This window comes from Pinus tabuliformis, chromosome 7, assembly GCF_031772625.1.
Source record: "Pinus tabuliformis cultivar Carrire ecotype Pingquan chromosome 7, CPIR1, whole genome shotgun sequence".
Classification (NCBI taxonomy): domain Eukaryota; kingdom Viridiplantae; phylum Streptophyta; class Pinopsida; order Pinales; family Pinaceae; genus Pinus; species Pinus tabuliformis.
The window spans coordinates 1,191,891,623-1,192,035,801 of NC_142293.1; the positions used below are offsets into that span (position 1 = coordinate 1,191,891,623).

The 144,179-nt window shown below is 38.5% G+C and overlaps 1 protein-coding gene across 1 annotated transcript; it reads left to right on the forward strand.

The window, feature by feature from the left end:
• Positions 1 to 3,028: 3,028 nt before the first annotated feature.
• Positions 3,029 to 119,560, forward strand: LOC149251706 (uncharacterized). Its single transcript, XM_089453969.1, has 2 exons — positions 3,029 to 3,157; positions 118,649 to 119,560. The coding sequence occupies exons 1-2, from the start codon at positions 3,029 to 3,031 to the stop codon at positions 119,558 to 119,560; spliced, it is 1,041 nt and encodes a 346-aa protein (XP_089310095.1).
• The last annotated feature ends 24,619 nt before the right edge of the window (positions 119,561 to 144,179 follow it).

Genomic DNA, 144,179 nt, shown 5'->3' on the forward strand with positions numbered 1-144,179 from the left:
AAATTTTCTTAAGACGGTTGGCTATTATTTTTGTAACTAGTTTATAGCTTGTATTACACAGAGAGATGGGCCGGTATCTACTGAAGTCAGTGGCGCCTTTATCTTTTAGAATCAAGGCAAGGAAAGCTGAATTGGTACTACCTCCAATCTTGGTACACGTCTGAGATTTCCGAACCATTCTCAGCAGATATTTTTTAATTGTTAGCTAACAAGTCAGGTAGAACCTTGCTGTGAACCCATCAGGGCCCGACGCTTTATCCGGTTCCATGCAATCCAGTGCTTTTTTAATCTCATCCATACTGATCGGTGTAGTCATCATAGTATTGTCAGAATCTTGAACACTATGAGGAATTATATCAATCGAATAGGCTTGAGAATCGATAGGTGGATCTTTCGGGGCTGAGTAAAGGTATTTGAAGAAGGAGTGGGCTACTCATTTTATGCCTTCAAAATATTTAACCACAGTGTTTTTATAATGGATTTCATTTACTGTTTTGAAGTGCTTCCATGCTTTAGCTTGGTTATGGAAGTAGCTTGTATTTTTGTCTCCGGCTTGTTACCAAAGATTTCTAGATTTCTGTCTCGAGAACTCTTCTTCATCCCTATTTTCTTTATGGAGATATTTTTTCATATCTACTTCCTTTTGAAGAAGGATTTGAGTTATGTCGGAGTTCTCCATAGCTAATTGATGACCTGCTAAACTGTCATGCATCTCCTTTCTTTTGGTGGTGGGCGTTTTCAGCCTTTTAGCCCACTCCTTGAGCTCTCTTTTCAGTCCCCTCAGTTTTTCTTCCCACACAAAGAACGAGGATCCTTGAACTTGCCGATTCCAGGCCTCGGATACCACCTCTTGGAAACCTTCTTGATGAATCCATAGAGAACTGAATCTAAAGGGAATGGGGCCCAGATTTCCATCCAATGAGAGCTCGAGCATAATGGGTTTATGGTCAGAGTGTAGTTCGACAGGATTTTAGAGGTGGACATTAGACCACAGGTCAAGAAGGAGGATTAGACAACAAATCTATCCAAGCGAGCAGCAATGTGACTGGGGCCTATCCTTTTGTTGGACTAGGTGAATTTCCCTAATGAGGGCTTGATATCCTCCAAATCCCAACCTAAAATGAGATCTTCAACCCATTCTCTAACTGGGTCCCTAACCAGCGAGCCCCCCTTTTTCTCTTCTACAGCTAGAGTAACATTCAAATCACCTACAATAATAATATTTTCTGGATTATGCAAGAGGAGATATGATTGGAGTGAGTCCCAACAACTTTTTTTCTCAAATAGTAAGATTGGAGCATATAGATTGAACATACTTACTTGATGGCCAGATTCTTTGTGGAGGAGCTCAGTGAAAAGCCAATGGGGGCAACATTCTTCGTAAATCAAATCATATTTGGAGCTATCCCAAAAGGAGGCAATCCCTCTAGAGGCACCTCTGGCGCTGACTGCCCTCCCTTGGCCTTTATGCCAGAACACTTTTCTTGCTTGAAGGAGTAGAAATTCCCCCAGCTTTGTCTCCTGGATGAGAAGGATTTCAGGCGAGTACATCCTCACAATGTCTTTTAGAGCTTCTTCTTTCAATCTACTACCTAACCCTCTGCAGTTCCAGGAGACGTATTTCATTATTTACTGGCTTGGGGGGTTGTGGCTCCTTTTGGAGCCTGACCAGACTTGCACCTGGATCTGGTATTCATCATTCCTTTGAGGGTTTTCTGAGAGCCTTGGAGTACATCTAGGTACGTTTTTTCCTCTCTTTGTTTCTTCTTGGACTTTCGACCCTTGGCCGATTTGATAGGAGTGACTTGCGAGCTATCTGATTCGGAGACTCCATCTTCTGAATCTCCCTCAGAATCGGTCCCCAGATTGATGTGCTCCTCATTTTCTTCTTTTCCCCCTTGCTCATCCTCTGATGGAGGAAGATATGACTTTGCCTCAGCTTCTTTCACTTTCTTCGATGGGTCTTCTGGTTTCTCTTAGGTCCCAATGGCATCCGTCTTTTCCCCTAAGGAAGTGCCTTCTTTTGGAGCTTCTGTGGTTTTTGGTTTAGGCTTGGGCTTCACCAATGGGCCTGAATTTTTCTTCACAGTTGGCTTTGGGATTTCCTTGCCCTTTTTGTTCTCTTTCCATCCTTCTTCATCCAGTTTTTCCCCGGTTGGAGCTTTTGGGCAATTTTGTTGGAAGTTTCCATTCTCGTGATAGGTTCTGCATTTGAAAGGCAATTGCTCGTAATCCAATTTTTGATAGTGTTTCCATTCTCTGACTGCAAGTTTTACCGCTTTGGGCAGTCTAGCTTCCAGGTCGACTTCTACATAGATTCTTGCACAGGTATATTGTTCCCTATTGTCTGCTTTGTCAATGAAACGACCAAGGCCATTTCCAATCTTCTGCAAGGTGTGATAGCTCCAGAAGTGGATCGGAAGATTGGGAAGCCGGACCCAGACTGGGACCTCCCAGGGGAATCGACTGAGGGATCGAAGTCGGGAGTCGACTTATTAAGATATAGACCCTGATTTCCCATAAAATACGAACCGTTTCTGAATACCAGATCTCGATCTTCTTTGGAGGTGAACTCGAAAATGAAATACCCTCTTCCGATAGCATAGTAGATCACATTGTTTTTCAGCTGAGGTCTCCAGTTGCATTGGATCCAGTCATCTGTTGTTTTTGTAGATGGCCAGCGTCCCATAAATTGTCCTACCAACCCTCTGTCAGCCAGGGCAAGGGCGATTTTTATCGGTTGATCTTCTGGCAGGGCGATCTCAGGGATTTCTTCCAGTTTTTTGATGAATTTTGGGACTTCTGGGATCAGATTTTTCCTCCCTTTCTGCGTTAACAGTCTACGGAAAGCTTCCTCTGATGATATTGGAGGGGTGGGAGAAGGCTCCCCACCCCCGAGCGCACTCATGGCGGCGGCTGGGCTCCTCTGCGGTCGCTAAACCTAGCAGACGCAGACGCTGATGCGCGGTGCCTATGTTAACATCGACTAGCACTGGCCGAAGGAGGAGGGCAGAGCCTGATTGTGGGGATGTCGGGGAGGAAGACTAGAAGCCCAGCAGTAGGGGCTGCCAGGCAGGAGGTCTGCGGATGGCCGCAGGAGACAGGGATGCAGGGATGCAGGGGCGCGAGAGTAGAAAAGCATCATGTTGGCTCTGAAGTATGAACTACAAATTAAAATTCTCCTCCCACAAGCTTGTATTTTTCTCTTCTATAGTGAGTTCAGATCTGATACCATGTAGAAATGTCTTGTAGATTCAAACTGCAGATTATAATATGCTAAAACAATTGACTTGAATCTACTCTACTCATCAATAGAAACAAAAATTGATCGATGAAAACACTAAGCAGAAAAGGAAGAATTCAATCAGACATAACACAATATTTTTCTGGGGAAAAAATAGCTAAAAATCCTTGGTATCTATATATTGCTTTAAATAGAAGATCTGAGAAGAAAATACAATTCTTGTTCAACCCAAACAATCTCTACACAAGTATAATCTATCTCACTTCTTCGCAAACCATCTCAAGCCAATACTTAGCCAAATATGTTGCTTTTCAAGCTCCTACTTCCTTGCGTTGTTCCCTTGGGAATTATCCCATATGTAGTTGGGAAATCTAGCACCACAAACTGCACAATCCATCCATAGGCCTTCTACTAATTTCATGCACCATCTGTACAACTCGAAAAATTATACAACTGATAGTGCATTGTCCCTGAACTCTAATCTCAACTGGTTCTTCCTCTGAACATATATGTGTGAGTTATTTATGAGTGAATTATCAGTTAACTGGTTGAGCACTGAAGTTGCTTGCCACTACTAGACCTCCTACTAGTTCCTCCATTAGTTGGAACTAGTTTAACTGACTTTAAATTAGTTAAACTGAATTAAATTAATTACCACTCTATATAACTCAACCTGGACCCTTAAAATTTAGAAATCACTCTACATGACTCTAGATAGACTCCCAACTCAAATTTACTAAGCCAACTCAAGTAGCTTAACTTAGTTAAGTGTTACAAGTTGCTATGAGAATAGAATTTTGATTTAATTCCCAATTTAATTCAAGGATAAATTAAATTAGGATTTGCTTGTTGCTATTTTTAACATTTGCAACCATTAGTCATTCCAAGTCAGCATTGGGAGGAGGTCTCAATGGATTTTATCACATGTCTACACAAGTCTGAAGGGAAGAGTGTCATCATGGTGGTAGTTGATAGACTTAGAAAGTATGCACACTTTTGTGCACTATCTCAATCTTTCAAATCTAGTACAATCACTACTACATTTATGAAAACAATTCAAAAGATATGTGGAAACCCAAAGATTACTGTAAATGACAGAGATCACATTTTCATTGCAAATTTTTGGAAAAAATTATTTTCTTGTCTCGGTACTCAATTAGTTGATAGTTCATCTCATCATCCATAATTTGATGGGAAAACTAATATAGTGAACAAATATTTGGAAGGATATTTTCATTGCTTTGTATCTGATAAGAAAACATAATGGGTTAAGTGGTTACCTTTGGCAAAATGGTGGTATAAAACATCTCTCCATACCACAAAAAAAGACCCTTTTTATGGCACTTTATGGATATAATCCACCACCCATCACATAATCTCTAAGAGAATTCTAAGACTCAAGCAGTGGAAAATCAAATCAAGCATCAAACAATTTCTCCAACTCTTAAAGGATAACTTGACTCTGGCACATAATCGAATGAAATAACAAGCATATCAACATCATAGTGAAAGGAGTTTTGAAATGGGCGATTGGGTATTTTTGTAGCTACAACCATACATCTAAATGTCCCTCAAGCAAGCTAATAAGGATAATAAATTATCACCCACGTATTATGGCCCTTACAAGGTGTTGCAAAATATTGGTAGTATGCATACAAATTGGAGTTGCCTACATCTTCGTGAGTACACCCAATTTTCCATGTTTCATGCTTAAATAAGGTTATAGGTAACAAGCTCCCATTTCAAACTATATTTCTAGAACTTCACAAGGAAAGATAAGTCATATTGGAGCCTGAAGAAATCATGAAAACAAGAATCTGAAAACTACAAAATCGATCAATGTCATAGTATCTCATTAAGTGGAAGAACTTACCCGCTGAATATTACACATGGGAGGATGAGTATTTTACATAAAAGCATCCATAACTACTCAAGCATTAAGGACACCGCTTTTTTGAAGAAGTGGGGCATGGTAGGTCCCTGTAATACTAGTGCATCCCCTATATTATTATTGTGTGCCCCATAGAAGCCTACAATTTTTATTTTTGTGCCATTACATTATTATTGTTATGAAGGCCCTAATTATATTTTGACCCTTTAGACTCCTATATATACCAAGGATTTCTTTTCATTTGAATCATCCAAGAATTGTTCATTTATGTGATGTAAAGGGAGGTTTCCCCCTTGAAGTGGCTTATTATCTAGTCGTTAATCTACATAACATTATTGGACCTCCAGTAAATATCCACATAACACATCATAAACCTAACATATCAGGTGTCTGACATCCCTCCCCTTAATCTGAATGGGTTTATATGAGTCCAAGAAGAGAACTAAAATGTAAAAATGCATCACATCCAATGGATGAATGAGCTCTCAGAAATGGTGGTTTTTAAGGAAGAACACAAACCAAAAGGTGGGAGAAATTGAGGTCTATATTAGTGGTGGTTTAAGGCTGACCACCAAAGTTGGAACTAAATCTCTAAGTATTTCTTGGAATAATTCCAAATCTAGTAGAAGTTGAAGTCTTCTGCTAGTGCAAGTGCTCCTTATTGATGGTTTGATTTGAATATTAAGGGGGATTATAACCTAAGTTCATATGTTTAAGTCATAAAGTAATATTTTTATGTAAAAGGGAACTTAATCGATATGTAACTGATGGGTTCAAACTTAACCAAAGTTGAATCCGTTAACAAGTCATATTATGATTGATCTAAAATTCAATCGTCCTCTAACACTTTGCAAGTTTTGAAAATTTGGGTTTTCAAAAGTTAAATTAGTTCATAACTTGTTCAACTGTGGTTAGTTAATTTTAAATGAACTTAAAGATGAAACAAAATCATATGAAATCCAACATGGTAAAAACAAAGAAGGGAACAACCAAGTGATAACGAAGTTCATCGCACAACGTGTTGGCTACATCTTCAAGCCCTGCTGCAATGACTAGGCCGCTTTATTGATATCATCAACAAAAATAGTATATTACAAATCTTTGACTCATAGAGTAAACCTCCTTCTGAAGTGGCATTTTTTCTCCTTCAATGAAACATTCTCCTTCAGATAACTCTCACTCACAATTTGACTCCCTTTAGCAAAGACATGATGGCACCAAAAGAAAAAGGACTCTCTCATTGAATGTGGCAACAGGTCCTCGTACTCATTTTGAGGTAAAGAAGAAAAAATTCAAGTGCCTCATAATGAAGTGTCAAAATGGTATTTCTCCACAATCATATTGAGAATAGATTGAAAAGTTGTCTACTCTAATGAAGAAACAGATGTTGTAGATGCATTTGGAATGATCCAAAACCTCTGTGTAGGCTCTTCTTGGGCTCTAAAAGGATAAAAATTGACCAAGTTAGGCATCTTTATCCATTTATCTATTATATGTCCTACAAAATTACGAAACTGGTTAACCAAGAAATGAAACTCACCTTTGGCGGAACTGGAAAGCGATAATTTGGCATAGGAGTGGCAAAAATTCCATCAAAAAAGGTTCATTTTGTCAAATATATAAATGAGGCAATAAGGTATGTGCATTGATTCTTTAACTCCTGATGTTAGTCATATGGCAGTCCATGTGGCAAAAGGCAAGGTACAGAGGCCACGTGCCCGTCGGCACTCTGCCCTTGGTCATTTTGATTGCCATGTGGTCATGGGGTAGGCCATGTACCAACCCCAGCCTCCGCAAGCCTCGCCCTCGGTTGCACTATGGTCATGTTAATTTGAATGTGGCATGGGGCTAGGGTTTCCCACCCACCCCTCTTGACTATACCTATGGGCATATGTAACTCCATGTAATTAGAGGTTGGGGCCACGTGCCCTACACCCTCCCCAACCATTGAACCATTAAAATTAAAATTAAAATTCTCCTACCCTATTTAATAAGTCAGACTCGTGGTCCAATGGTAGAGAAGAAAGATGTTAAATATGAGGTCACGGGTTGGAATTTGACAAAGGCTTGCTGGTTTACCCCTTCAAATTTTGGCACAAATCCTGAGGGCCATGTGGCACCTCTCGATTGGTCCACTTCAAAAACTCACCAACCAATGGAACTTTGCCATTTGTCCTCATACAATCATGCCATATGTTAGCACATGATTTGAACATATGTGTATCGTACATCCTAATCAGCTTGTTGACATCAACGACTTGTCACTTTACGGCTTGCCCAACCAGTAGCGCAGTCAACCTTGAAAGTTGACTTTTAATTGTTTGTCAAAAACTTCATAATGCAATAAATTTCTCATACAATGTCAGATTGAGGCAATTCAAGCATCGTTGGAACCAGAAAGATGATATTTACGATTTGACACTGGTTGTAAGTGATTTTGATCACTTTTATTTTTGAGTATATTTTTTTATCGTGTGGATAAATGATAAGGCAATAGGAAGAGGGTGAATGTCAAGAAGGAGAGGTCCCAAAACTGGCTTCATTGCATGTAGTGATTCTTCTCATTGGAATTCTTCTTCTTCTCTAATTCTCACTCTGTATCTTCATATTTTTGTGATATATTAAATTCTTGCATTTTTATCAATGTTCTTTTGATTGCTCTCATGGCATATCTATATGTTTTCTCTCCTCCTCTCTTGGCATTCATGGCTTCTGGATATTACCCCCCAAGGTATGGATCACTAGTATCGGAGAAGGTTATTACTGTTGGAAAATAAAAAAGGAAGTAAATATTTTCTTGATCTTGATAATTACTTGTGATGTTTCTTATTATGACAATTCTTTATTTCTTATTCCTTTAGTTCATCAAGCAATTACCAAAAGAAGCAACACATGAAACAATGGACACAAGATGTAGGCACATGCCAGGGAAAAAACCCCCTCGAGGGGAAAACCAGTCAAAGTAATTATTCCTTTAAATAGTATTATTTGAGACTCTTCACCCTAGACCAAGACCAGACCTTCCCTCCACATGAAGTCAGCCTCCAGAAGTTTGACCTCTTCCCAACAACTTCAACTATGTGGAAACTTGTAGCAACTAACAAATTTTGGCATTAGTCCAACTTGGAAGACTTCAATCTCCCAATACAGAGTGCGAAACAAAGAGAGACCACCACCAAAATTTCGATTTTCCGTGTCTCCTTATACTCGCTCAAACTCGCAATCACTTCGGTTCCTGGAAATATACTTTCCCAAAAACAAGAGAACTTCGCACTTCTGCCCAACAACAAGAGATTTTCGCACCTTTTCCTAGTAAAGAGAATTCAAACTTGATGAGAAGTGATGATCCAAATTAATTCGATGTCCTTCCTTTTATAGGCTTCTTCTGGGATCACAAATAGGGTCTTAGGTCGACTTGATCTTCCCTTATGCCGACATGGTGTGGAGGTTCCATAATTCGTATTTGAATTATACTAAACCTTTTTACATGATTAAAAAGCCCAAGAAGGGTCTCTTTAAATTTAAAATAATTCTATAGACTCAGAATAAATCCTACAAGTCCTCAATGGGGACTTTGACCTAAAACATGGTGACCTAAGCATGAAACCCATGCTTTAATAGTTCACAACAACAACAACAACAACAACAATAATAATAATAATAATTCTTTTCTTTATTCTTTTGACAAGTACATTACATAATGACTCAAGTACATTATTGAATATCAAACATAGTTACATTTTCCAACACTCGCTCTTAACTATCGAGGTATTCATAATGTACAATGGAAAATCTCAAACTATATGAACCATGAAGAAAGTTAGGCACCACAATGCCATGGACTAGATTCCTAACCAGGGCAGTCTATCCAAACAATCACTCAATAGTTTAGGCACCGCAATGCCAAGGACTAGATTCTTGACCAAGGCAATCTATTCAGGTGGGACTAAGATGGATTCAAGCTTTCAGCCCCTTTAGGTACCCTCAGGTTTAATCGCTAACCATCAACCCAAAAATCCAGGTGTGTATCCGAAATAGAGCTCAATAGTCAACACCACCTTTCCAACTGTGGGACCCAGACATCAACACTAAGTGCCAATTAGATATCTACCCAGGAAATGCTTCACTCACAAAGCCTAAACACCCCTTGATCCAACATATCAATAATAAAAAATCTATCCCAGTAAAACTTATTGATAACCAGCATGCTATCAAATCCTGCGAGAGATTCACCTGTAGAAACACAACCACAATCAATAATATTTTCACATGTAGATATTCAAATACAAACCTACGGGGTTTTCCAGACAACATATGTTGCTTCTCAACTTTCCATAGTAGGAATATGAACCAAATCTTTGACAAAATATTCCTTGATAATATTTTTTCCTTCCTACTTCTCATGCAACAACATATCCTCCAAAATTCATTCTTTAATTAATACCAAGCTATGCCCTCCCTCTCAACCAGGAAGCACCTCTTTATCCAGACTCCTTCTTAATCTTAGGGAGATCTCTTCTATTCATGCTTCCTCTAGGGGACCAGCTTCTTCTTTTCGAAATCAGAGAATCTTTTGTGGCTTCCAACCATTTCATCAGAGTTATCGTCATCCCCATCATTCTTATCACATTAATGCGCATCTTCACCAAGTTGAAGATTGTGTACCTGCACAACTTTAATAGAAAGTACAACCATATCTACAGAAACATGATGTTAGCCATATCAAAATCACGTAAGCATTTCAACTTTATTCATATTAGATACCCAGGCTCAATTACAGACAAGAGACATATACTCTTCAACATCTTTCTTGGGAATTTATACACCCTAGGCTACTTCATAACATCATTTATTTCATCTAGGGTTTCAATGTGTCTTCCAAAGGTATGACATACCTTACTACAACATATAGAAAACCATAGAAAAAATTCAAAATAAATATCTATCTACAAAGCATCTAACAACCTTTCAAAATACATATGTTAGAATTCTCACTAGGGATTCATACAAATCCTAGATTTCATATAGAAGAGTCAGTTAAAGTCAATCAAAACTTAGTCATTAACCTGACCAACTTTCACTAGGGTTAGTTCCAACCCCTAGTTTTTTAATCAACCATCAATCAGTCAATAACATGAACAACTACTACTAGGATGAGTTTTCAAACCCTAGATTTCGAGCAATCATCAAACTCAATCAAAAATTTAGATTTCAACAATCTCTTCACAAATCTCAAAATATCATGTAGTCAACACTCATAAGAGATTTTTATTTCTATTAAGGCTCAACTCCAAAACCCTAGAAAAAATTCAACAATCTTATACAAATCTCAAATCAACATATTCCAAAGATTTTACTTTGACTAAGATTTAACTCCAAGACCTTATAATTCCACAATCTCAACAATCATTAAACACATGGATCTTATATTGTTACATTTCACACTAGAGAAAGCCACTGCTAGGATTTAACTGCAAAACCCTAGATTTTGATTTCCAACAATCACTTAATAGATTTCAGATTGTTATGTCACACATATTAGATAATTTTACTTCATTAGGGTTAAGCTACATCACCCTATATTTCTAGGTATCATCCTCCTAGAATCTTAGATAAGGACTTCCAGTAAATACTAATACTTACACAAAACTAGGAATTCATAATCATTCATAATCATATCATATGTCCAACAAAATTAATACATCTTACCTAGACCAAGCTAGAGTATCAATCAAAAGCACATATATATACATGGTTAGATTTAATCATTACGCAATTACATTTCATATGACGTGTTAGTCAAACACAACTTCACAACAATATAAAACAGGAGTTAGACACACAATAATTTTGATTACACTAGGGTTTGATCAGACAAACACACACATACCAAAGAAAACGTTTTTAAGACAATGTAAGGGTATTTATCACACATTTCACCAAACGACAATGAGCTAGGGTTCCAATGTAGAATCACACATTCCACCAAACCCTAATCAGCTAGGGTTCCAATTTAGAAACATAGCAAACCCAACATTACCAAAACTTCAAAGGTTCAGGATTTTAGTCCTCATCCTTCAAACCTAATAAATTAGAATTTCCTGATCATACCAAAATCCCAAACATGACACCATAAATAAAAAATCAACTAGAATTTCACAATATCCCTAAGCAATTTAGGGTTTCAAACATTCACAATAGCATACCCTTCGGTTAGGGATTTCCAGAACCTATCTAGGGTTCTACATAGTATATCAAGTATATGAGTGGGGTAGGTAGATTTATCAATAGATGAATCATCTAAAAAAGAACCACTAAGATTCAATATAACTAGTCACAACAAAGTTAGTAATAGATCATCAAATGAATAATCCTTTCAATCAGTGTATTCAAAGCATACCTTTGTTTCTTGACTAACCTTGTCTTAAGATATCCTCCTTCTTATAAATGTTTTCCCTAACCAAGACAACAGAGGGAGAAATGTTATTAGTATTTAATATAATCAAAGCTGAATGAGTACATGAACCCAAAAACTAAAAAGACATGAGATACTTATCTTTTGGAGTTGTTGGGAGCTCCTCCAAAGCTTGAGGTAAACCTATAAACTTAAAACAATACAAAAATGTCTTTCCAGAATATGTTAAAAACATACAAATTATAAAAACATATAAAACAAGATAGGTAAAGCTACAAGAAAAGGACTCAATATTGTAAGTCCCTAATGGAATATTCTTCAAGCTTGACTTTCTTTGAGTCTCCTTCTTCAGCAAAGTTGGTTTGATCTCTTCCTCTCTTCTTATTCCTTGGATTCCTGGGACAGACACTCTTGTAGTGACATTTCTTATGAGATTGATAGCAATCCATATTAGACATGTCAACTTTCTTCCTTGGCCCCTTTGATATCTTTCCTTTATGATGAGAAACATAATAATTTTATACTCCTTCAAGATTGGCAACCATTGTGTAACAACCCTGGTGAAAATTTCATGTAATAAAAATTAATAAAGGCAAAATAAGACCATGGTTAAGGGAAACTTATTCCAAGTTGAATGTTGGGAAAAGATGTCCTAGTGGGCATCAGTGGATGTGTGTTTTGGCTAAGGAAAATTGGCAAAGACTAAGGAAAATGCATTAAAAGGAAAAAAGGCATTTTTGGCACATTTATTTATGAAAATCAAGGAAAATAAGAGAAAAGGAAGCTAAAGGGTCACAGGTTGCATGTGAGGAGGAGATTGAAGGAAAATAATTGAAAATGAAGAAATTAGGGGCCTCATTAATAAAAAGGCTTTTGAGGATTAGTTGGCAATCTCTTAGCTCAAGTTTCTTAGTTAGTGTTAACCTTTGGTCAGTTCAAGTTTGGAGCTCTCTTATTATTCTCTCTCTCTCTCTCACTCTTGGTCACATAGACTTTTCTTGGAGTACTCTAGCTTTAGATCAAGGAAGGAAAAGCAAGCAAAGGGAAAGGAAGGAAAGCAAGGGTCAAGGGAGAAGAGCAAGATCAAGTAGCTTCAACGGGAATACTTGTAGGTAACCTTTTGCATCTGTGATTTCCTAGCTAGTTTGGACATGCATGGCTTTTCATGTTGGTGTATAGTTCTCTTGTTGATAGTGACATGGTTATGCTAGGTTATGAAAGTGGCTTTTAGCCTAGCCTTGCCATTTTCTAGATGCCATGGTGTTGGGATGTTTATTTTCGGTTTTGAGCTTTGGTTTGCCAGATGGATTTCGAAATCCGGGGCAGAGGTGGTCTCAAGTTTCATTGCCAAAGGCCTAGGAATCCCTTGATCAGTTTTGGCGGGATACATAGTAAAGCATTAGGGAGAAGTCTCAGTTTAGGGCCTAGTGATCCAGGTTTGGATTGCGGTAAATCCTGAGAGACTGGTCTCAGTTTAGGGCCTATTGATCTGGGATTGGATTTCAGTAAAGCCTAAGAGAAAAGGAGATGGAAAATTCCTCAAGGATAATGATGGATTCCAGATGTCATTCCAAGTTCAATTCGGTTGTGATAGGAGCATCAGTTTTGGTGTGATCATAGTTTGGTGAGGGTGGAGGTGGTTTAACCTCTGGATTCCCCGTGTTGTTCTTGGATTGGTTGTTCTATGGGATCCCACATTCATGCTTGGAATATGGCACGGGGGTGACTAACTGAAAGAGAGATTTGGTTCAACCATGTCTATGGTTGGGTGGTATGTGGAAGTCCCAAACATGGTCAGATTTTCCTATGATTAATAAAAGCTAAGCTCTCTTGCTTTTGTACTTGTTTATATGTGGATTTAATGACTATAATTTCTTAGATATTTATATGGTTTAATATTGGTTATAAGCATGGTTATTTGATGGTTCATGTCATGGTTATTTCATGTATTTACTTGTAATTGTTAAATGGATGGATGCAAGACCTAATTGATGATATAATATTCCAATGGACAAGGATGTAATCCTTATTGTTATGTTTCATAAGTTCTTTCAATCATTTATGCTATGTCTTGAGTCCTAGACCTGTAGGTTGCATTGATGCCAAGTGTTTGACATAATATCAGTCTCGGTTGGGGATATTCAGGCCTAGTCCTGAGGTTGATTTTTTTATTTATTAGCATTGTTATCATGTCTTTGATGGATTCTAAAGGTTGTGACAGGTTATGGGCAAAGGCCAGGATTCTGGGCTAGAAAAGTGGCTCAAATCTCGGAGTCGCTGGCACAGGTCTGTTGACAAAAGTCCATAGTCGCCGGCATAAAGGCCTATGAGAGCGATTTTTAGTTTCTAGTCGTTGGCTTGCCTATAGCATGAGAGAGACCCTCGGTTAAAAGGATTAAATCATTAGTGGGACTCAGGGAAAGGATGTATGTGTTGAGAAATGGCAACAAGAAATTCCAGTTTAATTTGTGCTTGAATTAAATTGAGAATTAAAATCGAATTCTATTCTCATAGCAGCTTGTAAATAGTTAATTAAGTTTAATTAACTTAATTAGCTTAGGAATTTCAATTTGGAAGTATTTTGTAGTCATGTATATGTTCCCCCTAAGTTTTAGGGGTCCAGTATGAGTTTAAATTGAGTTGGAAAATAGATCACTTAGTTTACTGAGTTAGATTTAGTTAAATTAGTTCCAAACTGCTCGAGGAACTAATAGAGAGTTAACAGTCAGTTGTTGAACTAGTGCATCCACTAGTGCTACTCTAGTTAACTGAAGATTCCCTCATGAGAAACTCATGCATGTTGATTCTAAGAAAGACTCAGTTGAGACTAGAATGTAGGGATATTGTACTATCAGTGGTATTATTTACTGGAGTGTAAATATCATGCATGCATCAAAGATTGATCCTATGTTTGGATTGCACGATTTTGGAAGCATGAATTCCATTTAAATACGGGTTATTCATATTAGAAATTAGGAAAGGTATTAGGGGCTTGGAGAGCTGTAGAATTGGCTAAGCTTTGGCGAAGAGCTAGCTTGTGAGCTGAGAGAGTTGAGCATACTTGTGTGGAATTGTTCTAGTGAGAACAAGATGTATATCTTCACTCGTATTTCTGATATATGCAATACAGATATTGGGGTTTTGAGCAGTGGCTTTCCCCATATACATCTTGTGTTATGTGTCATTGATCTATCTTCTTCTTGCTCATATTGTTTTCATCGATCTATTGGCTTCCGCTGGTTGAAAGTAGAAGTAGATTATTTTCCTGTGATTTAGTACATTGCAAGAGCTTGTTAATATATAGGATTTTATACATGGTATTGGAGCTAAAGAAAGTATACTAGAGGATATTTCGAATTCTTGAGTTTTGTGTTATAAGTGAAATTCGAATTTGCAATACATACATCAGGATTGACAGATGGCATTCTACGGTTTGCAGCTTGAGTATGCCTTGGAAGGAAACTCAAATTTTGTAGCCTGGAGAGACATAATGGAGGTTGTTCTTGAGGATAATGGCTTGAAGGAATTCACTAATCAAGAAATTCCTAAGCCAGCAGCATCAGATGCACAAAATTTGGTCGAATGGAAGAAGTGTGTGGCAAAGGCGAGGCAGATAATCCTTAATGGAGTTCGATACCACATTGTCTCGAGCCTACATGGAAAGGAAAATCCATATGCTATGTGGAAAGCATTGACGAATTTGAATCATAACAAAAATGACCAAAGGAAATTGGCACTGAAGGACAAACTTCTAAAAATAAAAATGGAGAAAGGCAAGACGATTCCAAAATACTTGACCAAGTTCACTTAGTGTCATGATGAAGTTGGAAGTGTTGGAATCACTGTTGCCGAGGATGATATGGTGAATCTTGCTCTTCTAGGACTCACAAAGAGTTGGCATAGTTATCAAGACTCTTTCAATGGTAGGGAGAAGATGCCAGATTGGGAATGACTGTGGTCGGATTTGATGTAGGAGGAGATCAGGAAGAACACCAAGGATGGCTCTTCATCAAAGACTGATAATGAAGAGAATTGTACCTTAGTGATTAAGGCAAAGAAGGGGAAAGGGAAAGATTCCCATTCCCAATTTGATTCTTGTAATGGAGGTAAGAAAAAAGACATAACAAAATTTAAGTGCTTTCATTGTCATGAGCTGGGCCATTTTGCTACAAATTGTCCACTCAAGAAGTCCAAGAAGAAATCTTCAGGAGAAGCATTGGGTGAGGCTTTTGCCTCTCAATTTGAATTGGAATTTTCCCTCATTGCATGCATGGTGTCATCAATGATGGGAAGTGTATGGTACTTAGATAGTGGAGCTTCATTCCACATGACTGGTGATAAAGAGATTCAGTCACATGGTGGAGAAATATCTCCATATGCATATCGAGATGGGTGACGACGAGAAGTATAATGTTACTGGATTGGTCATGATTACTTTTCAGAGGGAGCATGGGGCTCCACTCACCTTGAATAATGTTATGTATGTGCCTGGGTTGAAGAAGAACTTGGTATCCATTGCCATTCTTGAGGATAGATGCTATGATGTGATCTTCTTGAAAGGAAAGGTGTTCCTTTGACACATAGTCACTGGTCAAGTAAAGAAGATAAGGATTTAGGTGAATAATATTTATAAGATGTAGGTAGAGGAGTGTGCTACCTTGAGAACAAAAGCAGAAAGGGTGCATATCCAAGACATTGGTGAGTTGTGGCACAAGCAATTGGGCCACTTGCATCAAGGGGCTTTGAAGATATTCTCTACCGGTCTTCCCAAAGGTACACTTGAGCAAGTTGATACATGCAAGGGGTGTACTTTAGGAAAATACACCAAGTCTTCCTTTCACGACAGAGATATTCGAGTAGAGGCTACTCTAGAGTGAGTCCATTCAGATGTGTGTGGACCATTCTCGAAAACATCCACAACTAAACCCAGGTATTATGTTATATTTGTTTATGACTATTCCCGTAAATTCTAGATATTTTTCATGTAGAAAAAGGATCAAACTTTCACAAATTTTTGTGATTTTAAAGCATTGGTGGAGAAAGAGCCGGGCAAGAAGGTTAAAGATCTATAGTGTGATAATGGTGGTGAGTACGTCTCAAACGAGTTTAAGAACGTTTGTGAGGCAGAGGGGGTTAAACGAGAGTTGATAGGACCCCATAACCCTCAATAGAATGGGATGGACAAGAGGAAGAACAGAAGCATAGTAGGGGCAGCAAGGGAGATGTTGCATGATCAGGGTATACCACTACACTTGTGGGCTGAGGCATGGAACACATCCGTTTATGTTCAGAACTGTAGCCCACGTCGGATACTTTATATGAAGACACTAGAGGAGGCTTATTCTGGTAAGAGGCCAGATGTTGGTCACTTCAGGATTTTTAGGTCATCAGTATATTTCCATGTGACCAAAGATGCACGAAAGAAGCTTGAGCCTACATAAGAGTTGGGGATATTTTTTGGGTACACTGATACACATCACAACTATCAAGTGTACTTGTCGACCACTAGGATGACAGTGGTTCACAGGGATGTTAGATTTGATGAGGAGAAGGCCATGTGAGTTTCCCTTAAGAGGGAGCTTGAGATACATGCGGATGAGGAGCTTTTATCTCCTAAGTTTGAGGAACCTCAGATTGATGTGGAGCAACGACATGCAGAAGATATGAGAGTGGAGACATCCACTTAGGTAGAGTCTTCTAGAGAGGGAAGAAAGTGCACCAGAGAGGCTTACAGATTGTTGGATGATGCATGGGAGAATGTAGGAGCACCCACTTCTCAGAACAAGAAGAGGAGGTCACCTGAGAGGTACACTGGATAAATCGATCTTATGGGCGAATTTTTTGTGATAGAGCATGTTCCTTTAGGGAAGAAGTGCAACAACTGGTTTGGGTTGATGCCATGGTGGAGAAGTATGACTCCATAGTTCGTAACATTGTTTGGGATGTGATCTTGAGACCAGAGGGCAAGTCAGTGGTGCGCTCCCGTTGGATTTACAATGTAAAAAAAGTTGTTGATGATAGTGTGGAGAAGCATAAGGCTAGATTTGTGGCTTGATGTTTTTCATAGGTAGAGGAGATTGACTATGATGAGACCTTTGCTCCTGTTGCAAGGTACTCGTCAATCAGATGTATATTGGCACTATCAACATAGATGGGTTGGAAGATACATCAGATGGATGTGAAGAAAAACTTCCTTAATGGCATGATTGAGGAAGAGGTGTACATAGAGCATCCTAAAAGTTTTGAGACCTTTGACCATGAGTCGCATGTGTGTTGGCTCAAGAGAACAGTGTATGGGTTGAATCAAGCATCCCATGCTTGGTACACCAGGATAGATAGCTACTTCATCGGGTTGGGCTTCACGAAGAGTGAAGCGGATGCGAACTTGTACCACATAGTGGTGGAAGGTAAACTGTTGATCATTGTACTTTATGTTGATGATCTCATACTGACAGGTGATGATCGATTGATCAAGTCTTGAAAGGAGGACCTTGCAAGAGAGTTTGAGATGAAGGACATGGGGCTCATGCATTACTTTCTTGGCATGGAGGTATGGCAAGGAGATGGGGAGTTGTTTGTGTCTTAAGGCAAGTATGCCAATGAGATACTTAGGATATTCCACATCGAGAGCATCAAACACATGGAGACTCCTCTAGCAAGTAACTGGAGGAACAAGGATGCTACTTCAGGGAAAGTATTGGAAGCTATTATTTACAGGTAGCTTGTGGGTTCACTCATGTACTTGGTGAACACTTGACCAGATATGTGATATGCTATTAACCAGCGTAGTCAAGCGATGGTTAGCCCTACCAAGTTGTATTGGAAGGCAGAAATTCATGTGTTGAGATACCTCAGGGGAACTTCTCAATATGGATTATGTTACAGACAGACAAAGGGAGTGAAGCTTCAATGCTTCGTCGATGCAGATTGGGCAGGGAGTCCATTTGAATGGAAAATCACATCAGGAGGGATCTTCAGTATTGGGTCAGTGATAGTTTCTTGGTACAACAGGAAACAGAGATTGGTTTCACTTAGTTCAGTAGAGGCAGAGTAAATGGATGCGAGTCAGGCAACATGTGAGGCCATCTGGATGAGGAAGATCCGGGCTAGGTTTTTTGGTCAGTAGATGGATCCAACTGTGATTTACTGCGATAATCAGAGTTGTATCAAACTCTCTAAAAATCCCTTTTTTCATGATCGGTCCATGCATATTTATATCTGATATCATCATCTCAGAGATTGTGTATTGAAGTAGATTATGTTGTTAGAGTACATTCCCATGGAGGAGCAAGATGCCGACATTTTGAAAAAGGCATCATCAAGATGTAAATTTGAGTTTCACAGAGACAGGATCGGGGTAGCTGATAATCCCTTTCTTGTTGAGAGGGAGTGTTGAGAAATGGTAACAAGAAATTCCAATTTAATTTGTCCTTGAATTAAACTGAGAATTAAAATGGAATTATATTCTCATAGCAACTTATAAATAGTTAATCAAGTTTAATTAACTTAATTAGCTTAGGAATTTCAAGTTGGAAGCCTTTCTTTAGTCATGTATATGTTCTCCCTAAATTTTAGGGGTCCAGTATGAATTTAAATTGAGTTGGAAATTAGATCACTCAGTTTACTGAGTTAAGTTCAATTAAATTAGTTCCGAACTATTTGAGGAACTAATAGAGAGTTAATAGTTAGTTGGTGCACTACTGCATCCACTAGTGCTACTCTAGTTAACTGAAGATTCCCTCATGAAAAAATCATGCATGTCGATACTGAGAAAGACCCAGGTGAAACTAGAGTGCAGGGACAATGTACTATCAGTGGTATTATTTAATGGAGTGTAAATATCATGCATGCATCAGAGATTGATCCTATGTTTGGATTGCAAATTTTTAGAAGCATGAATTCCCTTTAAATACAGGATATTCATCCTAGGAATTATGCAAGATATTAGGGGCTTGGAGAGCTATAGAATTGGCTAAGTGTTGGCCAAGAGCTAGCTTGTGAGCTGAGAGAGTTGAGCATACTTGTGCGAAATTTTTCTAGTGAGAACAAGCTTTGTATCTTCACTCATATTTCTGATTTATGCAATACAGATAGCGTGGTTTTGAGCAATGGATTTCCCTAGATACATCTTGTGTTATGTGCCATTGATTTATCCTCTTATTGTTCATATTGTTTTCATCGATCTATTGGCTTTCGCTGGTTGAAAGTAGAAGTAGATTCTTGTCCTTTGCTTTAGTACATCGCATAAGCTTGTGAATCTACATAATTTTCTATAGTTTGAGTGGCTAACATGTCTCGTGGGGGTGGAATTGCTGATGCAGATGGGTTTGTTGGATGAGTTCCATCGATTCCATTTCCTTAAGGTCACCAAGGAGATTGAATCCCTTATAGTAACCTCTTTGATCACATGCTTGCCCTAGCTAGTTGGATGGACCTAGGAGGAGGGGGTGTTACAGATTGGTATCAGAGCCAAGTTGCGCTCTCTTTGGGTCATATATGATACTATAGATTGGTATCAAAGCAGGTTGCGCTCTCTTTGGGTCATATCTGATACCACAGATTGGTATTAGAGCAGGTTGCACTCTCTTTGGGTCATATTTGATACCACCGAGTGGTATCAGAGTGTGGTTCAACTCTCCTTGTGTGAATGTCATGGTTATGCATGCATGTCAATTGCATGTGTGCCTCTTACACTTACATTCCATGTTTTTGTTGCATTTCATAATGATTGATCATGGTTGTAGTAAGGTTTTCATGAGGGACTTGAGGTTGATTATGTGGAATGCATCTTCATGAGTATGTGACTGGTTACATATTGTTGTAAGTCACTTACATGTTGATTATATGTCTCTTAGTCACATCCTTGTATGTTAGGTTGCATTCTTGTAGGTTTGATTACATGTATCAGTCTTGTAGGTTGATTACGATAATTGATCGCTTATGCTCGACTACATGCGCTTATGTGTATGTGTAGTTGATTAGGCATTGCTTATGCATGTTGATAGTTTCATGTGGCAATATGTGCAATGGAGTAATGGTTGTTTTCATGCATGAGGTCATGGTTTGTGTAGTTGATATGATCATGCATTGATTATTGGACACTAGCTAGAATGATGTGTATATGGTTTGGTGCTCATGGGTTATATGTCTATATGCAATTGTCATGCATGGATGCTCTTGCTTATGGTTATGCATGAAAAGTAGGTCAAACATGCCTTGTGAAGTCATGGTATGCAATTTAGGTCATTAGGGTGATATTGGTTGTTATAATGTGTTGGCTAAGATAGAACAGGAGATGCAAATCATCATAATGAGGTTGCAACATTATACTTTGGGGTAAGAGAAGATCATCATACAGGTATTGTTTGTTGGCATGTAGGTATGTAAGTTAAGGATTATTATATGAATTAGGTTTATATAAATTAGGTTTATGTACATATATTTTGATGTTAGGGTTACATTCATGATAGATGTTAGTAGATTAGTGTAGTTATATGCACATGTGTCAGATAGTCAAGAATGATAGTAACTTGTAGTTGTATGTATTGCTATCGTTGTTTTACATTAGATAACCAGATGATTAGGTTATATGTTGTTGATGATCATGATATATAGATTATTGTTGTTATATGCTATTAACTTGATGATTAAGGTTATCTCATTGAGATCTTGCTGTTGTAATTTGGATTGGCCATATGTGTGATGGTTTTGTCCATTGCATTGAAGATCTTGATGTTATATGTATTGTATTAACCTAGCTTGACCTATGCAGATGGTTATGATTGCGATATTCAGGTATGAGTTGACATATTTGTTATTTGGTGTCGTACTAATCCAGACCGATCGTACATATGCGATTGCTATGCATAAATGATAATTGTTTATGAGTTAGGATGTGAACATGTTAGTTAGTGATTTTTATGGATATCACTTATTTATGTTTAAGCTAATGTGTTGAGAAGTTATATCATGTTAACTAGCTTGATTGCACAGAAAAGATAGCCTTCCCTAAGATATAATAAGGTACGAGTTACTTATGTCATATATTTGGTGCTTGATTGTTTGATTATGTCGTCTAGTTAATTTATTTAACATGTTATGTTTGCAAGTTGGTTGAATGTTTGATGGATTTCATAATATGAGTATGTGTTCAAATGATTTTGTTTTAAGGTGATTGTACTAACACACATGTGTCGAGACAGTTGATATGTACTTGAATGTAGTTGATAGTTGTAGCATTATGTCTAATAACTATGAGTTGACCAAGGATTATGACATGATCATTAGTCTTGGTAAAGGTTGATTTGAAATTGATAGATATGATTGTCTTGATATTTTGAACACGTGGTGGTTAAGATGTGTGAGAAGTTGCAAGAAGCAATCTTGGTATTAGCATGACAAGATAATAGTTGATGTGTTTATATAACTAACAGTTGGGTGTTGTGATAGTACATAGTAAGCCTCGATTGCAACAAGGTAAAATGGTAAAGGAAAGGAATTGAGAAAGAATTCCTTTGGCTATGTTTGGAAACCCTAATTCCAAATGAATGAGTACTTTGAACACAAGAAATATTCTTAGCCTTAATATTGTCTGAAATTATGTGGATATGTGCTATATTCATGGACCTGTAATTGACAAGTATATTAGCTATTCTCTAGTTATAGGTGGATCTGTCAAGGGAATTGGAGTCCCTTGATAGATGGCATGAACGTGTTCATCTACAAGGCAACGTGCTTTGTACAACAAGATCACGTATCTAGTGTATTGTTATATTTATTTATGCATTGACGGTTATGTGTTTATGGAAGTATGATGCAGGAGATTGCTTGGGGATTGGGTCATGGTGCTTGTTGTTAGTCTTGTGCTTTTGGTCTTTTGCAATTGTTGTGCTTGATTTGTTATTTTTATTGTGTTTGGTGCATAACTATGCCACTTTATTTCGTTTTCATGTTGTTATTGGTTTTCATGGTTTTCTTCTTGATTGTTTCTTGGTATTTCCTTTTATGTTTTGAGTCTTGGAATTTTTTTGGGAAAAAGGAAAGTTAATGGAGCTCCAAGAGAGTTGTGTGGTACCCAATAGGTAATGTAAGACTCAGATGAAGCTTTGTGCATGAGTAAAGCACAATAGAAGGTAAGACTATGATAGTTGATTGGACTGGTTAGGTCCATGGTGGTAAAAGAACGATGACAGGACAAACATGAGAAAGGTAACAAGAAACGATAAAGTAAATGGACTTGAGGTGTCAGATGGTTTGACTAAGTTGAGAATGGTGGTTCTCAATGTTGTGCATTCTGTGAACAAATAATGAAGTTCTCTTAACCTAGACCTTATGTTATCTGGTAATTATGTTATGATCGTGATTATGCTAATGTTTATATATGAATACATGTATGTGTGTATGTCGTTATCTGACAGAATGTTCATTGTTTTATGCTAATGATTATATATATGCATGTATGTATGTATGTATGTATGTATCTGTGTCATTGTTTGACAAGGTCGCCAGGGATCATTCTTGTGGAGGAATGATTACTTATATAGGTGGATAGAATGATGAGGTTCCTGGTCTTATGGGAATCAAGTGGGAAGAGTAGCCCTGAAAAATATACGAGGTTATTATCATGTGGTTATGAATTGATATTATATGCTTGTACTATGCATATGTTATGTTATGACAGGTAATGTTGAGAGATACATCAACAAAATTAAAGCAGTGTGGTTTGCGGCATGTTGGGACAAGCATGGATAAGACATTGTGAGAAAGGTTGCTTGGTAAAGACAGTGTGGTTTTGGATTGTTGGAAATAATACTGAGAGGGGGGGTGAATCAGTATTATCTAATTCTTTTAATAAATATTCCTTATTTGTTCTTTGAATTATTTTTGCATGTCAGTACCATAAAATAATGAGCATGAACAAAGAAAACAGATAGTCACACCAAAGAACACAAGATGTAAGGTGGAAACCCAATGTGGGTGAAAACCACCTGCTGCAATATGTCTCTATCTTCTTTCAAATTAGAAACTCCTTTTACAATGGTTTTGTACTGGTGCAGTCCTTTACCAGTACACAGGCTGCAACCTGCAGAGAGCTACAACTCTCTCTCGTTTTCCAGTCTCTCCTGGAAGGGAGCTACAACCCCCTACTTCTTTTCTTACAAGGACCACTTTTCATAAATTTTCAAACTGGATCCATAAGCATCAAATGATCATCAAGTATAAGAGAATCACCCAGTCAACTGTAGTAACTAGAACAACAATAATAGAACCAAACCCAGAACACAACAATGATAAACAGAGATTTCAAGAGAAGTAAGCAGCTTCACCCATGTACTGCCTGCTTACAGTAAGCACCCTGCTCAACTGCTCGCCTGCTTACGTACGCACTGTAGTCAACTACTCACCTGCTTACGTACGCACTATACTCAACTACTCACCTGCTTACCTACGCTCTGTGTCCATTGATCTGCCTGCGGATCTCCGCACCTGCAACCCTTCTGTTCCTGCGTACCGGCGCACCTGAAACTCTTCGTTCCAGCGTATATACGCACTTTTATTTCATTGTACCTGCGTACCTTCGGGCATAGATGTTTTCAAGACTTCAAGAATAACCCAGATAGTCAGATCTACAGATCTGATCATGCGCCGAAAAGATCTCAATCCATCAGTAGATTCGCCTTATTTAGATCTAGATATTACTCCCAAGAGATCATAATATTTCAGATCTAGCTCTCATAAGATGTTCAACCCAAGCACATACCCAAGCCAAACGATCTCCTTTGCTTTATATAGGAAAGCCCTTCCTCAAATCATGGATCAATACCACGGGCCGACACCATAATAACACAAATACCGTCGGCTAAATATCAAAGATTAAACATAAGAAACCCCACGTGTGCTTTTCTCTGCCTTGAAATGAGTGCACTGGGGGTACGCACCTCCTGGATGGCTTATCTGCGTATCAGGCCGCGGTCCCTTCACAGTGTACCTGCGGGTACGCACTTTTTGAACTGATCTCCTGTGTACTTCTTAATTTTCAATATATTGAGAGCCTTGCCATGGGGGTTGCCATCAAGTACAACATCTGTAACATATATATAGCCATACCAGAAACATAATGCCAACAATCTCCCCCTTTGGACTTGATGGCAACCTCACAAACTTCAGCTTCATTCTCCCCCTTTGACATCAAGGGCAAAGGGTTATGCTCCCCCTAAGAACATGCTCCCCCTGAATATGAACCAGATCTACAGCGAAGAACCATAAACCACCATGAAAGAGATAGAGACATATTGCAGCTACTTCCAAGATCTCCTTCTGCACATCCTCCATAATGCCAACAATGCATTATATGCTCCCCCTGAACCTGTACCATCAATCAGAAGAGGTTCAGCAATAAGATGATGCATCAACAACCCCCAGCTTTTGCCTGAGGTATTCAAAAGTGTCCCTGGGCAATGGTTTGGTGAGTATATCAGCAACTTGTTCCTTAGAAGGAACATACTCCAACTTGACCTTCTGTTCAAGCACTTGTTCCCGGAGAAAATGATACTTGATTGGTATGTGCTTGGTTTTTGAATGCATAACAGGATTCTTTGAGATGCTGATTGCACTTGTGTTATCACATAAGATGGGGATTGGTGGTGTACAAGTGATTTGAAAATCCTGCAAAGTCTGCATCATCCAAAGGAGTTGGGTGCAACAAGATGCAACAGCAACATATTCCGCTTTAGCTGTAGACAAGGCAATCGAACTCTGTTTCTTGCTGAACCAAGATACTAGTCTGGAACCCATAAAGAATGCACCACCACTTGTGCTTTTCCTGTCATCCACGCTTCCGGCCCAATCTGCATCTGTATAAGCATGAAGTGTAAGATCTGTATCTCTAGGATACCATAAGCCATAATTTTGAGTCCCTTGAAGATATTTGAAAATTCTCTTCACTGCCTGAAGATGAGTCTCCTTCGGATTTGCCTGAAATCTTCCAACTATTCCAACTGCATGCATGATGTCCGGTCGGGTACCTGTCAAATAAAGTAAACTTCCAATCATAGATCTGTAGGTTGGTTGATGTACTGCTGGAGATTCATCATTTTCACTGAGGCTACATCCTGTGACCATGGGTGTACATACTGGTTTTGCATCTTCCATACCATATTTCTTCAAAATCTGTTTGAGATACTTGGTTTGAGATAAAAAGATTCCTCCTTCTTTTTGTTGGATTTTCAAACCAAGGAAATATGTCAGTTCTCCTAGCAAGGACATTTAAAATTCTTTCTGCATGACCAAGGCAAAGCTTTGACTCATAGCTTCTTCATTGCTACCAAAAATAATGTCATCTACATACACAACAAGTATTAGCAATTTGTCATTTTCAACTTTTATATAAAGATTGCTATCTGCTGATCCTTTTGAAAAGCCTTGTTGATGAAGATATTTGTCCAAACGGTAGTACCAAGCCCTTGGAGCTTGTTTGAGACCATAGAGAGCCTTTTTCAATCTGCATACAAGATTTGGATCATTTCCAAGAATGAACCCATCTGGCTGTTCAATGTATACTTCTTCTTCCAAGTCTCCATTCAGAAAGGCTGATTTCACGTCCATTTGAAATACTTTGAAGTTTTGAAAACTTGAGAGAGCAAGGAACATTCGGATGGCCTCAAGTCTTGCAATAGGAGCAAAGCTTTCTTCAAAGTCTATTCCTTCTTGCTGCACATACCCTTTACAAACAAGTCTGGCTTTGTTTCTAATTACTTCCCCATTTTCATTCAATTTATTTTTGAAGACCCATTTTTTCCGATAACATTCTTATCCTTTGGTCTAGGAACCAGCTCCCAAGTGTTGTTCTTTTCGATCTGCTCAAGTTCTTCATCCATTGCCTTCACCCAACATTCATCTTTGCATGCCTCTTTCACATTTTGTGGTTCAGTAGAGGAGAGTAATGCCAAATAGCTTGAAGCTTCTGCAACTGTTCTTCTTGTTTGTACACCTGCTTCTTTCTGCCCCATAATCTGAGATTCTGGATGATTCTTCTGGACATATCTGGATGGAGTCTTTTCTTCTATTCTTGTTTGCTCCTCTGGTTCTTCTTGAGTTTCTTCTTGAGGTTCTTCTTCTTCATCATTCTGTCGTTGGGGGTAGCCTTCATCTTCTTCGATGTCTTCATGATGTACTTGCCTAGGAATGTATCCCTTCTCATCAACCACTACATCAATGCTGTCAACAATTTTGCCAAGTCTTTTATTGTAGCATTTGTATGCTTTGCTATGTGGAGAGTAACCAAGAAGAATGCCTTCATCTGCTCTAGGTTCAAGTTTGCCAAGCTGCTCATCAGTATTCTTGATATAGCATTTGCTCCCAAAGATTTTGAAGTGCTTTACCAAAGGAGTCGTACCACTCCAGAGCTCATGAGGAGTTTGAGTGCTGTTCACCCGGACATTTGTTTTGTTGAGAATAACAACTGCAGCATGTGCAGCTTCACCCCAGAAAGTTGCGGGAGTTCCTGACTCATCAAGCATAGCACGAGCCATTTGTTGGACTGTTCTGTTCATTCTTTCCACAACTCCATTTTGCTGAGGAGTTCTTGCTGTAGAGAATTCTCTTCTTATCCCATGTTCTTCACAGAAATCGAAAAATTCATTTGAAGTAAATTCCCCACCTCTGTCGGATCTGAGGCACTTAATTTTGTGACCTGATTTATTTTCAACCAAGGCTTTGAAGGATTTGAATTTTTCGAATGCTTCATATTTGTGCTTCATAAGTCCTAACCAAACAAACCTGGAGAAATCGTCAATGAATAATATCAAGTATTCTTCTCCTCGAGGTGTTCTTTTCCTGAAAGGACCGCATGTATCTGTATGTAATAGCTCAAGAGGCACGCTAGTTGATCCTTCTTTCTCTGGAAAGTTAGTTCTGGTTTGTTTTCCAAACTGACATGATTTGCATATGGTGTTGTCAGGAATTTTGATATCTGGAAGATCGCGAACTGCCTGATATTTGCATGCTTTCCTTATTTGTGAAAAGCTTAGATGTCCCAACCTCCGATGCCATAACCAGTGCTCATCATCCTTGCTCAGATAGCATTGTTGTTGTCCTTCTTCAAATATGTACAGATTATTTGGAGTTCTTTTGCCTTTGATCACTGTTTTACCTGTATCAAGATCACGAACAAGACATCCATTTGATCTGAATATAACCTCGGTTCTTTGATCACACATCTGGCTGACACTTAGAAGATTATGCTTCAATCCATCAACATACAAAACATTTCCAGCTTTGACCTTTTCTTTTAACTGAGCAATGCCTTTTCCTTTTATAGTTGCAGGAGTATCATTTCCAAAAGAGACTTTCTTTCCTTTTTCTAGAGTAGAATATGACTCAAGTTTTTCTTTATCACCTGTCATATGCTTTGAACATCCACTGTCAATGTACCATAGATTTTCCTGTCCCTCTGCATAAAATGCTATCCCACATCTTTCTGTTTGTGGTTCCTTTATTCTCCATGTTTTGGTGCTTGAGGCTTGTTCCTTTTTCTGCTGAAACCTGCTCTTGCATTCAGAGTCTTCATGACCAAAGTTATTGCAAATAGAACATTCAACTTCATTTTCAAGAACCGAAAAGTTGTTATAGGTCCTTTTTGTAATCCCGGTCATACTTCTTTGTTTTTGAGCTTCCCTAGTCATGATTGTTTTATATGCAACACATTGAGCTGCTTTGTGACCAAAGTTATGGCAAGAAAAGCATTGTCCATTGAAGAAACTTCTGCGGTTATCGAATCTACCAGCCAATTGATTGTAATTTCTATTGTCATCTATTCTTGAACCAAATTGAGAAGATTATACCTGTGTCTGGTTGTAGTTTTTGTTCACCCTTAAGATGGATTGCCCCTGATAGTTTCTGTTTGTAATTCGTCCCTGCTTTACCTGATGATCTTCATTGTGCTTTTGCTCATTTCTTCTTGCTGCATCAAGATAACTTTTTGAGGTGGACGCTTGAGAAGTTTCTCCATTATAACCCAGACCTGTCTTGTTTAGTGGAGACCACTGCACATTGATAATCTCATCCAAAGTTTCAGATCCTTTGACAAACTTGAGATTAATAGCTTTTGTTTTCTCAATCTCTTTTCTAAGACCAAAAATTTCACCTTCTAATTTTTCAAGATGTTTTTCCTTTTCATCAATTTGAAATTGTAGAGTATCAATGATCATGTTCTTTTCTTCTATACATCTCTTGAGTCTAGTAATTTCATCATAAAGGTTATCCACATCTATAGCATCCATATAATCATCATCTTAAAATGCCATTAACAACTTATATTCATTACCTTGTTCATCTTCATCACTGTTTGATAGACCATCACTATCTTCATGAGTGTAGTAGCTTTTCTTATTTGCGTTCTGTTTCTTGTTCCATCTAGCAGGTTCCTTTCCTTTATCCTTATAAGGACATTTTGTAGCATAATGACCTACTCTTCCACAAGCAAAGCATTTAAAAGGTAACTTACCTCTGAACCTTCCAGAACCCCTTTGAAGATTTCTGACAAAATTTGATTCTTCTTCCTCTTCTTTCGGGACGTGGCTTGCTTCATAATAATCTCCTTTTCCTAATGCCTTGAAAGCAGCTTCTCTTCTGTCTGATGGACCTCCCTTTCTCATTTCATAAGCAGTTAGAATTCCATGTAGTTGAGACATAGTAAGAATTCGTAGATTTTCCTTTTCTTCTATTGCAGATACTTTAGATTCAAACTTGGGGGACAATGATCTTAGAACCTTTTCAACCACAATAGCCTCTTTTATTTCTTCACCCAAATTTTTCATACAATTAACAACCTCATCTACCCGAAGAAAATAGTTAGCCACACTTTCATCATTATACATTTTGAGAGTCTCATACTGAATTCTGAGAGTTTGAAGTTTAGCACGCTTTACCTGTTCATCTCCTTCATAGCTCGTGACAATTTTGTCCCATATCTCTTTTGCGGATTTATAGTGCATTACCTTCATGAATTCTGATTGAGATATACATCCTAATAGAGTACTGACTGCTTTCGCATTTGTTTCATACTTCTTTTTCTCGGCTGCATCTCTAGGAGTAGCTGAAGGAAAAGCGTAGCCTGTCTCTACGATGTCCCAAACTTCTGTACCAAGAGATTGAAGATAGGCAGTAACTCTTACCTTCCAATAATTGAAGTTTGTCCCATCAAAAACCGGTGGCCTGATTGATGCTTCTCTCTCGTAGTTTCTCATGATGAACGATCTACCTTCAAGCGATCAAGCTTCTCTGAAGGACCTGCTCTGATACCAATTGTTGGAAATAATACTGAGAGGGGGGGTGAATCAGTATTATCTAATTCTTTTAATAAATCTTCCTTATTTGTTCTTTGAATTATTTTTGCATGTCAGTACCATAAAATAATGAGCATGAACAAAGAAAACAGATAGTCACACCAAAGAACACAAGATGTAAGGTGGAAACCCAATGTGGGTGAAAACCACCTGCTGCAATATGTCTCTATCTTCTTTCAAATTAGAAACTCCTTTTACAATGGTTTTGTACTGGTGCAGTCCTTTACCAGTACGCAGGCTGCAACCTGCAGAGAGCTACAACTCTCTCTCGTTTTCCAGTCTCTCCTGGAAGGGAGCTACAACCCCCTACTTCTTTTCTTACAAGGACCACTTTTCATAAATTTTCAAACTGGATCCATAAGCATCAAATGATCATCAAGTATAAGAGAATCACCCAGTCAACTGTAGTAACCAGATCAACAATAATAGAACCAAACCCAGAACACAACAATGATAAACAAAGATTTCAAGAGAAGTAAGCAGCTTCACCCATGTACTGCCTGCTTACAGTAAGCACCCTGCTCAACTACTCGCCTGCTTACGTACGCACTGTAGTCAATTGCTCACCTGCTTACGTACGCACTGTACTCAACTGCTCACCTGCTTACCTACGCTCTGTGTCCATTGATCTGCCTGCGGATCTCCGCACCTGCAACCCTTCTGTGCCTGCGTACCGGCGCACCTGAAACTCTTCGTTCCAGCGTATATACGCACTTTTCTTTCACTGTACCTGCGTACCTTCGGGCATAGATGATTTCAAGACTTCAAGAATAACCCAGACAGTCAGATCTACAGATCTGATCATGCGCCGAAAAGATCTCAATCCATCAGTAGATTCGCCTTATTTAGATCTAGATATTACTCCCAAGAGATCATAATATTTCAGATCTAGCTCTCATAAGATGTTCAACCCAAGCACATACCCAAGCCAAATGATCTCCTTTGCTTTATATAGGAAAGCTCTTCCTCAAATCATGGATCAATACCACGGGCCGACACCATAATAACACAAATACCGTCGGCTAAATATCAAAGATTAAACATAAGAAACCCCACGTGTGCTTTTCTCTGCCTTGAAATGAGTGCACTGGGGGTGCGCACCCCCTGGATGGCTTATCTGCGTATCAGGCCGCGGTCCCTTCACGGTGTACCTACGGGTACGCACTTTCTGAACTGATCTCCTGTGTACTTCTTAATTTTCAATATATTGAGAGCCTTGCCATGGGGGTTGCCATCAAGTACAACATCTGTAACATATATATAGCCATACCAGAAAGAAGGTAAGACTATGATAGTTGATTGGACTGGTTAGGTCCATGGTGGTAAAAGAACGATGACAGGACAAACATGAGAAAGGTAACAAGAAACGGTAAAGTAAATGGACTTGAGGTGTCAGATGGTTTGACTAAGTTGAGAATGGTGGTTCTCAATGTTGTGCATTCTGTGAACAAATAATGAAGTTCTCTTAACCTGGACCTTATGTTATCTGGTAATTATGTTATGATCGTGATTATGCTAATGTTTATATATGAATACATGTATGTGTGTATGTCGTTATCTGACAGAATGTTCATTGTTTTATGCTAATGATTATATATATGCATGTATGTATGTATGTATGTATGTATCTGTGTCATTGTTTGACAAGGTCGTCAGGGATCATTCTTGTGGAGGAATGATTACTTATATAGGTGGATAGAATGATGAGGTTCCTGGTCTTATGGGAATCAAGTGGGAAGAGTAGCCCTGAAAAATATACGAGGTTAGTATCATGTGGTTATGAATTGATATTATATGCTTGTACTATGCATATGTTATGTTATGACAGGTAATGCTGCAAGATACATCAACAAAATTAAAGCAGTGTGGTTTGCGGCATGCTGGGACAAGCATGGATAATACATTGTGAGAAAGGTTGCTTGGTAAAGACAGTGTGGTTTTGGATGTGTGGTACTACTATTGTGCATATGTTGTATATGTTGTACATGTTGAATTTACGATGTGTGCACATGCGGTGTTGTGTATATATAGTGTGTGTACATGTTATTTATGCAATGTTATGTACAGGATGGTACAAATAATGTTGTTTGAATATTGCATATACGATGTTGTATACATATCGTACTATGTGCATGATGTATATGTGGCATGTGTGCGTATGGTGCTCTGTGCATGTTGGATATAAAGTGATGTGTACAGATGATGCTATGTACATGTTTGATATGCAGTGCTATGTACATGTGGTGTTGTGTGCATGTTGTACATATGGTGTTGTGTGCGTGATTGTACAAGTGGTGTTGTGAGCATGTGGTTCCATGTATGTAGTACATAGGGTGCTATGAGCATGTAGTGTTGTGTACATGTCATGCATGTGATGTTATATACATATGGTGTCACGTACATGTTGTGTGTGTGGAACTGTGTACATGTGGTATTATGTACACAATGTATAGTGGTGCAATGTACACGTGGCATTGTGTACACATTTTACAATTGTACAATTGTGCAGTGTACACGTGTCATTGTGCACACATTTTGCAAGTGGTGCCTTGTACATGTGGTGCATATGGTACTGGTGTAGATGCATGTATTTCATGGTGTTGTATGATGTGTGTAGTTGTATGTGCGTGATGCACACTATGTGTATGTGCACATGGTTGAGGAGAAGGCACCGAGTGTTTGTCTAGTGTGACAAGCGATCCAGAGTGTGTACAGAATAAAGACAAAGGTAGAGGATAAGGATTGATGAAATGATAAGTATCAACATTTTATTTCAGTTTTATTATGCATGTGATTTATGACTATGGTATATGATGATTATATGTGATCTATGATTCTGGTTTATGATGGTTACATGTGATTTATGATGTTGATCTATGATGGTTGTGTTTTGAGCTAACCAGATGTGATATGTTTATACATGATGTTTTGATTAAACAATTAGTTGACTTGTTGTGACAGTAAATGGAAAGGATTGCAAGTGCACCTTATTGATGAACTATAAATGAGGTATGATTTGAGGTTATTTCGATTTATTTGAATCTAATGGAAATTATGTGCTCGGAACAGGAATGCATGAACATGCCCGATTGGGTGGTTGAAATCAACTACAAGAATTCGCAGGAACAACAAAATAAATCAAAACATGTAGCAGTATACTAGTGAAGCACTTCAAGAGTAGGGCCATTGTGGGACACTAGTACCCAATAATGTCCATTGATTTCCATGAGCATGTTATGACCGGTATGATGGTTTTGAGGCAGGTATATGCCTTGGTTTTTGTATCTTCTAATGTGAGGAAGCCTTGCCAAAGGATGGATCGCCTGGGATAGGGAATGTCAGGGAACTTGGAAGGTGAGTGACTGCACAGAAGGGGGTGACCGGATTTCTCGAGGGATTGTGTAGCAAAGAAGGGAAGGTCGCGGATATATTGGTTTTGGTCACTAGTATTGCCAGCTAAAATTAGATGCACATTGGGAGTGTGCCCGGGAATAATGAGTTGGTAATTATTCATTGAGAGGACAAGTTGCGTAGGATTGTAGCACTTTACATTAGATGTAGCCTTGACTGTGGCAGTAAATTTTGGACTTCTTATGAAGGAGGTGAATCTTGGTATTACTTTGAGGGTGGAGGTGTGATCCTCTGGACTCCCTTGTTGATTGATACGGGCATCATATCCTTTTATCTTCTAGTTTATAAAATGTGCATATGTGTATATGTGGTTATTGTAAATACCATAATGAGCTATGTTATAAATCTCCATTATGCGGTATGGTTGTTATTTGGTCATGTTGTCATGATCTTTTACTTTTGAGCAGGTCATTCATTGTAAATACTACAACGATCTAAGTTATAAAGCTCCATGGGTAGTGTTTGTTTTTCAACAGTTTTACTGAGGTCATGGTGTAGTTTAACACTGAGGACGATGTTCCCCAAGGGGGAGGGTTCTGTAACAACCCTGGTGAAAATTTCATGTAATAAAAGTTAATAAAGGAAAAAATAAGACCACAGTTAAGGGACATTTATTCCAAGCTGAATGTTGGGAAAACATATCCTAGTGGGCATCACTGGATGTGTGTTTTGGCCAAGGAAAATTAGCAAAGGCATTAAAAGGAAAAAATGAATTTTTGGCACATTTATTTATGAAAATAAAGGAAAGTAAGATAAAAGGAAGGTAAAGGGTCACATGTTGCAAGTGAGGAGGAAATTTGTTGGGTCCCTATAATACTAGTGATTACCCCATTACTATTGTATTTATACCCCCTATTTATGTTGTTGTGCCCCTATTACCCCCATATTGTTATTTCTGTGCCCCATAGAATCCCTCTATTGTTATTTTTGTGGCTTTATATTATTATTGTTAGGTCGGCTGGATTATATTGTGACTCCTTAGACTCCTATATATAGAAAGGAGGTTTTGTCATTTGTATCATCCAAGAATTGTTCATTTATGTAATGTAAAGGAGGTTGCCCCCTCGAAGAGGCTGAATTCTAAGGCGTTGATCTCTCTTTTCTATCTTTTCTTGAGCTGGTTTCATAACATTTGGTATCAGAGCTTTGGATTCTAGGGTTTCGCTGCTCCAAATAGGTCATCATGGAATTTTCTCTATAATTTTTTTTCTGTGACGTTTCAGAAGTCACAAAAAAAACCCATTTGAGAAGAATTGGCGCTGAACTTTGGGTCCTAATTTCAGAGCTTTTCGCGTGATATTTTCGGAGATATGATCTGAGGAATTTGGCCTTTTTGCAGACTCCTGAATTACATTCAAAACAGGTGACCTGGGGAAAATCGTCATAACTCTCTCTCTGAGGATCGGATTGAAATTTCGTAAAAAGGTACAGAAAGAGGACGGACTGTAGTTTCTTTTGGGTGAGTTTCAAATTCAAAGGTTGAAACAGTGACTCGTGGCACGTCGTACAAGTTCGATCTACTGAACCATTCTAAAAGCAAGTCACTGTGGGAGATTTCACATAACTCTTCCTTGGAGAATCCAATTTGGCTCAGACTTGTGGCATTGAAAAGAGGACGCAGAAGGCTACTACAGATAGCAATTTCAGAATTGGATGATCCAAAATTACAGAGATACATCAGATTCAATATCAGGCTTCTATAAAGTGAAAAAAGGTGTGTAGTTTTTTTTTAAATTTTTGTGTAAGCTTGGTTTAACGGAATTCAAAGGGCATAGTAAAGCATTATTATCGGTAACTGATGCCCCGAGGAAAGAAAATGCAAACACCTAGTAAGGAACCTGAAAGCTCTAGCATGACTCATGAAGAAGAGGAAGAAATGCTACATGATATATCAAAATTACAAGAACAAGTGCAACAAATGTCACGCTCACAAAAGCTAACAGAAGCTAAGATAAGTGGCGTGGAATCTAAGATAAATGGCGTGGAATCTAAGGTAAATGGCGTGGAATCTAAGATAAAGGGCATGGAAGCTAAGATGGATGGCATGGAAGCTAAGATGGAAGCTAAGATGGATGGCATGGACGCTAAAATTGATGGCATGGATGATAAGATGGATGAATTGAAAAAGTTGCTACAAGAAAGGGTCACTAATGGTGAAAAGGTAGTAAAGGAAACTCATGATGAGAACAAAAGAAATGTTAATCATGATTCCATAGACTCTAATGTTGGATCGAAGACTCACCATGTTCCAAAAATCGATATGAGGAAGTTTGATGGCAAGGATCCCGCCACATGGATATTACAGATGGAGCAATTCTTCGATCTCAATAATGTGCAAAACCCACAAAAGGTACGTATGGAAACTTTATATTTGGAACCAAATCAGTTTTTATGGTATCAATGGCTTTGTTCTCGTAAACAATTTATCACTTGGGCAATTTTTACAGAAGAATTGATAGCACATTATGAGGATACAAAAAGCAACACTTTTTTTAGCCAATTGATAAGTCTCAAACAAAAGGGTTCAATAATGGAGCACATTGAGGAGTTCCAAAAATTGAACATAAGGGTAAAAGATATTCCAGAGGAGCATAGGATTGATGTGTTCATAGGGTCTTTAAAGGATAATATCCAACATGATGTGCGCCTTTGGGAACCTGATTCATTAGAGAAGGCATTCAGATTAGCAAGAAAAATGGAAAGAAAAATTATGGCAACTAGGAAGCATACCGTTCACAACTATAAAGACGGAAGTGTTGTTGCCCATAGTCTTCCACAACCTACAAGGTTGACACCACAACAATTGGAAGAAAAAAGAGCAAAAGGGCTTTGTTACAATTGTGATAGAAAATACACAAAAGGTCATAAGTGTGCTGAGAAGAAATTATTCTACATAGATTGTGAAGAGGAAGAAGAAAAGGAGCAAGAAAGGTCAAAAGAAGAGGATATATTCCAGGAACAAAGCCTAGATGAAGAACAAATAAATCCGACCATATCTTGTAATGCATTGGCAAGAATTACCACTCCTCAAACCATCAAGATAGAAGGACAAATCAAGAAGAAAAAGGTAATAGTGTTGATTGATTCAGGAAGCACCCACAATTTTATTCATTGTAGGGTAGAAAAAGAATTGAATTGCTTCCTATATCCAGCACCAGAGTGTCAAGTGATGATTGCAAATGGAGGAACAATAAATTGTTCTGGAAAGTGCCATAATATCAAGCTATCCATGGGAGAATATGTATTGACTAGCCCAATGCTTTCCATTCCAATGGGAGGTGCTGATGTTGTACTAGGAGTCCAATGGCTACAATCCTTGGGTACAATAGCTTTTAATTTTCAAGAACTTTTCATGAAATTTTCTGTGGAAGGAAAGGAAGTTGAATTAAAGGGTATTGCAGGGAAACCAGGAAAGATAATCAGCTCTAATGGCATGACAAAGCTTCTAAAAAAGGAGCAAAGAGGTGTAATTGCACAATTATGTTCGCTAGATGTTTCCACATTGGAATCATCTATTTCTCCAGATCTCCAAAAAGTACTGGACAATCATTCCAAGGTATTTGAGACTCCCAAAGGTCTCCCACCTATGCGTGATCATGATCATGCTATTCATCTGATTCCAGGAAGTGTTCCTCCAAACATCAGGCCGTACAGATATCCATATGTCCAAAAAAGTGAAATTGAACGTATGGTTGCAGAAATGCTAGAGGCTGGTATAATTCAACCGAGTCAAAGTTCTTTCTCAGCTCCAGTAGTATTGGTGCACAAGAAGGATGGATCATGGCGCATGTGTCCAGATTATAGGGAGCTCAACAAGCTCACTATTAAAGATAAGTTCCCCATTCCTGTTATTGATGAATTACTGGATGAATTGCATGGATCAATTTACTTCACCAAGTTGGATCTTCGTTTAGGATATCATCAAATTAGAATGAAGATTGAAGACATTTCGAAAACAGCATTTAGAACTCATGAGGGTCATTATGAATTTTTGGTCATGCCTTTTGGCCTTACCAATGCACCTTCAACATTTCAAGGTTTGATGAATTCAATTTTCAAACCATTCCTTAGAAAATTTGTGTTAGTATTTTTTGATGATATACTAATCTACAGCAAGTCTTGGAAGGATCATGTTGAACATGTTGACAGGGTGTTACAACTATTGGAGGAGAAACAATTATATGCAAAAAGATCCAAATGTTTCTTTGGAGTCCAGGAGGTGGAATATTTGGGTCATATTGTATCTCATGAAGGAGTTAAGGTAGACCCTAGCAAAATTAAAGCCATTAAGGAATGGAAAATCCCCACATCCATAAAGCATCTGCGAGGATTTCTTGGGTTGACAGGGTATTATCGCAAGTTTGTTAAGAATTATGGGAGAATAGCAGCACCTCTAACAACATTATTGAAGAAAGATTCATTTTCATGGACTTCGGAAGCAACAAAGGCCTTTGAACATCTTAAAGAGGCAATGTGCCAAGCACCGGTCTTAGCTACGCCAGACTTCACAAAAACCTTTATTGTGGAATGTGATGCTTCAGGAAATGGAATTGGTGCTGTTCTAATGCAAGATGAAAGACCCATTGCTTTTGAAAGTCGTCCAATCAAGGGAAAGTTTTTAAACAAAGCTATTTATGAGAAGGAAATGTTGGCAATACTCCATGCACTTAAGAAATGGCGACCCTACCTAATGGGAAGACACTTCAAGGTAAAAACGGATCATGATAGCCTTAAATACTTTTTAGAACAAAGATTATCCTCTGAAGAGCAACAAAAGTGGGTCACAAAGATGTTGGGTTATGACTTTGAAATCATCTACAAAAAAGGGAAGCAAAATGTGGTGGCAGATGCACTCTCAAGAAAGGATGAGGATGTGGAAGCATTGTTGTGTGCCATTTCTATTATCCAACCAGATTGGATAAACGAAGCAAGGGAGGAATGGAAGAACGATGAAGAAGTGTGGGCACTTATTCAAAAGCTACAACAAGATTCCAGTACTTTTGATACATTTAGCTGGCAAAATGATTCGTTATGGTACAAAGATCGCTTATACCTCTGTAAGAATTCCCAGCTAAAACAAAAGATTCTTATGGAATTGCACACTTCTCCCTTAGGAGGGCACTCAGGATTTTTAAAAACTTACCACAGGGTTAAGAAGGAATTTTTTTGGGATGGCCTTAAATCAGATATTCAAAAGTTTGTGGCGGAATGTTTGGTTTGCCAGCAAAATAAAGTTGAAACAATTAAGACACCAGGTCTATTACAACCTTTATCCATTCCAAGCCAACGTTGGGAGGAGGTTTCAATGGATTTTATCACAGGCCCAAGTCTGAGGGAAAGAGTGTCATCATGGTGGTAGTTGACAGACTTACCAAGTATGCACACTTTTGTGCATTATCACATCCATTTAAAGCCAGTACAGTTTCTACTGCATTTATGGAAACAGTTCAAAAGCTACATGGAAACCCAAAGATTATTGTAAGTGACAGAGATCCCATTTTCACTGGAAATTTTTGGACAGAATTATTTTCTTGTCTTGGTACTCAGTTAGCTCATAGCTCATCTTATCATCCTCAATCTGATGGGCAAACTGAGATAGTAAACAAATGTTTGGAAGGATATCTTCGTTGCTTTGTATCTGATAAACAGACACAATGGGTCAAATGGTTGCCTCTAGCTGAATGGTGGTATAACACTTCCTTCCATACAACAACAAAAATGACCCCATTTATGGCACTTTATGGGTATCAACCACCATCCATCACATCATATTTAAGAGAAAATTCTAAGGTTCAGGCAGTGGAACATCACATCGAACATCAACAACAAGTCCTCCAACTCTTAAAGGATAACCTCGTGTTGGCACAAAATAGAATGAAACAACAGGCAGATCAACATCGCAGTGAAAGAAGTTTTGATGTAGGTGATTGGGTATTCCTACGACTACAACCATATAAGCAAATGTCCCTAAAGCAAGCTAAGAAGGATAATAAATTATCACCAAAGTATTATGGTCCGTACAAGGTGTTGGAAAATATTGGTACTATGGCATACAAATTGGAGCTTCCTGCAGCTTCTCGATTGCACCCAGTTTTCCATGTTTCATGTTTAAAGAAGGTTATAGGTGACAAGCTCCCAATTCAAACAATATTGCCAGAACTTGACGAGGAAGGAAAAATTATATTGGAACCGGAAGCAATCACAGAAACAAGAACTCGACAGCTACGAAATCGATCAATTTCAGAGTATCTTATCAAGTGGAAGAACTTATCCGCTGAAGATTCCACATGGGAGGATGAGAATTTTATGCAGAAGTATCCAGAACTGCTCAAGCGTTGAGGACAACACTTTTTTGAAGGAGAGGGGCATGTTGGGTCCCTATAATACTAGTGATTACCCCATTACTATTGTAGTTATACCCCTATTTATATTGTTGTGCCCCTATTACCCCCATATTGTTATTTCTGTGCCCCATAGAATCCCTCTATTGTTATTTTTGTGGCTTTATATTATTATTGTTAGGTCGGCTAGATTATATTGTGACTCCTTAGACTCCTATATATAGAAAGGAGGTTTTGTCATTTGTATCATCCAAGAATTGTTCATTTATGTAATGTAAAGGAGGTTCCCCCCTCGAAGAGGCTGAATTCTAAGGCGTTGATCTCTCTTTTCTATCTTTTCTTGAGTTGGTTCATAACAAAATTTAAGGAAAATAATGGAAAATGAAGAAATTAGAGGCCTCATTAATAAAAAGGCTTCTGAGGATCAGTTGGCATGATCTTGGCTCAAGTTTCTTAGTTAGTGTTAACCTTTGGTCAATTCAAGTTTGGAGCTCTCTCATTATTCTCCCTCTCTCACACTCTTGGTCACATAGAGTTTTCTTGGAGTACTCTAGCTTTGGATCAAGGAAGGAAAAGTAAGCAAAGGGAAAGGAAGGAAAGAAAGGATCAAGGGAGAAGAGAAGGATCAAGCATCTTCAATAAGAATACTTGCAAGTAAATTTTTTCATTTGTGATTTCCTAGATGGTTTGGACATGCATGGCTTTGCATGTTGTTGTATCGTTCTCTTACTATCAGTGGCATGGTTTTGCCAGGTTATGATAGTGGTTTTTAGCCTAGCCTTGCCTTTTTTCAGCTTCCATGGAGTTGGGATATTTATTTCGGTTTTGAGCTTTGGTTTACTAGATGGATTTTGGAATTCAGGGAGGAGGTGGTCTCAAGTTTCATTTCCAAAGGCCTAGAAATCCCTTTACTAGTTTGGCAGGATACATGGTAAAGCCTGAGGGAGAAGTCTCAGTTTAGGGCCTAGTGATCTGGGTTTAGATTGCGATAAATCCCAAGAAACTGGTCTTAGTTTAGTGCCTAGTGATCCATGATTGGATTGTGGTAAAGCGTAAGAGACAAGGAGATGAAAAATTACTTAAGCATAGTGATGGATTCTAGATGGCATTCCAAGTTCAGTTCAGTTGTGACCAGAGCACCGATTTCAATGTGATCACAGTTTGGTGAGGGTGGAGGTGGTTTAACCTCTGAATTCCCTTGGTTGTTATTGGATTAATTGTTCTATGAGATACCACATTCATGCTTGGAATATGGCACGGGGGTGACTAGATGAAAGAGAGATTTGGTTTAGCCATGTCTATGGTTGGGTGGTACATGGAAGTCCTGAACCTGGTTGGATTTTCTTATGATTAATAAAATCTAAGTTCTCTTGATTTTGTACTTGTTTATATATGGATTTAATGGTCGTCATATCTCTGATATTTATATGGTTTAATGTTGGTTATAAGAATGGTTATGTGTTTGGTTCATGTCATTGTTATTTCATGTATTTACTTGTAATTGTTAAATGGATGGATGCAAGACCTAATTGATAATATAATAGTCCAATAGAGAAGGAGGTGATCCTTCTAGTTATGTTTCATAAGTTCTTTTAGTCATTTATACTCTGTCTTGTATCCTAGACCTGTAGGTTGCATTGATGCCAAGTGTTTGACAGAATGTCAGTTCTGGTTGGGGATGCTCGGCCTAGTCATAAGGTTGATTTTTTATTTATTAGCATTGTTATAATGTATTTGATGGATTCTAAATGTTGTGACAAGTTTTTGGCAGAGGTCAGGATTCTTAGCTAAAAAAGTGGCTCAAATCTCGGAGTCACTGGCACAGGTCTGTTGAGAAAAGTCCACAATCACTGGCACAAAGGCATATGAGAGCGACTTTGAGTTGTTAGTTATTGTCTTGCCTATAGCATGTGAGGGACTCTAGGTTAAAAGGATTAAATCATCAGCAGGACTTAGGGACAGGATGTCTAAGTAACTTACATGTCTCATGGGGGTGTAATTGCTGATGTGGATGGGTTTTTGTGATGATTTTCGTCGATTCCATTTCCTTAAGGTCACCAAGGAGATTGAATCCCTTATATTAACCTCTCTCATAACATGTTTTCCTGGTTGGTTGGATGGACATGAGAGGAGGGGGTGTTACACATTGAGAACCTTAATTCTTCTTGACTACATGTGGTCCATAATTCTTCAAAGCTGGGAGCTAGCTTCCAACTATTGAGACTTGAAGAAAATTCACCCCAAGATGGTGGAAATCCTAATATAATAGTCATCACCACTTATTTATCCAGAAAAATTTCATTTATTACCAAAATTCATCCTTGAGTCTAGCTATCTTCACAAAGAAGGTTGCCACAGTATCTTCTTTAGTCATTTTCATATTCCTCAACTCATTCTTCAAACTTGCTACTTGACCAATGTTCTTAATAGTGAACAACTTTGACAAGGCTTCATACATCTCCTGAGCATGATTGATGTTAGCTATGAATGGGACAATATTGTCTTTTATCCCTTCTACCATTAGAGTCATAGCCACCAATTCTAAATCCCTGAATTTTGCTTTGTCGGCATCATTGGCATCTTTTGTAGGTTTCTTTACATTTCCTCTTACTAAATCCAATACCTTGTTCTTCTCGAGGATTAGGTCAATCCTCTTCTTCCAGGATATGAATTTGGATGCTCCTTCAAGTTTGTTCTCACCCTTGATTGAGTTAGACATCTTCCTTGAATATAATAGACTCTTTCTCTAAGATAGTGCCTATGAATGTATCCACCTTTTTCTTCTTTCTTCACCAAATGTCTGAAACCATATTAGAAAATAAAAAAGGAAGTAAATATTTTCTTTATCTTGGTAATTATGTGTGATGTTTCTTATTATTAGGATTATTTATATCTTCTTTCTTTAGTTTATCAAGAAATTACTAAAAGCAACAACACATAAAATAATGGACACAAGATGTAGGCACATGCCAGGGAAAATCTTCCTTGAAGGGGAAAACCCAGTCAAAGTAATTCTTCCTTTCATTAGTATTCTTTGAGACTCTTCACCCTAGACCAAGACCAGACCTTCCCTCCACACTAAGTCAACCTCCAGAAGTTTGAACTCTTCCCAGCAACTTTGATTATGCAGCAACTTGCAGCAACTAACAACTTCTGACAACAATCCAACTTGGAAGACAACGATCTCCCAATCCATAGCACGAAACAGAGAGAGACCACCACCAAAATTTCAATTGTCATCGTTTCCTTAGACTCACCCAAACTTGCAATCACTTTAGCTTCCTGGGAATAGACTTTCCTAGCAACAAGAGAACTTCACACTTCTGCCCAACAACAAGATATTTTCACACTTCTGCGTAGTAAAGAGAATTCAAACTGGAAGAGAAGTGATGCTCCAAATGAATTGGATGTCCTTCCTTTTATAGGATTCTTGTGGGGTCGAATAGGATCTTAGGCCGACTTGATCTTCCCTTAGGCTGACATGGTGTGGAGGTTCCATAATTCATATTTGACTCAATACTAAATCTTTTTACATGATTCAAAACCCCAAGAAGGGTCTCTTTAAATGTACAATAATTCTATAGACTCACAATAAATAATAGAAATCCTCAATGGGGACTTTGACCTAAAACATAGTGACCCAAGCATGAAACTCATGCTTTAATAAGTCATAATAATAATAATAATAATTTTCTTTATTCTTTTGACAAGTATATTTCATAATGACTCAAGTACATTATTGAAGACTGAATATAGTTACATTTTCCAACAATTACTCCATGGGAATGGGGGTTTGACGAATATTTCAACTCCAAATTTTTGCAACAATCTCTAACCTCCTTCTTTCACTTTTGGATTCCATTTTCTTAGCCATAGACTACAAACATCACAATTGGTCCATAAGAATTACAGGGTTTTCCACCCTCAAATATCCATTCACCATTGCAGGAGAATTTTTACATGGATTCACCACATCCATTGGTCTACAAACAAAGGTTCCATAACCTCTACAACAAACCATGTTTCTTTAAAAACTCTTGACATCCTTTGTGGCCCTCTGCACTTGGTATTCTCACATTCATTATTATTGTCGATTTATACAACTATGTAATAGCTTAAAAAAAATTGTATGCAATACATAGTAGCTTTGACAACCTCATTTCATCCATTTCTTATCTTGTCCATGGTGTTATGGCTACTTGTTGAAGCCTCAAAAATCGTTGCTTCAACATGGGGGAAAACCACCCAGTCTGGACCTTGGTTCGCAACTCCTTTTTCGTCTGGTGTAGTGGGCCCGACTGGGGATAATGGGACCAGTTTCCCAATCTAATTTAAGATAGTGCTGATTAGGTGATATGTGATATTTGAAATAATATTTAAGCTAAAAGTAATCTAATCTAAGCTAATAATCACATGTATATGTCCTTATCTAAATACTATCTAATTATGACTATACTCGGGAATAAATTTGAAGTATGTGATCTACAATAATGTCCAAAAGAAATTGGTAATAAAGATCATTCAATTGCAATAAGAAGTGAAATTGTTTAACAATAATCGTTTCATATAAAAAGTTAGCTGAAACGATTGTGAAAGATATATCACATAAGAAATTATTCATGTATTCAGCATAAAATATAGGCCATCATCATACAGAAGTGCAATAATGCTAACCAAGATTCAAACTTTCATACATAAACAACTTGAAGAGAAATTATTGCTTAATACATAAGTAAAAGAGAATTACAAGATAAAAGTACCATTTGTAATAAGTCCTACTCATGTGCTTCAGCAATATTGATCTACTTTCAATCCATCCAACACCATCTAAGAGTACAAAAGTGAAATTTCAGTAGAAGATGCCAGATAAGATAAAAATAAATCATGTTCCATTAATTTCACCAGAACTTCCTCAAAGGGACAGAAGTGCATGTTTTGAAGATTGTTTCTGATAAAAAATTTGGACCCCTCTCTAAATGCATGAGAGGGGTTTAAATACTAAACTATAAAACTAAAAATAGATTATTACAAAAATAGTTGAGGAGGTTTAAATGACCTTCCTCAAATTATGAAAAATAAAACAAAAATAAAAATGATCATGTTGACTAATTGTTCTGCATTTGATCTTTTAGATCGCAAATGCCCGTCATGGGCTTGAGCTGTGGCGGTTGGCAAATTTCAACTTTCAACTTCCCAGTGAACACGACGTTGGTTAGTGATGGCACCATTTTCTCTGTAGAAGTGGTTAGGCATCACAGGGTCATCCACTGGCTGTGAGGTTTCACTAAATGGTGCCAATATGCTTCCCAGTTTAACCTGGTCATTTGCCTAATTTCTTCTGCTTTTTCTTTTGTTTCCTGCCTCTACTGTAGTTCAATATTTTTTACATTAGGAAGAAAACCTGGAATGGAATCTGCTACCAGGTTGGCGCTATGTAAATTTTTGTTAATATTCTCGATAACGTTGTTTGTTGCTGCTACCGCGTCAGCTGTTGCCTTTTCTACCTCTCTAAGTCGAGAATCGCAGTTTGCAAATAAGATTTCTTTGTGTGATTCCTCCAGTATAGGCAAGTCGACTTTTCTCCCATATTCTGAATTCTTCCAGGTAATGAAGTCGGAAACTCTTTTGAATATTTCATCATATTCAAACCTCATTTCAATGACTTGACTCGTCAATTTGTCGCTTGTTTCACAATAACAATTCCATTGTGAAATCTTCTGGCATAATAGTTCCTTTTGTTGCATCAGCTGGGAGTTAAAGCTAAGTGCTTCAGTGATAAACTGATCAATTTTTGGATCATCCTTATGCAGATTAGTTATTTCTTGTAACTACGGTTCCTTATCTGCTAAGCTGGCTTGATGTCTTATTTGTATCTGCTCGAACTCTTGTTGGAGCTTAGCTAATTGTGTCTTTGCTTGCTGGTTAGATTTTGCTTCCTGTAATTGTTGTTCAAGCAACATAATTTTATCTTATTTTTCCTTAAGCAACATTTGCACCTTTGTTGCTTGTCGATGGTCGTTATATCATAGGCACCTGCAAACGGTGACAATCTAGTAAGGTTGGCAGATGGGTCGATGGGTGAGTCTTTCCAGACAACATCAATCGATTCATTATCAAGGGTAGTAACAGTTGTAGATTCCAATTTCCTTTTCTTCCTTTGTCTTTTAACAACTGCTTTGTGTTGTGGACTATAGAATACATCTAAAGGAGGAATATCCTCAATCCTCAAAACAATTTCAGAGGTAGGAATGACCAGAATGTGCTCTACCTCTTGAGTATTTACAGTCTCCTCTGTTGTAATTTCTCGAGTTGCTTTCTATTGTGGAGTTCGCAACTTTGGTGTTTGTTCCTCTGTATGGAGCTTTTTATTAAAGTTCTCCCATTCATCCTCTAAATTAATCACCAAGTGTTTTATTAGCTGGGAGGAGGTGGAATGGATTTCAACCTGTTTGCTATTTGAATTTTGCTGAGTTGTCTTTTCTATAGATTGGGCTGTATCTTTTTCCAACTCCTTGCTTCTACTTTTCCCATTTTGTGATTGTTGCTCTGACTGCTCTGACTCCCTGGTACACTTCTCTTGGGATTCTACTCCAGAATCATTTTTAGAATTTTCTTTGGAATCTCCTTCTAGACTTACACTGGGAGTAGGCTCCCTTATTGGTTCAATCAATAAATAGTCCAATGGGACCTTCGTTAGCCTCCTTTCTCTGTACTTGTAAAAGGCTTCAAGATCTTCACAGTAAAAAAGTAATTGTGCCATATGCTTCACCTCTGTGAAGGTCTTCTGTAAAGAGATGTCATCAAATGCATCTTCCTCATTACCAAATACCCTTTTTTTTTACCTTGGTGGTAAAGTATTTGACAGTGCCGAATGGGTCATATTTCGTTCTCAGGAATTTAGGTAATTGCAGAGATAACATAATCTCTGCTTCTTTGAATGCATGCCCTAGGTCGTGCAATGCAAATTCTCCACATTGTAAAGGGAATGTTGGCCAAATGAACTTCTTTGAATCCTTTAATTTTTTTCTCATACCACCCTCACTAGTTGTTTGATAGGCTACCTCTCTAGCCATCAATTTGTCCAGAACATAGTATGGGAGGACATGGGGGGAGACAATGCTGCCAAATACCCTGATATATGTGAATTTTTCCTCCCCAAACCATCTAGCCACTGGGAGGATATCTACCTCGACTTCCTTGGAAAACCTAGGGACATCTCAGTTGTAAAGCTATTTGTGGATAGGGACCATAACTCCATGACAAATTCTGTAAAAATGTGGTTGAAATTGAGCTTCCCACATGTCTTTATGGTATATGTGAATGGGAAGTGAATTTTGGAGAGTCCATTTCCATCCCATGATAGGAAATTTCAAACCAAAACAAATTGCATCCATTACAGAGGCACTCATAAAAAATGGAGGGTAAACCCTCGAAGCAACACTTCTTTTCCTTCTATACTCCATTATAGTTCTTGCTAAATTATTAGACAAAATTTTTGCCCAATTCATTATAGTTACATTTACGGCTGCATCTATCAATGACAACCATTCTAGGGAAAATTTAGTGCTATCGGGTTTTCCAAATAGTCTACATAGCATGGCTGCTGCAAAAATATGAGGGGGACAAATAGACGCAGTAGAGTACATACCATTCTTGTCTTTTTTGCTTTTGCCCTCATTATTTGACCAGGTTTGGGTGTAGTATGTTGGGTCCTCGTTCTCTTTGGAAAACTTCTCGATGAACTGCTTGTTGTAGATGACTTGTGGCTCTAGTAGGTGGTACATAAGCCACAGGTTGTCTGGCGTAAAAGATCCCATAACCTCTTGGCTTCTGGTCTTGAATTCTCTGCCTGAGATTTCAACTTCATCAATAAACCATTTAACCATGTCTATATAAGGGATTATCTTTGGATGCGCAGCTATGCGATGCAAAAATGAGCATGCTATCTCAAACATGGAGGCGTCTAAGGAATCAAGTCCGTCAACTGTGACCTTCGTTTCCAGAATCCTTGGTTGCTCTTCTTCTAGTATATTATACATGGCTTCCCACGTAGAGGTTCTTCCCTCTCTGCTTCATGTAGTATCTATAAATAGAGGAGTCATTTCTGATTTCTCAGAGACAATTTCCTTGCCTTTCTTCACCATTTCTCCCAACTATTTGCTCTGTGGATTTTTCCTGAAAGTGAAGAACAACAACTATCAGATACACAAAGATGAAAATGAATGTGAAATGGAATAATGTGTATATCTTTGAAAAGGTGACAAGAAAGGAGTTTTATTTGAACTCAAGTGAGAAGATATCATATCACGTTAAATGGCTCTTCATACATAAATGCAATTAACTCTTACTAAATGCCCACTAATGTTTCGTTATCTCTTAGCTTTAATGCTCATAAATGTCTGCATCGTAAGTCAGGAAGAAAGCTTCTAGGGTGGTGAGCCTTTAAATTGCGATAATGTTGATTTTGTGATTTGTGAAGCAATATCGTAGATCACAATATCACATTATGCCTTTTCGCTTTTCTTACCTTCCATTATGTTTCTACAAGATGCGAGATGTGAGATGCGAGTCGTTCGTTTAGGTTTTTCTATGTAAAGACCTTCTTAATAAGCGGTGTACCTAAACATTTGTTCATAATGTATCGAAGGAGTGGGTCCGGGTCTTGATCACATTTTGCAATATCAACTGATGGTAAGTTTGCGGTGATTTTTAAATGCCTCAAATGTGATGCAATAAAGGTTACGATGCCATCGCAGTTTCACATTTCGCTTGTTTTGAGATAACCTTTTAAGGCGGGCTCTTTATAAATAGCGATATGCGATGCAAGGCTTGGTTTTGATGAGAAAAGCTTTAGGACCTAGTTTATATCAAGAATATGATAGTTTTGAGGTATAAACCATGGAGTCCTCTTTTAATCATTTTTCACTAGATTTGGTGGGTTAGCAAAGTTTTTGATGATGCTTAATCATGTGATGTGTGGGAAGGAAAGCATTTAGTAGTTCTTTTTAAAAAAGGGGTTTTATTGATATCTTACTTTATTCCAAAATTAAATAAGAAAAATACCTAAATGCTAAGTTTATTTTTGGAATGATTTTTTTGAAGGGTCCCCATTTATTAGTGTAACATTAACTACTAATATTAATAAATGGGGGGTTGTTTAATAGCACGACAATTGGAGATTCACTTGGAAGAACCAGTTATCTTCGAGAGTTTTTTGAAATTTCTAAAAAATTCCAAAATAAAGATAGTTTTGAAAATAAAAATTACATGGAATATAAGGTAAGTAATACTGCTCATTAATAATAAAACAACATCTACTTAACTATCATTCTTTTGATTATCCTTTTCTCATAAGAAAGTCACTTTGTCTGCATCAGTCATTACTTGGTTTTAAGGATAAAAACAGGGAGGTACTTTTCAGATCAGTTTTGGTATACTCAGTTGTCATAGGTAGAGCCTCTGCTACCGGCAAGCGTTCATAGCCTCAATAGGGTTACCTTTTAACCAGCAATGGTTTAGTATCCCACCTAGGCCAGAATGTAATTTTAAATATAAGCACATTTGTATACTTATTGCCCTCTTTATTTTTTGAAGTAATTCTTTCTTCCTTCAAATTTTCATCTTTTATCTCTTAAAGGACAATATCTTGGTTTGGTGACCAAAATTGACAATGCCATTCACTTGATTTATAACTTAACTGAACAAGCTGGCTCTTGATGAGACCTCTTGTCTTTTGATTAACATAAACTCAAGCCATTACCCCGTTTTGATATGAAGTATTGGTAATGTTAGTCAATTATAATCTTATGATCATGGTAAGCCAGTTCTTGATGAGACCTCTTATCCTGTAAGTTTAAGTATATTTTAGAATTACACTCTAAAAATGAAAGCTGATTAGGTGGGGAGAATAACTGGCTCCTTAAGAGCTTCTGGATGACAACTGTAGAGTTTAAAGATGCTTTTCTGTAGAGAGACTTTGCTTTGTTATTGATACTTTTCTTGACTGATGTAAAGGAAAGATTTATTTCTAAAGCTAAGTTTCATGAAAGATAAGATAATTTTGGCAGAGAATAGGTAGTTTTGAAGCAATAGAACTTAACTATATATTTCATATGTGAATATTGCTTTCGTAGCAATATTTACTTATACAAGCAAAAAGTCAAAAATAAAAAGAGACTATCATTTTTAAAGCCAAAAGTAAATGTTTTTCAACTTGTATTATTCTTTCTCAAAAAAAAAAAAAAACAAAGGCAATAATAAATAGTGAATAGAAGATATCATCTTCTATGGAAAGTATTTATTTAAAACCTACCCATTAACAGGTAGAGATTCTCTCTTACCTGATAAATCTTGTAATAGAAAAGTTGATGGGCCTATTTGTTCCACAATCTGAATGGGCCAAGCCACATTTGTTGGAACTTGGTATGATTACCTTTCTCTTCATGGGCTTTATCCCATTTCAATACCAGGTCTCCGAGTTGAAAATATTTTGAATTTACAGAATTTGAATCAAAGGAAGCTTTGACTAACTGTTGATGATGTGCATGTGAGATTCTAGCCTTCTCTCTTTCCTCTTCAAGCTTAAGGATTTGTAACTGTCTAACTTGCATAGATGAGGAAGGAGTTTCTTCAATGAATTGAACTAAGGCTAAGAGGGAATAGCTACATTTGTAGGTAAGATGGCTTCTTTTCCATAGACCAAATTAAAAGGAGAAGTGCCAACGGAGGCTTTTTGAGTTATTTGATTTGCCCATAGAGCAAACAACAAAGACTTATGCCAGTTCTTCTGACTTTGGTCAACAGTTCGTTTAATAATCCTAATGAGATTCTTTTTTGTGGATTCAGCTAACCCATTTCCTTGCGGATAATAATTATCAGAGTGCTTAATCTTAAAACCTCTTTTAAGAGAAAATTTTGTCATAGCATTGCCTAAAAAATAAGATGCATTATCAAACATCAAGGCAGATGGCAGGCCAAATCTGGCAATGATAAATTGATCAATGAATTCAATGATGTTTTCGTAATTGGCTACCTTGAGTGGAATTGCTTCCACCCATTTGGTGAAATAATGAGTTGTTGTAAGGATATATCTATACTGCTTAGAAGAATGAGGAACGATGTCACCTATTATGTCCAATCCCCATTTATTGAATGGTTGGTCAATGTTGATTAGCTGTAATGGTAATGCAGGTTTCCTCTGTCTTCCAGCAGCTGTTTGACAAGTTTACATCTACTTACATAACTTTGTGCATCTTTGAGTAATGTTGGCTAGTAATATCCGGAATGTAGGATTTTATGTAAGTTCCTGTAACACCTTCTCTGCCTCAAATTTTTCAAGACATCTATGTAAAACAGAATCATAATTTATTCTAAACAGCACATCATTGACAATTTGATGTTGTCTAGCTTTTAATCTCAAGGTCCTTTTCTTTCTGTAATTTAATTGCGTTGGGGCATATCCATTTCTTAAGTAAAATATGATATCAACATATCTTGAATCAGTGTCGTTAAAGCTTACGTCATAGACTTGTACATCGTCACTTGAATGTTGTAATGCTGATAGATTAGATGCTCCTGCCAACATCCTGCAAAAACCTTGACCGTTTACAATTTTTGTTGGTCTGATTTTGATGTCATATTCTTGCAGAGCTATAACCAAATTTTCTCTTTTCTCACCTACATCCCTTTGCATTAATAGATTTCTCACTGCTGAGAATGGTACTATTACTTTGGTGTGGGTTTTGAGGAGAAAAGGTCTGAAGTGTTTTATCGATTTGAAAATAGAAAAAGCTTGTTTTTCAACATCTGAGTAATTCAATTCAGCTCCCTGCAAATTGGATCTAAATAAAGAGATTGGGGCTTCAACTTTTTGTTCATTTACTTGTGTCAATATGGCTGCATATGATTTCTCAGAAGCGAAAGTATATAAAATGAAATGATTTGAAAAATTCGGCATTGATAAAGATGGGGCGTTTATGATTGCTTGTTTGATCAAGTTAAAAGCTTCATGTTCTGAGTGTCCCCATTTAAACAAAGAATTTTTCTTTATCATGGATTGAAGAGGTAAAACAATTCTTGAGAAGTCAAGGACAAATCTTTTAACAAAATTTATCTGACCTAGGAAAGATTGCATTGATTTTTTGTTATGCAGTAAAGGTATTTCAGAGATTTCTCTAATTCTGTCAGGGTCAATATGAATCCCTGCTTTGGACACAATGAATCCAAGGAGCTTTCCTTCACTTAATGTGAAAAAAGACTTCTTGGGATTAAGAGAAATCCCATACCTTTGGCAACGTTCAAATATTTTCTTTAAATCCCTTAGATGATTACTGCACTTTCTGGAATATACAGTTATATCGTCTAAGTAGATTACTATTGATTTGTTTACTAAACCTTTGAAGGCTATGTCCATGGCTCTCTGGAAAGTGGCATCAACATTAATCAGTCCAAATGGCATCTTTTGATAAGCATAAGTGCCCCATTTTGTCCTGAATGTAGTTTTCAGCTAGTCATCTAGATGTACTAAGATCTGATTATAACCTGAGAATCCATCCAGGAAAGACATTAGTTATGAGCCTGCAACTGATTGTAATATCTGTTCCATAGGAGGAAATGGGAAGTTGTCCTTTTGGCAAGCTTTATTGAGGTTGCAGAAGTCTATACATAGCCGAATATCACCGTTCTTTTTTCTGACTGGAACAAAATTGGAGACCCACTGGGAATGTCTGGCAGGAAAAATAATCTTGGTTTTCAGCAGTTTATTCAATTCAAATTTAATATGACTTTCTAAATTAGGATGGATCTTCCTTAATTTATGTTGAATAGGTCTTTCATAAGATGTCATGGGAATAGTATGTTGAATAATAGGGGTGTCATATGTCTTAATATCTTCATAGTTCCATGCGAAGACATTCTTGTACCTCTTCAACAAACCTATAAAGGCTGATTTTTCATTTGACGTAAGTCTGAGACCTAGATTAATATTTTGAGGCTTTAGGTCAGTCCCAAGGTTAATCAATTCAAACCTCAGAGTTGAACTCTGAAGTTTTGAATTGGTGGGTCGTTTAAATATGTCTTTGAGGTCATATAAATCTTCCAACTTAACTAGAGATTTTGGTATAACATTATTGACTATTTCTTGTTTAAGTTGGTTATCATGTTGGTCTTCATCAACTATTTGGTCATCATAAGAGCCTTCTGAAGTCAAGAAGCTTATGATATCCGGATCATTATTAAAGACTCTCCAGTTGGTGATATTATCGGGAATAAAAGGGCTAAAAATCAATTCAATAGAAAATCGATCAGGGCTATAATCCTCTAGTGGAATAAGCTTGGAAGCGACATTAGCTAGAAGATGGACACTAGCATTTTCAAGTCTTGAAATAGGGGAAATATTAAACGTTGTAAGGTCTTGGACTAACGACTGATAATGTTTCAAATGTCCTGACAAACAATATATAGTATTTCTCATGTGCTTTATTATAATTTTTGAATCGCCAAATACTTGGAGGTGTTTGATATTAAGGCCAATTGTCGTATACAAACCTTGAACTAGTGCTTCATATTCAACAATGTTGTTTGTGCAATCAAATTCAAGTTTTCATGCTAACATAGTCTTTTCCCGCTCTCGGCTAACTAATATGCATCCTGCTCCTGCTCTATCATTGGATTTAGATCCATCAAAAATAATTTCCAAAATAAAGAGCTAACTACAGGTCTATCTACAAAATTTAGACATTTAGAAGTGTCTGTTTGGGAAAAATTTTCAACTTGAGATACAACAGAGTTTTCTAAGAAAGGTGAAGTGTAAGCATTGAAATTTTCTAGAAATGATTCTACTGAGTAATTTCCGATAATATTGTTACTATACGTAACTAGTTCATTTTCTCCTTCTAGTTCTGTGAATATGTACTTTTGATGTTTCTCGCAATCAACCCTTATTTGATTTGGCTTGCCATTATAGGGAAGCCACAAGTGAGACCAGTCAGTTGCAAAATAGCCATGAAGTTTTTTTAACCAATCTCTACTAAGGATTAAGCCATAGAACTCAGGAATATCAACTACAAGTATGTCAATGGCTTGAAAAAATTTAAGATTTAATGAAAGTCTGATGGTTACTTGATTTAGTTCCCCAACAACTTCGACTTGAGATCGATTTAACTGTACTATATGTACAAAATATTTTTGTGGCTGAACATTCAACTTTGCACAAACTGTTCTAGGTAAGATGTTAGATGAAGCTCCTGAATCAACTAAACAATTGTGTAAATTCTTATTAAAGACTTCAAAAGTAAGGAGGAATGGAGGGATATGAGATTTATATCTTCCTACAATTAGAGCGATGTCGGTTGGATCAATCTTGTTTAAAGAGGTGCTAGGGGGCCTTCCCATTTCTTGGGTGGCTTGTGAGAGCACGATAGTGGGAAGCAGTGCAGTAAGTACTACTTTGAGTTCCTTAAGGAGTAGATTCTGTCGATGCTTAAATTTGCTAAGCTCATGAAAGGTGATGTTTTCCCTAGTCTTCTTCATATCATCAACAATATTATATTCCATTTCATCAGAAACTATCAGAGTTTTAGGTGAAGGTGAAGAATACAATTGAGAAAGAGTAGATTGAGTGGATTTTGGTGAAGACTTCTTACCTATTGTTTTGTCCCTGGGAGATGGCATTGTAGCCTTCTGCTTTCAATTTGTTTGTGATAATTCAACAAGGTTTTTACTTCGGGTAGCGACAGGCAATGCTTCTTGAGTTTCCTCATTGGGAAGGATAAAATCCCACATTCCTTGTAACTTTGCCACTTCTTCATCGTCCATTTGTTCTTTGTTTATTGAAACTTCATCCTCCTCTCCATCTGATTCAACATTTGATATAGCATTTGGAGGTTTAGGATCATTAAGGTAATTTCTTTTAAATTGTCTACAAGATTTCTTATAGGAAGTCTCTACAACCTATTTTTTGATATCAAGCATTTCATTAGACATGGTCTTGAGGACTTTCTGTAACCCTTCAAGATCAAAAGGATCTTTAGGTAGTTTCTTCTTGGAGTCATCCCTAAAAGTCACTTTCTTAGATTTTCATTTTTCTAATGCGCGTTTATTTTCTATAGCTAGAATGCGTTTTTCTACAACGATTGCTTCTTTCATGTTTTCTGCCAAAGTCAGTTTGGTAGCTCTATCAACAAAAATAGTTGTGTTTTAAGGTAGAGAAGAAATATACCACTCATTTTGGACCTCATCACTGGGCTTAGACGCCGTTGGTATCTTATTCAATAATTTATTGAAGCAAGAGTTGAAGTCTTTAATGGGTTCTTTCAGTTCGACTTTCAAATTGGAGAGACCATTGATTAGGGTAGTTGTGGATCTATCGCCTCCAAATTTAGTTAAAAACTACTCTTGGAAAGCATCCCAACTATTACTAGAACTTGATGGTAATGAGAAGTACCATGATCCTGCTTCTCCCTGTAAAGTATAGGGAAATAATCTTACAACTGCGTCTTCTTCCACTACTTCATTCAAGTTAATGGACAACATGAAATTTTTTATATGTTCCTCAACAAGTAGGCCATTATCAGGATTGAATTTGGGTAACCATTTCTCTAGATGAGCTAGCAATTGATGTAAAGGCCCAGCCATCCTAACAGCTCCTGGGTTTGTCCATGGCCTCAGAGAATTCTGTGCCATTGCTAGTATGTGAGTAGGAGAAGGTGTAGCAGTGTAGAAATTTTGAATAATAAACACATATTCAATGGAGATTATCCTGATCATGTACTATTGCGGAATACATACACAATACATAAGCTCCTCTACGTTGATCATCAATTTAGCAGCATCAATAACAATGAAACATCAATAGCATGCACACATTAACACAGTATGTAACCCAGGGAAAGCTTACAGCTGAAAACCCCACACTATCTGTATATTAATGATTGAGAACATGTAACATTACATAGTACAATACTCCTCTCAAGTATCCAGCACTATCTCCACTTGTTACACACAAACCAGCTCAGACTCAAATAAGTCACAAGTTCAAATCTTCTCCACTGCTTTGCCTGCCTCTATTGCATAAACCTGCTGAGAATCACTCACACTGGAAATCACGTGAGCATAGACTATTCTATTGGGAAAATCAACGCAATACTCATTAGCATACTCAATACATTGCTTGTGAAAATCCTCATGCACAACTATAGTCACAACTGATAGCAATCTCATCCTCTAACACCTGTCCTTGTTGAACTGTACATGCACTGACATGCAACTGAGTTAACTGATGTATTCTTTAGTTGCTTTATGAGTTAATAATTAGTTTAACAACTCATGATTAGTCTATTTGTAGTTAGACTAATTACAACTAGTTTAACCAAGTCAAACTGAACACAACTCCATCAACTCCACAATCAACTCCACGAAACTCAACTGCTTGAGTTCTAACTGAAGTCATGCATGCAACAACTCAACTGACCCACAAAGAAAGCATATTTCCTTCTGACAGCTGCATGTGCCACATCTTTAGCTCAAACTGAAGTGCTCCAAGAGAATAAGATAAAGTTTATAGTCTAAATATTATTATGAGACAATAATATTTGACTTTTCTATTTTTGAATAGCAGTCTAAAAATAGACCCTGATCACTCCTGCTGTGATCACTCCTGCTGTGATCATTCCTGCTGTGATCACTCCTGCTGTGATCCAAAAATAGACTTTTCACCATAATTGGCTTGCAAGCCCACTTAGTGAAGGCGACTCCTTTCCACTAAGCTCCATCATCTTGTTGCATTCTCAACACTCCCTCTCAACAAGATATGGATTATTAGCAACCCCTATCACTGAAGTGCTCCAAGAGAATAAGATAAATTTTATAGTCTAAATATTATTATGAGACAATAATATTTGACTTTTCTATTTTTGACTAGCAGTCTAAAAATAGACTCTGATCACTCCTGCTGTGATCACTCTTGCTGTGATCATTCCTGCTGTGATCACTCCTGCTGTGATCCAAAAATAGACTTTTCGCCATAATTGGCCTGCAGGCCCACTTAGTGAAGGCGACTCCTTTCCACTAAGCTCCATCATCTTGTTGCATTCTCAACACTTCCTCTCAACAAGATATGGATTATCAGCAACCACTATCCTACCTCGGTGGTATTCGAATTTGCTCCTGGTGAGCGCCTTCGTCAAGATATCAGCATCCTGATCCTCTATTGGAATGTATGAAAGTAACATGATTCTCCGCTGCACACAATCTTTGATATGATGGTACCTGATGTCAATATGCTTAGATCTATCATGAAATACAGGATTAGCCGAGAGTTTAATGCAACTCTGGTTATCACAGTAAATCACAATAGGATCCAAGTGAGAACCGAACAAACCAACCAGAATCTTCCTCATCCATATAGCCTCGCATGTAGCCAAACTTGCTACCATATACTCGGCCTCTGTTGAACTGAGTGCCACGGATCTCTGCTTCCTGTTGTACCAAGAAACTGTTGTCGATCCGATACTGAAGACCCCTCCTGATGTGCTCTTTCTGTCCGTTGGGCTCCCTGCCCAATCTGCATCTGTGAAGCCACATAACTTCACCTCATCCTCCTGTCTGTACCACAATCCATATCCCGATGTGCCTCTCAAATAACGCAATACATGCTTGCCCGCCTTCCAGAAGAGCTTGGTAGGCTTAACCATAGCTTGTGAAAGCTGGTTAACTGCATAGCATATATTGGGTCGTGTATTGACCAGATACATAAGCAATGCCACCAACTGTCGATAAACAGTGGCATCCACTTCTTCTGCCGAAGTGGCATCCTCCTTCATCCAACCTCCAGGAAGAGGAGTATCAACAGGCTTGCAGCCATGCATGTTGAACTTCTCCAGTATCTCCTGAGCATACTTACCCTGAGAAACAAATAGTCCACCACTACGCTGCCAAATTTCCAATCCCAGGAAATAGTGAAGGAGGCCCAAGTCCTTCATCTCAAACTCCTTAGCAAGATCATCCTTGCATGAAAGTATCAACAACTCATCACCTGTTAGAATCAAATCATCTACATACAGTGCAATGATAAGCAACTTACCCTCCACCACAATCTGGTATAGGTTAGGATCCACCTCGCTCTTGGAGAATCCAAGTCCAGTGAAATAGTTGTCTATTCGTGTGTACCAAGCACGTGGTGCTTGCTTCAACCCATACAACGCTCTCTTGAGCCTGCACACATGCGACTCGCTGCTGAAGATCTCAAAACCTTCGGGTTGCTCAATGTACACCTCCTCCTCAATGACTCCATTGAGGAATGCAGTCTTCACATCCATCTGATGAATGTGCCACCCCATCTGCGTTGAGAGAGCAAGAATCATTCGTATGGAAGAATACCTTGCGACAGGTGCAAAGGTCTCCTCATAATCAATCCCCTCTATCTGTGAAAAGCCCCAGACAACAAATCTTGCCTTGTAATTCTCCACACTCCCATCAGTTGCCTGCTTAACTTTGTAGATCCATCTCGAACCCACCACTGATTTCCCTTCCGGTCTAGGAACAATCTCCCATGCACTGTTTCTGACAATAGAATCATACTCTTCCACCATAGCGTCTACCCATGCGGGATCCTCCATAGCTTCCTCGAAAGAGGATGGCTTAGTCACAACACACTTGCTCATAAGAGCCATGTATCCAGTGTACCGATCAGGTGACTGTCTCTGCCTGCGTTGGGCTATAGGCGGTCCTACAACTTTCTCTGCATCTTGAGCCAGTCGCTCAGCTTCTGTCAAGCGCTTTCGCCCTCTGATGTTTGGCGCTGCATGAGTGGTCTCTCCCACTCCATGAACCTCTTCATGTGGTTGATCCACATCCTGAATCTCATCCTTAGGAACTAATAGCTCCTCATCTGCATGCAAGTGTAGCTCCCTCTCAAGTGAACACTTCATGGCTTTCTCCTCCTGAAATTTTATATCTCGTCGCACAACAGTTTTACCACTGTCTGGAAAATACACACGATAGTTGTGGGGCGCATCAGTGTACCCCACAAATATCCCAACCTCTGCGGTTGGCTCCAACTTCTTCCTGGCATCCTTCGTCACATGCATGTAAACGTTAGCACCAAAAATCCTCAAATGAGAAAGATCAGGCTTCTTACCAGAATAAGCCTCCTCGGGTGTACTCATGCCAAGTATCCTATGAGGACAACGGTTCTACACATAAATTGTTGTATTGCATGCTTATGCCCACAAGTGAAGGGGTAGGCCCTGATCATGCAACATCGCCTGTGCAGCACCCATGATCGTTCTTTTCTTCCGCTCAGCAACCCCGTTCTGTTGTGGGTTATGGGGAGCTATGATCTCACTTCGAATCCCTTCTGCCTTGCAGAAATCCTTGAACTCGTCAGAGATGTATTCACCACCATTATCGCTCCTAAGAGCCTTCACCTTCTTCCCCGACTCCTTCTCGAATAGTGCTTTGAATTCACAAAACTTTGAATATGTCTCGCTCTTCTTCTGCATGAAGAAGATCCAGCACTTATGAGAGAAATCATCAACAAAAATCACATAATACCTGTGTTTTGTTGTCGAAGCAACTGAGAAAGGTCCACACACATCTGTGTGAATTCTCTCAAGGATTGTCATGGCGCGACTATCCTTCTCGTGAAAGGTGGTTTTCACAAACTTTCCCAAAGTACACCCCTTGCACTGATCTGACTGCGCAAGAGTGCCTTTAGGAAGCCCTGTAGTGATCTACTGCAATATCTTCAAGGCTACATGGTGAAGGTGACCCAATCTCCTGTGCCACAACTCGCCATCATCCCGGCTCACCAATCCTTCTACCTTGCATGCCATTTCTGCGCATCCATCTACATGCAACTGATAAAGGTTCCTCACTCAAACCCCTATCTTCCGGGTTTCACCAGTTGTCTTGATGTGTAGGAAAGCCTTTCCCTTGCTGAAAACAACATCATACCCCTTGTCTTCTAACATCGCCACAGAGATAAGATTCTTCTTCAATCCTGGAACATGCATGACTTCCTTCAGTACGAAGGGTTTACCATACTCCCTCTCAAAGGAAATGGTACCAATATTGGTCGCACTGTATCTACCATCATCACCCATCTCGATGTGCACTCCAAGATCTTTGTCCTCCAGATCAGAAAACAAATCTCGATCTCCCATCATGTGAAAAGACGCACCACTGTCCAAGAACCACACCGATCCCATCACACTTGAAACCAAGCATGTGATCAATGAAAAATCAAGCTCAAACTGCGAGGCTAGAGCCTCTCCCACTGCAGATCCAGCAGCTTGCTTGTTCTTCTTCTTCTGCGGACAATTAGTGGCATAGTGTCCATGCTAGTGACAGTAGAAACACTTCACCTTGGGCATGTCCTGCTTCTTGCCTTTCGCACCGGACTAAGAAGATTTCTTGCTCTTCCCCTTCTTTTCTTTGGCAACCAAAGCGCAATTTTCTTCATTAGCTCCTTTTGATGAAGATCCGTCCCTGGTACTCCGCCTGATCTCCTCCTGCACAAGATCTGACCATAGTCTTTCCCATCCTGGAAATTTCTCCCGACCATTGACAGAGTCCTGATAGGAATGCCAACTCTTCTGAAGACCAAGGAGAGCCAAGCTCACCAAGTCCTCATCATTGACAGTAACCCCCACACTTCCCAGCTCATCTCGACACTGAGTGAACTTCGTGAGATACTTGGGCATACTGTCACCCTTCTCGCATTTGATGTTTCTGAGTTTATCTTTGAGCGCCAACTTCCTCTGAACGCTCTTTCTTTGGAATAGATCTGTTAAAGCCTTCCACATCAAGTATGGAGAAGTCTTTCCATGTAGGCTGGACACAATGTGATCCTTCACGCCCTCCAACAGAATCCTTCGACACTTTACTGTCATCTTTTGCCAAGCATCAGCTTGAGTAGCATCAGTAGGCTTTGGGACATCCGTCTCTATGAACTCCTTCAGCCCGTTATCATCCAATACTGCCTCCATCCTGTCCTTCCATGCAATATAGTTTGAGCTGACCTCAAGAGCATAATCCAATCGCAATCCGTTGAAAGACATTGCTTCTTTGACACTAGGAAAACACTGCTTCAAATTCGAATTCCACCAACTCCAAACTCAACCGCTTCAGATCTAAGATTCGTGAGAACAAAATATTTCTCATACAGAGATTGACTGTATGGGCTTTTACCGGATATCTCACCTTCCCAAGAAAGGATGAATCCAGAGGCTACCTGGCCCGATTACAGACTCTGCCTGAAGAAATAGAATGTAAACACTTCCTGAATAGTAGATCTGATGATCAACAGCTCCGATACCATGTAGAAATTTTGAATAATAAACACATATTCAATGGAGATTATCCTGATCATGTACTATTGCGGAATACATACACAATACATAAGCTCCTCTACGTTGATCATCAATTTAGCAGCATCAATAACAATGAAACATCAATAGCATGCAAACATTAACACAGTATGTAACCTGGGGAAAGTTTACAGCTAAAAACCCCACACTATCTGTATATTAATGATTGAGAACATGTAACATTACATAGTAAAATACTCCTCTCAAGTATCCAGCACTATCTCCACCTATTACACACAAACCAGCTCAGACTCAAACAAGTCACAAGTTCAAATATTCTCCACTGCTTTGCCTGCCTCTATTGCATAAACTTGCTAAGAATCACTCACACTGGAAATCACGTGAGCACAGGCTATTCTACTGGGAAAATCAATGCAATACTCATTGGCATACTCAATACATTGCTTGTGCAAATCCTCATGCACAACTATAGTCACAACTGATAACAATCTCATTCTCTAACACCTGTCCCTGTTGAACTGTACATGCACTGACATGCAACTAAGTTAACTAATGTATTCTTTAGTTGCTTTATGAGTTAATAATTAGTTTAACAACTCATCATTAGTCTATTTTCAGTTAGACTAATTACAACTAGTTTAACCAAGTCAAACTGAACACAACTCCATCAACTCCACCAAACTCAACTGCTTGAGTTGTAACTGAAGTCATGTGTGCAACAACTCAACTGACCCACAAAGAAAGCGTATTTCCTTCTGACAGCTGCATGTGCCACATCTGTAGCTCAAACTGAAGTGCTCCAAGAGAATAAGATAAATTTTATAGTCTAAATATTATTATGAGACAATAATATTCTATTTTTGACTAGCAGTCTAAAAATAGACTGTGATCACTCCTGCTGTGATCCAAAAATAGACTTTGCATTCTCAACAAGTAGTGGTTGAAGGTGATTGGGTAGAGGAGGATGTAGTTCCTGTACCTGTGTGAATCACGATCTGGAGTGGCGAGGCGGATGACTGATATTGTGATGCTATAGATGGAATGAATGAAGATGAAAATTGAGCTGATGAAAGAACCTCTCTATGAGATTTGGGTGGTGTTTTCCTAGCTTTCTTATGGCTTGGTAGAGGGAATTTGAATAGGGGATTCCAAGTTTTTCACTTTGTGCTCTAGTTAACCGTTGAGATGGAGTAAACTGAGGGGTAACACTAACTTGGGATAACTCATATTCTTCTTGAGATAACAAAATCCCCTGTAATTTATGAATCAAAGATTAGATTTCAGGGGTTTTAGTAGAAGAAGAATGATCTGGCTTCTTTGGGATTTCAACAGTCAGTTCTGTAATTTTCTTTGTAACGTCTCGCTTAGGATTAGGGGATTTGGAATGCGATCGAGAATTTGGAGGTGATGGTGAGGGAATTTTACTCTTAGAATGGCCTAATGATTTGGATTTACTTGCCATTCATAGTCTGGCCCTCCTTCTAGAACCAAAATGTTGAAGCCTCGAAAATCATTGCTTCAACATGGGGGGAAACCACATGATCCAGACCTTGGTTGGCAGCTCCTTTTCCGTTTGGTGTAGTGGCTCCGACTGGGGATAATGGGACTAGTTTCCTAATCTAATTTAAGATAGTGCTAATGGGGTGAAATGTGATATTTGAAATAATATTTAAGCTAAAAGTAATCTAATCTAAGCTAATAAACACATGCATATATCCTAATCTAAGTACTATCTAATTACGACTATACCCGGGAATAAATTTGAAGTACGCAATATACAATAATGTCCAAAAGAAATTGGTAATAAATATCATTCAATTGCAATAAGAAGTGAAATCATTTAACAATAATAATTTCGTATAAAAAGTTAGCCGAAACGATTGTGAAAGATATATCGCATAATAAATTATTCATGTATTTAGCATAAAATATAGGCCATCATCATATAGAAGTGCAATAATGCTAACCAAGATTCAAACTTTCATACATAAATAACTTGAAGAGAAATTATTGCTTAATACATAAGTAAAAGAGAATTACGATATAAAATTACCATTTGTAATAAGTCCTACTCATGTGCTTCAACAATATTGATCTACTTTCAATCCATCCAACACCATATAAGAGTACAAAAGTGAAATTTCAGTAGAAGATGCCAGATAAGATAAAAATAAATCATGTTCCATTGATTTCACCAAAACTTCCTCAAAGGGATGGAAGTGAATGTTTTGAAGATTGTTTCTGATAAAATTTCTAGACCCCTCTCTAAATGCATGAGAGGGGTTTAAATACTAAACTATAAAACTAAAAATAGATTATTACAAAAATAGTTGAGGAGGTTTAAATGACCTTCCTCAAATTATGAAAAATAAAACAAAAATAGAAATGAGCATGGTGACTAACTGTTCTTCATTTGATATTTTAGATCGCAAATGTCCATCATGGGCTTGAGCTGTGTCGGTTGGCCGATTTCAGCTTTCAACTACCTAGTGAACATGACGTTGGTCAATGCTGGCACCATTTTCTCCGTAGAAGTGGTTAGGAATTGCAGAGTCATCCACTGGTTGTGAGGTTTCACTAAATGTCGCCAATATTATTCCTAGTTTAACCTGGTCATTTGCCTAATTGCTTCTGCTTCTTCTTCTATTGCCTGCCTCCAATATAGTTCAAGTTGTTTTACATTAGGAAGAAAACCTGGAATGGACTCTGCTATCAAGTTGGTGCTATGTAAATTTTCATTAATATTCTCGGTAACACTGTCTGGGGCTGCTGCCACATCTATTGTTGCCTTTTCTTCCTCTCTAATTCGAGAAACCCAATTTGAAAATAAGATTTCTTTGTGTGATTCCTCCGGTTTAGGCAAGTTATCTTTTCTCTTGTCTTCCGAATTTTGCCAGGTAATGAAGTCAAAAACTCTTTTGAAGATTTCATCATATTCAAGCCTCATTTCAATGACTTGACTCATCATCTTGTCACTTCTTTCGCAATAAGAATTCCGTTGCAAAATCTTCTAGCATAATAGTTCCTTTTGGTGCATCAACTGGTTGTTAAGGCCAAGCGCTTCAATAATAAACTGATCAATTTTTGGATCATCCTTATGCAGATCAGTTATTTCTTGTAACTGCGCTTCCTTATCTGCTAAGCTGGCTTGATGTCTTATTTGTATCTGCTCGATCTCTTATTGGAGCTTAGCTAATTGTGTCTCTGCTTGCTGGTCAGATTTTGCTTCCTGTAATTGTTGTTCAAGCGACATAATTTTATCTTCTTTTTCCTTAAGAAAAATTTGGACCTCTGTTGCTTTGTCAATGGTCACTGTAGCATAGGCACCTGCAAACTATGACAGTCTAGTAAGGTTGGTGGATGGGTCGATGGGTGAGTCTTTCTAGACAACATCCATCAGTTCATTATCAGGGGTAGTAACAGTTGTAGAATCAAATTTCCTTTTCTTCTTTTGTCTTTTAACAACTACTTTGTGTTGTGGACTATAGAATACATCTAAAGGATGAATCTCCTCAATCCTCAAAACAATTTCAGAGGTAGGAGTGACAGGAATGTGCTCTACCTCTTGAGTATTTACAGTCTCCTCTGTTGTAATTTCTCGAGTTGCTTTCCGTCGTGGACTTTTCAACTCTAGCGTTTGTTCCTCTATATGGAGCTTTTTATTAAATTTCTCCCATTCTTCCTCTAAATCAATCACCAAGGGTTTTATTGGCTGGGTGGAGGTGGAATGGATTTCAGCCTATTTGCTAGCTAAAGTTTGCTCAAATGTCTTTTCTATAGATTGGGCTGTATCTTTTTCCGACTCCTTGCTTCTACTTTTCCCATTTTGTGATTGTTTCTCTGACTGCTCTGACTCCCTGGTAGACTTCTCTTGGGATTCTGCTCCAGAATCAGTTTTAGAATTTTCTTTGGAATCTCCTTCTAGACTTACACTGGGAGTAGGCTCCCTTATTGGTTCAATCAATAATTGGTCCAATGGGACCTTCGTTAGCCTCCTTTCTCTGTACTCGTAAAAGGCTTCAAGATCTTCATGATCAAAAAGTAATTGTGCCATATGCTTCACCTCTGTGAAGGTGTTCTTCTGTAAAAATATGTCATCAAATGCATCTTCCTCATTACTGAATACTTTTATTTTTACCATGGTGGTAAATTCTTTGACAGTGCCGAATGGGTCATATTGCCTTCTTGGGAATTTGGGTAATTTTAGAGATAAGATAATATTTTCTTCTTTGGATGCATACCCCAGGTCATGCAATGCAAATTCTCCACACTATAAAGGGAATGTAGGCCAAATGGCCTTCTTTGAATCCTTTAATGTTTTGCTCATCCCACCCTCACTAGTTGTTTGATAGGCTATCTCTCTAGCCATCAATTTGTCCGGAACATAGTATGGGAGGACATGGGGGGAGGCAATGCTGCCAAATACCCTGATATACGTGAATGTTTCCTCCCCAAACCATTTGGCCACTGGGAGGATATCTACCTTGGCTTCTTTGGAAAACCTGGGGGCATCTCAGTTGTAAATCTGTTTGTGGATAGGGAGCATAACTCCATGACAAATTTTGTAAAAATGTGGTTGAAACTGAGATTCCCATATGTTTTTATGGTATATGTGAATGGGAAGCTGATTTTGGACAATCCACTTCCATCCCATGACAGGAAATTTCGAACCAAAACAAATTGCATCCATTACATAGACACTCATAAAAAATGGAGGGTAAACCCTCGAAGCAACACTACTTTTCCTTCTATACTCCATTATATTTCTTGCTAAATTATCAGACAAAATTCGTGCCCAATTCATTATAGTTGCGTTTATGGCTGCATCTATCAATGGCAACCATTCTGGGGAAAATTTAGTGCTATCGGGTTTGCCAAATAGTCTACATAGCATGGTCGCTGCAAAACTATGAGAGGGACAAATAGACGCAGTAGATTACATACCATTCTTGTCTTTTTTTATTTTTCCCTCATTATTTGACCAAGTCCGGGTGCAGTCTGCTCCGTTCTCGTTCTCTTTGGCAAACTTCTCGATGAATTTTTTGTTGTAGATGACTTGTGGCTCTAGTAGGTGGTACATAAGCCGCAGGTTGTCTGGCGTAAAAGATCCCATAACCTCTTGGCTTCTGGTCTTGAATTCTCTGTTTGAGATGTTGGCTTCATCTATAAACCATTTAACCATGTCTGTATAAGGGATTATCTTTGGACGTGCAGCTATGCGATGCAAAAATGAGCATGTTGTCTCAAACATGGAGGCGTATGAGGAATCACAATCGTCAATTGTGACCTTCGTTTCTAGAATCCTTGGTTGCTCTTCTTCTAGTATATTATACATGGCTTCCCACATAGAGGTTCCTCCCTCTCTGCTGCATGTAGTATTCATAAATAGAGGAGTGATTTCTAATTTATCAGAGACAACTGCCTTGCCTTTCTTCACCATTTCTCCCAACGATTTTCTCTGTGGATTTTTCCTAAAAGTGAAGAACAACAACTATCGAATACACAAAGATGACAATGAACATGAATTGGAATAATGCGGATAGCTTTGAAAAGGTGACAAGAAAGGAGTTTTATTTGAACGCAAGTGAGAAGATATCATATCACGTTAAATGGCTCTTCATACATAAATGCCGTTAACTCTTACTAAATGCCCACTAATGTTTCATTATCTCTTATCTTTAATGCTCATAAACTTCTGCATCGTAAGTCGGGAAGAAAGCTTCTAGGGTGGTGAGCCTTTAAATTGCGATAATGCTGATTTTGCGATTTGCGAAGTAATAACACAGATCGCAGTATCGCATTAATCCTTTTCGCTTTTCTTACCTTCCCTTATGTTTCTGCGAGATGCGAGATGCGAGTCGCTTGTTTATTGCCTCAAAACATAGCGATTTGTCAGGTTTTTCTATGTAAAGACCTTCTTAATAAGTGGCGGAGATAAACATTTGTTCGTAATGTATTGAAGGAGTAGGTCCGGGTCTTGATCGCATTTCGCAATATCAATTGATGGTAAGTTTGCAGTGCTTTTTTAAATGCTTGAAATGCGATGCGATAAAGGTTACGATTCCATCGTAGTTTCACATTTCACTTGTTTTGAGATAGCCTTTTAAGGCGGGCACTTTATAAATAGTGATATGCGATGCGAGACTTGGTTTTGACGAGAAAAGCTTTAGGACCTACTTTATATCAAAAATATGATAGTTTTGAGGTATAAAGCATGGAGTCCTCTTTTAATCATTTTTCACTAGATTTGGTGGGTTTGCAAAGTTTTTGATGATGCTTAATTATACGATGTGCGGGAAGCAAAGCATTTAGTAGTTCTTTTGAAAAAAGGGGTTTGATTGATATCTTACTTTATTCCAAAATTAAATAAGAAAAATACCTAAATGCTAAGTTTATTTTTAGAAATATTTTTTTAAAGGGTACCCATTTATTAATGTAACATTAACTACTACTATTAATAAATGGGGGGTTGAATAGCACAACACTACCATAGAAACACAATAATGGATGAAAAATAGAGCAACAATCTTCAAAAAACTTTATACAGGTGTTAGGACCTCCCCAAAGAATTTAAAAGGTGCACAATAGCTCATATGAAAGGATTTTCGGTTAGCTTAGATTAATTTTTACGGAATTTGATTTCATTTCTTGGCATGAGAGATATGAACAATTGAGGTTACACATGTCTATAAAGCTTCACGACTGCACATACCTTGAGTTTGAGCAATCATTTTCTCACTCCATAGATAATCAAAGTGAAAGTATCTTATCTCAATGGAAATATATATTCAATACCTCAAATGATTCTTTGATGAAATTTGATATCGTAAACCATAACAAAAGTTATAAACAAAGTTGCAAAAAAATATCTATTGCTAGAAAAGTTGAAAAAACACTACAGTTATGAGTAAACCATACAATACACTCTTCATTGGAACATGGCATATTTTAATTATGATGGTTATGCATCATCCTCAAACCCACGATTATGGGCTAACCACACAAAACCCTTCTCTTCATTGTCTCATGGCATATTGTAATCATGATGATACATTAAACATAATGGGGTCACTCTTTTTTTAGCATTTTCAATGATGGGGACCATCATTCTCTAAAGGCGGAGGATTGACCTAAATCTTAAGGGGTTTATAACCTAATTTTTAATTTATAAGTCATAAAGTCATATCTTTATGTAAAATGGAACTTAATCGATATGTAACGGATGAGTTCAAACCTAACCGAAGTTGAATCCATCAAAGAGACATTTTATAAGAAGGCAATAGGAAGAGAGTGAAGTTCAAGAATAAGAGGTCAAAAATTGGCCTCATTGCATGTAATGGTTCTTCTTAATGGAATTCTTCTTCTTCTCTAATTCTTTCTCTCCCTCTTCATATTTTTGTGACGTATTCAGTTCTTGTATTCTTATCAATGTTCTTGTGATTAGTTCATGGCATAGCTAAATTTTTTCTCTCCTCCTCTCTTGACATTCATGGATCTTGTATCTTAGACCCCAAGGTATGGATCATGGTTTGAGGATGATAAAAAATTGATGTCATTTTGAAGATGACAACAAACTGATGTAGCAAAAAATGCAGGTGGTGGTTTAGTGTGCTTATGGATAAAGACTCTATCTCTGGCCACAACTTTGAAACTAGCTATGGATGAATCTAGCTTTAAGCTTTAGCAGTTGCATCTAGTTTAGGTTGTGGCTTAGGCTCTCTTAATAAACCTTCGAAGCAAGTAGCGACCATCAATTCCTCCCCCTTTTAGATACAAGGTGAGAAGATGAAAAATATTCCCTGCAAGACTAGTTACTACTTGAGAACAAATTCTATGGTATGACCAATATATCTTCTTAGTTTTTGAAGTCCATTACCAAGAAGCGATCCATCCAAGGTGAATATTATTTCTTGTAGGAGCCTTGTTTCTGGAACATTTTTCTGAATGATGAGTGAGCTTACCATAATGCTCACAAGGATGAAGATCAAAACATTGATCTTTGACATGGCCAAATCGATCACAATGTTGGCATCTAACAATTTGTGGCTTTGGAGAAGGATCAAGTGAAGATAAATCATCTTGAAGAAACCCAACACTGTGAAACTAGAAAAGCTTGGCATATTCCAGATATGAAAGGACACATCCTTGTCATATTTAGGACCAGTTATGTACCTATTGTTAACAACTTCTTCCCAAGGTTTGATGATGAGCTTAGGAAGTGAAAAATGAACCTATGCATATTTATGCAAATATGCTCCTGGAATGGCCTCATTATTCTAATAAATTTATAATTGTTGATGGCATTCAAGCTCAAACAAGGATTTTTTATGAACAAGAACTAATTCAGAATCACAACTCTTAGGTTGTAGCTAATTTCTTTGTAGTTGTGGTTCAAGTTGGAGAAAATCAACTGTATTTTGTGCATGATGTAGATAGATGTTGATATCAGCAAGAGTGGCTTTGCTAATTTTCACTATGTCATCAACAGTGGATAGTATCAAAGTATCTAGTAACTCTAATAATCTTTCAAGTTTGGTCATTTTACAATTAGAAAATTAAGGGTGTTGGCTTCAACTGAAAATGCACCCATTTACAATGCAACTTCAACAAATAAAAGATGATAAATTGACAGTACAATATTCAAAATGCTCAAGGAGAATAAGAAGAGAAGAAGGGTAAGCCTTCAAGTTGAGAATAAACACCCCTTTTACAAAGTTAAAAAAATTGTGAATCTTTGTCAATGCTTTCAACACATATCAATTCCTTTGTGCCAAATCTATATCATTATTTAAATTTTTTTTAAATCACCTTACTTTAAAAAAAAAAAAATTAACCTCAATTCTCTATGATATTAAAAAATAAAACTTTTTCAAATCTAAATTAAAAGGACTTTTCCACTCATTCTCTATATATTCATCTCACCTGTGATTCTGCAACTACAGGTGTGTAACAAGATCATACGGACAATTATGGTTGTTGGAAGACTCTAAATTTTGTAGCACAAAATATGATTTGGGAATGAGAAGGTCTCATTCTCTTTTATAGTAAGCTCAAGTCCTAGCCCACACATAGTGACATTGCAATGCTTATTCCAACAAGTTTGGCTCGAAATGTAGAGACATGTCCATATTCTGATGGCCACTCAACCTGTGCTACCATTTTTTCCTTTCGAGGATAAACTCTCAGTTTGGTTAATAAATCTCTTGAGCCAATGATAGGTGATGAGACTCATCAATATGTATATCATAAGCATCATAATGCCATCCTCTAGCTTTAAAACTATCTATTTCTCACATTTATTTACAATTTTTGCTATTCTTAGTGAGAGGGGTGAAATATATTTTTCTACGTCATTTGGCCTAATACGATTTAAATTCAGGAAATGGAGAAATTTTGAGCTATTTTCAATGCATAATCTCATAGTAGACAACAAGGAGAGATTCTAGGAGTTTATCCACCTCCTTAACTACCTCAATCAACCAATATCACCATTCTATATCCCATCAACTTGGTGTCATTAGAAGCCAAGCAAGACAGGTCATTGGCAGCCAAGCAAAGTGCAGTTCAAGGAGATATAGATCCACCATTCTCGAGTTTTGGGAGAAAAACATCTCTATTTTCTAGGGAGATGTTGGTAGCTACCCTTTTGTATAAATAAACATTCCAAAGAGATCATTGGGATTCAAACTTTGTTTTCAGCTAAGAGGCTATTGAGCCCAAGCACTTTTTATTGCTATTTTTTACTTGTTATGTGATGTACTTGACATTTCTGCAATGATAATGATAAGTTTCGTATTGATCCACCACCAAGTTAGTTTAAGAGGGTTGAGGCACTTGGCTTTGGGCCCAACCCCAATAGCTTAGGTCCCTCTTGTGTATTGGTATTCCTTTGTTTTTATCTTAGAGTGTTTGTTAGTTTTCTGCATTATATTAGAAGATAATTCCACAAAAATCCTATGACTGCTACCTCTACCTCATCTCTCTCATGGGAGAATGGATAGAGGAACCTGCAATCACAGCCCAAAAATGCTTTGTTTATGATTTCTTTGAAAAGGATCTAGATTAGTCATCTTGTTTTGCATATGGTTGTTTTAGTCTAGAAGTTGATTCATTTCATACATTAGAGTTTTTGGCACAAGTTAGATGGTTCTTAAATTCATCTCATCTTTTCCACCATTGGTTATGATATTTTGTGAATGATAAGAGAGAAGATGCATGTGGTGATGTAGAACTGTTGGATCTACAGGCAATGGGCCTTTTCACCATCTCCATCTAGGACTTCTCCACCCTCTTTTGAAGAACCTCAAATGTTGTTCTTGAGCTATGTCTCTTAGGTCACCATGAGAAACCCTCTTAGTTTAAAACCAACCTTCCTGAAGTGTTGAGTTTGGATAGGGGTGTTGGCCAGCTTTCATCCATCTACCACAACCTCTAGCCAACTTTCCATCCATTGATCTCATCGTTCTGGCCTTCCAAACCCTCTCAACAACCTTCCTGTAGCACTACAGGCCTTCTTATAGCAATATAGGGATTCTGTAGCAGGTTCCTATAGCAATATAGGGATCCTATAGTAGCTTCCTATAGCATGCCTATAAGATCTTGTTTTTCCTTTGTTTTTACTTGTAATGCAAGTTTGACTTAGTTTATGAGTAGTATGACACCCCATATTAGAGTCCATGATCAAAGGCAGCTCTTACGCCATACCAACCATCCTTTTTCCTTCCCTGCAAGATAGAATAGCATTAACTTATTTATAACAGATTTATCACAAGTAGAAATTTACCTTATATGAAAATGTAAATTAGATAGATGATGCATGAGATCTTGAGTTATGATTTGGTAGGATAATTTTCTGTTTATAATTAAATTTCATAACTAGATGATTGATTGCAAATAGTGTAGTTTCCTTTATGTAGGTAGTATAACTCTTGCATTCTTTCATGAATTGATTCAGTAGCATTTACAAGTTGGTAGTAGCTACAAGTTAGGACTTGAAAAGAATTTACTTTTTCTATATTATATCTAGCTTTTGAATTGCACTTTCATTAGTTAGTTCCCCCCGATTCAGTAGAAGGATGGTCTTGGAGCCCTATTGACCAAATGACCTAATTGAGGGTGGCATGAGTATAATTCCATCTACTGTGTATGTAACACTGTCTCCTAGAAGTTTTTACAAACCCTAGGTTGATAAATAGAGTTGAGGAGCCCTTGGGAGTTGCAGCACTCTTGGTGCAATACCACGGTTCACCACTTTTTGGATTTGTTGCCGAGGAGGTGTCTAGGTAGATGTTATTTATGCGTAAATGTTGCTTTCTGTTTTGCATTCAAATTTAAAAAAATTACATAAAAGAAGAAAAAATTTCTTTAATGCCTCGTAGGAGCAAATATACCCAAGGAATTTTTTTCCAAACACCCCCACACCCTCAAACAGTCAACCTTCAGTCTTCTTCGGTGACTGTCAGCTTCCCTCTCTGACTAAAGGGGAGTTAGAAGACTCCTTAGGTGAGAAACCTAAGATTTTTGAAGAGCCTATTGGGGAAGAAGAAGGGCCCATTTCACCCACCCAAACCATGGCTAAAAATAGGAATGAGGAGGTTTTCCCTATCAGAGAGACTAATGGAGAGGCTAGAATGAATAATATAAGCCCTACTGCCCTTCCTCACTTCCATGGCTTAACCTATGGGGATCCTGATACCTTTATGTTTGATTAGTTGTTGTCTATAGGACCTATGACTACACATCTAATGACCAAAAACTAAATTTGTTCCCATCTATCCTTAAGGATGTAGCCTTTCGCTGGTTTATGGGTCTGCCTGGGGATAGCATCACTACCTGGGATGAAATGCAACAAGCATTTAACAAAAAATATAGGGACTACTGTAGGGCTAAGGAAACCAAAGAAGATATCTTTAGAATGACCCTTGGACGTAATGAATCCCTAGAGGAATATGAGGAGAGATTCCAGTTTAGTTATAAGATGGCCAAATGCACCCTTGATCCTGAACCAATCAAGTTAGTCCTTCTCTGAGGGATCAGGGAGGACATGCTGGAAACCCTCAACATGTTGTTTGGGGGAGACATCTACCAGTTTTCCTATGAGGACATCAAAACAGTGTTCGAGAACCACTCTAGGGATGTCAGGAAGAAGGGTAGGGCTACTCAAGCTTTGGTCAATTCCTCTCCCTCCATATCATCCATCAAGAAGGAAACTGGAAACATGTTGGAGGAATCTAAAAGTGAAATGTTGCATACCTTTGCTTTGCAAATTGATACCATGCATATTAAGAGAAGACAAGAGGAAGCATAGAGGGCCTTAGCTATTTTCTTCCCTAAATGCACTAGAAGGCACCCCAAAAATGAATGTCCATTAAATGTCATAGAGGTATGCTCAGTCTATGAGGAAAACCATGCCACAGATAAATGTCCTTATTTTCTTGGATTAAAATTTGTATACCAAGGGGTAGAAGACGGGGCTGAGCAACTTTGTTTTATAAATCAAAGGAGGCTTCAAGGACCTTAGCCATACCAGCAGGGCATGCAAGGTGCATCTTCATATGATTACCATCCCAACTAGAATGCACCCTTGCCACCCTGGTACCCTTCCACTCATCCATCATGGTCCACACCTCCTTCTTGGACTATTCTCCTCAATATCCTACCCAACCTGTCAATCAACCATTTCACCCATATGTTTCTCCACATCCTCAATGGAATAACCCATCACAAGGGTGGAGGTCTCAACTCAACCAACCTCTTGCTTTACTACCTCCACCTCCATCTCAAACACAACTCACTCATCCTGTTCTACCCAAGAAACCTCATATGCTTGCTCAACCCAATCCAAACCCGAATAACAAGAAAGCACGACAGGTCTACAATGGAGAGACATCTTACCCTGCCTATGATATGGAGATTCAAGAAATCAACCTCAGGTTTGGGAGAGTGCTTCTAGATAACCAACCTCCATCTCCACCTGAGGAGATAGAAGAGGAAAAGGAAGAGAGTAGCCCTCAAGTAAATCCACCTCGTTTTCCTGAGAGATTGATCCATCCTAACTAGCACACCCCAGAAGAGACTGAACTTCTGGGAGAACTGAAGAATCTATGTGTTAAAATACCCCTCCTCCAAGATATTAAGGATGTTCCCATATACAACAATCTTATTAAGGAGAAATGCTTCAAACACTCTGGGAGGAGAAAAAGAGACATCCCCACCATCATTGTTATTGGTCAATTATCTGATTTGATGTTGGGGAGAGTTATTTGTCCAAAATATCTAGACCTTGGAAGTCCAATATTAGATGTGCACATTGATGGCATCATTGTCCATCACACCCTGATTGATCTTGGGGCTACCACTAATTTGATGAATAAGGATACCATGTTCAAACTAAACCTCCAAGGATCATTAAGAAATACCACTACAGTGCTACAGCTTGCAGATAGATCCATAGTGGCTCCTGAGGGATTTTTTGAGGATGTAATGGTCTCTATTGACTCCTGGGAGTATCCTGCTAAATTCTTTGTTATCCAACCCAAAACCAAATTCAATGGTTATCCTCTCACCTTGGGAAGTCCATGGTTAGCCACTGCTCATGATTAAATTAGTTGTAGGGTCGGGACATGACCATTAAAAATTGGCATTTCTCCAAACAATTAGTATTGTACCCTCCTACTCAGCCATCCATTGAGAATGACTTACCCCTATCGTTAGAAGAGGAGGAGGAACATGAGGTGTATAATACAACACCCCATCTAATACATACCCTAAATGTTATTATAGGAAGGGGGTAACTAAATGAAGATGACCTCATTGACCAAATCCTCCAAAACCAACCCCTTAATACCATCCCTCTTGTTGAGCTTATCAAGGAATCTAAAGGTAATCCTTGGATTAAATTATTCTTAGTTGACCCAAGTCTTACCCATGTCAAAGTTTTAGAATTTTCTCCATCTAGAACCTTGAATATTAACCCCTCTCTTAGCCAACCAAGAAGAGAAGTTGTGCAAGATGTTGAGAGAGCACTTAGATGCTTTTTCTTGGAACTATAAAGAAATTAAGGGGGTGCATCCTTCGTTTTGTACTCATCACATATACATCAAGGAGGGATGAAAACTTGTGCACCAACCTCAAAGGATAATGGACCCATCCCTCAAGGACATAGTAAAGGAGGAGCTGTAAAAGTTGTGGGATGTAGGGTTCATATACCCCATCTCAAATAGGGAATGGGTGTCCCCTCTAGTTTTGGTCCTAAAGAAGAATGTGAAGTGGAGGTTCTGTGTGGATTATAGAGAACTGAACAAAGCCACCAAGAAAGACCATTTCCCTTTTTCTTTCATTGATCAAGTTTTATATGGTCTTGCAGGGAAGAAGTTCTTCTTTTTTCGAATGGATTCATTGCTTATAATCAGATCCAGATCAATCCCGAGGATCAAGACAAAACTACATTCACATGTCCTTGGGGTAGCTTTTCTTATAGGGTCCTTCCTTTTGGTTTGTGTAATTCCCATGCCACTTTTCAAAGGGAAGTTCTGAGCATCTTTGCTAAGATGGTCTATGACTCTGTAGAGATCTACATGGATTACTTCACTCCCTATGGGTGGGACTCCCTAGAGGCTCTCCCCAACCTTGGGAAAGTTCTGAAGAAAAGAATTGAAATGAACCTCTCACTTAATCCTGAGAAGTGTGAATTCTTAAGGAATGCAGGGACTATCCTTGGCCATTCAATATCTTGGGAGGGAATACAAGTGGACCCAAACAAAATTGGCATCATAAAAAGGGTCCCTACTCCTCAAAAGCAGAGGGATGTTAGGAGTTTCTTAGGCTTAGATGGATACTATAGGAGGTTTATCAAGGACTTTAGCAAAGTGGCCTCACCATTGTTTGGATTGCTGGCCAAGGACTCAGAATTCTATTGGAAAAATAACTACCAAGAGGCCTTTGAGATTTTGAAATAGAAATTAACCACTACACCCATACTTAGGGGCCCAAATTGGGCTCTTCCTTTCCATATCCATGCTGATGCATCTAACAAAGCTATGGGGGTAGCCTTGGGACAAATAGATGGTAAGTTACCGTATGTCATTTACTTAATTAGTAAAAATATGTCTAAGGTTGAATTGAACTACACTGTAATTGAGAAAGAACTCCTAGTTTTTGTACATTCCTTGAACAAATCCAGACACTACATCACCTGATACCAAACTATTGTGCATACTGACCATGCAACTATAAAATACTTGATGAATAATCTAATGTGAATGCTAGAATAATTAGATGGTTTCTATTGTTACAATAGTTTGATTTAACTATCATTCACAAACCAAGAAAAGAAAATGTAGTTGCAGATTTTCTGTCTAGACTTGCTTTGCCTGTAGATGATGAAGGGATGGTCGATCATCAGCTTCTATATGAGAACCTATTTTCTATCTTAGTGCTCTATCCATGGTTTTTGACACAACTAACTACCAAGTTCCTGCAACGTTTCCTCCAAATCTGTCATCTAGGAGAAGAGAAGAATTGTAAGGAAGAGCACCCCTTTCACTTGGATTGGGGGGAATCTATTCAAGATGGGACCATATCAAATATTAAGGAGATGTGTCAGGGAAGAGGAATTCTTTGACATCCTCTTAGCCTATCATGATGGGCCTTGTGGAGGTCATTTTGCTGCTAAGAGAACAACTTTCAAAGCTCTACAAGCTGGGTACTATTGGCCGACTCTCCATCAAGATGGAAGAAGGTATACCAGTAGATGTGTTCAGTGCTAGAGGATGGGGAAACCCACACCCAAGGATGAAATTCCCCTACAACCCCAGGTGGCCTTAGAGCCATTTGACAAGTGGGGAATGGATTTCATGGGGCCAATTGATCCACCATCAGAGCGGAAAAAGTACATCATTGTGTGCACTGATTACTTGAAACAATGGGCTGAGAAAAAGGTTGTCAAGGTAGAAACAAAGGAGAAAGTGGTTGTGTTCTTAAAGGAGAATGTCTTCTACAAATTTGGGTACCCGAGAGATATAGTCATCGATCAAGGAGCTCAATATGATCTGGCACTACAAGAAAAAAGGACATTGGTGAGGGTCGAAAAATGTCACCATAAGCTCATTGGTGACGGTCAAAAGAGCCTTCATCACCAAAAACTGAACGTCACCAACGGTGGTGTCACCAAAAGTATAGGTTTTGTAGTGACATTCAAAGTCCATCACCAATAATTATTTATAATAATGGATAGCGACCGTCACCATTTCATATGAGCAATGGTGATGGACCATAGCCTCTGTCACCAAAAACTGAACGTCACCAAAGGTGGCGTTGCCAAAAGTATAGGTGTTGTAGTGACATTCAAAGTCCGTCACCAATAATGATTTATAATGAAGGATAATGATCATCACCATTTCATATGAGCGATGGTGATGAACCATAATCTTCGTCACCAAAAACTGAACTTCACCAAAGGTGGCATCACCAAAAGTATAGGTGTTATGGTGACATTCAAGGTCTGTCATGAATATTGATTATAATGACGGATGGTGACCGTCACCATTTCATATGAAAAACAATGATTTATTGTGATGGATATTTCATGACCGTCATTATTGGTGCATATATATGGTGACGTTCCTTGACCTTCACCAAAAGTCACATTGCCAGAAGTATAGGTGTTGTGGTGACATTCAAGGTCCGTCGCAAATAATGACTATAATGATGGAAATCGACCATCACCATTTCATATCAACAACAACGATTTATGGTTACAGACCTTTGCGGGTCGTCACTATTGATGCGTATATATGTTTGCATTCGTTGACCGTCACCATTTCATATTTTGGTGAGGGTCAAAAAATGTCACCAAAACTCATTGGTGATGGTCAAAAGAGTCCATCACCAAAAATTGATCGTCTCCATTCCATATGGATGTTAGGGCATGATGGAATCGAACCACCAACCTCCTGCTTTTAAAGTAGGTGCTCTTCCATTGAGCTAGCACCCTTTAAAGAATTAGACTTTTAAAAATTAAACCTTGAAACTTCATAAATTGTAAATTCTACAAATTTCAATAAATTAAAGTCTCAGCAATATTTTACTAAACAAGCAAAGCAACATCGACGCTGCAGGTCCCTACCTAATGGTTATGGAAATTATGAAAAGTGGGTGGAGGGAAAAATAATTATGTATAAGAGAATCAATATGTTCAGTTGAATACCCAATTAGAAGTGAAACTTTGAAGACACTTATAACCTATAAATGACCTATAACTAGCAAATGCACCAAATATTGCAAAGTAAATGTCATAAGTGGATAGCATATGGAAGAAGAACATTGATGAAGATATATGCAATATGTTATAGGTTGAGTGAAAGAAAAATCTCAATGTTGTTGTTGTTTGGTGTTTAGATATTTGAATGATATCTAAACTCTTTTTCAAATGTAACACGGATCTCCGGAAACCATGAATGATATATATATATATATATATATATATATATATATATATATATATATATATATATATATATATATATATATATATATATATATATATATATATATATATATATATATATATATATATATATATATATATATATCCCTTTTCCATAAACCAACATGCAATTTAGAATTTCACAAGTCCGCACTCCAAACATGACAACAACCAACAAATAAAAGAAATTGACTTGGATAGAAAGCAATAGCTTCACCTTGATTCTTGAGTTGCTTCTGTTTATTTGAATTTGACTCGTGACATTCTTTATTTGACAAGGAATCAAAATCATCACTAGTATTAAATTCATCCAACACAAACTTTGGATATCCCACTGACATCTGCGTTTTTGTTGCCATGCTTGAAAACCATGGATTTTCCTGTCGATAGTAGAATAAGATGTGTGTCTACTCCTCAAGAACACATTCGTTATTAACCATTGTTACCTGAAAGAAACCAAAGAGACAACACAATATTAGCGTACACAAAATCCCCTACCGAAATATAATCATAACTTAGCAAAGAAGTCTAAAAGATGTTCTTAATTAATAAACTTTGTATTTGGAAATATTGTTTCTTTAGATTTAAAAAAGACTGTTGTACAAGGCTTCTGTCTATTTATCGAGGCAATTATATCATAGCATATGTCACAGAGTAGAAATCTACAGTACCTAAAGTAAAAAGACAAATTTTCTCAAGAAAATAGATTTAGAAAAGAGCTTTGAAAACTATAAGTTTGTCATCAAAGATTTAATTAATTTAACAACAAACTAGTTGGAGTTTGAAAATCAAAATCATTCATAGGAAATGAATAGGACAATGGCCAAAGTCGCTATTCATACAAATAAAGCTAGAGTCACTATTGCCATTGTAGATCACTGAAATTTGGGCAGTGGTCTAACAGTTAGAGCTTATTTGTTGGGAAGACTCATCAATACCATCATTTTTTTTCCATGGTCTGTTGTGTCTCTAGATCCAGATCAGATAGCTTGCCATTCTCAAGTTCTACCTTTCAAGTATTGATTTCTGGCTCACCCTTTAAAACACAATTCTACCACTCCATTTTATTTTGTTTTGTCAAGAGAATTGGAAAGACCTTCCCATCCTTTGTTTTACATCATCAATAACCTTCCATCAACGATATAAAGAATAATAGATACACAACAAAGGCCAAAGATGTGCTTGTTGTATACCTATGTTCTAGGACTCATCTGACATGCAAAGAACTCACCCTGAAAAAATAACATCCACGTGGAATTTACAAAACTTTTTTAAATCAAGCTCCAAGTAAAGAAATCAAAATATGAACATCCTTTTAATATATAAAATCTCTGACTTAAAATAAAAGTGGCATAGAATTGAATGTTATATCAACCATGTCAAGTAACTAACATCGGGTGAGAAATACAAGCCATGCATATTGGACTAGTGAAATAATTGATCTAGTGAAGCTCAAAAATATATGACTTACAACTAAGAAACACAAATAAATGACTTAGAACTAAGACATGAGGTTGCCATTTCAACCTTGTCGTTAAATAACTCTTTTGTATGTCACTTACCATTAAACTTTTTCTGATACCAGGTGGAAGTGGTATTGTAACATTAACCTCTAATAGTCTGTCTCCACTACTACTTCTCAAGATCTGCTCCATTACCAGTGTTTGGGGCTAGATAAGATACATGCAAAAACCATCAACATGAAAATGAAATCTAGATCCACAAATTGAAATAGACTATAGGATACCTCATTCCTACAACATGATTATCTTGTCATGAACAATAAAAAAAGAAATCAGGAGAGATGTCATTTTTGTCACATTTTGACAATGAAATTTTTTGCATATTCTATGAACAATTGATGAAAAAAGTCAGCTAAAGCTTGTTAGCATCAGGATTATAGTAAAACATAAAGGAACCATTCCAACACATATATAATCCTAAACATAAGTATCTATACATATAAGTATTTATTAAGGCCATTGTATTTTGTGAAAATATGGAAGTCAAATCTTTGAAATAACATAATTTATGGTACCACTGCCTTACGAAGTCCATTCACTTGAGTATTTATGAAGTCCATTCAGGAACTTCTTCAAAGTTCAAACAATTAACATTTAGCCTAAAAAATCTCAGATTTGAAAAAGGAGATAACCCAAAGATGTAGAGTATATATCTCACATTTATATATCCTAATTTCCAAACATTGAAATGACACTTTATAGCATACTATTGTGAATTCAACCCAAAATGTTAGAAAAAAACTATTGATGGTCATTTTGCTAATATAGAAGTTTTATGCATGCATTTATTTAAACAGTTAGCTTGCAATCTCAAACATATCTAAGGATGCACACAATACGTTTCATATTTGGTGATGGTGTGTGAACTTGAGACAACGAAGTCCAACATTTAACAATTTGCCTATAATATGCACTAGCCGAATAGGTGAACAATAGTATTGTAGGTATGTGTTATGAATATATGTATTGTAGGCCAATAAGAGTATGGGTGGAACAGTCATGTCCAACCCTTCCAAGCTTGCCTATAATTTGCATTGGTCTAATAGGTGAACAGTAGTACTGTAGGTGTGCATTCTGCATCACTTACCTAAATCCAACACCTTCAGCATAGAAATTTCAATTAATATGTCCAAAACTGGTAGGTAATTTGAAAAATGATAGAGTTGGCTTGATTGTTTTTGGAGAAGACTAGATTCTTAAATTGTTCAATGTAAATTCATGACACTTTGCCAAGCTTAGATGGAACAAAAAGGAACCAAGCTAGAAGGTTATTTAAAGAATCCTTACATAGCCAGGGTAAAATGTTAGCCCTTTTTTGTCAAAAAGCATAAATGTAAAAACGTGAAGAGATATGTTCTTATCAAACCACTAACGTAAACAGAGCTAAGAAATATTGCTTTGTAGAAGAGATATTCATGGTCAAATTAACAAGAAAGTGACATTTTAGCATAGTTAATGCACTAGTGTTGCTGTTACAATATTTGGCCCAAAAAAAAAAAAAAAAAAAACCATTTTCAATTTAGTAGGAGTATGCCAGGCAAATAATCTCACAATAATACCCATCATTGAACATTTTGACCCACTAAATAACTTTTACACCATTTTGAAGTCCTTCAACAAAGTACTTAAAAGTTGTGAACAATGTCATAACAATACTTCTAGCTATAGAACAAGAATTTCAAGCTTGCCTCTGTTTTATGATATGGATATTTGTCCTTCAAACAAAGTTATGTGGCACAGAACCACTCCTTAAGAAAAAATGTGGCCATAAATGCATGTTGAACTCTCTTAGCACAAATATGCTCTTAGTATGGTATAGGATTCTCATACTAGTGCCAGGTTTAAGGGTGCCAAAGACTTTAGATTTTAACTATGATATGGTGCATGCTTGGCTTCAAGACAACATATTCTTTCGAAAATTCATGTTGGGAAACCTCCAAATCTGTTTCCAGGAAAACTCAAGTTAAATGAAAATTTTGTTGTATAATAGTTGTGATTCATATGGATGCACATTAATATATTTGTTTTTTTCCTAAATTTGAATAATTTTTGTACTTTTTGGTGACCTTTTAGCGTAGTTAATGCACCAGTGCTGCTGCTACAATATTTGGACCAAACAATAAACAAAAAAAACCCATTTTCAATTTAGTGGGAGCATGTTGGGCAAATAATCTCACAATAATACCCATCATTGAACATTTTGACCCACTAAATCACTTTTACATCATTTTGAAGCCCTTCAACAAAGTACTTAAAAGTTGTGAACAATGTCATAACAATACTTCTAGCTATAGAACAAGCATTTCAAGCTTGCCTCTATCGATATTTGTCCTTCAAACAGAGTTATGTGGCACAGAACCACTTTCACCCTTACTAAAAAATGTGGTTGTAAATGCATGCTGAACTCTCTTAGCACAAACATTCTCTTAGTATGGTCTAGGATTCTCAGACTAGTGTTAGGTTTAAGGGTGCCAAAGACTTTAGATTTTAACTATGATATGGTGCACGCTTGGCTTCAAGACAACATATTCTTTAGGAATTTCATGTTGGGAAACCTCCAAATCTATTTCCAGGAAACCTCAAGTTAAATGGAAATTTTTTTGTGTAATGGTTGTGATTCATATGGATGCACATTAATGTATATGTTTTTTTCCTAAATTTGAATAATTTATGTATTTTTTGGTCAACCAGTTTTTTTATCCGGTTTTTATCTAGTTCCGATTTGATTTGACAACAAAAAGAACTTAGGAACTTGAGAGGATAAATTAATATTCTCCCCAACCAAGTTAAATTTCCGCTTGTGATGTGATTGTTTTTCACGAGACAATTGTTGATCCGTAGAACACATGTATATATTCTTGGAATATTATCTAACTATGAATATGGAAGTGTTCAACTATCTTTTTGAGGACATTATATTTATGAAAATATGGAAGTCAAATCTTTGAAATAACACAATTTATGGCAGTGGTAAGTTGGAAGTCAAATATGAAATTTCATAATTTTGGACAGTTGAAAACTCCATATGTGTGTAAGAACTAAAATCCATGAACACAGTCACAACTCATTATATAATGTTCTAAGTTCTCCAAAACCCTAGATAGAGAAAACCAATAGAAACTTTAGCTCCATCAAAGATATTTCAAAAATATTGATTGTTGGAGTATCTTTGGTGGAGCTAGGGTCTCTCTTGGTTTTCCCTATCTAGGCTTTTTGAAAGCGTGGAGAATTATATGATAGGTTGTGATTGTGTTCATGGGTTTCATTTCTTCTTTATATATATGAAGTTTTCGGGTGAATGCCCCAAGAAACACTAGCATCTTAAGACAAAAACAAAAAGTACAAAGAAGATTGAACGAGAGAGAGAGAGAGAGAGAGAGAGAGAGAGAGAGAGAGAAAGTAGCACTACTCTTACATCTATAACCCAAGTATGAAAAGGAATATGCACAAGTGCATGATCAACTATAATAACAACCCACTCCCTCTATTTATATGAGAGGTAAAGGGGCTTTGCAATAACAAGTGGACCTAGTCCACTACAAACAAACTTGCAAGACAAAAGTAGGTCCACCCATGTGAAGCACTCTACTCTAAGTGACATGTGTGAGGCTCAAAGGTGACAATGATTAACAAGCAAGGCCTCCATGGCATGAGCACTACTCCCCAAGGTAGAGCAATCCTCCAAAGGTCCAAAGCTCCAATGCATCTCCATGGTCATGTGTCTCCTTCAGGAAAATGCATATCCAAGGTCATGTGTCACCTTAAGGACTCCCACACCTACATATCCATTCCCTCAACCCAAGAATCCACATTTCAAGTGTAAACCTCCATGTAAGCAACCAAGAAACCCCATGCTATCTAGGGCTCAATAACCTCCTTTGAAATACCCAACTCTACTCCAAGCACATAAACTACCTTCATGCATGAACAACATGAAGTCACCAAGCTCCATACTTATCCAACACTTTGAGGAAGAATGTCTTTCAAACATCCAAACAAGGTCTAGCAACAAATAGTAAACCACCTCTAATGTCCAAGTCCATCATGGAAGAGCATGGTCCAACCATACACCATGCACCCCACATCTTTCATTTCTTCTTTATATATATGAAGTTTTTAGGTGAATGCTCCAAGAAACACTAGCACTTTAAGACAAAAACACATAAAGAACAAAGAAGATTGAAAAAGAGAGAGAGAGAGAGAGAGAGAGAGAGAGAGAGAGAGAGAGAGGAGAGAGAGAGAGAGAGAAAGTAGCACTACTCTTACATATCTAACCCAAGTATGAAAAGGAATATGCACAAGTGCATGATCGACTATAATAACAACTCACTCCTTCCTCTATTTATATGAGAGGTAAAGGGGCTTTACAATAACAAGTGGACCTAGTCTACTACAAGCAAACCAAGAAACCCCATGCTATCTAAGGCTCAATAACCTCTTATGAAATACCCAACTCTACTCCAAGCACATAAACTGCCTTCATGCATCAACGACATGAAGTCACCAAGCTCCATACTTATCCAACATTTTGAGGAAGAATGTCTTTCAAACATCCAAACAAGATCTAGTAGCAAATAGTAAACCACCTTTAATGTCCAAGTCCATCATGGAAGAGCATGGTCCAACCATACACCATGCACCCCACATCTCACGAAGCACCTCCAAGGCCCAAACATGGTGTAAACATTTTCAAAGTAACATGAAAAGCTAAAAATTATGTCCCTCTCATCATAAAATCGTTTGTAACTCCATGCGTATTCCGTTACAACTTTCACTCATAAGTGTCACTAATCAAAGTTTGCAGCTCCTCTTTTATACAAAAAGTGGGAAGACTAACTATAAAATTACCATTAGACCTTTGAGTAGAGGCTTTTTATGAAGGCCATCTGAAAGAGACCATTTGGGGCAAGGGCAGTATCCATACTGCCTTGGTCCTCAGTTGGCATCCATACCTTGACGAAGTTGTTTGTGATGTGTGCTATTGCATGGATTTTGGAAGAGACTATTTGGGGTATGCAGCATCCATACTATTGTTGATTTGACCTGAGTTGGCATCCATACCTTCTCAGAATATGATTCTCACAATTTGAAGTCCAAACACAAACATGCTAACACTACAGGTGGATTTTAGTTGATAGAAAACAAGGTTCTAACCCAAAGTGCTCCCTATCATGAGTTAAACAAGCCCTGAAAGACATCATGTGCTGCATTCATCTCCCAAAGGAGACTTAAAAGCCTCATGTGTACCTTAGTGATTATGGGCTTTGCTTGGCCCACGACCCCTTATTCACAATCTCCTAGTTTTTACAATGCCTCAAATCCACTATAAGGGACATATTTGAGAATAATTTATTGAATTTGACTATCAAATGGTAATTTACCTGTAATGGTTTAAATTTTTACTTACCAATGAATGAAGGGTGGCCTTTACTGAGTAACTTCAAGCTAAATTTATAAATGACATTTATTTGTATTCTTTTATGAGCAATGTTTCTTCTGTCTTTACCATAGTCAACTATTTTTCTGTAATCAAAGGGCCATTATATAATGCTACACAATTTACCTTTATACACAGTTGCACTGAGTTTGAAGTTACCTAAGTGGGTTTTGTCAATATGGTGGTATGCTAGATTAGTCTAAGTGGTGCACTGCATATGACCCCCACCATGATTCAAGTGTCAGCAATGGCACACACTTATGCTTGTGCTCATGCTTGTGGGTGTGCCACCACACATACCATGGTTCAAGTCTCAGCAATGGCACACACTTATGTTTGTGCTCATGCTTGTGGGTGTGCCACCACACATACCATGGTTCAAGTCTCAGCAATGGCACACACTTATGTTTGTGCTCATGCTTGTGGGTGTGCCACCACACATATTAGTAGTTAGGGCAAAGTTCATGTACTAGGTGTCTTTTGTGGAAAAGATACCCTCCACACACAGCCTACTAGCCAAACAAATCCAACATGAATGTCATTGGTTGTAGTCTCTCCCAAGTAGGGCAAGGTGCAGTCGACATATCATGATAACAGGAAGCCAATAAACAAAAAAATATGGGCTCACTAAAATAAGTGTAAGTTTTATCTAATTATTCAACATATTTCCTTAATAGAGTGGAAAGTTAGAATGCTTGCAATGATTATGAACATGGAACAAATTCTAGGCTATGTCACAAGGTTCACTGAACTTCAACCATAAAGTTTAAAATTTAGTGAATTCAACCAAATTCAAAGGGCCAAGTGCATGTACCAGGTGTCTTTTGCGGAAAAGATACCCTCCACACATAGCCTACTAGCCAAACAAATCCAACTTGAATGTCATTGGTTGTAGTCTCTCCCAAGTAGGGCAAGGTGCAGTGGAAATATCATGATAATAGGAAGCCAATCAACAAAAAATGTGGGTTCACTAAAATAAGTGTAAGTTCTATGTAATTATTCAACAGATTTTCCTAACAGGGTGGTAAGTTAGAATGCTTGCAATGATTATGAACATGGCACAAAGTCTAGGCTACGTCACAAGGTTCACTGAACTTCAACCATAAAGTTTAAAATTCAGTGAATTCAACCAGATTCAAAGGGCCAAGTGCATGTACCAGGTGTATTTTGCGGAAAAGATACCCTCCACACATAGCCTACTAGCCAAACAAATCCAACTTGAATGTCATTGGTTGTAGTCTCTCCCAAGTAGGGCAAGGTGAAATGGACATATCATGATAACAGGAAGCCAATCAAAAAAATTTGTGGGTTCAGTGAAATAAGTGTAAGTTTTATCTAATTATTCAACATATTTTCCTAACAGGGTGGCAAGTTATAATGATTGCAATGATTATGAACATGGCACAAAGTCTAGGCTATGTCACAAGGTTCACTGAACTTCAACCATAAAGTTTAAAATTCAGTGAATTCAACCAAATTCAAAGGGCCAAGTGCATGTACTTGGTGTCTTTTGTGGAAAAGATACCCTCCACACACAGCCTACTAGACAAACAAATCCAACTTGAATGTCATTGGTTGTAGTCTCTCCCAAGTAGGGCAAGGTGCAGCCAACATACCATGATAAAAGGAATCCAGTCAACAAAAAATGTGGGTTCACTAAAATAAGTGTAATTTTTATCTAATTATTCTTTAGATTTTCCTAACAGAGTGGCAAGTTAGAATTCTTGCAACGATTATGAACATGGAAAAAATTATAGGCTATGTCACAAGGTTCATTGAACTTCAACCAAGAAGTTTAAAATTCAGTGAATTCAACCAAATTCAAAGGTTTGTCTCGTATTCATAGAGATTCATCCCTATATTTGTGCATAGTTTTAAAAACCAGAACCAGGTTTTGAACCAGCCTAGCTATCTAATCGAGTTTTGAACCAAAATTGGGTCTAATCATATTCAATGAACCAGATTTGAAAAAAAAAATAGACACTATATTATATTTAAAAAATTGGGAATTATATACTTAATAATTATGAACTGAATAATTAAAAATTTGACACATATATATTTAAATTTAATGACGAATTTTGTTGGATATTTTTAATATGACATATTTATATTGAATTTTGTTATTGCTAAATTTAAACATAAAGACAAAGCAGGTAACTTGGATTGTGCCACAACTTGCTAATACATTGATATTCACCCTTATCTAGAGAGAAAATTTTGCTGATACGCTGATATTCACCCTTATCTAGAGAGAAAAGTTTTACAGACGATAATTTCATCTGTTTTGTGTTGATGGAGTAGATTTTTGGATTTGTAATAGCATGACCTTTTTCTCTTTCCAATGGCATGGGTCTCACTTCAATTAAACCTTGCACCATTTTCTTTTTTCATTGCTTCATTTGCAAAACTGTGAGGGGTTGAGAGCGCTAACAACAACCATTGAAAAAAACACAAACACTAAAATCTCCAATGCAAACCACATGGCACAATCTTCTTTTTTCATTGATTCATTTGCAAAACTGTGAGGGGTTGAGAGTGCTAACAACAACAGGCATTAAAATCTCCAATGCAAACCACATGACACCATTTTCTTTTTTCATTGATTCTTTTCGCTAATTGTGAGGGGTCAAGAGCACTAACAACAATAGGCATTTGAAGAGTAGTATCACATTGACATTAGCTTTTCAAGAGTAGTGGAATAGTTACAACGAAACAATGAGCATCTGAACAATGGATTCGACATAGAAGCACTCCCATTTGTTAGTATATATTTAATAAAAACTAGATTCCTCTTATGAAAATGAGGCTAACACACTTGGATTTAACTCAACAACATTTATTTCTGTGGAGGGTATCTGTTCTGACAAAGTCACCTAGGGCTTGCACCTACCTTGACCATTGTTGCATGCATTGGCACCTATCTACAAATGTGAGCACAAGCATGAGCACATCACTTGGTAGGACTTGAACCTGATAGGGGCCATGTTAACTTACCCACTTTCATCACTACCATGTTAACTTACCTAATTTCATCAACCAGGAAAGCTACTGTTGACAAGTTTGGTGGTTTTTGTGTGCAAACTTTATTAAAATCTTCCATTTTAGGCCGAAAACATTCCTTTTCCCTTTATTCTATTACCTATTATTTTTGTTTTTCTTCCACATTTTTGCAATGGCCTCATGTTTTTCAACTGGTGCTTGTATTCATTGTGCGAGAAATGGTGGAGGGAGAAGGGATGGTGATGAGAATCAACAGAAATGCCCTGTTGATTCCCCTGTATGGAAGAATGTGACAAAGATAGGGAAGGGAAAAATTCTGGTGAAAATTGCATGTGGAATTGTAGCAAATGCAAGATGAATCGTACTAGGTTGTACATGGTTGTTAAGCCATAGTGATAAACAGGGAAAGTAGGAAACAATGAAAAGGCAGTCCAGATTAGTGCTACCATTGTTATGGGGTTTGCTAGGGAAAATTTGGGTTTATTCTTTCCATAATGGAGCCACTGATTGATTTGCTAGATCTTGCGATATTGATCTTCCTATGTTGGGAAACATTTATGAGAGCACCATTATGTTGGAAAGAATTCATTGAGTTCTTGAAGAGCATGACCCTCTTTTGAATGGGACTAAAGGGACATAATCATCAATAGATTGAACAAATGCAACAACTGTCAACATTCTATATCCTACACTTTGAACCAAAGTACAATGATGAAGCATCTTTGGCTAAATTTCAGGGTAAGAGGAGGACCCCACAGGAAGAGAGCGAGGTGGCTGATTATTTTAGAATAGAATTTTCTAAGGTATGTCCTCATTTGATGGTGTTGTTAGAGAAAAAGAACTTGTTTACTTCATAACAGGTGGTGGTCAATTTGGTAATGGAAATTCGCTCATTGATAGGAGCACTATGAAGTATTAAGCCTCTTTGCATGGTGGTCATGTTATGGTGCCCATACCCTCTATTTGCAAACCCTTGCATATAGGGTTCTTTCACAAGTTTTCAGCTTTCAGCAGCAGAGAGAAATTGGAGCACTTATGGGTTTGTCACTTTATCCATTCAGTCTAGAGAAATAGACTTCATCAACGAAGGCAGAAGATCTTGTGTATATTCACTTCTTGGCCTCATCTCTTGATTGAAGGGAGATTGTAATTGAGGTCCTTCAAAGTTGTAGGATGTGAATCCGGAAGATGCAGACTTGGAGTCGCTTGAATGCTTGATGGCTAACCTCTCCTTGGTTTGTTCTTCCAGTGACCCCTTTCATGTTTGGAATGAAACATCCATGCCTAGGACTAGGTTGGTTTTAGAAGGTTCTTCATCTTCTCTTGGCCATAGTGCTTGTGCTTCTTATCATTAGTTGGGGAAATTAGCATCTATCCTATTATAGGATGTGGATGTTGAAGACTATTGGTTTGGTTATTCTTGATTCTCCAGATTTTTGTGCTTCCAGTCTTTCATTTTGGACTTTTGGAACTTTCCAAATAATAAGCTCAGTTTTGTAATTTTTCCATTTATAATTTGACATTGGAATTTTCATCTATTAGTGAATTAATTAGCTACTTGAATCATGATGTACCTGGAATTCCTAGTTTTGATTTGAAATATCTGATATGTGAAATTAGAACTGAGAACTTAGGGTTCTCTTGTGATACATAGCAATATTATGAGCTTTTCAATTCTGATTCCACTGTTCAGATTTCACATTCATGATTCACATGGACATCGATACAATTATACAAAATTCTTTTTCAGGTTCAGATTTGGATTGGGATTCATCATTCAGTGTTCATATATCCATACTGATGTAAACAAATTTTTGAACGGCTCATAGTCATGCCTTTTGATGTGCTCAAAATTTTCAGTAAATATACTTAGGAGATTGAATTATCTGTTTTGAAAATTCTGTTATGTACATACTGATTTAAGGAGCCAAAGTTGTTTCTGTACTATCATGCAAAAGAAACCTGTTGGATGTAGTTCTTATATTGGGCACAGAGTGTCTACTATCCGTCAATCTTTAGAATTTTGTTCTCCTGCAAAATGTAATTCTTTTATTGGGTTATTGGTAGTTCTTAGTTTCAAATACATTACATAAGCATTTCCAACATTCTAAGTTCTATCAGCTTACTTTCATACAACAAGGCTTGCTCTCTCTTCAGGGCACATAGAGGTGATTCTGGGATTTTACCATTTGCCTGCTTCTAGAGGTGATCTGGAGCATGCCCTGGGTTCCCAGAATAGTGCCATGTTACAATCATGGATGGTGCAGGTCTTTTAAGCCAAGGAAAATATGGCACTATTAAAGTGTGAATTCATGGCTGATATTTGAATTTCATTGAATCAAATTAAATGAAGAAAAGAAAATTCTTCATTATTGCAATTCTATAATTAATCTATAATCAGATATCCTATGACAATTAATGGTACTATTAAAAAATTCAGTAAAAATACTTTAAGAATTTAACATTACCATTGATTGCTAGAATTGCTAGGGTTGAGTTAGGTTTTTTGTTTAGATTTAAGGTTTGGGGGGGGGGGGGGGGGGTTGGTTTTATAGCCATGGGGGGTATCTTGGGAGGGAAACAACTTCTGGTTCAATCCATAACAAACTAAAAAACCTCTAGAGCGGATCCCAAACTCCCCCCACACATGTGATATATAACTTAGTCGCCTAAAAAAGGTCTAGCCAACCATGGTATAGCAGCAAATTTGAACACTAGCTACAATGATGGCCTATGTTACAAAACTAGTAGAAAATCACGCTAGGTTCAAGACTTTGATTACTTTAACACAGTGGATACTCCTCTATGGTAGAATTTAGTCAAACGTAACATGTTTGTAGTGTGGATCTTCTTGGAAGTTGTGTACCCTAAAAAGGCAAAGTATTCCTTGTCTGTTTCATGGATTGGGCTAATTAAAATAGATAAAATAGTTCTTTTAGTTATTTAAAAGAATTAGCTATCAAAGTACCACCCAACTATTGTCTGGTCGCAAATTAGGACACAAGCAACAATAATAACTAGGGTTCAAAAGCTGGAAGAAGATAAGGCCAGTTTCAAAACATGGTTTCCTGTGATAGAATAGATACTCCTAAATGGAACTTACTCAGGTAGGGGTAACGTATTTTGTTAGTATGGATCATATATGAAGTTTTAAATCATAGACAAATGTTTGGACGTCCTTTATTCTATACATTAGGCTATATAAATGGATAAAACAATTATTTCCCTTTTAAAGATAATTCCATAACAAAAGTCCATCCAAGCATGTTCTAGTGGCAAGGGTGAACATGGCAACAATGATGAACAGGTTCAAAAAATGGTGGACTCAATGCATGTGCTAGTGTAGTCTTCTATTCAGATTATGTTAAAATTAGCAACTAGGGCCAAACTCCATGGGAGGGAAACAACTTCTGGTTCAATCCATAACCACCTAAAAAACCACCAGAGTGGATCCCAAACTCCCCCCACACATGTGAGATATAACTTAGTCACCTAAAAAAGGTCCAGCCAACCATGGTATAGCAGCAAATTTGAACACTAGCTACAATGATGGCCTAGGTTCAAATACTAGTAGAAAATCAAGCTAGGTTCAAGACCTGGGTTACTTTAACACAGTGGATACTCCTCTATGGCAGAATTTAGTCAAACGTAACATGTTTGTAGTGTGGATCTTCTTGGAAGTTGTGTGCCCTAAAAAGGCAAAGTATGCCTTGTCTATTTCATGGATTGGGCTAATTAAAATAGATTAAATAGTTCTTTTAGTTATTTAAAAGAATTAGCTATCAAAGAACTAGCCAATTGTTGTTAGGTTGCAAATTAGGACACAAGCAACAATAATAACTAGGGTTCAAAAACTGGCAGAAGATAAGGCCAGTTTCAAAACATGGTGACCAAATGTAACCTGTTTGTAGTGTGGATCTTCTTGGAAGTTGTGTGCCCTAAAAAGGCAAAATATGCCTTGTCTATTTCATGGATTGGGCTAATTAAAATAGATTAAATAGGTCTTTTAGTGATTTAAAAGAATTATTTATCAAAGAACCAGCCAACTGTTGTCTAGTCGCAAATTAGGACACAAGCAACAATAATAACTAGGGTTCAAAAGCTGGCAGAAGATAAGGCCGGTTTCAAAACATGTTTTCTTGTGACAGAATAGATACTCCTAAATGGCACTTACTCAAGTAGGGGTAATGTATTTTGTAAGTATGGATCATATATGAAGTTTTAAATCATAGACAGATGTTTGGGCCTCCTCTATTCTATAGACTGGGTGATATAAAAAGGATAAAACAATTATTTTCATTTTAAAGAGAATTCCATAACAAAAGTCCATCCAAGCATGTTCTAGTGGCAAGTGTGAAAATGGAAACAATGATGAATAGGTTCAAACACTGGTGGACTCCGTGCATGTGCTAGTGCAGTCTTCTATTCAGATTATGTTAAAATTGGCAACTAGGTCCAAACTCCATGGGAGGGAAACAACTTCTGGTTCAATCCATAACCACCTCAAAAACCGCCAGACCGGATCCCAAACTCCCACCACACATGTGAGATATAACTTAGTTGCCTAAAAAAGGTCCAACCAACCATGGTATAGCAGAAAATTTGAACACTAGCTACAATGATGGCCTAGCTTCAAATACTAGTAGAAAATCAAGCTAGGTTCAAGACCTGGGTTACTTTAACACAGTGGATACTCCTTTATGGCAAAATTTAGTCAAATGTAACATGTTTGTAGTGCGGATCTTCTTGGAAGTTGTGTGCCCTAAAAAGGCAAAGTATGCCTTGTTTGCTTCATGGATTGGGTTAATTAAAATAGATAAAATAGTTCTTTTACTTATTTAAAAGAATTAGCTATCAAAGTAAGACACAACTGTTGTCTGGTCAAAAATTAGGACACGAGCAACAGTAATAACTAGGGTTCAAAACCTGGCAGAAGATAAAGCTAGTTTCAAAATGAGGTTTCCTGTGATAGAATAGATACTCCTAAATGGCACTTACTCAGGCAGGGGTAACATATTTTGTTAGTATGGATCATATATGAAGTTTTAAATCATAGACAGATGTTTGGGCCTCCTCTATTCTATAGATTGGGCTATATAAAATGGATAAAACAATTATTTTCATTTTAAAGAGAATTCCATAACAAAAGTCCATCCAAGCATGTTCTAGTGGCAAGTGTGAACATGGCAACAATGATGAACAGGTTCAAAAACTGGTGGACTCAGTGCATGTGCTAGTGCAGTCTTCTATTCAGATTATGTTAAAATTGGCAACTAGGGCCAAACTCCATGGGAGGGAAACAGGTTTGGTTCAATCCATAACCACCTAAAAAACTGCCAGAGCGGATACCAAAACCCCCCACACATGTGAGATATAACTTAGTCGCCTAAAAAAGGTCCAGCCAACCATGGTATAGCAGAAAATTTGAACACTAGCTACAATGATGGCCTAGGTTCAAATATTAGTAGAAAATCAAGCCAAGTTCAAGACCTGTGTTACTTTAACACAGTGGATACTCCTCTATGGCAGAATTTAGTCAAACGTAACCTGTTTGTAGTGTGGATCTACTTGGAAGTTGTGTGCCCTAAAAAGGAAATGTATTCCTTGTCTATTTCATGGATTGGGCTAATTAAAATAGATAAAATAGTTCTTTTAGTTATTTAAAAGAATTAGCTATCAAAGTACCACACAATTGTTGTCTAGTCGCAAATTAGGACACAAGAAACAATAATGACTAGGGTTCGAAAGCTGGCAGAGGACAAGGCCAGTTTCAAAACATGGTTTCTTGTGACAGAATAGATGCTCCTAAATGGTACTTACTCAAGCAAGGGTAACGTATTTTGTTAGTATGGATCATATATGAAGTTTTAAATCATAGATAGATGTTTGGGCCTCCTCTATTCTATACATTAGGTTATATAAATGGATAAAACAATTATTTCCATTTTAAAGATAATTCCATAACAAAAGTCCATCCAAGCATGTTCTGTAGGAATTTACAGGGTAAGTTCCTCAGAAAGAATACCAAAAGGACACCGCTCACAACCAGATCTCAAATCAATACACCAGTATTTTTGACGTGGTTAAAACCCTCAAAGTGCAAGGAGGGAAACAGTCCACGGCCTGTCCCAACGTGGGTACAGACAATTTATTAATCAAAGAATGAAAATTTACATAAGCTTCTCTCATGCACGGATTACACGAACAATGACCCTCCATGCGCTTTAAATAGAACTCATGGACCAATCGGGTGTCAAGCCACGGATCAAGTGTCGGTAATACCGAGGTGAGAGTGAACCGTCGGATCACTACATATCGTGACCGTCGGATTGTAAGTTACAAAATGTACAACGGTAAAGAAACACACTTTACCTAACTCTAACCTAACTCTATACTAGACCAAGTTGAACTTAACTATATCCTATGTGTCGGAATATCCTAACATCCCCCCTTAAGAACAACTTGGGATAGGATTGAAGGATTTACAAATATGACACAATAGGAGAAGGAAGGAGGCACTAGAGCCTATCCCCCCTTAGTGACAACTTCCTGAACTCCAAGCATATATCGAAGTTTAGTGAACTTCGCCTCTGTGAGAGCCTTTGTGAAGATGTCTGCAACCTGATCATCTGTTGGACAATATTGCACTTCAAGAACATGGTCATGAATGAGCTTTCTGATGAAGTGCATGTGTAGTTCAATGTGTTTGCTGCGCTGATGCTGGACTGGATCTTTGCATAGCTGAATGGCACTTTGATTATCACACCAAAGTGTGGTTGGATGCTGCTGCTCAAAGCCAAACTCTGATAGGATCTGACGAAGCCACAAGGCTTCCTTACTAGCTTCCACGGCACCACGATACTCTGCTTCTGCTGACGAAAGAGAAATGGCAGCCTGTTTCTTACAAGCCCATGTAATAGGTCCTGAACCAAGAGTGAAGACATAACCGGCAGTAGACTTCCGATCATCAAGGTCACCAGCCCAATCAGAATCAGTGAAACCAACTAACAGAGGAGCTGCTTTGGCACTGTAATGAATCCCAAACTGTACTGTACCTCGAACATAACGAAGTATTCTTTTAGCTGCTTTCCAATGACTTTCACGGGGGTTTTGCATAAAACGAGCAACAAGGCCAACAGCAAAGGAAAGATCAGGACGAGTATGGGTTAAATACAAGAGTTTTCCGACAAGTTGACGGTATAAGGTAGCATCAACTTCAGGAGAAGTACAAGAGACTGAAAGTTTGACTCCAGACTGAAAGGGAGAAGGGGCTGGCTTACAGTCTTCCATGTGAAAATGACGAAGAATATCACAAGCATACTTGGACTGGGAAAGGAAAATACCCTCTTGGGATTGCAAGACTTGAAGACCGAGAAAATAGTGTAAGTGTCCTAAGTCTGTCATTTCAAATTTCTTTTTAAGGCTGGACTTCACATGGTTTATAAGGTTGGGATCACTACCAGTAAGAATAAGATCATCAACATAAAGAACAAGGATGATGAGAGAGTTGCCCACTTTCTTGGTGTAGACAGTATTGTCAGAATGACACCTAGAAAAGCCAGATTCTAAAAGAAAGCTATCCATTTTGGCATACCAAGCTCGAGGAGCTTGCTTGAGGCCATAAAGGGATTTCTTAAGTCGACAAACGAGGCTGGAGTCTGTTTGTATGAAGCCAATGGGTTGTTCCATATAGATTTCTTCCTGCAAGTCCCCATGCAAGAAGGCAGATTTAACATCCATTTGATGGACTTCCCATTTTAAAGAGGCAGCAAGGGAAAGAACAAGGCGGATAGAGTTCATTTTGGCAACTGGAGAGAAGGTTTCAGTGTAGTCAATGCCTTCAACCTGTGAAAAGCCCTTAGCAACTAGACGAGCTTTATGTTTATCAACTTTCCCATCTGGTCCATACTTGGTTCTGTAAACCCATTTGCATCTAACAAGTTTGCGTCCCTTTGGTAGAGGAACAAGATCCCATGTATCATTTGTCATCAATGAATGATATTCTTCATTCATAGCTGTTTCCCAATGTGGATGGCCTGAAGCTTCTGCAAAAGTGTCAGGATCATGATTTACTGGAGCTTGAGCCAGTAAAGAAGAGGCTCTTTCAAACTGAGAACGTGTACGTCGCTGATCTGTAGGATCACCGGCAAGATCACCTGCTGCATCCCGAGTAGCACGGACCCATCTTGGAAGTTGAGGATCCTGAGAAGGTGGGGAAGGATTATCATCCTCGCTTTCATCATCAGAAGAAGAAATGTTTTCAAAGATAGAAGAGATAGGAAGAGGTGGCACATCCGCCGGACTAGGCTCGCAGGCCGATTTATTTTCATCAAATTTTACATCTCTTCTAATGATAACATTTTTGGACTTAAATGGAATAAGTCTATAACCTTTTACATCTTCAGAATATCCAACAAAAGTACATTTCTCACTCTTAGGTTCTAAAGCTTTATGCTTTTCATCTGGAATATGGGCCCATGCTTCACTTCCAAACACACGAAAGTGACTTACATCTGGTTTAATGGAACTCCAAGCTTCTTCTGGAGTGATATTCTCTAGAACCTTAGTAGGAGTGCGATTGATTATATAATTTGCACAATTAATTGCTTCGGCCCAAAAACTAAGACTGAGTCCTTTAGATTGCAGCATACAATTAGCCATTTCCTTTAAGGTGCGATTTTTCCTTTCAGCTACACCATTTTGTTGTGGAGTGTATGGAACAGTATGTTGCATTTGAATTCCATTTTCGGTGCAAAAGTTGATGAATGCATTTTTAACATATTCTCCACCATTATCAGTTCTTAGCTTAAGAATTTGATGTCCAGATTGTTTTTCAACGAATGCTTTGAAGGCCAAAAAGGTGGTAAATACTTCGCTCTTGAGTTTTAAGAAGTATACCCAAGTGCGTCTGGAGAAATCATCAATGAAAGTTAAGAAGTACTTGCAGCCAGAGAATGAAGCAACAGGAAGAGGACCACATAAATCACTGTGCACAAGCTGTAAAGGGGCTGAGGCGTGCCAAGAGGCACGTTTGTCAAAACTGTCCCGATGATGTTTTCCGAGTACACATCCGGAACAAACACCATCTTTGCAAGATACCATAGGAAGACCTGTCACCATGTTTTCTTTACATAGATGCTGAAGGGAGCGATAGTTTAAGTGACCAAACGCTCATGCCAAAGTTTGCTCACTTCATCATTATGAGCAACAAATACTGAGGGAAGATGGGATGACCCAAAGTTGTGAAACTTATACAACCTTTTGGAATCATCAGCAAGACCAGTAGCTAGAATCTGTTTAGGATCTTTTAGATCCTTGATTACAACATCATGAGGTGAAAATTCAACAATTTTACCTTCACCTGAATGAGTTATCTGATAGACAGATAGAAGGTTGCAGGATAAGTTTGGAACACATAATACATCATTGAACTGACCATTGTCTAGATGAACAGTTCCAGTCCCTACAACATTAAGAGATCTATCATCACCAACATATATATTTTTGGTGTTACAATCATTTAAAGAAGAAAACATGGCTTGGTTTTTGGCCATGTGACAAGAGGCTCCAGAATCAATGAGCCACTCATGAGAATGAGAAGAAGAAGAAGATACATTTAATGCATAACCAGACTGAGATGATTGACGATGACATGCAGAAAATGCCGTTCCGGAAGTTGAAGTTGAAGTAGGCTCCAGATGGATGTTATGTTTCTTCATTGCGGCTTCCAAGGCTTCCATCTTCTTAAAGCATTTAGATTCTAAGTGGCCATCTCGATTACAAAAGTTACAATGTCTGTCAGTCTTCTTCCATTTGTTTTTATTGGTCTTATCATATTGCTGAAATGATCTTTCATCTTGAGGCTGAGTTGGTTTAGGACCATTCCTTTGAGGATAAGACTTCTTAGGATTCTTTGAATTTGGTTGCTGCTGGGCGGCTAACGCTTTCGTGGAAGAGTTTCCAAGATTAAGAAGACCAAGGTGTAAGAGTTTTTCTTGTTCTCTTATTAAGGAATCACAAAAGGAGTCAAAGGAAGGGGGCTTGTAGTCTTTGCCTTGACAAATGAAAGCTTCCCTGGTAGAATGGAAAGTGGAAACAAATACAGAGTAGGCTGGTCCCAACTTAGTAAGGATGGAATAAATAAGGTTACCATCTTCTTTCTTAACTTTAACACCTTCCAAGAGATATCTAAGGGTCTTGAATTTGGACAAGAAATCTTCAATGCAAGAAAAATTATTAGGATCCAAAGTAAGCAACTCATTCTCAAGTTGATGGGCTCTAATTTCATTTTTAATCCCAAAAACTTTAGCAAGTTTTTCTAATGCTTCATGAGGAGTTTCAATTTCTGCAATGTGGAATCTAAGATCAGGAGAAACAGACATTCCTATCAAACCACGTGCTTGATCTTGTCGATTTTCCCATTTTTCGGCCTTGTCTTCATCTTTGGGTTTCTTCTCTTGGTCTGTGGCTATTCTGAAGAGACCTTTACTTCTAAGTAAATCTCCCATGTAGGCTACCCATTGGAAGTAGTTAGTGCTGTCAAGAATGACTTGGCATGGACTTTCCATTTTTTGAAAAACAACTGAAGCTGAAGATGCTGAAAGTAAGTGGTCCAATGGATAGATCTCGAAAAAATAGGCGGTTTTAAAAAAAACGGCTCTGAAAAAGGCTTCCGGATGAAGAAGTTATGGCTTTTTGAAAAAAAATTGTTGACGTTGCCGGCAAAGTGCGCGAATGTGCGGGAATGAAAAAATCCGCCCCCACAAAATGGAGACTTGAACCCAAGACCTCTACTCTCTTAAAAGGTCTTTGAACCAATTGATCTATACAAAATATTTGAGAGAGAGAGAGAGAGAGAGAGAGAGAGAGAGAGGGGGGGGGGGGGGGGGCCTCGATTTGCGTGCTTGCCTTGGGAAGACTCTTTTCCCCTACAAAACACAAAACACAAAACCCAACACGAATATCCAAAGAAAAACGAACCTTACGGCTCGAAGTTAGCTTTAGCCAAAAAACTAGAAATTTTAAAAAAAAATCTCAAAGTTAGCTTTTAGCCGAAAAACTAAATATTTTTCTCAATGTTTCTGATTTTCCGAGATCACACTAAGGTGCAGGGAAAAGAGCATACGCATGAGAAAAATCCTTTCTTTCTGTTTCTGATTTGCCCAGATCGCACAGAGTCGCAGGGCAAAGAGCATACGCAGAAATGAAAGGTATAGATCCGGAAAAAAAAAGGCTAAATAAACCGAAACCGAAATAAGCAGAGAGAAAATGACAGTAAACTGCAAAAAAAAACACTGTATACCTCCCGATCTGAAAAATGACGCAGCTAGGGCTACCGGAAACCTTTTCGCGTGAAACGAAAGGGGTTCCTCACTGAAACAGATGCTCCGAACGCAACAGAGCAGTCCTCTCGGCCCGAAAGCAGTCAGAAACAACAGATCTAGGAAACGACAGCCGCATGCAGTTCTACCGGCTTCAGATTTGGATCACCAACGGACGCGGCCCTCAAATAGCTCTGATACCATGTAGGAATTTACAGGGTAAGTTCCTCAGAAAGAATACCAAAAGGACACCGCTCACAACCAGATCTCAAATCAATACACCAGTATTTTTGACGTGGTTAAAACCCTCAGAGTGCAAGGAGGGAAACAGTCCACGGCCTGTCCCAACGTGGGTACAGACAATTTATTAATCAAAGAATGAAAATTTACATAAGCTTCTCTCATGCACGGATTACCCGAACAATGACCCTCCATGCGCTTTAAATAGAACTCATGGACCAATCGGGTGTCAAGCCACGGATCAAGTGTCGGTAATACCGAGGTGAGAGTGAACCGTCGGATCACTACATATCGTGACCGTCGGATTGTAAGTTACAAAATGTACAACGGTAAAGAAACACACTTTACCTAACTCTAACCTAACTCTATACTAGACCAAGTTGAACTTAACTATATCCTATGTGTCGGAATATCCTAACATGTTCTAGTGGCAAGGGTGAACATGGCAACAATGATGAACAAGTTCAAAAAATGGTGGACTTAGTGCAGTCTTCTATTCAGATTATGTTAAAATTGGCAACTAGGGCCAAACTCCATGGGAGGGAAACAACTTCTAGTTCAATCCATAACCACCTAAAGAAAACACCAGAGCAGATCCCAAACTCCCCCCACACATGTGAGATATAACTTAGTTGCCTAAAAAAGGTCCAGCCAACCATGGTATAGCAGAAAATTTGAACACTAGCTACAATGATGGCCTAGGTTCAAATACTAGTAGAAAATCAAGCTAGGTTCAAGACCTGGGTTACTTTAATACAGTGGATACTCCTCTATGGCAAAATTTAGTCAAATATAACCTGTTTGTAGTGTGGATCTTCTTGGAAGTTGTGTGCCCTAAAAAGGCAAATTATGCCTTGTCTGTTTCATGGATTGGGCTAATTAAAATAGATAAAATAGTTCTTTTAGTTATTTAAAAGAATTAGCTACCAAAGTACCACCCAACTGTTGTCTAGTCGCAAATTAGGACATAAGCAACAATAATAACTAGGGTTCAAAAGTTGGCAGAAGATAAGGCCAGTTTCAAAACATGGGTTCTTGGGACAGAATAGATACTCCTAAATGGAACTTACTCAGATAGGGGTAATGTATTTTGTTAGTATGGATCATATATGAAGTTTTAAATCATAGACAGATGTTTGGGCCTCCTCTATTCTATACACTAGGCTATATAAAATGGATAAAACAATTATTTTCATTTTAAAGATAATTCCATAACAAAATTCCATTCAAGCATGTTCTAGTGGCAAGTTTGAACATGGCAACAATGATGAACAGGTTCAAAAACTGGTGGACTCAATGCATGTGCTAGTGCAATCTTCTATTCAGATTATGTTAAAATTGGCAGATAGGACCAAACTCCATGTCGATCATCTTATTTAGGGCAGTTGATATTTTTCTTGGACTCCTCTAATCGAGAGGTGTAGAATTGATCTAAAGATCATCCGATTCTAATAAGTATTCATGGGGATATGAATTTATTTGTATTATGGGACAATTCGTCAAGGTCGGCCAGCAACTAAACTTCCCCCCTTGTGCTCCACGTTTTGGTATAAATACAAGTGCTTTGCAATTAATTTTACACACAACTCTCTTGAGATTTCTTCTTCTCCACTTGTTTTGGGTTTTAGCGAAAAGAAGAATCTCTAAGGGATAAATGTTGTCCTAGAGGATGCTTTAAACACAATCCTAGATGATGCCCTAGCAGCTCTACGCATGACCTAGATCTAGGACGTAGTCAACCCTAACCCAATACGCTGTCAAGGAAGACACAGTCATATTGTGAAGAAGACATCCATAATCCTCTACGTTGTCAAGGAAGACAAACCTCATCTAATACGTTGTCCTAAGGGTGACCCTAATTATAGTTATGGAGATGCCCTAAATACACAGCCATGGAAATGAAGGCAGAAACCCTAGTCGTAGGTCTAATAAGAAGAGATGCCCTAAAATTAGTTGCTACGCTACCTAATGGAGATGGCACCTAAACATTGTCTTAGAAGAAGTTCTCTACACATGGAATGCCCTTGTTGTCATGAAAGGAAAATCCCTCATCCTATACGTAGTCATGAAAGGAATACCCTTGCTGTCATGGAAGGAATGCTCTCACACGGTGAGATAAAGAAGCCACACCTTCAACTATCCTTAACATTGTTTAATATAAGGATGTTCTATCTGCTGTTTGGATTACGATAGATCCAAGTCTTATGGTGAATGATGTAACATTATAGATAGCAATGAGTACATGTTGTATAGTGCAACATAGTGCACACAGGTACATGATCTATAGTGCAACATAGTTCACATAGGAGTAGCAATGGGTACATGGTGTACAGTGTAGCATAGTGCACATAGGAGCAGCAATGGGTACATGGTGTATAGTGCAGCATAGTGCACACAGTAGTAATGATGGTGCAACATGGTGTAGATCAGTGTTGTTGGACATTGGTGCAACGATGGGACATCATGGTAATGATAGGCATATAGCAGCAGCAAGAATGCATACTGCAGCAAGATGATGAGGTATTGCAGCATGCATTTGGGTGCAGCATAGTGCAATGAAGAGTTTAGCATAGTGCAGCATGAGGAGATGTAGTATATGATGGGTACAATCATGATTAGTGAAGCATGATGAAATGTAGCATAGTGATGATAGGTGCACCATGATGATGAGGTGCAGCATAATGATAGGTGCAGCATGGTGATGGAGTCACCTTGGAGAATCAGTGGAAGCAGCATGTCTTCAACTGAATTCAACTACCTCATGTATCATCTTCTTAGAGATGATCTATGCTCCTATTTAGATAAGTCAAAGTGTTGACTTTTGTTGTATATGTACTATCTCTCTCTCTCTTTGTTGAACTATTGAAGAACATATAAGAAGAATTGATCAAGGGTTTCCCCACATTGGGGTTTGTCCCTAGCTAGCGCCACATCTTTTGTCCTCTTGTCTTGGCTTGTCTTATGTGATTTATGTTTATGTTCTGTCTGCAATTTACTATTATGTTGATGTGATTGCTAATCTGGAAAAGATATTGAGCTAACTGTGAAAATTTAAATAAATTTCTCTAAGCATAGAACATACCTAAAATCAACATGGTATCAAAGCTGAGGTGAAGACAAAGCCCAAGCAAGAGTGAAAGAGAAATCACTGAAGACAGTTGGGAAAGGACAAAAGGCTCAAATGGATTCCTCATCCCTCTTCAAATTCACCAAGGGTGAAGTCGAAGTAAATAATATTAACAGAATGGCACAACGAAAGCATTTGATGGGCTACCTAAAGATCACTTCAATGGGAAGTTTGGATCTAAGGATGGAAGGAAAGGAAAATGCCTTGCTTACATAAGTTTTGCCATTATACGAAGGAGTGTTCGAATGATAGGGACACATCACTTGATGATGGTAACAATCATTCCAGGGACATCTTCAATGATTAGAGGAATGACAGGTAATGCAAGTCATCAAGGAAATGGCCAACTCTTCAAAGAAAGAAAGGAACTCTAGGTATGATGAATCAAATGTTGTTTTTGGTAAGATAAAGAATTATTATCTTATATTGGCCCTCTCCTCCAGAATCTTTGGGAATATAGTTTATTGATTATAGTGCATGAAGACACTTCATCGGATAGAAGGGTTCTCTCTCTAATTTGGTAGAGATGGAAACAATCGTGGGATTATACTTGGAGTCAATGCCACCTATCCTGGAAAGGGTGTAGGGAATGTTACCCCTCAATTGACTGAGGATAACTTGATTCATTTACAAGAATCTCTTTTACATACCTGATCGCAAGAAGAACTTGGTGTCCATTTCAGCAATGGAAGTCAAAGGTTTCAAAGTGGCATTCATTCATGGAAGGTACGTGCTTGAAAATGGAATTTTAAAATATGTTTTTTATTCAGGGTTGGAAATTTGTATCAACTTGTAGGAAGTCCATTTGGGACCATGATAGTTGACACATCTCATCTATAGCACCGAAGATATGGTTATTATGGGGCCCTACCCGATGTGAGTCAGATGGTGACAGGGATGCTTGAATTCAAGAAAAGCATGAAGTTACATGTCCGAGATGTACTGAAGGAAAATCTTACAAGGGGACAATTCCCCTCATGTAGTAGGTCCATAGATTTGGAACAACCTGAGGGGTTTGAGATTCATGATCGGTAAGCTCATGTATGCAGGTGGAAGAAAGCCCTCTATGGCTTGAAGAAAAACACCTCGGGTTTAATATGAGATGATTGATAGTTGTATGATGAAGCTAAGATTCACTAGGACTGAAGCCGATCCAAACCATTGCTTGAAGGTTATGGATGATAGACCTCTCATACTGGCACCTTCTGAGGACGACCTCTTTTTGACAGGTGCAGACCCTCTCATTTGCAAAATTAAGAGGGAGTTGGATTCCAAATTTGGAATGGTGAACTGCAAGCCCATGACTACCTCGATGGATCTTAACTTTTAGAAGTTATGTGGTAAGGATGTCAGACCTGATTTGGGAAATGCCTCTAAGTTTCATAAACTCATTCTAGCATTGATGTTCTTGGTGAACTCTCGTCCGGATATATGTTTTGCAGTTAGCATGTTGAGCTCATATATGGTTGAGCCTCACTATATTGGTGACAAGAATCTTCTGAGATATCGTCGGGGCACAATCTCTCATGGATTGAGATACACTTCCGAAAATGTGAAGTTGCATGATTATTTGAATGCCGACTGGGCAAGGAATGTGGAGGATCGCAAGAGCACTTCTAAGTGCTGGTTCTCTTTGGGATTTTCTATGATATCTCGGATGGGCAGGAAGCAGAAGATGGTTGCTTTAAGCACTGCTGAGGCTGGATACATAGCTACGAGTATGACCTCGTGTGAAGCTACCTAGTTGTGGAAGCTCTTCAGTGAGCTGTTTGGACACATTCTGGATACCACCGTGATCTTCTATGACAACCAGAGGGGGATTCGATTGTTGAAGAATCTTGTATTCTATGATCTCTCCAAGCATATAGACATCAAGTTCCACTTTATCTGGGATATGGTACATCGATGAGCAAGAAGGCTCCATCGCATTGGGACTGATGTGCAGGTCGCCGACATTCTGTTGAAGCCCCTAGGAAAGGTCAAATTTGTGACTTTCTGAGAACAACTAGGAGTCATGGAGAGACTCTCTCCTAAGGGTCCTAAATGATATGGACATTGAGCTCTGGGAGCTCTGGGGGGCTTGGGGTACTTCTTGGAGTGACAAGCGACCATAGGGTGACTCACCCTCCCCTAGTGGTGCGTTGTGTACAGGGTGAATGGGTCAGCCTTCCCCTGTGATACCCCGTGGCGACTTGTGGGCTAGATGAGTGGTTCTCCTACCGAGGCATCCTACCCATGCAGTCTGGGACTCATGGGAAGTACCTCTCATTTGGCCAATGAGCAAGGAAATGAGGATAGGGACCACATAGTAGTATTGATGGACGCATCGTGTATCTACCATAATCCCTATGCTAGGATGACCGACATTGATCTGGGATCAATTGGAACTGACTTCGGGTCAGTAAGAGTGATATAGATCACTCTCCCTTGGAACTGATCTAGTATCAGTATGAGTGGTTTGAGACACTCTCTCTTGATACTAATCTAGTATCAATGAAACTGACTTCGGGTTAGTATGAGTGGTTTGAGACACTCTATTTTCATATTGATCTGGGATCAATGAAACTAACTTCGGGTCAATAAGAGTGATATAACTCACTCTCTTTTGGAACTGATCTGGGATCAATAAAAGTGGTATGACACACTCTCTTCATATGGGACTGACTTCGGGTCAGTAGAGAATGGTATGAGACATTCTCGATCAATTCTTCTTCTTCATGGTTTAGCAGAGCAGAGCAGTGCAGGGCAGGGTACTGATTGAAAAGATAGTATAGTCTGGAAGATGGATCAGTGGATGGAGTTCTCCCTAGTTGAGAGGGAGTGTTAAAATTGGAAACTAGGGCCAAACTCCATGTGGGCCATCTTATTTATGGCAGTTGATATTTTTCATGGACTCCTCTCATCGAGAGGTGTAGGATTGATATAAAGATCATCCGATTTCGATAATTATTCATGGAGATATGAATTTATTTGTGTTATGGGACAATTCGTCAAGGTCGGCTAGCAACTAAACTACCCTCGCTTGTGCTCCACTTTTTGGTATAAATACAAGTGCTTTGCAAGTCATTTGTACACAAAACTCTCTTGAGATTTATTCTTCTCCATTTGTTTTTGGTTTTAGTGGAAAGAAGAATCTCTAAGGGATAAACGATGTCCTAGAGGATGCTCTAAAAGCAATCTTAGATGATTCCCTAGCAGCTCTACGCATCACCTAGATCTAGGAAGCAGTCAGCCCTAACCCAATACGATGTCAAGGAAGACACAGTCATATTGTGAAGAAGAAAGCCTTAATCCTCTATGTTGTTAAGGAAGACAACCCTCATCTAATATGTTGTCCTAAGGGTGACCCTAACCGCAATTATGGAGATGCCCTAAATACACAACAATGAAATGAAGGCAGAAACCCTAGCCATAGGCCTAAGGAGAAGAGATGCCCTAAACTTAGTTTCTACGCTGCCTAATGGAGATGGTACCTAAATGTTGTCTTAGAAGAAGTTCTCTACACATGGAATACCCTTGTTGTCATGAAAGGAAAATCCCTCATCCTATATGCAGTCATGTAAGGAATACACTTGTTGTCATGGAAGGAATGCTCTCACACACTGAGATAAAGAAGCCACACCTTCAGCTATCCTTAATGTTGTTAAGGATTCTCTATTTATTGTTTGGATTATGATAGATCCAAGTCTTATGATGAATGTTGTAACATTATCGATAGTAATGAGTACATGATGTAAAGTGTAGCAGGGTGCACATTGGAGCAGCAATGAGTACATGATGTACATTGAAACATAGTGCACATAAGAGCAACAATGAGTACATGTTGTATAGTGCAGCATAGTGCACACAGGTACATTATGTATAGTAAAGTATAGTGTACATAGGAGCAACAATGGGTACATGATGTAGAGTGTAGCATAGTGCACACAGTAGTAATGATGGTGCAGCATGGTGTAGATCAGTGTTGTTGGACATTGGTGCAGCAATGGGACAACATGGTAATGATGGGCATATAGCAGCAGGGAGAATGCATACAGTAGCAAGATGATGAGGTATTGTAGCATGCATTTGGGTGCAACAGAGTGCAATGAAGAGCTCAGGATAGTGTAACATGAGGAGATGCAATACAATGATGGGTACAGTCATGATTAGCGAAGCATGATGAAATGCAACATAGAAATGATAGGTGTAGCATGGTGTAGCACAGTGAGGTGCAGCATGATGATGAGGTGCAGCATGGTGATGGAGTCACCTTGTAGAATTAGTTGAAGTAGCATGTCTTCAACTAGATTCAGCTACCTCATATATCATCTTCTTAGAGATGATCTATGCTCCTATTTAGATAAGTCAAAGTGTTGACTTCTGTTGTATATATACTATCTCTCTCTATCTTTGCTGAACTATTGAAGAACATATAAGAAGAATTGATCAAGGGTTTCCCCACATTGGGGTTTGTCCCTAGCTAGTGCCACATCTTGTGTCCTCTTGTCTTGGTTTGCCTTCTGCAATTTATGTTTATATTTTGTCTACAATTTACTATTATGCTGATGTGATTGCTAATCTCGAAAATATATTGAGCTAACTGTGAAAATTTATATAATTTGATCTAATCATAGAACATACCTAAAATCAACAGATTATTTCAGATTCAAGTACAGGGACTACTGGGTATTCAAGTTCCAAGCAACTTTAAAAAGCAGCCACACATCAAAACAATCATGTTTGATCAACGAGGGATTGTTGTAGCGTGAAAAAGAAGGCACTACTATTGCCCCCCACCAGGTTTCCCATTTGAATGTGGATGATTGTCCTCTCTTCCAAATGGTAAGGCTAACTAACCACATTGTAGAAAGTGACAACCACCCTCCAACATAAAGTGGGTTTAACATATGTTTTATCCAATTGCTTAATAATGCCACAATGGTTGCGATGATGATGAAGTTAAAAAGCCCGGGGGGCTCAATACCCATATTAACTGTCTTCTATGCATAGATAAGGCAAGGATTAGGTCTTGGGTTACTTTGACAGAATAGATACTACTTTATAGCAGCCCTTAGCCAAAGGTGACCTCTTTGTAGTGTGGTTCATCTATGAAGTTTATCATCATCTAGTAGCAAGTTTGAACACTTGCAAAAGCTTGTTGGCTCACTACCTGTGCTAGTGCAATCTTCTATTCAGATAATTTTAGGTCCAAGTCTTGGGGTATTTGAGTCCTAAGTGACTTTAAAAGAACAAATAGAAGGAACTACTAGTCATAATTGGCTTGTTTCATCAATGGGGGCTTTCCTGGATGGTAAAAGTGAGGCACTGTTACTACCTCGACAAATTGCCTAACACAGTACAAAGCCCAGGGGTTCATTACGCATGCCAACATTGCCTTTTATGCAAATAAATCATGGATCAAGTCTTGGATTACTTTAACAAAATAGATACGCCTCAACAACGTCCTTTAATAAAATTTAACTTGTTTGTCGTGTAAATAATCTATGTAATTTTGTGCACTAAACAAGTAAGCATGACTTCTCTATTTCATAAACTAAGCCTTAGTTATTTAACATAATTCCCTAACAAAGGGTCCATCCAACCATTGTCTAGTGGCACGTTTGAACACCAACAACAATGATTGGCTGGGATAAAAAACTATTAGTCTCACTAACTGTGCTAGCACAATCTTTCATTCAAATGTTTTCAGGTTCAAAGCCCAGTGTGACTTTGATATAAGAGGTACCCTCAAGAGTGGCTACTAGTTAAAGAAGCTTGTTGGGTCAGTGAAAATAGGGTATTGTTATTACCCCCACCAAGGCTCAAGTCATCCGTGACATTTCTGCTCACTGACAGTCGTGCTTCTGGTTCGCTGCCTAGGATTGCTTCCGCTTCTCTATCTAAGTTTTTGTTGGGGGTCAGGTACAAGTTTTTGGTAAAAATGTAGGAATAGATAGCCTCTCAGCTAAAGGATCAGAATACCTTAATTTGACAACATGAATTTGTACTCTCCTAGACTGGGGTAAGTCGAAATAGTAAGATAAAACACTACCCAAAGAAATACCCCATTTGTAATACAGATCCCGTATGAAATTTTATAGTCTGAACAATAATTTAGCCTCTTTTATATCAAATTGCGTTGATTAAAATGGAAAGAATATTTTATGGTTATTTAACAATAGAATGGAATTGGGTAGAATACCTGATGTGGCATTGTCGGATGAGAACAAGAGCATGATGGATGGAATTGGCCATGCCCGATTTGAAGATGAGTTTGAAGGTGGTGCTAGAGGAAGTTCTCAGTGGTGAGATCTAGGACATAATGGAGGTTGCTTTGAGTCTTGTCCAGAAGACCATACCTATTCATACACTGCAACAAGGCTTCTCCTTTGAATATCCAGAGAGGGGTTTTATCATCCAGCATGAGAAGCATATGTGCAACATTTCATATGCGGCTCAGTGTGTATTGAACCCTCTAGAGTTTTCTCTTGTTTCTCCGCCCTTATTCTCCCACCAATTTCAGCTCTGCGTCCAGCTGCTCCTTGCCGCTCCTTCTCGTAGGGCCCCAGAGCTTCTTGAACGTCTTCCCATCTGAAAACATTTGAACAACCATACAAAATTAAAACACAAAAACAAAATCTTATGAAAGGAAAGGAGAACGAGGAATGAGGAACAAATATTGTTGAGTATTTACTAATTCTTTATTTCATGAATATGTGTGATTGTTAAGTTTATTCACCTTTTATTTCATGAGTATGTGTGATTGTTAAATTTATTCACCTTGTTTCCATCACTTGTATTCCTATTGTGTTATTCCTTTCCAAAGAAAAACAAGCTCTCCTTGAAGGTTAAGGTTAATGATATAATGTGTTTTCTCATTCCATTGTAAGAACACTCTAACCATGAAAAGATTTTCATGTTGTGCACTATGTATTGTTAAATCCAATGATTGAATTATTACTTTGTGAAGGGTTGAATAATACATTATATTGATTGTCTTTTCAATATTTTCTTATATGTTTTCATTTGAAATATGATATAACAAACTTACGGAAGTATAGGTATCATTGAAGAAAATGAAACAGAGATTTGGTTTATAGACAAATACATGAACATTTAGAAATATCACATGAGTGAAATATTGCATTGTCTTCCCAATAAAATATTTTTCAAATTCACTAACCAATGAGCGAGATTTTTGTAACATCTTTAATTCTTTTGAGTTATCCTCTATTGCAATAGTGTGTCAAAGTTTTTGATTCTTTTCTCATAGATAAGATAGTTCATTCATGTCCTAGACCTTGCACATATAGTGTTAGTATCTCATGACCTTGACAACCAGCGACGCATCTTCCATATCATCCCTCAATTTGAACCTATCACTTTGAAATATTTTCTCTTCCTTGGTGTTAAGACTTTCACAAAATTTGTAACAAAGCACTATCTCTTAAGATTTATGTAAGTGTTGACAATTTCCAGAACTCGATGTTCCTTTTTATAAATTATTTTGAGAAACACACTATGAGGTGGCAAGCTACACCACATAATAGAGTTCCTACAGTTTATATGCCAAGTTTGAGATGTAAGTACTTTGCAAATGCCACCCAATGTAAGAAATACACATTGTGAAAAATTAGAAGACCATTAAATCTTCTTCAAATAGGAATGTCTAGCTAGTTGTAAGGGAACTTATTGAACTTTATGAGGCTTGATTGAACGTCATTACACCTACAGAAAGCTAGCAGATAGGACTTTTCAAATCTACCCAGTCCTAGCCCTTACTGTATGCCACACCCCTCTTGATATCTAGATTAAGAGGGTCAGCAAAGAACATTCAAATTCATAGACCACATCATTAATATAGATTGATTAGGGATGATAAGAAAATTTGTTGGGAAATTAAACTATCTTAAGAATCTAAAACAATAGAGTTGTATTCACAAAGGCCAAAGCAGGGGGAAACCAACCATTCAACAAGCACCAAGATCTAATGCATCCACTAGACCAAACATAGCAATCAATCACTTTACTTTGTTGCTTGCAATAGATACATGACCTTGACAACCAACGACACATCTTCCATACCATCCCTCAATTTGAACCTATCACTTTGAAAGATTTTCTCTCCCTTGGTTTTAAGACTTTCACAAAATTTGTAACAAAGCGCTATCTCTTATGATTTATGTAAGTGTCGACAATTTCCAGAACTCGATGTTCCTTTTTATAAATTATTTTGAGAAACACACTATGAGGTGGCAAGTTGCACCACATAATAGAGTTGATCCTGTTGTTTATATGCCAAGTTTGAGATGTAAGTACTTTGCAAATGCCACCCAATGCTTTCACTTCACCCATCCCTTTTTGACATGCCATTCTAGTGGCTTGGACCACATATATGGACACTAGTGGATGGCTTAATAATGGTGAAGCCTAATTGTTCTACATTTTGACTTTTTTCGTTGGAATTTGACTATAGAATTTTGATCAAGACTCTGATTTTTCATTGTTTAAAATGTGATTTTTAATGCATAAATGGATTCTGCACTCCGAAATCCCTGATTCACTCATATTGTTGTAGTGTACCAACCCCTTATCACTCCAAGGTTTGGAAACTTCTCACTGTTTTTGCAAAATTGTTGGTTTTGGCATTTCATCAAACAATTTGACTATTTGCTCTATTTTTTTATTGTGGGCTTCAACTTATATTTTGGTGTTTTTGACATGTAATGGCATTGCAAATACAAGATAAATAAAATCCAACAATAATAAAACAACACAACAACAATTTGCGCAAAGATAATGGCCAAGTCTTTGTTATAAACCAATGCATTACAAGTTGCCCTCTTTTTTTTGTATGGATGTGGAAATATGGGCTATTGTAGATGATTATTATTGGTCCAAATCACAACCAAACTTGGACTAAAGTCATGTTCCTCTATTCTCTGCCACTTTCCAGCCCTAAAACATAAGTATGTTCCTCCCACAATAGGTACCTTAGTTCTATTTGCAAATAGTGAGAAGTATGGGTTGATTTCCACTCTATTTCATATTTCCATGGCCCTCCAAAATCTGCTTTAGCCGTCATCTCATGAAATATTATTGATACCAGTTGGTACAAACCTATCTCTTCTTCAAAGTGCTCCCCTTTTTATGCTAAGGAAACCCCTCTAACTCACTATTATTAATCAGGGACAGCTATAGCATGTAAGTTTTCCCTCCTGCCATAACAACTCGACCCATATAGAAGGTATAAACCTTGTTAACACTCAGTAAATAACACATAGAGATTCACCCTCTAAAACTTGACTAATACACTTTTCTTAGAGGGTAAAATTGACCCACAATTTATTCTTAGCAACAATAGTCAATACATCCAAGAGAATGTATGAATAAAATCTTGCATTGTTGTTAAAGTGGGCATCTTCGTATTCGTTTGTGCTTGCATATGGGTATGGTCTGAGATCGATTGCAAGATTCATGGGTTCAACTCGTGTCCCCTTGCCCCTGCCCACCCTGTCCCTCCCCCTTCCCTCCTCGTCCCTCTCCCACTCCCCCCGCATTGGTAGAGGCAATTTCATCCCCCAAATGGACAAAAAAACGTTTTGGGTTATGGAAATCCGAGGTAGCGAGGACTGTAAAACAAGCAAGGCAGAGATATGGCTGGCCTGTAATGGTATTCTCATACACATAAGCTCTCGAACCTGGAGCATGTAAGAAAAATAATATTAGAGTGATAATATTTTAAAAAAAATAGTAATAAGAGAAATAATATTAGAGCGGTGTAATATTTAAAAAATTTAGTCACAATGACATACTTTAATATAATATACTTAAAAATCGCAATTTTTAAAATCTCTAGTGTAGTTATCTAATGTCATTCAAGTAGAATATCACAATAATTTAGGTCAGTAATGGTGTGATAATATTTTTTTATTTTTTTAAAGGAATTCTTTCTAGACATGTACCTCATCAGGCAGGAGGGAGTGACAAGGTTATATGCTAGGCAGTGCCAAGGCATGCTAGAGTGCCAGGGCATGTCAGAGAGTGCTAGGTTGTGCTAGGGAGTGCAAAGAATGCTAAGAAATGTAGGGGATGCTAATACACGCCACATAGGGCTAAGGGATTGTTAGACGTGCCATGTGCTATGGCATGTCAATATGTAAACTGTGTTTCTTAGTTGTTTTATGGCCATGGTTGGACGTGAGCCTTGAATTAGTAACTTGTTATGTGGGATGAGTTGATATTGGACATGAGTAGCCTAAGATGTGTTATAGGTAGTTCTCAGGTGAAAAAGGCATAGTCTAGTTGTAGTAACTATAACTTGGTTAAGTTGTTGTAGTTGTAGTTGTAGTCATTATTTTTGCTTGCCTTTCACCTAGGGTTTGAAGTATGGAGCTTGACTCATCACCATTAGAGAAGAGGAAGTACAACAAGGGGGAAAGATATTGAGGTTTGAGCCCTCTAATTGCAATGAAATCACGTCCTCCCCATTTGTCATGAAATGCTTTGAGGATGTCAATTGTTTAGGGTTTTGTCAAAGAGTGCAAGAAATAGGTTACCATGAGCATCTCAAATGTATATTTTCCCTCACCTTGAAGGAAGAAAAGATCACCATTGCAGGGACTGATTTCATGTTTTCAGTGGATGCCATCTCTCAAGCTATAGGCATACCAAACCATGGTGAAAATTGGTTCAAAGGCATGAACCTAGACCTAGAAGAGTACAAACCCTACTTGAAATCACAATACAAAGGAGCTCACTCACATGTTTTCCCATTCATATACTTGTTGGAGAGATATGCACCATTGATGAAGGCTATCATGAAGTTCTTCACATGTGAGGGAATATTTTCTAGGCTATATCAATACCACATAAGACTGCTCATGCACTTAATTACAACTACCAAGTCTTTAAATTTGTCCAGCTACTTGTATAGGAGCCTAACCAAAATGTCTGAAAGGGTACAATTGAAAGGAAAAGTGCATTATCCCAGCCTCTTTTAGCATAGCCTGATAAAGGTTATAGTACTCCATCAGTTGAAGAGAAGAACATGACATGGGACACCTTCATTGAGGCAGCCTTGAAAACACATATAACCACTTCACCAAGCTAGCACCAAACCATATTAGTACAACCCATGGAGGTGGGGTCATCAAGCAAACATGATGATGTTTCCAAGGCACCTAGGCCTGAGGTGACCAATACATATCAAAGAGGTAGAAGCCTTGTGTTTTCTCCTCAAATTGAGGAAGGGGCCAAGCCTACTACATTAGCAGAACAGGGACCACCATCACATCATGAGGCTTATTTGCATGATGAGGAGCCCATTGAGCATGAATTTGACCTAGTTGAATTGGAGGCACATGATGAGCATAAAACCATGCAATAAGTCATCAAAGAGAAGGATTCTCAGATCATGGAGCTCAAGGACAATTTGGAAAGGGCCAAATTCATCATTTCATTCCTTGAGCAAGAAAATAATCAACTTAAGGAAAAACAACTAGTCATGGAGAAAGAGCAATTCAAATCCAAGAAACAAGACATGAAAGGCAAGGCAGTGGTGGACCATGAGGACACTGAGAAGCATGAAGTAAATGTGGCAAGGAAGAGACCAAGGACAATTGGTCTTAGGAAGGCACTTCAAAGGGAAAGAGAACAAAAGCCACCAATGGAAGAATTGACCTTTGAAGAGAGGATTGCCATGAAAATAAATGAGGATAGGGAGTTTTGGCTTGACAAAGTCAATTTCCACCTTGAGAAGCTCCTTGAAAAGGCCAACAAGGATAAAAAGTTGCAAAATAAAATGGCCATCCATTATTACACAAGGAATCAGGTTGCCAAGGTCAAAATCAAGCAGTTGAAGGAAAAACTCAAGGAAACCCTAATCAACCAAGAGGAGAAGGGTAAGTTAGATTTTCTTGCTAATGCATCCATGATTTCATAAGATACCTCATCAGGCATCTCTAGAAAAATTTTGGGAGGATTTGGAGAAAATTTTGTGTTTTGGTGCAAACTGGTGCAGACTTGCAATTTTTTGTCTAGGAGTGCAGCGAGCTCATGCTGCGCTTCTTCCTAAGGGATCCAAATGATGGAAACTAAGAATTTTGGAAATCTTATGACCCCCTCTCAAAACCCATTTTCCCACTTTCCTGGTATGGGGCCTAGTTTTTTAGAAATTATGCAAAAAAGAGGTCAAAAATCACCTTTCTGCCCCTCTTTTTCCATTTCGCTATGCACCTGGAGACACCTTGGGAGAATGGCCATATCTCAGCCAAAAATGGGTCATTTTGAGTGCACAAATACTCTAAAGACATATAAACTCTCCCAAATTTCCAAAAAAGGATTCAGATCTAGATTTGGACTTCAAAAAGTCACTCAAAAATGGCCTCCAACAGCTCACTGCACACTTGGAAATTTCTGAGATTTTTGTAAAATTTTCACTTTGTAATTTTTTGTAATTCCTAGTTTGATTTTGGTAAAAGTCAAAAGGGTGAAGTAGATGAATGTGAGGGGTAAAAGTAAATGTAAATAATGGGTGTTTAGTCTTTGTAAGTTGTTTTGATGTAAATTTGACCTCATTTATGAGAAAGGTTGGAGTCAAAGTTAATTGTAGAGTTATTTTTAACTTCCCTAAACATTAGGGTTTGGTTAGGACACCTCATGGAACTGTTCCTAGAGTCATGAATTCGACCCCTGAGAGTGGGGAGATGTTGTTTTGGTCTTTATGTATCATTTTCTCAGTGATAGAATGGGTTTGGTTTCATAGGAGAGAACTATTGTAGCTTGTACTTGGACATTTTCTGGAAATCAAAGGACACAGTTTGCAACTATTATCTAGGAATTCATGTGCAGTAAGTTTGTGATGTTAATTTTTCTCGGTTATAGCTTTATATGAAAGATATACATCTTTTGGTTTTTCATATAGAAGATTCATTTTATGAGTTTTCACCAAGTACCATTGGTTTTTAGTGTGTGCCACAAGTAATTTCCCTAAATTACAAACTCTTCTCTATAAGTTGCAATTCAGAGGGAAAAAATGATGGAGTCCTAGAGGCAGCATGAAAAAGGTTAGGGTTTCTGCAGAGAAGCCTATACCTCACCTGCAACATCTCACTTTGACCCAGCTACCGACATCATGGTGGTCACTGTAACACAAACAACTTCTCCGTAATGGCCTAGTTTTTACCTCAGCCCTGTGATTTCTTTATTGTTTTACCTGCCTACTACCTGACCTAGGTACGCTGCGACGGTTACGCTATTCTCAGATGAATTTGGAAAAGGTTTTTTCGGAATAGTCATGGAATTGGATATTCTCGACTATTCGGAGGATCTGTTGGAAGGTGTCAACATCTGGCCAACTCCGCATTCAACCTCGGAAGGAATGCTCCCCTACTGTTGTGATCTAACGGACACCAACGCAGGCCTACCCTTGATCTTGGGGCCCTCCAGTTCGACGATGACCTTCTCTGAGCCCCCTCCCATCTGGCCGGTACCCTCTTCCCCTCCCGAGTCTCCCTCCACACTTAACTTTGCGACTGACTGTATTAGCCCTAACCCTACGACTGATATCTCGTGTTACCCTCCTCCCCTTTGTCTATCAGTTCCCTTAACCCTCTTCCCAGAAATCCATCAAACTCGGCACAAGGGCCTCCTCTGGCATCTAGTACAACCGCTCCACCTTCCAGCTGGTATGCTACATTCCCTCCACTCTTAGGCACTTTTCCCACAGGCTTTCACCAAAACTGAGGAAACCCTCACTGAAACCTTTCTCCACACGAGAGTCAGCTAGACTCCTTTGAAGCTACTACAAGGCTGAGCAAAAATCTCAAGTGCTTCAAATCCAAAGTTGAAGACTTCATTATTAGGGTTGGGGAAGATATCCAGTGGGGTGATTCCATGGAAACGGTAGATCAAGTCCTCATTGGAAGGTAGGAGCTACACAACGACTCGAATGAAGCTATGGACCTTAGAGGTATGGGGACGATACCTGGAAAATTTTCCTTTTGTTCAAACGTTTGTTCGAGGTTGGTTTGCTCTTCGGTTTGCTAGAGCCGAGCACACGAATTGGGTCATGTCCTCCTTCTGGCATTTCGAACAGGCCCCTATCCTTCTGTGTTGTTGGAACCCTCTGTTTGACCTGGAAAGAGAACAGATAGGAGTCGGGCCAATATGGGTTCAACTTCCTGGATTACCCCTCCAATTTTGGTTGGAGGACATATTTCAGTGCATAGGTAATACCCTGGGCACTTACCTTGAGCACGACAAATCATACTTATCCACTGGAATGATGGCATATGCCAGGGTATTGGTACATCTAGATACAAGGGGGGGTCTTCAGGAACATATTACATTACAGTGGAGAACATTCTCTCGGCATCAGATTCTGGATTATGAGGGGGTTCCATTCCGTTGCAGAAGGTGCCACAAGGTGGGACATATTTTCAAGGATTTCCCTCTGAATGGTAAGGCGCGAGTGGGAGACAAGGATAAGGCCACTCCGCACAAGAACTCACATGCTCAGGAAAATCCCCCCTCATCTGATGAGGCAGTGAATCACTCGATCCAGGCTACTGTAGAGAAAGCACCTTCAAAAGAAGCCAGGAAGAAGCATGGGAAAGCACCATATGGGCCCCCCTCACCTCCTCTGACCAGAGCAAGGGCGACTGCCAAGGTTGCATTCTCCATGGGTATGTTGGAATCTTCTTCCTCCTCTACTTATTCTACTGCATCATCTTATTGCATAGCTTCAAGTTTATTTCAGGCCTTTGTTCCATGCTCTCAGCCCCCCATTACCCTGGCCTGCCCTCTTAAACCCCCTTCCTCCACCTTCTCATGCATTCTACCTTCCTTCCCAGAGGACCCCCCCGCCATCCCCTCTATTCCTGATCTTGACCCTCCATCCTCTAGATACCCGCTTTGATCCTGGACTCGATCACAAGCCCTTGATTCGTTGGCAATGGTCTAATTTCATTCCCCCCAACCCCCCCCCCCCCCCCCCCCCCCCCCCCCCACCCCCCGCCCCCCACATAAGCAACCTCGAGGCTAAGCTTCCTCCTTATCGAAAGTCATCCTTCAAGGTGGGGAAGAGATAGCATCTGGCAGACAACATTCCATTGATTGGGTACTTAGAGCAATGAATAACCTTGAGCCTCCCCCCACCCCTCCATGAAGATGCTATCCTTCAACTATCGAGGGTTAGCTAGCCCTGGGAAAAAATTAGCCCTGCGAAGACTACTAAACTCTGAGCTGATTGATGTCCTCTTTCTATAAGAAACCCTGGGTTAGGCTAGTGTTATCACACACCTACTCGAATCTTGGCTTCCTAGGTGGACTTTTCACTCTCTAGATGCAAATGGCCATTCTAGGGGATTGGCCCTGGGGATAAACTCCCGCTCCATTAGAATCTGTAACATCTGGGGGAGCACTGGGCACATCAGGGTAGACATCTACTCTCCCAAACTTGAATTAGAGATTAGGATCATTAACATTTATGGACCCTGCCATAGTCGGGAAGAATACTGGATCCGATTGCTAAACTCTAACATTCTACAACAGGACAATCTTATTCTGGGGGGAGACCTAAATTTTTCCATTGGTTTTGTGGAATCATGGGGTCACAATGCTCAAAGGGACACTCTCTCAGATTTCTCTGAGAACATTATGGAGGATCATAACCTTATCAATATCCCTTCAGCCAAAATTCAACCTACTTGGAGGAACAACAGAACCGGAGAGGACAGCCTTTCCAGAAGGCTTGATCGGTTCCTCATAAAGGAGCGTCTGCTGAACATGGGACATAGAATTAGACAGTGGGTTGGTTCTAGGGGCATATCTGATCATAGACTGATCTACCTAGAAATAAGTGGAGGAATGAACAGGCCTAGAGCCCCCTTCAAATTTAACTCTGCCTGGCTAAGAGATGCAAACTACACCAGGTTAGTCATTGAATTTTGGAAGGCCCATCCCCCAGAGGCCAGAGGGAACATTACAAAAGGATTTGCTCATAACCTGAGGGAACTGAAGAGTCTATCCGAAATATGGGTGCATAAGAAGAAAATGCAGGAGGGCATTATCCTCGAGGCTACTGAAGAGGAGATAGAGGTCTTCGAGAATGAACATGGAGGGATCTACTCCTCCCTAGAACACAAGGACAAGATTACATCCCTACTTGCCAAGAGGAGTCAGATACTAAAGGATCGAGAAGAAAGTTGGCGTCTAAGAAGTAGAGCTATATGGCTTATGGAAGGGGATGATAATACAAAATTCTACCACAAATTTGTGAATGGGCGCAAGGCCATCAATACCATATGGCAGCTAACAAATGAGCAGGGAGAAACAGTGAATACCTTTCCGAGGTTAGCTGCCCTAGCTACATCTCACTTCAAGAATATTTATAAGGCCCCACAAACTGCTACTCTAGCAGAAGTCATGCACATAGCTCAACTATTTCCTAGGTTTGTCGATTAGGATGATGCTTTGGAACTGACAAAGGATGTCACACTGGGGGAACTCGAAGCCACTCTAAAATGGTTCAAACAAGACAAAAGCCCGGGCCCAGATGGATGGAATGTGCAATCCTACCTGGATTTTTTTGATACTCTTGGAGACAACCTCTTAAAATTTGTAGAGTACTGTTGATCTAATGGAAAGATGTACGAGGCCTTCAACTCCACCTTCATCACTCTCATCCCCAAAACTGACAACCCCACCACCTTCAATGACTTTTGTCCCATCTCCTTGTGCAATTGCATATACAAGATCATTTCCAAGATCATAGCCAATCACCTCCATCCAATCCTATCCACCCACATCTCAGCTGAACAATTCGCCTTCTTGCAAGACAGACAAATCCATGAGGTTGTTGGGACTGCACAAGAAATCCTGCACTCCATCCAGTTGAAGAAAATAAAAGGTATGATTTTAAAAGTAGATCTCTCGAAAGCTTTTGATAGAGTAAACTAGATCTACATTAGAATGCTACTAACTCATCTAGGCTTCCCCTATGAGTTTATAAAATGGATTATGTGCTGCATTACTAACGTAACATTCAGTGTCCTTGTTAATGGGGCGGCATCGCCTTTCTTTCATTCCGAGAGAGGTCTCAGGCAGGGGTGCCCACTGTCCCTGTTACTCTTTTTACTCATCATGGAGGGGCTCAACAGACTCATAAAAGAGGAACATCGAAGGGGAAGGCTTAGAGGTATCAAGATCACAGACAGGTGCACCCTGACACACTTACTCTTTGTAGATGATGTTCTGCTCTTCCTCAATGGGAGTATTGGTGACTTGACCTCGCTGCAAAATACTTTCTCTGTTTTTCTAGTGGCCATAGGCATGATCATCAATGATGCAAATTCCACCATAACAGCCACTGGGTTCTTTCCTCATGAGATGTAGTATCCCCTGAGCAGATTCCCTTATACACTTCTGCAACTGGAGGAGGGACTAAAATATCTGGGTTATAGATTAAAGCCTCATGGTTACAAAATCGCAGACTAGATTTGGCTTATTACCAAGATGGAAAAGAGGCTCAACATATGGTACCACAAATATTTGTCGTGAGCAGGCAGACTGATACTCATCAAAGCGGTTTTGGAGGCCACACCAGTGTATTGGATGTCGCTGGCATGGATACCAAGGGGTATCTTATCCAGAATACAAAATCTTTGTTGTAGATTCTTGTGGAAAGGAAAGCAGTCGGGGAAAATCTTTGCATGGGAAAAATGGGAATCTCTAGCTCTTCCAAAGAAATGGGGGATGGGGAATCAAAAGGCTAGAAAATTTCTCTACTACCTTGGCAGCCAAACTCGGATGGCAGCTAATCACCTCTCACAGTTTGTGAACCAAGGTTACCACCTCTAAATATATTGCACCACTAAGTCTCATGGATTGGCTCCAACAACCACAGTGGAACTCAGCAAGCATATCAATCATATGGAAGGCAGTTTTGCAATCAATGTCTCTTATTTGGAATGGCTCACCTGGAGAATACATTCGGGAGCATCAGTGAGAATAGGGGTAGATCCCTGGATCGGATGTGGAAATGCACATAGGCTACCTGATGAGCTAAAGACCCACCTCACAACCATGGGCATCACACATATCAGTCATATTGCGGATAGAGAGCACTCCACATTCACGCAACAAGCCTGGAAATCTGGGCATGCACTTCAGATTCCACAACCATGGTAGCAATATTGGAAGGAATACACAGATGCTCTTACTGAATCTCACATCAGAATTCTGGAAGGAGAGGACGAGCTAATATGGGCACCTGCAAAGCACGGGCGATATTCACCAAAAGAAGGTTATCTAGTATTAATGGACTCTAAAAAACCACCAATATGTGAATCTTGGTGGAGCAGTATATGGAAGTTAAAAGCGCCACCTAGGACGAGGCTCCTCATGTGGACAATTCTGAAGAATAAGATACCCACTGGAGAAAACTTAATAAAAATATCTTTTCATGGACCCTTCTGGTGTTGTCTATGCAAGATTAGTAGCGAGGATGTTGATCATCTATTCCTCAAGTGCCCAGTTGTCAGAGATCTATGGGTTACTATTCGATCACACTTGCCCTCTCTCATCCATTAGCGGGGTTCATCAATACTAGAAGCATGGGTCTCTTAGTGGTATGTTGCCTCCCCGCCAAAGGCCAAAAATATACCTGTTATCACTTTTTGGGCTATTTGAATTACTCGCAACCATTATATTTTTCAGAAATCGGCCCCCCATTGGCCTACTATCTCTGCACGCATCCTATCAGATTACCATATCATTCCTGAGGAAGAAACAATCTCCACTCCCAGACATATTACCCCTGAAAGCATAAATTACACACACCCATGGGCTTACTTTGGTGGCTCAGCACAAGATATTGGTGGTGGGGGTGGTACCATTCTACACCTTTCTGAAACTCATTCTTTCAAAATACAAATGGGCCTAGGGAGGGGTACAAACAATTTTTCCGAACTTATCACGACCAAATATACCATACAATATGCTCTGGAAAAACAATGTAGGAATATTCTCTGAGACACATTGTGGATGAGATTCATCGACTCATCAATATTTTTGACACTTTTGTTTGGCATCATATATACAGGGAATGAAACTCAATTGCTGACCTCCTATCCAAGGAAGCAGCACACAGGACTATTGGGACTTGGATGATCTAGGAGCAGAGGGATGGTACCTTCCATCAGCACTACCATAGACCTTATTGTTATAGACAATTTTGTGCCTTACAGCATCAGGCATGAATTGTCAATAATCCAAGGGATCCAAAGTCCCTAAACATGATGTTCCTACCCCTAGAGGAGCAAGGTCAGCAAACCAACAGCTCTCAGATCAGTTCTCCACCTGAAAACACTCAAAAACAAGCAATCCTGAAATCAAAGCAGGTGCTCCACTAGGCTTCTGCGCTAAAACTCAACTCCTCCATGGTGTACCTGCGTTGCAAAGCAGGTAGAACAAAGGCCACCTGCGCTGAGCGAGATGGGACAAGTGGCACACTGAGTCATTGCTCTGGAATCTTCCAAAAATGACACTTGGATCAGGGATTTCGCCTTGTGATGAGTCAGAGGCTCTGTTTCTCCAAGTGGAAGCAAGGTTCTCCAAGTGGACTCAAGAACTAAAGATCAACTGAAGAGAGAGAGGACACAAGGCAGCTACACATCAGTTGCAAGCTGACTCATCCTTTCTCAATTCATCTATATATTGAGCTCTCTCCTATGAGCTCAGGGGGCTGGAATTTTGTGCAAAGTAATGATATGTTGTTGGTTTCATTATAGAACTATTGGGTGATTGCTTGAAGGAGGTGAAGAGGAGAAATTCTTTCTGCTGGGAGGTGTTGCTGGATTGGGGCCTTCAATGGTTGTAACCTTCTCAGAACTTTACTTCTTCCATTAATAAAAGCTATTGAGGTTCTTCTATATGCATTTGTTTCAATGATGTATTGTGATGATTGTATATTTGATTTATGCTAATCCTTGAATCAGTTATGAATGCATGCTTCTTGTAGTTTCCTTCTTTGTTATTTTGCAGGATCTCATTGTAGCTGGGTCAGCAAAAGAGCAAAGAGCTAGGAGCAAGCAGCAAAGAGAAGAGATTGGAGCAAATATTAAGCGCAAGGCAACGGTTAGTGCATTTCTTCATTCTCTCTTGCTTTCATAAAGAAGTAAACCTTAAGTAGTTTTATTTTCAGTTGTTGCTGAGGTACTATCACCCTTAGAGTGGGATAGGGTCATCCGAATCGGATACTTTTCCCTACAACACTTATATAGACCTTACAGAATAACTGGCTTTGATGGAGCCTATCTATATTTTTTGTTGTTTATATAATTTTTATTTATGCTTAAAACAAGAGCAAATAAGAGCAAGAGATTAATGAGGATTGAGAGGCCAATCTCGAGAGAGTTAACATGCACTTAGAGAGGCTGCTGGACAAGGCCGACAAGGACCATGCATTGCTGAGACACATGGCTTTCCACTACATGGCGCGAAACAAAGCGTGCAAGGCCCGAATCAGGAATTTGAATGCAAAATTGAGGAAGGAAATCAAGAGGCAAAGGGAGCTCGATCGACTTCAGATATTGGCCGAAGCCTCTTTAGCCCAGCATAACACTTGATAAGGAAGCTCCAGCCCAAATTTCAAGAAATTTGGGGCATTTTTGGTATTTTTGGAAATTTTTGTGCAAAAAACAAGGTTTTTCTCCCTATGCGCCGCGCCACGTGGCGCGCGCTTACAATAGGAGGCTCCAAATGCAAAAAAGTTTATATTTTTTTATTTTTCATGAAAAATCACTTTTGGTGCATGGCCAAGAAGTTTGGGCCAATTTTTAGTCCTCAGGAGGTCAAAAACACCCAAAAAATGACCTCTCTGCCCCTATTTTGACACACAGGAAGCAGTCTTGGAAGATTGCAGTTTTGGAGGGGAAAATGGGCACCAAATTCAGAAATTTCACTTGGGTTGGAGAGTAGACAGGTAGGGCTTTCTAACAAGTACACTTGGGCTCAATTTGGACTTTAGAAGCTGCCTCAAAACCAGCTCCAAAGTAGCGTGATGCATACAATTTTTGGCGTGGCGCATAGAGACCCAAAGGCCAAAATCACTCCCGCTTCGTGAAATTTCGATTCGCAATTTTCTCCAAGTGGGCCCACTCATTTACAATACATTTTTCCTGGCATCAAAGGCAAAGTCTAAAAAACATTTTTGGCTTCTATTCAAGTGGCCAAATGAAGGTGAACAGCCACCCAAAAAATCTATGCTCATATTTGAAAAGATTTTGACACAATTTCGGGCTCTGAACTGTGTGCGCTGCACCAAGAACCCAGTGCCCCGTGCCCTCTATGTGCGTTGCACCCATTCAAATTAAAACTAGGCGGAAATCCCCAGTGCGCCGAGCTCCAACCTTTAACACAGTCACGACCTTTCAACTACGGTTTGTTCTTCAACCTCCAAATTCGATTTTTCTATAAGATTTCATGGATGTAAATTGGTACAAATGATTTATATACTTGGAGAAATATCTTGCAAGAGTTGGATTTGATTTTTTCTTTCTCCAAAACCCATTTTGTAATGTTTTCACTTTGGCACTTTTTTCACAATTAATACAACTCTACTTTTCACACTTCCTTTTGATTTCTTTGACTAAAATGATGAAAATTTTGGCAATTTTTTGCAGGGGTAGCCGACATGGAATTTGGCTAAGGAGACCAGGGCTATTCTTGGAGAAATACACTGAGAAACTTTTGAAAATTATTACAAATGACAAACTGTTGAATTTTCTTCAAAACAGAGTTTTGAAGAACAGTCGTAATCTATCGATATGACGATGAAAATCTTTGAATCACAATTTTATAAGAGCCTCCCTCTGGCCTTGTTGGCTTTATTGGACATTGTTTGAAGACCAAATGACTAATCCTTAGACTTAATGACCGAAATGACTCTCGTCCATTAAAAGATCAAACCTTGACTGTCATGGACTTTAATACACATTAATGAAAAGACCTAAGCCAGCAGGTAGAAGACATGAGGGGAATGAATGATAAGGCCCTTCCGTCACATAATGGCATGCCCCTAGCAGAATGCAGCTGAGCGAATGTTGCGAGACACCTAAAAATGAAATGCAGAAAGAGTTTTGATCTCTGACGGAGGACTGACAAGACTGACTCTAACATTGGCTCCAATGGGGGATGGTAGCTCCATGGAGGTGCCAAGAACAACAATTCTTTGGGAGAGCAGACAGTGCCTTCATCCATTGGGCTATGGAGTCACTATTTCAACAAAAAACACCAAACTCTGACTCATTTATTGACTAAAACCTGACTCAAACCGACTCGATTATGAAACCAAATGATCGAAAAACTGACTCAAATTGATCTTAAAATGACTCGAAGATTGACTCGACAAACTCTAACCAAAACTGAAATAAAATGGTATTTACAGTGACAATGGAGATAGTAGAAACAACTCAGAAGTGGTACTGCTTGAGCAGCTGACCATTGATCGGCCCTCCTGGACAATCTTCCTCGTTCATTTCCTTCAGAAGAAAGGCATTCTGACCCCGATATGCTACAATCTTGAAGGGACCTTTCCAGAGATTCTCGAACTTACCGTGCTTACCCTTCTCCTCATTCCTTGCATCCCACTTCAGTACTAAATCATCCAGCTGAAATTTGTCTACCTTTACTTTTCTGTCATATATTTTCTTAATCTTCTCCTGCAACTTGGATGTCTTTTGGAAAACTTCTTCTCTAGTCTGCTGCAAATGGATCATTTGATTCAATCTTATCTGCATAGGATCATCTTCACTGCCAACTTCCTGAAGAAGTTTGACTACCGGGGCTGCAAGAGAGGTAGGAAACAAGGCATCAACTCCATACACAAGCTCAAAGGGGGACATACCAATGGATTTCTTCTGACTGACTCGATCGGCCCAAAGTGCATTGACCAACTTCTTATGCCAGCTCTTCTTGTTGATTTCTAACAGCTTTTTAATGATGTTGACCAAAGATTTGTTAGAAGACTCTGCCAATCCATTGCCTTGCAGATGATAAGCAGTTGAGTGACCCAAAATGATGTGATATTTATGACAAAACTCTACCATCCTTTTCGATTTGAAAGATGTTGCGTTATCAGTGATTAATTTATTTGGGCAACCAAAGCGAGACAGGATGTTATTTTCAAGGAATGAAATAATTACCGTACCTGTAGCTTGTCTAGTGGGAATTGCTTCGATCCATTTCTTGAAGTAGTCTGTTGCCATGAGAATCCATCGATGCTAACCGGAAGAAGCGGGATGAATTTCACCAATGAAATACAACCCCCATTGCTGAAAAGGGGCACTCACCTCAATGGGCTTAAGCGGAAAAGGCTGTAATTTCTGTCTTCCTTCAAAAATCTGGCATTTATGACAGCTCTTGACAACCTTATATACATCAGCAAACAATGTTGGCCAATAGTATCCCGCTCTCAGAACTTTATTTGCTATTGTTTTCCAAAAAAGGTGACCACCACAATCTCCTTCGTGGAAATCCTCCATGACATGCTTTACTTCTTCTTCCACCAAAAAATTCAAAAGAACGCCATCGGGATCTTTCCAATAAAGTGCAAAATTTAGAATGCAAAACTAGGCAGCCTTTAATTTGAGAGTTCTAGCTTTGTTTCTAGTCATGCCGGGTGGTGGTGACAAATTTTGAAGCACATATATGATGTCTGAATACCACGGAGAAAGAGCAAACATTTCAGATACCTGAATTGAGGAACCTTCCTCATTCTCATCGGACATAGCAGCGATGAGATTTATGTCTAAGGCGTGCAAGTTTGATTCGGTCATTAACTTTGCCAATCCCTCTCCTTTAACAAGCTTTGTGGGCTTTATTTCCACATCATATTCCAACAAATCTGCAATCCACTTGCCTTGTCTTCCTTCCGGATCGGTCTGCACTAAAACATCTTTGACAGCAGCATTAGGAACATAAGCCAAAATATGAGAATGCAAAATGTATACCCGAAAATATTTCAATGCTTTCACAAGTGCAAGGGCTTGCTTCTCATGATGTTGTACTTTAAGGCTGCATATCTTATAGTTTGGCTGAAGAAAGCAATTGGTCTTTCGCGATCATCTCTTTTCTGCATCAACACCGCTGCCATAGTATGCTCTGAAGCGAATGAAAACAATATAAAATCCTAAGTGTATTCCGGGCTGATTAGAATTGGAGCTGAAGAAAGAGCCAATTTGACTAAATTGAAAGATTTTACAGCCTCTTCCGTCCACTTCACTTGGTTGTCCTTCTTAAGCATGTTTGTGATCTCTCTTAGGTGCTCAAAAAGATTAGGTACAAAGCGGCGTAAAAAATTCATTTTACCTTTGAAGGACTGGATCTCCTTCTTATTCTGGGGCAGATCGATTTGCTGAATAGCTTGTACATGTGCAGGATCAATATGAATGTCGTCTTTTGAGATAATGTGCCCAAGTAGTTTGCCTTCCTCCATGGAAAACAAGCTCTTTTTTGGATTCAGCGATAGACCATATTTTCTGCACTTTTGAAAGACAATTTTCAGATGATACATGTGTTCTTCATCAGATTTGGAAAACACCGTCAGATCATCAAGGTATACAACCAGAAAGACATCCTTCTCATTTGCGAAAGCCAAGTCCATTGCCCACTGAAAGGTGGCACCCACATTCTTTAAACCAAAAGGCATTTTAGCATAATGAAAAGTTCCCCACAGAGTGGTGAATGCTGTCTTGTCTCGGTCATCTTCATGGACAGAAATTTGGTTATATCCAGAATAACCATCAAGTAGTGACATACGAGATGCCCCAACTACTCGCTGAAGTATATGATCCATTTTGGGCAGTGGATAGTTATCTTTCAATGAAACTTTATTGAGATTCCTAAAATCAATGCACAAGCAAATCTCACCTGTCTTCTTCCGTACGAGCACCAAATTGGAGATCCAATCCGAAAATCTGATGGGAACGATGATTCCTAATTTGTACAACCTGTTTATCTCCTTTTCAATTGATGGCAGCAGTTTTGGATTTAGCCTTCTCAACTTCTGTCTAAAAGGTGTGCTGAATTATGTTGGTATCGTATGTCTTCAAGTTAGAATAGTCCCAAGCAAACACGTCAGCAAATGAAGACAGCAAACTGATATATTTGGCTTTCATCTTTTGTGGCAATGCTTTAGACAGTTTTACCATTTTAAGATTAGCAGTTGTTCCGATATTGACCTCTTCAACACCCTTCTCTGTTGGTTTGCGGGCTACGTCATCTTGATCAAAGAGTTCTTCTAAAGGTATCAAGCCTTTAGGAATAATGTTATCCTTTAGATGCAACACATGCATTTGATTGATCTGCACCTCATCTTTGCCATCATCATTTTCTTCATCAATTGATGTCTCTTCGAACTTACCTTTGTTTTGCAGAAAATAATCGATCTCTTCATCATCTTGGAAAACTTGCCAATATCTCTGATTGTCGGGGACAGTCGGACAATGCTTGACATGGATTTCGAATTTATTACTGGAGTTCATTGGAATCTTCAAACCACTAGCTGCCTTAGCAAGAGCATCAACAATGTTGTTTTGAACACAAGGCACACATGTCAAGGTATATTCTGAAAATAATTTCAGGATGTCTAGGACTGCATTGCGGTAAGCCCGCATTCAAGGATGTTTTGCTTGATATTCGCCTCTGACCTGCTTAATCACCAATTCGGAGTCGCCATATACTGCAATCCTCTTAGCATTCAACTTTCTTAGAATCTTTAGGCCAGCAATCAGAGCTTCATACTCAGCCTCATTGTTCGAACAATCAAAAGCTAATTTGTAGGAGCATACCCGCACATTACTAGGCACCTTGTTCGGGGCGGAGAAAGGACTGTGTACCCAAATACCAATTCCAGCACCATCATTCTCCACTGCACTATCGAAATCCATGGTCCACAAACCTTCTTCCTCTTCTTCCAAGTGCCGAAATTCTGCTGGCTCTGTTTTTCCTGCTTGCTGTCCATTACCTTCAGCTGATTTCTCAACGGTGTTTTGTTGTTTTCGTCCTTCTTTCTTCAAAACTTCTGTGAAATTTTCTACTATTTCTAGAATACTTTATGCTTCAACTAACTGACTATCTACATCATTAAAACTATATGAATACAAAACAAAAGACTCTAGATCTGTATGTACATAATTAATTGGATGATTAATGGGTTTTTCCTTTATTGTAATCATGTATTTCATTTTTTGTTCCCGATACAGTTTTCTCATTTGACCAAACACCAGAATTGTTGCATAGGAGAAATCTAGTTGTAATTTCCCTTTCAATTTTGCTGCCCAAGACCTGGAAAGAAGCATGCTAAACCTGGGAGGAATATCCACTACCACAATGTCCATCCAAACATTCTTCACTGGGATTTGATCCAGACTTACAACCAAGTCTTTGATGAGCCTGATACATCTTACTCTGCTGGAATCAAATGAATACAGATCATGGTATTTCTGGGTGATGTCCAAACCCATCTTATCCATGATAGCCTTGTGCATGAGATTGTGAGAAGTTCCGGAATCGAACATGGCATTGTGTAACACAAAATCATGCAATCTTAAACTGATATAAAAAGGTGGCACATCATTGTCTGGAGACTCACCATTCAATGCTGGCCCAAAAATCATTTCGGGTTGATCATCTTCGACATTCACCATATCAGACATTGGATCACAGTTTAAAATTTTAGAAACCTTCCCTCTATAACTGCTGTTCTTCATTATTTCAGTCAATGGAATGGATACCCTCAATTTATAAATTTCATTCTCTAAACTAAAGACGGAAGTATTTTCTACCTCTTTGACTGGGACTTCTTTCCTTTCCTTTTCTCTTGATACAATTTGCTGATTTGATTTTTCTGCTGATGGTGAATTGCTGCTGTTAGGTCCACGTGCCTCTTTGCCTTTCTTTTGTGCAACTGATGAATCATTCTTTGATGCCGAAACTTCCTTCCTCTTCTAAATTGGGTTAACTGGCACATCTCTATTTCTAAGTGAATATTGCCGCTGTTGAGCGGACAGAGCATTCATATAGCTTCTTTGATACTCCTCTAGTTCTTCTTCTAAAACTGTGTCACTTGCTAGAATGAAATCTGCGTCTTTGTGTGCAGCTGAACTTTCTGCATACTCCTCCTCTTCAGTAATGTAAGTAGGCAAATCATCCAGAGTAAAGAAGTGGTTCTCTTCCCCTATTACCTTCCCTTCCTCATCAGACTCCGGTCCATTCACAAAATTTTCCTGTAGAGGTGGTTGTACTGGCTGCTGTGCTGTCTGATCTTGGGCTCACTGATCTCTCTGCCTTATCCTATATTATGGCTGTTGTTGGCCACAGAAGTTAGAATTTCTAACTTATGGCTCAGTTTTGTCAATTTTCACCCTTTCAAGCATCTGCTCCACCTTCCTGAGTAATTGATCCATCGAGGAAGACTCTTCCTTGACTGTGACCTTTTTTTCTGCTTTTGCTCTAGCCCTTTTGGACAGCAGATTTGCTTCAACGCTGACCGCGATTTTCTGCATGTCTTCCATTGTGGCTGGCTCTCTTTCTCTCAGTTGATAAGCCATGTCAGCATCAAAACCATCCGGGAATTTCATCATGGCTAGTCCCACAGGTGGCCTTAGATGATCAGGAATTTCATTATAAATGGAATTGAATCTAATGCAGTAGTCTTGGACCGACTCACCAGCATTTCGTTTGATCTGCTCATATTCAGCCAGAATTTGAAGAGGATTCTTTTTTACTTCCCAGCGGTCTAAAAATTGTCTTTGCAGTTTGGCCAAGGTAGCGATACGTGCAACCGGCAAACCTCTGAACCATTTCCTAACTTCACCAGCAAATGTCTGTACAAAGAGTCTCATTGTCACATTCTCTGCATCAATCTCATGAAGGTCACAAAAATCTACCATTCTGTCCACATGTTGCTGAGCAGTAATGTTGTTAGGAGCGCCATCAAACAAAGGGATTTTGCTTTGATAATCTGCGGGCATGTCATCTAGAACTTGAGGCAGCACAAGAGGTGCAAAATGGGCAGCCATCACTCTTGGTGGGTTTGGTCTTGGAGGTGTTGGATGGGTGTGTGCAGTTTGTAGGGAATTAACAATTTGAGTTTGAAGCTGTGTCGCAATATAATTATCAATTGACCAGTTAGCCCTTTCAGTTTCTAGGTCTACAAGAAACTGTGGATCGGGGACAGTAGAGTCAACAACCCTTTCGAATTTGGTCTCAAACAATGATATTTCAAACCGCTCATCAAACTCAAGTTCTTCAAGATACTCAAAAATGTCAGGACATGAATGGGATTTGAACACGGGAGTTATAGTGCTCTCTTGACGAAGGAGTCTTGGAATCAAATTGGGGTTTTCGTAGATATGAGGAGGATCAGGATCTGGATTGGCTCTGGTATATCTTCTTGAAGCCAACGTGCTATTTTCAAAAAATCAACAGGACATGAACAACTTACTCAGCCTATCAAATCCTAAACTTATCATCCGGAAGCTTAGAATTATCAGAAGTATGGGGTGTTTGTAGGTTAAGCCTGCCGTTTACGCAACGGAGAAGACTAACAAACAAAGAATTTCTTCCCCAGCGGAGTCGCCACTATGTTAGTGCTCAAATCTGCCTTAGGCTGAAGGAAGGCAGGATTCAAGACAACACCATAGCATGCTCAGTTTGGTAGCTAGCCCTGCTAGAACAGGAAAGGGCTCTCTCCGGGTCACACTCAAGAAAATAAACAATAGGGTCTGAGATGACTCAAAAATGAATATTGATTTTAGGCTAGGTAAATAAATATGATGGAGGTATTTTGATAAATGACTGAGTTTTCTGGGATGTGTGGGGCCAAGGAACAGCATGAGCAGAGAATTTAACTCAAAGACGCAGGTTATTTCATGAGGCAAGACAGGCGGAAAGTCTAGCAATTAGATTTGAAATAATATGAAGTGGAGAGATTGTTTGAGAGTGTGAAAAGGGCATAAATACATGAATCCTTTTCAACAGAAGAAAACATAAAACGTGAAAAATATCCCAAGGCAGAGCAGTACACTGAATTCTACCTTTTTTACTTAGAAAGTTTTCATTGGAAATGAATATGAATGAAAATATGAAACATAACGAAATACATATGAAACATAATGAAGATACATTTTCTAAACTCACACCACAGGAATCTCATGAACCAGAGCTGCAATCTTTCATTAATTCTCTGTCAAAATGTACAGTGAGTGACTGGGTTTCTCTCCCACAGTTTCCCAGAAATTCCAACCTTTTACAAAATGACTCTCAATACAATAAATAAGCTTTGCCATGAGAAAGTCGATCAACCCAAGAAATGAAGAGCCAACCATCAGCAGTTACATTTAATTTTCTATGAAGACCAATTAGAAAAAAGCAAATATGAGCGTAGATTTTTTGGGTGGCTGTTCGCCTTCATTTGGCCACTTGAATAGAAGCCAAAAATGTTTTTTAAAATTTGCCTTTGATGCCAGGAAAAATGTATTGTAAATGAGCAGGCCCACTTGGGGAAAATTGCGAATCGAAATTTCGTGAAGCGGGAGTGATTTTGGCCTTTGGGTCTCTGTGCGCGCGCCAAAAACAGTATGCGTCGCGCTACTTTGGAGCTGGTTTTGAGGCAGCTTCTGAAGTCCAAATTGAGCCCAAGTGTGCTTGTTGGAAATCCCTGCCTATCTACTCTCCAACCCAAGTCAAATTTCTGAATTTGGTGCCCATTTTCCCCTCCAAAACTGCAATCTCCCAAGGCTGCTTCCTGTGTGTCAAAATAGGGGCAGAGAGGTCATTTTTTGGGTATTTTTGACCTCCTGAGGACTCAAAATTGGCCCAAACTTCTTGGCCATGCACCAACAGTCATGATTTTTCATGAAAAATCCAAAACTATAATTTTTTTTGCATTTGGATCCTCCTATTGTAAGCACGCGCCACATGGCACGGCGCACAGGGAGAAAAACCCGTTTTTTGCACAAAAATTTCCAAAAATACCAAAAATGCCCCAAATTTCTTGAAATTTGGGCTGGAGCTTCCTTATCAAGTGTTATGCTGGGCTAAAGAGGCTTCAGCCAATATTTGAAGTCGATCGAGCTCCCTTTGCCTCTTTTGCTTCTTGATTGCCTTCCTCAATTTCACCTTCAAATTCCTGATTCGGGCCTTGCACACTTTGTTTCGCACCATGTAGTGGAAATCCATGTGTCTCATAAATGCATGGTCCTTGTCGGCCTTGTCCAGCAGCCTCTCTAAGTGCATGTTAACTCTCTCGAGATTGGCCTCCCGATCCTCATTAATCTCTTGCTCCTTTATATCTTTTCTATTGTAACCCTTTGATCCTCTGACCTAGCTCCCTGGTTTTTCTCCCTTATCCAACAACAAAACCCTAAATTTTCCAAAACCCACCTAAGCCTAGCTATCTAGCCTAAAATCCTTTACATTCTAGTCATCTCTTGGTTGTGATTTCATAGAAAGAGCCTTCTCTGGTTTGGTAGGGCTAGCTACCAAACTAAAATCTTGGTTTGTGGTTGCCTTCGTCGATCTCCTCATCATCTTAGGACATTGTGGAGGATAACAGAGGGCATGACAACTAGGGAGTGCCAAGGTGTTCTAGTGAATGTAAGGTTCCCAAGTCATGGAAAAATGTAATGCTAGTTGTGAGGTCATGATTGCCAAGGTATGTTAGGGAATGCTAGGGCATGCTAACATGTGCCAAATAGTACGAAGACATGTCAAACAAGCTAAGATGTGCCAAGTGCTAAGGCATGCCAAGATGTACAAGGGTGTAACAATGCATGCCAGGGACTGTCAAGGCAACAAAAGGGAGGAACAAGTTAAACTACAAGGAAATGAGCACATAATAGGGTTAATAAGTCATCAATTTACCTTTTCCATGAGGGGCATGCTAGGCACACCAACACTAGGTGCCAATAGGTGCCAAGTGCCAAGTGTTAATGCATTCTAAGTGCCAAATCTTCCTTTGTTTATTTTCATCTAGTTTCGAATAATTGATCTCAAATAAATTTAATATTAAACCATGCCAAAGCATACCAAGTCATCTCAACGCATGCCAAACATGCTAAGACTTTCCAAGTGCCAACACGTGCCAAGTTCCAATGTGCGTCAGGGAGTATGATGCATGTTATGAAGTGGCAGAGCATATCGAAGAGTGCTAAGGTGTGCTAGAGAGTATCAATGCATGTTGAGGAGTGTTAGGGAGTACTAGGACAACACAATGGAACACTAAGTAAAAATGCATGGAAGTGAATGAATATGAGGGTGTGTTGGGGAGTGTCAATGAGTGTTAGCTTTCATGCCAAGGAGGGAGTGACAAGGTATGCTAAGCACGGGTAAGGCATGCCAGGGAATATCAAGGAATGTCAAGAAGTGCTAGAGTGTTTTAGGTAGTTCCGGGGTGTGCTAACATGTACCAAATAATGCCAAGGCATGCCAGGTGCTAAGACATGCTAGGATGTGCAGGGTGCCAGAGTATGCTAATATGCATCAAGGAGTTTCAAGGCAACAAAAGGAATAACCAAGCTAAAATGCAAGGAAATGAACACATAAGAGGGTTAATAATTCGAGACTTTATCTTTTTCAAAAGGGGCATTCTAGGCACACTAATAATATGTTCCAATACATGCCAAGTGCCAATGTGTGCCAAGTGCTAATGTTTGTCAATGCAATATTATGCCAAGGTGTTCTAGGGCATGCTAGGGACTACAGGGCATGCCAACACATGATAGGGGAGTGCTATGCTATGCTAGGGCATGCCAACATGTGCTTGGGCATCCTACTCATGGCAAGATGTTCTAGGTACAAAGATGTTCCAGGTACAAAGATGTTCCAAGACATGCGAGGTGCCAAGGAATGTTAGTGTATTGTTCCAAAGCATGTTAAGGTGTGCCATGAGTGTTGAGGAGTGCTAGGTCTCTCTCATTAATAGAATTGACAAAGCTTGATTATGTATTAAATAATATAGTTCCTACACACACTAGTGGAACTTTATTTAAAGGAAATTTGCTAGATAATAAACCTAATAGAGATGAATCATGTGTTGACTCATAGGAAAACTATATTCTTATGAATTGAGGGAAATGATACACACTAAATACTTCTTAACAAATTGACTGACTATTATAACCATTATGGCTTTAGACACATAATGAAAATGACTCCACAAAAATGGTCTTAAATCGTTATCTTTTGACAAAAAATATAGTAACAGGTACATAGCTTCATCAAAAACTCATTGGAATGATCAATGATGACGAACATTTTTTTACCGTCACCAAAAGTAACAAAAAAGAGCATTTTTGAGGGTCAACAAAAGATCATCACTAGAAGTATCGCCAAAGAGAGAATTAGTGATGGGCCTTTAATGCCCCTCACCAAAAGTGTCACCAAAGAGAGAATTAGTGACGGGCCTTTAACGACCCTCACCAAAAGTGTCATTGAAAATGGCTTTGGTGACAAACCTTAAAGGACCATCACTATATACACTTACAACAACAATTTTTTAAAGACCGTCACCATATGTGACATTGGTGATAGAACTTAAAGGTTCGTCACATGCATGAAGCGTCATCAAAAACTCATTGGAGTGATCAATGATGATGAACATTTATTGACCCTCACCAAAAGTAACCAAAAAGATCGTTGGTGACAGTCAATAAATGATCATCACTAGAAGTGTCACCAAAGAGAGAATTAGTGATGGGCCTTTAATGACCCTCACCAAAAGTTTCACCAAAGAGAGAATTAGTGACGGCCCTTTAATGACCCTCACCAAAATTGTCATTGAAAATGGCTTTGGTGACAAACCTTAAAGGACCATCACTATATGCATTTACAACAATGCTTTTTTAAAGATCATCACCATATGTGACATTGGTGACGGACCTTAAAGGTATGTCACAGGCATGACCCTCACCAATGACCTTTTTTCGTGTAGTGTGGTTTATGGAAAGAAAGATCTTCTATCTATTGAGTTTGAGTATAATACTTTAAAAATGGCAGCTCAATTGGACTTAGATGTCACCAAATACAAACAGGAGAGGTTGCTCTAGTTGAATGGATTGGATGAGTTCATAATGCAAGCCCTCCTACACACTGAAGTGATACAATTGCAAACAAAGGTCTAGAATGACAGGCATATCAAGGACAAATTTTTCAAGAAGGGGATTGGGCATTATTATATGACTCTAGGTTCAAGGATTTCAAAACAAAACTGATGACAAGATGGTTAGGCCCATACCTGATGGAGAAATGTCATGACAATGGAGTTGTTCAAATCAGGACCATTGATGAGGAAGGGATTCCCCTTATTTTCAATGGCTACAAGTTGAAGGTATATAGGAAGCCCATGTCTAAGTAATAATTCATCAAAACCATCAGTAGAGAGGTCCATGTGATTGGAAGTTTCATAGCTTCCAATCTAGAGCATCTATAGATATTGTCTTGTAAAAGATAAAATAATAAAAGGCATGGATGAAAACCTTTGTGAGGCATATAAGGCCAACTATTGGGCTGAAAACCTCTCTTGAGGTGCATAGGGCAAGCATATAGGTTGAAAAGCTCTCTTGAGGGAGCCTGTGTGTCTTAAAAAAAAAAAAAGGTGAAAAAACAAAGGAAAAAGCCCAGGACATGGATCCACAACATGTCTGTTAATTTTTTTCATTTTGCAGGATTGAAGAAAATGATGGATCCTATAGCTACAGGGCCAACATCCTCATGATTCTCTCCACTTCTTCCTCCACCCATTTCATATCCACCATCTAGACTCATGTGCTCACCAGTCTCCATCATCTCATTAGCTCAAAACTCAAATTTCACCCCCTCTCTGGTTTGCTACAGGAAGGGCATGTAATTGCTACAAGAAGGTCCTGTAGTGTGACATGAGGGTTCTTAAAAACTATAGGAGGGATATCTGAATTAAAGTACCACCAAGCATGACCTTTCCAAGGATAAATAAGATTCACCCACCATGATCCACCATCCATCCATTTCTCATCCATCCTAGTTCATAAAAAAATTATATTCTTCACTAAAAACCCTGCACTCTACCTTACCCCTATTAAAAATTTCTTAAGAAACACATAGAGCACATCCTCTCCATTTTCACACATCTAAACCACTCCTTCAGAGTCTAGCATCATCCTCCAGACTCTTTACGTATTCTCTCAAAACCCCGTGCGGTTCGAAGATCCTGGAAGAGAAGAAAAGGGATGCTACAGGAAGAGAACCTCTTCCTGTAGCAACCTATGCAAACCTCACAGAAAACTATAATATTATTTCTCTTATCAGGAGAGGGGTGATACCAAATCATGAGGCACTCTACAATAGTCATACCACTCCCAGCAGGACTCCCCACTAGCAGCGTCTTGGAAATCAACAAGGTAACTGCACACATAGCAACAACAACAGTCAAATACCACAAGGAGCAAAGAAGATGTACACAGGAAAGGAAAGAACACAACAAGTCAACTCCCTTGATGAACAATAAAAACATTTCCAGCTCCAACAAGCACATCCCTACACCAGTTGATCATGAGGTAGGCATACGTATGGCAAACTCTCATCTCCTCTCTATGTGCAAATAACGAAAAATGTGTAAATGTTGAGAGCAGGTATTTTAATAAGCTGGAGGTGGCCAGTTAACTTGGCCACCCTTAGTTAGTAAACAAAAAGTGAGGGTGAGCACTCATGAAACGTGGAGGTGTCACATCAGTCAAGATAGGACCATAGAGAGTGGGTGTCGATTATGAGGGAAGAGGGAATGATTACTCCAGTTGAGGACAATGGTTCAAAAGAGGAACCCTCATGTGTCTACCAAGTCATCACAACGCTCCGATCCTAAGCCAAAAATGGCATATTATGTACTGGGGTTCAAATTCTAGTGCATTTACTCTCATTTAAAAAACAGTTAAGGTAAGGATGAGCTCGGGGTGCCATCGAGGAGAGTCGAACCTAGTTCTGCCATTTCTACAGGAGGAAGCTACAAGCAGCTTGCAAAATCTACAGGAAGGCCGACAGACTGCTACAAGAAGACTAGGAAGGTGAAGGAATGCTACCAAGGGTTGAATTGGCCTCTAATTTTTTATCTTTATCCCAAGCCATGTGGTAAAAAGTAAGTGCAGCCTCTCCTTCATCCATCCATAATTTGTATGTTGGTGCACTTTAAATTCCACAAGAAGTATCAGTCAAACTGTGAAATGAAGAATATTTTTTGGTTATAGATTAGAGGAAGCATAGGAAATTGTCATCAACCTGAGATATCAACCCTCTATTTCCACTGAATTACACATCAAATATGTTGCAATAAGTATCTCTCTTTCACTTACTCGAAAACATAAAAAATATAGGGGAAGGATTTAATAGAAGGGAGCCCTCAGACACTAAAAGAATCCATCTCCACCCTTAAGTAGCAAACATTTTTAGAAGACACTAGTGGCTAGGATTATTTGAAATTTTGAATGGATATGATGATGACATTGCATTTGAATTTTCCATGGACTTAAACTCATAAAAAAAAAAGTCAATTTCACCATTGTGGTGAGGGGATTAGCTATTTCACTTAGCCCTAAGCTAATTAGCAAAGTGGAAACCCTACCGCTAGGGATAAAATGGGGCAGAGAAGGCAAAACCACCAGTGCCACTACCCAAAAATAACTTCTTCACTTCTAATGAGAAACCTATTTAGGACAAGAATGGAGTTAGGAGGGAAACCCTACCCTATCCTTGGGATGAGGTGGCCTACCATATCCTAAAATACATCTTTTGTGAATGAAGCTTGAGTGTGGTCTCTGGCTACCATTTCAAATTACTTCATGAACTCAGGTTTCAAGAAGAATAGCCCCTGGCTCAGAGACTTAGTGTACCATACTTCCTCCTACAGTCCATTAGGGACATGAGCCAACAAGCGAGAGAAGGAAAACACCAACACTTAGGCAATCATGGCCTCATTAAACTAATAATAGTGGATGCAATAAAAAAACTAAGGATCCTTTTCCTTTGGCCAAATTCATTGACATGGATAGAGAGGCCTTGATTGACACACAAAACATCACACCAGGTGAGTCCCCAACCTCTAGTTTTGGAGGAAGAGAGGGGAAGAAAGAGGAAGAAGAGTAGGCAAAGACAGAAGAGGAAAGAGAAACAGAGGTAGAGAGGACAAAGGAAGAACCAAAGGCAAAGATAGAAAAAGAGAAATATAAAGAGGAAGGGGGATATCAACAGGAAGAAGTAGTGGTATCCTTAGAGAAAATGAGTTTGTCTCCAGGACCCACTGAAAAAGAGGTAGCTACAACCTTAGCTACCTTGAGCACCCCAGTCAAACCTAAAAACAAGAGGCAAAGGCAATCTCCCCTCTACTTTAAGACCAGGAAAAGCACCAGGATCAAGTAAGGGAAGCCTCAAACTCCCACAAAGTCCCTTATCACAATTAAAGAGTCCCTAAGTATGAAAGAGAAGGTAGGGCCCATTGAAAGAAAAATTGAAGAGGCCACCTCTCCAAAATACATATCAAAGAATCTTATAGCATATGTTAGGAGGCACACCACTAGATCAACCTCCTCCAAACAACCCAAGACACCTGCCACCCTCCAACAAAAAAAAAGGAAGTTAGAGGACGAACAGAGCATGCTACAGGAAAAACAGAGCATACTATAGGAAAAACAAAGTGTGCTATAGGAAGAACAGAGGGTACTACAACAGGAGAAAAATGAGCAACGAGAGGGGAAGAAGGTGTCAAACCCACTACGGGAGGGGGAAGCTTCCCCAAAAACATTTGAAAAGGAGACCCCTGTAATAAAAGGCTCATTCAAAGATTAAAAGTCAACTGGATTGGACTAAAGCTTAGTTCACCCTTGTTGTTGGGCCTACACGAAGGAAGAAATGAAGAAGAAGAGAGGAAAAACTAGACAAAAATAGAAAGGAATGCAGGCTTCTATCCTTAATAAGGAACACCATCTGAGGAGCCTTGGGATGTCAGAGAATCCACCAAGTCCATGAAGGACATGGACATAGATGACTAAGTTGCTCAGAGGATGAGCAACAATTTCATTAGGGGGGTGATGATGAGGCTCATCAATAGGTATATCATAAGGTTCATAACGCCATCCTACAACTTTAAAACTATCTCTTTCTCACATTTATTTACAATTTTTTATTTTTTTTATATTATTCTCTGTGAGAGGGGTGAAATATGTTTTGCTATGTCATGTGGCATAATATGATTTTAATGCAGGAAATGGAGCAATATTGAGATATTTTCAATGAAGGAGCTCAGAGTAGACAACAAGAATAGATTTTAGGAGGTTTTCCACCTCCTTAACTCCCTCAATCAACCAAGATCGCCATTCTATCTCTCATCAACTTGAGGTCATTGGAAGCCAAGCAGGACGAGGTCCTTGGCAACCAAGAAAGTGTAGTTCAAGGATATATGGATCCTCCTTTCTCAAGTTTTGGGAGACAAACATCTCTATTTTCTAGGGAGATGTTGGTAGCTACCCTTTTGTATAAATAAACATGCCAAATAGCTCATGTGGATTCGAAATTTGTTTTCAGCTAAGAGGCTATTGAGCTAAAGCACTTGTTACTACCAATTTTTACTTGTTATGTGATATAATTGACATTTCTGCAATGATAATGAAAATTTTCTTATTGATCCATCACTGAGTTAGTTTCAAAGGGCTGAGGCACTTGGTTTTGTGCCCAACCCCAATAGCTTAGGTCCCTCTTGTGTATTGGTATTCCTTTGTTTTTAGTTTAGAGTGTTTGTTAGTTTTTTTCATTATATTAGAAGATAATTCCTCAAAATTCCTATGACTTCTACCTCTACCTCATCTCTCTCATAGGAGCATGATAGAGAAACCTGTAATCACAGCCCAAAAACACTTTGTTTATGATTTCTTGGGAAAGGATCTAGATTAGTCATCTTTTTTTGCATGTGGTTTTTGTAGTCTAGAAGTTGATTCATTTCATAGATTAGAGTTTTTGGCACAAGATATATGGTTCTTAAATTTAGTTCATCTTTTCCACCATTGGTTATAATATTTTATGAATGATAAGAGAGAAGGTGCATGTGGTGTTGTGGGACTGTTGAATCTGAGGGAAAGGGACCTTTTCACCATCTCCATCTAGGACTTCTCCACCCTCTTTTGATGACCCTCAAATGTTGTTATTGAGCTATGTCTCTTAGGTCACCATGAGCAACCCTCTTAGTCTAAAACCGACCTTCCTGAAGTTTTGAGTTTGGTTAGGGGTGTTTTCCACCTTTCATCCATCTACCACAACCTCTATCCACATTTCCAACCTTTTATCTCATCTTTTTTACCCTCCAAACCCTCTCGGAATCCTTCTTATAACATTACAAGACTTCCTGTAGCAATACAGGGATCCTGTAGCAGCTTCCTATAGCAGTCTGTTTTGCATTTCATTTGACCTGTAATGCAAGTTTGACTTAGTTTAGGAGTAGGATGACCCTCTATCTTGGAATCCATGATCAAAGGTAGCACCTAAACCATCCCAACCATTTGTTTTCCTTCCCTGCAAGATAGAATAGCATTAGCTTCTTTATCACATATTTAGCACAAGTAGAACTTTACCTTATATGAAAGTGTGAATTAGATAGATGATGCATGAGATCTTGAGATATGATTTGGTAGGATAATTTTATGCTTACAAGTAAATTTGATAGCTAGATGATTGATTACAAATAGTGTAGTTTCCTTTTTGTAGGTAGTATAGCTCTTGTGTTCTTGCATGAATTGATTCAATAGCATTTACAATTTTGTAGCAACTACAAGTTAGGACTTGAAAAGAATTTAATTTTTGTATATTAGAGTGAGATTTTGAATTGCACTTTCAGTAGTTAGTTCCCCTTGATTCAGTAGAAGGATGGTCTTGGAGCCCTATTGACCAAGTAAGCTCGTTGAGGGTGGCATGAGTAGAATTCCATATACTGTGTATGTATCATTGTCACCACAAATTTTGTACGAACCCCGGGTTGATAAATAGAGTTGAGGAGCCCTTGGGAGTTGCAACACTCTTGGTGCAATACCAAGGTTCACCACTAGGCTCAAAACTCCAGTAAATTATCTAATCCACCAAACTTTTACAAGCACTTCCAATAAAAAATTAGCTCACGAATGTCATAATTCACAAATACTCTCATTTATGGTACATGTCATATGCCTGAGAATGATAAATGTCATATTTCCTATGTTAAAATTTTGGACACGATTGGGCATAAATACATGAACATAATATTTTAATTATTCTTGACCATTTCAAGTTCAAGAAAGGTTGTATTACCTTCTACATTACAACCATCTCCTTAGATCCATCAAGCCTTCATAGTGCTTAAATACTTGATGGATCCCATGGCCATGCTTGATACACCTAACCAAAGGACTATTAGCTACTTAGAACCCATGGTCATCACACACTGAACAAAATACAAATGATAATATCATGCCAGTTTTCCAAGGGAAACAGTTTCTTGTTTATCAATATTTTTCCAATGGATCTTGTATAGATCGTTCTATCTACACTAAAAGTATTTTAATATTTTTAATGCCACACTATAAAATATTTTGGCCTCTTTCATGCACTAATGCAATGACTTTGAACCATCCTCGACTACCATTTTTATTGCACCAATCATCTTCCACAACAAGATCTAAATTGCAGAGCAAAGTCTGTGGAGGGAAGGATTCTCATACATAATTCATTTGAACTTTTAATTATATCTCCTCAGGTATTTTGTAATCAAATTATATATAGCACAATTGATGCCTCTTCCAATCCAAGCACAATTACTGGAGGTCTAAGAAACTTTGGAAGTTAAATCCAATTGTGATAATGTTGTATTTATATGTATATCACCTTTAATGAAATTGTATTTATTTCCCAATTCCTTCATTCTATCTGCACCTTCCAACAATGGTATCAAAGTAGTGATATATCTGCCTTGTTGAATAGTTTGAGCCACTAGTTTTGTGGCCTTCTTAGCTGCACCTTCTTTCTTAGACTTTGGTCTGGAAATCAATTTTTCACGAATTTTAAATGTTATATTTCATCTTCCTCTCTAATTGCGCACTCATCATTGTGTCCTTCCACCTTCCCGTATTGCTCTTCATTATTGAAACCCTATATTGTGTGACTATTGAGTCATGGGAAATGTAAGAGAGATCAAGAGTATAGGATGTATTTGATGTTGGTGTCATTGTATTATGGAGAGATTATAACCACTGAATCCAATTTTCCAATTAGTAGTGTGTACAAGTGCATGGGGTTGTGATAAGCCTGAACATATATACATGTTATTAGAAGTCTATTGTCTGCGCAGAGACAAACTAGACCTGGTTGTAATATGACGACAATGTCTACTGGAGCAACATATATCTTCCCATTTAGTTGTCTTCACTATTCCTTTGATTCTTGACTTTATGATATCAATTTTCCTTTTTGATTGGAAATTATTTTATGATACAATGATCCTTATCATCAATCGAGACCCTTTGATGCCAATAGTGGAATGCATGTGCACCCTCTTTGGTGAAATATTGATTCCAATTTTGTCATGAATTTGGATTAATTCATTTCTTACTATTTGGCTTGATACTAATCAATTTAGTGATCATTTTCGAATTGCTATAAAATTGAACTATCATGTGTCAAGGCAAGAAAATACATGCGGAATATAATAAGTTGAGTATAATTGCAGAGAAAGCAATTTATAATGTTAGAAATATTTGTTTTTCCATCAGAGAATAAATGACTACAGACAATTTTTTAACAAAAGGGTGTGTCTACATTATTTTCGAAATTTTCAACAACAAAAAAATCTAATGCAACAAGATGTCACAGGGGTGTTGAAAGCACACTATATATGAATCTCCTTTCTTGATAATAAGTTAATGTTATTTTGAAGAATTGAGCATACATTGGACGTCATATTCTGGGCCTTATTTGTCACTAGAATTCATAATAGAGCTTAGATTTTTACTATGGTTGGAGTCAATTGTGTTGTATATAA

Coding starts and splice junctions, on each gene's coding strand:
- LOC149251706 (XM_089453969.1), top strand. CDS start 3,029: ATGTCGGGGAGGAAGACTAGAAGCCCAGCAGTAGGGGCTGCCAGGCAG. Junction 3,158..118,648: donor AGCATCATGTTGGCTCTGAA/GTATGAACTACA, acceptor ATTCTACAACAG/GACAATCTTATTCTGGGGGG.